The sequence below is a fragment of the Oryctolagus cuniculus genome, chromosome 3 (genome assembly GCF_051225735.1).
Source record: "Oryctolagus cuniculus isolate XC-2025 breed Fujian yellow rabbit chromosome 3, ASM5122573v1, whole genome shotgun sequence".
In the NCBI taxonomy this organism is placed as follows: domain Eukaryota; kingdom Metazoa; phylum Chordata; class Mammalia; order Lagomorpha; family Leporidae; genus Oryctolagus; species Oryctolagus cuniculus.
The window spans coordinates 170116295-170259411 of record NC_142869.1 but is presented as its reverse complement, the minus strand read 5'-3'; the positions used below and the strand labels follow the sequence as shown (position 1 = coordinate 170259411).

General features: G+C 50.4%; 1 protein-coding gene, 1 long non-coding RNA gene and 2 pseudogenes across 3 annotated transcripts; 1 reads left to right on the top strand and 3 right to left on the bottom strand.

Moving 5' to 3' along the window:
- Positions 1 to 25796: 25796 nt before the first annotated feature.
- On the bottom strand, positions 25797 to 26652 carry LOC100341004 (protein lin-28 homolog A pseudogene; annotated as a pseudogene).
- A 4119-nt stretch (positions 26653 to 30771) lies between these two features.
- LOC138849117 (protein lin-28 homolog A pseudogene) lies at positions 30772 to 31627 on the bottom strand (annotated as a pseudogene).
- Positions 31628 to 38141: 6514 nt separating this feature from the next.
- AKR1B1 (aldo-keto reductase family 1 member B) lies at positions 38142 to 52371 on the top strand (the record flags this gene model as incomplete). The annotated part of the gene is given in 10 exon segments (NM_001082287.1): positions 38142 to 38237; positions 44051 to 44218; positions 44816 to 44932; positions 45733 to 45810; positions 46024 to 46146; positions 46624 to 46730; positions 47050 to 47131; positions 47692 to 47775; positions 49958 to 50040; positions 52006 to 52371. Coding segments are annotated over 10 exon segments (951 nt in total). The 3' UTR covers positions 52049 to 52371.
- Positions 49134 to 139441, bottom strand: LOC127491822 (uncharacterized). Of its 2 annotated transcripts, XR_011387461.2 has the most exons (3): positions 139309 to 139441; positions 52498 to 52760; positions 49134 to 49399 (listed from the first exon to the last, which is right to left on the bottom strand). It is a non-coding gene; the product is annotated as an uncharacterized LOC127491822 (long non-coding RNA). The 2 variants fall into 2 exon arrangements; XR_016231072.1 differs by lacking the exon at positions 139309 to 139441 and having other exon boundaries at positions 52498 to 52875.
- Positions 139442 to 143117: the final 3676 nt, after the last annotated feature.

Genomic DNA, 143117 nt, shown 5'->3' with positions numbered 1-143117 from the left:
TCCCCCTTCATTTCCAGATTCTAAGGATCATGATTCATTATAGCTGCAAGGAACCGTAAATAACATCTGCTTAAATTCGCTGGTCTATAGCTACTCAAATTGAGGCTTAGAGAGAAATAACCAGCTAGATTTATACATCTTCAATCCAGAAGTTGTTACACTTTGCAATAATAGTATCCATAAAAATAGTAGTGACTACTATTCCGATATTCTCAAGTTTGCAATAATAGTATCTATAAAAATAGTAGTGACTACTATTCCGATATTCTCAAGTCTTCTTTCTCAGGATTGGCGTGTGGTACAGTGGGTTAGGCCACCCCTTGCGGCATCCCATATTGGAGCACGGCTGTGAGTCCCCACTGCCCTGCTTCTGATCTGGCTTCCTGCCACTGCACCTGCGAAGGAAGCAGAAGATGGCCCAAGTGCTTGGGCCTCTGCCATCCATGTGGGAGAGCCGGATGGAGTTCCTGGCTCCAGGCTTCAGCCTGCTCCTGGCCCGGGTGCAGCCATGTGGGGAGCAGACCTGCAGATGGATGATCTCTAGCTCGCTTGCTTGCTTTCTTTGTTTATTTGAAAGGGAGAGAGAGGGAGAAGGAGAGAGAGAGAGAGGGAGAGAGCATTTCCATCCACTGGCTCACTATCCAAATGATCTCAACAGTTAGAGCTGGGCCAGGACAAAGCAAGGAGCCAGAAGCATCACGCTAGTCTCCATGTGGGTTGCAAGGGCCCAATGACCTGAGCCATCTTCTGCTTTCCCAGGTGCATGAGCAGGGAGCTGGATCAGAAGTGGAGCAGCTCGGACTCGGACTGGCACCCATATAGGATGCTGGCGTCACAGGCACCGGCTTAACTCACTGCACCACAACACCATCCCTTAACCTCCATGTTTTCACCAATACAACCTTAAGTGCAATTGTCAAGAGTGGATTTTTTTTTTTTTTTTTACAGGCAGAGTGGACAGTGAGAGAGAGAGACAGAGAGAGAAAGGTCTTCCTTTTGCCGTTGGTTCACCCTCCAATGGCCGCCGCTGCAGCCGGCGCACCGTGCTGATCCTGGCAGGAGCCAGGAGCCAGGTGCTTTTCCTGGTCTCCCATGGGGTGCAGGGCCCAAGCACCTGGGCCATCCTCCACTGCACTCCCTGGCCATAGCAGAGAGCTGGCCTGGAAGAGGGGCAACTGGGACAGAATCCGGCGCCCCAACCGGGACTAGAACCCGGTGTGCCGGCGCCGCAAGGTGGAGGATTAGCCTATTGAGCCACGGCGCCGGCTAAGAGTGGATTTTAAATTGATCGTGAGCAACCTGCTTGTCTTCTGTATCTGTTACCAGCCTTATCTTCATCACGCATACTTGATACAAAGGTTTCTGATGCCCTGATTTGAAGAACGCCCATAGCAAATCTTTCCCTAATGCTTCTGTGATGTTGCCATTCTTCTGTCGCCATCCCAGACATCACACTCGGTAAAATGGGGGCCTCATCAACAAGTGCAAGTCTTGTGCTTTCTTCGGTTTGCACAGTGTGGGGCGTTCTCTTAGCCTCAGAGTTTTCCCTCTGACCCTCTGCTCTCTGGGCCTCTGTTCTGTGGCATCTTCTGCATCAGCAAGGTCATCCTTGCCAAAAGCTTTCTAGACTCCCCCAAAGGTAACTCTTCCTTTTCCTAAGACAAAATGTGACCCCGTACCATCACTGAGCTTGGCACGTGGACTGGGCATTGTGGTGCAATGTGTTAAACTGCTGCTTGCGAAGCCAGCATCCCATAGGAGTGCAGATTACAGTCCCAACTACTCCACTTCCAATCCAACTCGCTGGCTAACGTGCCTGGGAAAGCAGTGGAAGATGGCCCAAGTACCTGGGCCCCTGCACCCACGTGAGAGACCCAGATGGAGCTCCTGGCTTCACCCTGGTCCAGCCCCAGACTTTGCAGTCATTTGGGAAGTGAACCAGCAGGTAGAAGATCTCTTTCTTTCTCTCTCTCTCTCCCTCCCTCTCTCTCCCTCTCTCTGTCTTTCAAATAAATAAATCTTAAAAAAAAAGAGGCTGGCACATGGAGCATGGTGTCATTGAAATTGTGCACACCAACTGTGTTGCTAAAAGCTCCTTCACATGAACATACCCTGCAGACTTGACGGCCAGGAGGGGCCGTAAGATCTCCAAGGAACAGAAGGCCATGGCTGCTTGGCAGTAGAGGGTTGGAAACACACGAGTGAAAGGCCAGCAGTGCCATGCGCTACAAGATAGAGTCTCAGAGTGTCAGTTCATGTGTCACCATTCAAGGAGGTCTCTAGTGGAGTGCACGGGACTCTACTCTTGGCCAAGTTTACTTTTAAAAGAAAAGAAGGTAAGTATCCTGCTGTATCTGATTATTTAAAACTAGGAGTGTCATAGGAACAGGCATTAAAGACATCTCTTTTGGAACATTATGCTATCCAAAAGTAAATCAATTTGAGACAAATATCATATGTTCTCCTTGATCGGTGACAACTAATCGAGCACCAAAAAGGAAACCTGTTGAAGTGAGATGGACACTACGAGACAGTGACTTGAGCAGCCCTTGTCCTGACTGTTGATGTACAATTTAATACTTTATCCCTTTTAGTATTTTTTTGTTCTACTTAATACTATTGGTTGAACTATGTAATTAACACACAATTATTCTTAGGTATTTAAATTATTTAACTGAAAAGTGATCTCTGTTAAATATAAGAGTGGGAATAAGAGAGGGAGGAGATGTACAATTTGGGACATGCTCAAGCTGACTTGCCCCAAATGGTAGAGTTAGAAACGTGCCAGGGGATTCCAATTCAATCCCATCAAGGTGGCATGCACTAATGCCATCTCACTAGTCCAAGTGATCAATTTCTGTTCACAGTTGATCACACTGATAGGTCTAAGAGTCAAAGGGATCAAACAAACAAGACTAGTGTCTGCTAATACTAACTGATAGAATCGAAAAGGAGAGAATGATCCAACATGGGAAGCTGAATACACAGCAGACTCATTCAATGGCAGATGTCCTAAACAGCACTCTGGCCTCAGAATCAGCCCTTAAGGCATTCGGATCTGGCTGAAGAGCCCATGAGAATATTTCAGCCATGGAAAGCCAACACACTCTGGAAAAAAAAAACACACACACACACACAACAAACAAACAACAACCTAAATGAAAGATCTCTGTGAGTGAGATCCCAGTGGATCTCTGAAGGGAGGAGAAAACTTCCACTTTGACTATGACCTTGTCTAAATAAGATTGGAGTCTGCAAACTCAAAAGGCTTCCATAGCCTTGGCAACTCATGACAAGAGCCTAGGGGGATTACTGACACCATAAACAAGAGTGTCAATTTGTTAAGTCAACAACAGGAGTCACTGTGCACTTACTCCTCATGTAGGATCTCTGTCCTTAATGTGTTGTTCAATATGAATTAATGCTATAACTAGTACTCAAACAGTACTTTACACTTTGTGTTTCAGTGTGGGTGCAAACTGTTGAAATCTTTACTTTGTATATACTAAATTGATCTTCTGTATATAAACTCTGTAATTAACACACAATTATTCTTAGGTGTTTAAATTTAACTGAAAAGTGATCTCTGTTAAATATAAAATGAATCTTGATGTGAATGGAATGGGAGAGGGAGCGTGAGATGGGAGGGTTGTGGGTGGGAGGGAAGTTATGGGGGGAAAAGCCATTGTCATCCATAAGCTGTACTGCTTCCCATGTTGGATCGTTCTCTCATTCTTAATTCTATCAGTTAGTGTTAGCAGACACTACTCTTAGTTATGTGATCCCTTTGACTCTTAGACCTATCAGTATGATCAATTATGAAATGAAATTGATCATTATGACCAGTGAGATGGCATTGATACATGCCACCTTGATGGGACTGAATTGGAATCCCCTGGCACGTTTCTAATTCTACCATTTTGGGCAAGTCAGCTTGAGCATGTCCCAAATTGTACATCTCCTCCCTCTCTTATTCCCACTCTTATATTTAACAGAGATCACTTTTCAGTTAAATTTAAACACCTAAGAATAATTGTGTGTTAATTACAGAGTTCAACCAATAGTATTAAGTAGAACAAAAAAATACTAAAAGGGATAAAGTATTAAATTGTACATCAACAGTCAGGACAAGGGCTGCTCAAGTCACTGTTTCTTGGTTAGTTGTCACCAATCAGGGAGAACATATGATATCTGTCCCTTTGGGACTGGCTTATTTCACTCAGCATGATGTGTTCCAGATTCTTCCATTTTGTTGTAAATGACCGGATTTCATTGTTTTTTTTTTAACTGCTGTATAGTATTCTATAGAGTACATGTCCCATAATTTCTTTATACAGTCTACTGTTGATGAGCATATGGGTTGATTCCCTGTCTTAGCTATTGTGAATTGAGATGCAATAAACATTGAGGTGCAGATGGCTCTTTTGTTTGCCAATTTAATTTCCTTTGGGTAAATTCCAAGGAGTGGGATGGCTGGGTTGTATGGTAGGGTTATATTCAGGCTTCTGAGGAATCTCCAGACTGACTTCCATATTGGCTTAACCAGTTTGCATTCCCACCAACAGTGGGTTAGTGTCCCTTTTTCCCCACATCCTCGCCAGCATCTGTTGTTGGTAGATTTCTGTATGTGAGCCATTCTAACTGGGGTGAGGTGGAACCTCATTGTGGTTTTGATTTGCATTTCCCTGATTGCTAGTGATCCTGAACATTTGTTCATGTGCCTGTTGGCCATTTGGATTTCCTCTTTTGAAAAATGTCTATTGAGGTCCTTGGCCCATCTCTTAAGTGGGTTGTTTGTTTTGATGTTGTGGAGTTTATTGATCTCTTTGTAGATTCTGGTTATTAACCCTTTATCTGTTGCATAGTTTGCAAATATTTTTTCCCATTCTGTCGGTTGCCTCTTCACTTTCCTGAGTGTTTCTTCTGCCATACAGAAACTTCGCAATTTGATGCAATCCCAATAGTTAATTTTGGCTTTGACTGCCTGTGCTTCTGGGGTCTTTTCCAAGAAGTCTTTGCTGGTGCCAATATCTTGAAGGGTTTCTCCAATGTTCTCTAATAATTTGATGGTGTTGGGTCGTAGATTTAGATCTTTAATCCATGTTGAGTGGATTTTTGTGTAAGGTGTAAGGTAGGGGTCTTGCTTCATGCTGTCTTCCCTGCTCTTAAACTTACCAACATCTTTACATCTTTCATTCTTTGAGATAATTTTTCAGAGAGTTCTGCACACAAGCGAGGCTTTTTAACATGGTTGGACTGTATACTACTATATATTTTGGTTTGGGGTTTTCAGTTTAAAACATTAAGTCATTAAAATCCCTTGCATGGAACAAGCGTGTCTGTGCCTTCCTGTCTCAACTTGTGAGACACTCTGAATAGTTGCTTTTTACCTTCTATGGGTGAGTGCATGAAATAACTTTCTCTAGGCCTACAACAAAGCCAACGAGACCCAAAGGTTAATTCAATAATTCATGTGAGAGGAACTCCTCCGTGGGCCAAGATAACCTTATGTACTGGCTACACTCAGTGCTCAACATTAAAAGAAGTAAAGTATTGAGAAGAGCAGTTTGGGTCATATTTGCTTTGGAGGTAAAGGCCAGTAAGAGACTTTTTTTTAAAAATGGACAGTCATTTCAGGCAGTTTGCCTAAAAGATAATAAAGATTGTGTCATTTCATCCCGAAAAGAAGTGAGTCCCCTTCCTATTCTTTCCATAAGCAATGCGTAGGAAGGCCATTATTATTATTATTATTATTCTCATTATTATTTTAAGACTTATTTATTTACTTGAAAGTCAGAGTTACAGAGAGAGGGAGAGACACACACACAGAGAGAGAGAGAGGTCTTCCATCTACTGGTTCATTCCCCAGATGGCCACAATGGGAAGGGATGAGCCAAGCAGAGGCCAGGAGCCAGGAGACTCATATGGGTCTCCCTTGTGGGTAGCAGGAGCCCAAGCACTTGGGCCATAATCTGCTGCTTTTCCTAGGCCATTAGAAGGGAGCTGGATCAGAAACGGAGTAGCTGGGACACAACCAGAGCCCATATGGGATGCCGGCCCCACAGTCAGCAGCTTTACCCTCTTCGCACCACACTGGGCCCCTATCATTATTATTAACTAGCTGTTCTTCTGTAATATAGCATTAAGTTTTTGCTAATTACTTGCTTTAAAATTTCATATACCACCTCCTTATTCCAGGAATGGATAAGGAATAAGAATAATGGGAGGGCCGCCACCACGGCTCACTAGGCTAATCCTCCGCCTTGCAGCACTGGCACACCGGGTTCTAGTCCCGGTCGGGGCGCCAGATTCTGTCCCAGTTGCCCCTCTTCCAGGCCAGCTCTCTGCTATGGCCCGGGAGTGCAGTGGAGGATGGCCCAAGTGCTTGGGCCCTGCACCCCATGGGAGACCAGGAGAAGCACCTGGCTCCTGCCATTGGATCAGCGCGGTGCACCAGCCACAGTGAGCCGGCCACGGCTGCCATTGGAGGGTGACCCAACGGCAAAAAGGAAGACCTTTCTCTCTCTCTCTCTCTTTCTCTCTCACTGTCCATTCTGCCTGTCAAAAAAAAAAAAAAAAGAATAATGGGAGGAAGTTTTTGCCACTTTTAATTTAAGAAAGATCTAAAATGCGACAGGCGGAAATTTGGGAATCAATCCAAGGTTTGGATGATGGCTGGGGTTCAACGTGCAGACCTAATTCTTGGAGAAGCTCCTAATCAAAGGGCATATGGTTTGGTGCTAGTCATTCAGCAAGCAACAACAGGATGAAACCCTGAAAGACAAATCAAGAGAGCTGACAGCCCCATTGCCCTTGGTTCTGGTGAGATCATTCTCAGAGGAACACTCTCTCCTTGCTCGGAGTGCAGACTAAGATTAGAAATCGCATCAGCAGGAAAGCACTCGAAAGAACTGAGGATGATTTATTTGAAGCATAAACAGCTGGGCAAGGCGGGATCCTATGTTAGAATCTGAAGGACCGTCATCAGAGTTTTACGACAACTCTAAGCCCAGAAAGAAGGGGGCTCGGTGAGTTCCATGGGACACAAAAGCAAGACATGACGGCCATGAAGTTGACCTGGCGGACTGACAAGCCGCCTCCCAAGTCCCTGGGCTCGTTAAGAATGGAATGATTTGTTTCTGGGGTACGTGACTCTTAGGGGTGCTACAGGTGATTCCTCCTTGAATGGGGAGTAGCTGTAGAGCCTTTTAGAAACGGTCAAACCTTTTGTTCTCACACTCTCTTTTCATCCTTAAAAGCTACTGAGGATCCCAAAGAACTTTTGTTTAATGTGGGCTACGCTGATCATTACTTACCGTATTAGGAATTAAAATTGAGAAATTTTAGATAATGTTTATATGCTAATACAAATAAACCCATTCCACATGATACAAATATCTTAATGCAAAAGAGACCATTTTCCAAAAACAAAAGCTTAGTGAGAAGAGTGGCATTACCTTGCATTTTTACAAAGCCTTTTAATGTAAAGTTTAATAGAATGCCACTGGATTCCCACATCTGCAGTCACTCTGCGGCTATCACACATGCTTTATAGCCTCTGGAAACTCCCAGCTACACACTTGTGAACGAATGAGAGTATGAAAGGAAATGCTGTGATAGTGTTATTACAAAAGTAGTTTTGGCTTCGTAACCCCTGCCCCCCTGCCCAACCAAAGGCATCTCACAGATCTCAGATGCATGGTCATCCTTTGTAAACTAGTCACATTAACCCGGTTTATTGAACTAAAAAGATTTTATGAGCAAGCCATGCTCTCCCCTTTCGCTGCACTGCCGAAAGGATCCCACGTAGGAAGAAAGCGTAGACGTGAAAATTCATCAACATCCAGCAAGATGGGTCTATTTTTGGGCCATAATCAAGATTTATTACCCTTCAGCTAGAAGCTCAATACTCTTGACAGTATCGTCTCGTTGACTATTATACATGTAAATGATTCAGCTGTTAAGAAACTATCTTGAAAATGCCATAACTGGGTCATGTCGAAGTTGATATATCTACAAGGAAATTTAAATTTTAAGTTGTCCTAAAACTAACTCTTTGATCCGTAAGTCTAGAAGCAAAGCATATTTTCAATTTATAAATAACACACTTTTTTCTCAGCTCCACACAAATTTTAGCATAATTATGCCGCCAACACATTCAAAATAAATGCAACGTAAATTGCAATTAAGGAAGAAGAACCCTCCAACTTGAACAAAAATTTAAAAACTTGCATGGCTTCACAGCACTACTGTTTTTTATATCAGGCTTATGAGAAGGCATTTGCTTATTATATCCAGAGTAGTATTTTTATAAATTTACTTGTTAAGTGTTAAATCTTTGATAGATTGAGACCAAAATGTTGTAGTAATTTATAAACAATAAAAGCTTCTACATGGCCGGTGCTATGGCTCAATAGGCTAATCCTTCACCTTGCGGCACCGGCACACCGGGTTCTAGTCCCGGTCGGGGCGCCGGATTCTGTCCCGGTTGCCCCTCTTCCAGGCCAGCTCTCTGCTGTGGCCAGGGAGTACAGTGGAGGATGGCCCAGGTGCTTGGGCCCTGCACCCCATGGGAGACCAGGAGAAGTACCTGGCTCCTGGCTCCTGCCATCGGATCAGCGCGGTGCACTGGCCGCAGCGCGCCAGCCGCGGCGGCCATTGGAAGGTGAACCAACGGCAAAGGAAGACCTTTCTCTCTGTCTCTCTCTCTCTCACTGTCCACTCTGCCTGTCAAAAAAAAGCTTCTACAACTGAAACAACTATAATCGACAAGTTTAAATATTTGCTTTTTGGTGTTATTTCACAAAGGGCAAATAACCAAAAAGATCCATTTCTCTAGTTTTTAGTACTGCTATAACATTTTGACTAATCTCATAAACAGGCCAAGTTTATGACCAAGTCCACAACTTATAATCAAATATAACAATTATATTATTTGTTTAGCAAAAGATGAATCTGTATAATCACTTTCCCAAATAATCTAACTTCCTAAGTTCTTTTTGCTTTTCCTCATTTGTTGCTAACAACTTCCTGCTTTGCCAGTTTCTATATCTGCCTCATATGCTTTTTTTTTTATGATTTACTTATTTATTTGAAAGAGTTAGAGAGAGACAGAGAAATCTTCCATCTGCTGGTTTACTTCTCAAATGGTTGCATTGGCTGGGGCTGGGCCAATCCGAAGCCAGGAGCCAGGAGCTTCTTCCGGGTCTCCCACGTGGGTGCAGGGGCCCAAGGACTTGGGCCATCTTCCACTGCTTCCCTAGTAGGGAGTTGGATAAGAAATAGAGCAGCCAGAACTTGAACTTGTGCCCATACGGGACTCCAGCATCGCAAGCAGCACCTCTAGGCGGGTCCCTCACATTCTGTTCTTACCGAGTCATCTAACTTTTCCAGCTACTGACACCTGAGTCCCGAGTAAAGCTGCACTTCAACAATTTCAGTTCTTTCCAAAAATCTTTCCTACATAAAGTGCTCCTACTAAAGGCTTCATATTCCTAGTACTTTAGGAGAAGGGTTTCTGGGGTGGGTGTCATGCTACACACACACACATCCCATATCAGAGTGCCTCGGGTCTAGTCCCACTTCAGGTGATCAGCTGGGTATCTGAGTCCCTGCCACCCATGTGGGAGCCCCAGGTGGAGTTCCTAGCTCCTGGCTTTGCCTGGCCCAACCCCTCGCTGTTACAGGGATTTGGGAATGAACCAGCAGATGGCAGGTAGTGCTGTCTCTTTCTCTCTTTGCCTTCAAATGTATAAATAAATCCTGAGAGAGAGACTTCTGTAGAATGCTGTGTCCCCCAAATAACTCCCCAAACAATCTGCCCATCCTGCTGAGAGTGAACCCTACCCCTGTGATGTGGGGAGTGTCCTACTAGAACTTTAGAGGGGGAAAGAGCAATTAGGAAATTCACTGAGAGGTATAGTTAAAGCATATACCTCAATGGCAGCGGGAGAGAGGGTCGGCGCTTGCTTTGAATTGGATAATCATCATGACATGATCAATCTGGATTAGTAGCCTCAGCAAGGCAAGGATTTTTGAGGCCAGGATTCAAAGACTCAGAGTGTAACATATCATTTGATGCTTCCTGTTGAATTAGTTAATGTGTCTTTTAGGAAGCTCCTGGAGTGAGCTATAAAGTTATCTGCAACACTTATTTTCCTGGGCATACATTCCCTGAAGGAGTTTGCCAGGAAGAAAAGATCATTCGTGTGTACGTAGACAGCTGTGTGATATCCATGACTTCCATTCTTGGTGGAATTCTCATTAAAAGAAAACAGAGCCACACAATTTCTCATGGAGAAAATATGGTTTGTACATAAATGTGTTTATAAACTTCTTTGAGTTTATCTAATATATAGACAATATAAGTTATTAATAAAAAGAAATACATTTACATGTATTTATTGCGTGAGAGACTGAATGGACAGAGACTCCGGCGAGGGAAGAGAAGCCGACCAAAAGGCTGATTCCATCCTCTAGAATTTTCCTTCCTGTCTGAGTTCTGAGATTTAAAGTCTCCAGCACCACACAGGCCTAGATTTCCCTGAGAACCATTTACAATTCCAGCCTGAGTTGGGACCAAAAATATCCTTCCTTTTGGATTCCCTCAGCATAGCTAAACGAGGCAAGAATTTTAGAAATTATTGGTAGCTACTAAGAAAACATGGCGGGAACTGAACAAAGAAATAACCCTGATGTTCTAACAAAGAGAAAGACAGCTGCAGTAACCGGTGATTGTCTGCTCCCATCAGTCAGGGCTGAGTAAACAAACAGAACCAGCCGCTCACTTAGTGAGAATTCCAGTGCTGTTTCTATAAGGCGACACTGTTGATTCTGCTTTAACCACTACTCAGCAATGCTCACACTCTGATTTCCTGAGATAATTCCCGTAAGAGTCCACATTCACAAGATGAAGCTGGAACTCTGTTAAAAAAAAAAAAAAATGATGATACTTATTAAAGGTCGACTTTACCCAGGCCAACCACAATAGGTATGAAGGCCAGAGCAATAATGTCGCAGTGCTGGAGAGAGACTGGGCTCAGCTATGAACACAGTACCCACAAGTGGGAAGTTAGGGCCAGGCCTTGGGTGAGAATCAGTGGATGGAAAATTACTGAGAGGAAACCACAGAGGTAAGGGTGATTGTGGCTGAACTGCCCCTACAGGCTTCTTGTGGAAGACAGGCCAGGGGATCAGACATCACCTGGGGGCTTGTGGATGAGGGGGAGCCTGGTTAGATACTGAGAGTGACCAGAAACAGAGAAGGGGTTCTTGCTAAACTGACGCCGGCAGGGCTCTTTGTTAAAACTGGGTTTTACGATGAGGCACACTGATGGGTTTAGAAGAAGGTTCAGAAGCGGGACTAAAGTTTGGCCAAGCAGAGAATCCTTGTCAGCTCCTCAGACTTCCCTTCTGCCCCCTCTTTCCCCAGGGCCTTCTTAGATGCCCTTTGGAACTCTCTACGCTTTTCCTTCCTCTGCGTTCTTGTCACCCCTATCCTACCAGGTCACCACGCTGTGGATCAAGTTGTATCTTCCCCCCGAAGAGCATACATTGAAGCCGTAAGACCCAAAGTGATGGTATTTAGCGGTGTGGGTATTTGAGATGTTAGAAGATAACTTAGGCACATCTACACTTTGAAGAGCTTATTTAAGCAAACAGTGTGAATCAGGCGGCACCAGACCACTAGTAGTTCAGCGTTCCACCGAGGGAGCGCAAAGGGAGACTTCTCTAAGACATTAGCTGGAGCAAGACAAGGCAACTGTGTGATTGGTTAAAGTGGCAAGTCCATAGTGAGAGATGGGTGGTGGTTTCTGATTGGTTAACCTTCAGTTTTGTTTCACAGTTTACTCTGAGTTATGTAGGAACTCAAGATCCTGGAGCTATGTCAGTGAACGCCCTCCCAAGTAATTATTTTAGCAGGGGTTGGGGGGGGGGGGACTGGACTTAGATGAGGGTGAGTCTGTCATGATTAGCTTGCTGCCCTCATGGGACGAGATGAGGTGACCATGTGCAAGTCAGGGAGAGAGCCCGCATCAGAACCTCACCGGGCTGGCTTCCGTTCTTACAATTTCAGCCTCCAGAACTGGGAGAAACAAGTTTCTCTCATTTAAGCCACCTGTCTATGGGATTCTGTTAGGACAGCCCGAGCTAACAAATGCATATGGTTAATCCTGTAACACAGGTCGTGAGCTCCTGAGGCCGGGGTGGCTAGTATGCAGTGCAGTCCACACTGGTTGAACTAGGTTGGCTTGACTCGTTCTGTTTGATTTCACTTTAGGTAAGCCTGCCACTTGGCACACCTCAAAGGTACTATCACATTTTTAACCCCTGTGGCAGTTTCCTTGTTGCATTACAGAGGAGAGGAGATACACAAGAAAGGTAGAAGAATAACACCCATGAAGCTGAACTCCATAACAACTCCCTACCATGCTTCTAGTTTCCAGACATGAGACAAACAGAAGCTTACTTTAAAAATAAACAGTTTTAAGTATTATTCCTTTTTTCACCTAATAAAGCACAGGCCCTGGTTCTGAATTAATCCAAGGAAGGAGAGCAGATTCCATGGACAGATTCCCAGGATAGCCCTCTTCCCCTTGCTTCCAGAAAACTAACAGAGATTGGGAAGGCGTATCAGACAAGAAAGAGCCCTCCCACACTGGCCATCTTCTTCCAGGAACCCCTCTCTGCCTTCCTGGGCTCTTAACCCTAGAGCTTACGACAGCTACAGGCCCTGGCTCGCCTCAACTTTAAGTGTACCACATGCCTGTGCTAGTGTGAATACCACATGGGCCAGGCAGCCCTGGAAGGGGGTATAATGAGGGGAGGAGATATATATTATATATTATATTTTATATATTATATTTATTTTCATTGTGGTTTGTCTCCACTATGGCAGACACAGGTCTGGGGAAAGAGAATTACCCTTTGACCTGCCAACAACCCAAAAGTAAAAGGACCCATAGATTGGACAAGGCAATAGCGAGTCTTTATTGGAACCAGCCTACACCTTGGATCTCAGGGACCCTCTCCCATTGAGGTTGAGGGACCCCATCACATGTTATACCCATTGTTTTCTTTCTTTCTTTTCTTTCTTTCTTTCTTTCTTTCTTTCTTTCTTTCTTTTGACAGGCAGAGCGGACAGTGAGAGAGAGAGACAGAGAGAAAGGTCTTCCTTTGCCGTTGGTTCACCCTCCAATGGCCGCCGCGGCTGGTGCACTATGGCCGGCGCACAGCGCTGATCCAATGGCAGGAGCCAGGTGCTTCTCCTGGTCTCCCATGGGGTGCAGGGCCCAAGCACCTGGGCCATCCTCCACTGCACTCCCTGGCCACAGCAGAGAGCTGGCCTGGAAGAGGGGCAACCGGGACAGAATCTGGCGCCCCGACCGGGACTAGAACCCGGTGTGCCGGCGCCGCAAGGCGGAGGATTAGCCTAGTGAGCCGCGGCGCAGGCCTATACCCATTGTTTTCTTTTTTCTTTCTTTTTTTTTTTTTTAAGAATTAGATAGTTTTATTATCTTGGTTACAGTATCAGTTACATTTATTTTTTTTTCTTTTCTGTGTATTCTTTTTTTTTTTATCTTTTATTTAATGAATATAAATTTCCAAAGTACGACTCATGGGTTACAATGGCTTCCCCCCCCCATACCGTCCCTCCCACCCACAACCCTCCCCTTTCCCACTCCCTCTCCCCTTCCATTCACATCAAGATTCATTTTCAATTATCTTAATATACAGAAGATCAGCTTAGTATACCTTAAGTAAGGATTTCAACAGTTTGTTCCCACACAGAAACATAAAGTGAAAAATAATAGATGATTTTTTTAAATGATGATGAAATCAGATCAGACCTATTGTCATGTTTAATCCCAGTGAGAGTCAAGTTGTATACCCATTGTTTTCTACAAGTCCTTCCTCAAAGATAGGGGGTGGAGGAGAAGCTTTGTCCTCAGCCCCACTTCCTTAATGTACATGAAGCTTGCAACTGGATGAAGCAAGGCGCTAAGTAACAATCTAGAAAGAAATCCGTCACTTGTCTGTAGAGGCTAAAGGAATTTACATCTTGGAGTAGCTGATCAACACTTCTTTTTACTAAGAGACAAAATGGAACTTAGTGGAGTTAAGTGCAAAAGGCATTACATATTAATATTAACCATTACTACTTTATGGTAATGCTCTACCATTGTTGCACTTTTCCAGATTTTTACTCTTTAATTGTATTCTTTTAGTTGTCAGTTTGTCTTTCTTTAGTATTATTCCATTAATTGTTATGAATTAGCCCATTTTTAAGTTTTCTGTGAAAAAAGCAAAGTCTGAGTTTCTTCTTCCACAGGATAAACAGAAGAGATGATGTATGATACCCACAAGGATTAAGTAACTTATTTATGTCATAAATGGGAAGTGAGGCCTTCAGAGTGCAGGCTATGGGGTCAGGCAAACTTGGTTAGGATCTTAGGTTGCTCACACACTAGCAAATTCTCTGAGCCTATATTCGTTCCTCAATAAAACAGGTCCACTGGGGCCGGGGCTGTGGCATATCAGGTAAAAGCTGCCGCCTGCAGCGCCGGCATCCCATGTGGGTGCCGGTTCGAGACCCGGCTGCTCCCCTTCTGATCCAGCTCTCTGCTATGGCCTGGGTAAGCAGTAGAAGATGGCCCAAGTGTTTGGGCTCCTGCACCCGTGTGGGAAACCTGGAAGAAGCTCTTGGCTCCTGGCTTCGGATCGGCGAAGCTCCGCCTGTTGCAGTCAGTTGGGGAGTGAACCAGCAGATGGAAGACCTCACCCTTTCTCTGCCTCTCCTCTCTCTGTGTAACTCTAACTTTCAAATAAATAGATACATGTTTAACAATTAAAAAAAAAAAAGAACCCCATTTCACAATGGCCTTGAAGTACACAGGATAGCACATGTCATGTGATTGCTTGCCAAATTATTAGATGAAACAACACAACATTGCCATTCTTATTTAAAGTGCTTAACACTGCACATTTACATTAATCTTAGCCGGTAAGAGCAAAGCTGAAATCCACACGAAGTCTTCAGGACCCCAGCCCTCTGCCCTTCCCCACCGCGCTGCCTTGGTTATCAGCGGAAGTTCACTCTCGCTGGACCAGGGCCATCAAGTGCAATCAGCAAGCATCTTCAACGCAGGAAATGTGTGAAGAGAACCAAGTGTTGGGGGAGAGGGAAAGAAGCTGTAAAATGATTCAAGCACCTAAGACTTTGCAAATCTAACAACTGTCTGGTGTGTCTCTCGTAAGAGCCGCGGAGCACGTGTGGAAGAAGATCCCGATTCTCGGCCGGCGCCGCGGCTCTCTAGGCTAATCCTCCGCCTAGCGGCGCCAGCACACCGGGTTCTAGTCCCGGTTGGGGCGCCAGATTCTGTCCCGGTTGCCCCTCTTCCAGGCCAGCTCTCTGCTGTGGCCCGGGAGTGCAGTGGAGGATGGCCCAGGTGCTTGGGCCCTGCACCCCATGGGAGACCAGGAAAAGCACCTGGCTGCTGGCTCCTGCCATCGGATCAGCGCGGTGCGCTGGCCGCGGCGGCCATTGGAGGGTGAACCAACGGCAAAGGAAGACCTTTCTCTCTGTCTCTCTCTCTCACTGTCCACTCTGCCTGTCAAAAAAAAAAAAAAAAAAAAAAAAAAAAAAAAAAGAAGATCCCAATTCTCCCCCTCAATGTCAAGACCACCACCAGTGAGGGATGGATGCCAAAGTGCTGGTTCCCTGCACTACTGTGCTCTGGAGCTGCCGCCCATAGCCGGACCCAAAGGGGTTCTTAGAGATGACGATGTTGGCCTCGCTGTGTCGATTCGGATAGTCAAGGTCTAAGTTCAGGAACTCGCTGATCTGTCATCAGGCAGCCAGCTTTGTTCTGTGTGGAAGTCATGACTCAAATAACAAGCTTCCTGTGGGTGAGAAGGAATGCGTTCCAGATTCAGCGGGACTGCCCACTAGCAGGGCCAAGCCCGGCACTGCCGTCAGGAGACCCGCGTCTGGACTCCAGTCCGCTACTTTCTGGTCGCGAGAAGCGACGGTTTTCAGCTTCCGCTTTTTGCATTTGCAAAGTGAGCAAAATAAAACCTAACTCGGAGGGGTCTGGTGAAGACTGAAGAAGACAGTGGACATGACTGCCCATTGTAGCTCTAGTGATGGAAGAGTATTGGCTCCTGCAGTGTACTGACGTTGAGAGGATGTGGCCTTTAGAGCTGTGTGCTCGGGTTACTTGATCTTGCTTGTTCTGGACACTTAGACATTGGCCATCAGATATTCACAGCCCCCTCACCGTGGTCCTTTCTGACTTAGAGATCGTATAACGCCTCCTGCTGACAAACCTTTAGATACATTAGTGTTGTCTCATTCCCCAGTCTGGTTCAAGCCCTTGGGAGATCATTCCCCCCTTGGTATAGACAGAATGTGAAAAGCAAAGAGGCTTTCTGGCTATTCAGTCCTAGCTTGGTCCCTTTAGTAACTCTATATGGTCTTGGGCAAGTGGTGCAGCCTGTGAGACAGCCACAAGCCCACCTCCCAGGAAATCCAGAGGGCTAAGGAAACCCTGCCCAGGGAGACGATTCCCCACCCTCGGCTCCTTTTAGAACATCTCTGCCCAGACCCCGCCTGGAGGGCAGCGAGGATGGTGTGCATTTAGGTCTGAACAATGACGGGTGTGTGACGCTCCTGTGAGGAGACGGGTCCTGATCCAAGCCGACCCCTGTGACTGCTCCCCCTCCTGGCCTGGAAATGGCCATGCTCATGGGGTTCTCCATGGAGCCCTGGGCATCAGACAGCCTCGCTACCTGTCGCCTCACAGCCACTCCCTTTCACTTAACTCCTTCTGGTGGGACGTCTTCCTTACACTAGAATCTATTCCCCCTGCATAAAACAAGAAATTCTGTTCTTGAGGAAACCTTTTTTTTCCCTCAATCATGACAAAGAAAATTGAGAGAATTCAGTCCAAGTCTCCAAGTCTGACATGACAGCTGCACCATTTCAAGAATCTAGACCCTGGGCTGGCGCCGCAGCTCACTAGGCTAATCCTCCACCTGCGGTGCCGGCACACCGGGTTCTAGTCCCGGTCGGGGCGTCGGATTCTGTCCCGGTAGCCCCTCTTCCAGGCTAGCTCTCTGCTGTGGCCAGGGAGTGCAGTGGAGGATGGCCCAAGTGCTTGGGCCCTGCACCCCATGGGAGACCAGGAGAAGCACCTGGCTCCTGCCATCGCATCAGCGCGGTGCACATGGCGGCCATTGGAGGGTGAACCAACGGCAAAGGAAGACCTTTCTCTCTATCTCTCTCTCTCACTGTCCACTCTGCCTGTCAAAAAAAAAAAAAAAAAAATCTAGGCCCTGGCGCCAGTGCTGAGGGGCCGTGGGTCAAGCTGCCACTTGCGGTGCTGGCATCCTATACTGGAGCGCTGATTTGAGTCCCGGCTACTCCGCTTCTTATCCAGCTCTCCGCCGACGTGCCCGGGGAAAGTAGCGGAAGACAGCGCAAGTGCTTGGCTCACTGCCACCCACCAAGGAGACTTGGATAGAGTTCCTGGCTCCTGTCTTCAGGCTGCACAGTCCCAGCTTGTAGCAGCCATCTGAGGAGTGACCCAGAGGATGAAGATCTCTTTCTCTCTCTGTCTCTCCCTCTGTCTCCATCACTCTGCCTTTCAAATAAATAAATAAATCATTAAAACAAAACCAGCTCTTCTTGTTCTGCTGCCTTATCCATGTTGTCTCATGTTCCCAGCTGGCTGCTTGAACTCCAGCCATCATAACCACATTCTAAGCCATGGAAAAGAGGGACAAAGAAAGGCAGGAGCAATCTGTTATGGTCTGTAGGTTTACCAAGAAATGAGCTCTTAGAAAACTCAATTCTCTTTGCTTGGTTTTGCATTGAACTGCTTTCTCAACTATAATTTTGCTTCTTACAAAACCTACTAGAGATTTTCCTGCACTATCAGGAAAAAAATCACATTGCATCACAAAGTATTTACAGCCAAGAAAATTAGAGATTCACTGACAGTCTTACTTCTCAACTTTTCGAAAAAGAGGTTACTTAAGCATATACGTGTATGTGTCTATTGTAGTCCATGGGCTTAGAGCATAGGACATTTTATGGGAGGTGCTCTCTGGTCATTTTAACCTATTTGGGTTCAGAACCCCATATGAGGTTCTGAAAGAAAGCTCTGAACTCTTCCCTGGAAGAACACACATCAAACCATGTGCCCAAATTGTTCCTGTCACAGATTTTTCTTGCGTTGGACTAAAATTTTTAAAAATAAAATTAGGGTCTGGCACTGTGGCATAACGGGTAAAGCCACCACATGCAGTGCCAGCATCCCATAAGGGTGCCATTCAAGTTCTAGATGCTATTTCCGATCCAGCTCTCTGCTATGGCCTGGGAAAGCAGTGGAAGATGGTCCAAGTCCTTGGGCCCCTGCACCCACATGGGAGATCCGGAGGAAGCTCCTGGCTCCTGGCTTCGGATTGGTCAAGCTCCAGCCATAACAGCCATTTGGGGAGTGAACCAGCAGATAGAAGACTGACTCTCTCTCTCTCTCTCTCTCTCTCTCTCCCTCTCTCTGCCACTCTGGAACCCTGCCTTTCAAATAGATAAATAAATCTTTAAAAAATTAAAAATTAAAAAACTCTCCTAACACTTCAGGTTTGCCAGAGTATCTTGACCACAACTTTCCTCTCCTCCCAACAGAAGAGAAAGTGCCTCAAGGTCCCTTGTTGGCTTCCCTATGGCCTCTGCACAGTCTGGTTGTTTCTTGGAAGTCTATCTCACTTCTTGACAAAAAGTCCTTGGAAAATGGTGATTCAGAGCCCCGATTCTCATGAAACTGATGACTGCTACAACAGTGAACAAGACTTCATTCAAAATTTCCGCAAAGCACTCAAAATTTATAATGAGGCTGAATAGTCCCTCCCCCGGCCCCAGGCATTATCCTGTCTTAACTCTTTCACTGTGGTTATCACATCTCCAGGGAGAAACCAGAGCGAACGGGAACTCAAAGCAGTGGCCTAGAACTCTGGCTTCTGTCACATCTGCAACAAATACTACAAAGTTTTTGAGAGGTGACAAGATAAAGGAAAAAGATTTTGAATCTCTACTGGCAGCAACTCAGTGGGAGGCAAAGAAATGGCAGACTTAAAAGCTAGTTAGTAAAACTTGGTAATATAAATGCCTGTGGTATCACCTCTAGGTTTAGGTTGATCCGTAGTTAACTTTATTCTCCCTAGTTGGTGCAGAGCAGAATACCTTTTGTCTTTGAAAATCTATGCCCTACTTTTAGGCAGAGAGAGCAGAGCGAGAGAGTGAGAATGAGAGAGATAGCGAGGGAGGGAGGGAGGGAGAGAGAGAGAGTGAGCGAGAGAGAGTGAGAGAGAGAGAGAGAGAGAAAGCAAGAGCTCTCCTGTCCCTGCTGTATTTTGTTTTCAGTTCAGCAATTTTTCACATTTTAGAAAGGCATAGTCTGGTCACCCACACACCTGGCTTCTATCAGACACCCCAAGTCACCGAGCTGAGTGGGCCCAGTGACAATCCATCCACAGCGTGAATACAGCCAAGGTCAAACGCGAGCAAAGCTGGCAGGTGCACATATACTGTGTGTGCAGGCGACTCAAACTCCCGTCACTCACCATGGTGATGCCAGCTCCACGGTATCGGTTCACCCCGAAGATTGCACAAGGGATAACTTATGATTCAGAATTACAGGAGGGAACCCCTGAGCTTAGTCTGTGGGTGTGTTCATTCAGTATGTGGGGGCAAGACAAGGTGGGCAACAGTTACAGCATAGCCCACTGAGGAATGGCCTTGGAAGACAATGCTAAGGGAAAATCTTCCCAGTGTGCTCTGCGTCGTCAACGCATAGGCAGTGATGAGTGCCTTGGCCAAGTGGCAGGGCCTGGAAGAAGAATGATTAGAGTGTCAGCGATCAGGAAGTCTGGGGAAGGACACCTGCGTAGGCATATAGGATGGAGTGCAACGCACAAGAGTCTTCATATCACACGTCAAAGCCCAAGAGAGACCATGGAAGACCTAGTATACAACCAAGCAGACAGAATGGCCCAGTCAGCATCCACCCTAGAGCTGTGATGAGCACAGGGGTAAAGCTGTAACAGAAGCTATGCACAGGCCCAGCTGCATGGACTAGTGAGACAGAAATCACTGCGGTCATGTGTCACACGGTGTTTCAGTCAATGTCAGGCCACACAATCAACAATGTTCCTATAAGACTGTGATGGAGCTGAAAAATACCTACCACTTGGTGACACGATAGCTAACATAACACCACTACCTAACGTGTGACTCATGTGTGCGTGGTGATGTGGTGTAAGCAAACCTACTGCACTGCCAGTCATGTGAAAGTATGCACAAGTATGTCCAGCACGTGATCCTCAATGATGACAGCCAGTGACTGCTACTGGCGTAAACATTTACTGTAGTGCGCTTCTTATCATTACTTTAGAATGTACTCCTACTTATAAAAGAAAGTTTACTCTAAAGAACAGACTCATACATCTCGTATTCACTGTGTCTCTTGATTGCCACAAGAGGCCACATCAAGGGACTGACCTATCTAGATGTGTGTAACTGCATTCTATGATGTTCGCACAATGATGAAATTGCTACCAACACGTTCCTCAGAGTGTGCCCCCATCATTAAAATGCATGCTTGTACTTCCATCAGCCCATGTCCTATCTGTCAGCAAGAGAACACCAAGACCTCATGAGATACCATTCCCTCAGTGGATAGGCCAACCATAAATAAAGTATCAAATTATACACCTTAACGTGCAAATGATCTGCTTAATAACTTACTGAGCAAGACACGGATTATTGAGATAGGAACAGACACATCTTTCACATATAGACTTTCTTCTCCTGCTCATGGGGCCGCAGCCAGCACTCCCAGAAGAGGCCTTTCTGCATGTCTGGCTCACTCATCCAGGATCCCACATCACAGAAGTCAGACCAGGGGACTCATTTTACAACAAAGGAGGTGTGAGATGAGCACATGAAGTCCATTGGTTGTACCATGCACCACGCTACCCAGGAGCAAGAAACAGCATGTTAGAGGCAGTGTTTACAAAGATAGGGCATCATCGAGATGAAAGATAGACACTTAATCAAAGACCTTTATGTAGCACTGAGTCTCCAACAGGTTACACGGGACCAGGAACCAGGGTGTAGAATTATCACGACTCTCAGTGATGCCCTTGGGAAACCTGTGCTTCCCACTTCTGCAACTCAGTACCCAGCAGGTTCAGAGTCTGTTTCTCCAAAGGGGAACTGCACCAGCGGACACAGCTAGAGTCCCATGGGATTACAAACTCTGACTCCTCCCCAGATCTGTGGGGCTCTCTGCGCCAAAGAATCAACAAGCAAGACAAAGGGGTCACCAGCCTGGCAGACAGACCAGTGGGGCTGGATGGGGCACTTCGAGTGGATAGAGGCAGCCACTCACGGAATGAGAAGACGACGACCAAGGTGTGCGTCACACCACCAGGCAATCCCCCCAGGTCAGCTACAGTCATGGCTCCGCATGAGGGGAAGGCAGACTGGAAAGTGGGAGAGGATGAGCACCTGCTGTGGCCCTGGACCCACCAGCAGCACTATGGCTGCAATGCATCCCTCAGTGGAGGCCTTGGCTCACCACCTTCAGACCCTTCCATGCCAGACCTCCAACACGGCCTACGCTGCAGGGAACCACCCTACCCAGTGTCACAGCCTTTCTGGGGATGGCCTGCACCCAATGCCTGGTCATTTTGGCATTAATGGTCTAATACCTGTTTATCTTGGTGCAACCAGAGACATCTTAGAGGACCATCGCGACACCAGAACTCCCTGTAGACCGGCCAAGGCTGAGGTTGTGCCTGCGCCATGGCCTGACTTCTCCTCCTCCCCACTGCTGCTCCAGCCCCTTCCTTTTGCAAATGTTAATCCTAAGGCTCCCCTGGAACAGACACAGTGTCTGCTCAGTTCCACTTGAGATCTGCTTCCCAGGGAACCGAACCTGCACCAGCACCCTGGACCAACCGCCACAATAGCCACCAGTGGTGACGCTGCTTCTTATACTCCTGAATCCAGTGGACACATGGGAACCTGAGAGAACACTCTAGCAGTATCAGATCATCACACAGATATCACGCCCACTGTTAAAACCCTCCCTGTGGCTTCCCATTCCATTCAGAATAAAACCCAGCCTTCTGAGATGGCTCCTCAAGGCTCCACGTAGTCTGACCCATGCCTGCTAACTTGCAGCTCACTCTGTCTGCTTCACCCACAGGGGCTCTCTCCCCGTCCCTCACCATCAACACACTCAGACCAACAGAGCCCACCTGAAGGTGTTCGCAGGGCCTTCCTCTTACCCTGGAAAGTACCCTATATCTGGTCAGGGACATCCTCCTACTCCACCCAGGTCTCGGCTCAAAGGTCACCTTGTCAAAACAACCAGCCCTACCTTCATCTTTCTCACCTCTAATCACCTCCTCTACTTTTCTTTTATTTTTTATTTATTTATTTATTTATTTATTTATTTTTTGACAGGCAGAGTGGACAGTGAGAGAGAGAGAGAGAGAAAGGTCTTCCTTTTGCCGTTGGCTCACCCTCCAATGGCCACCACGGCTGGCGCACTGTGGCCGGCGCACCGCGCTGATCCAAAGCCAGGAGCCAGGTACTTCTCCTGGTCTCCCATGGGGTGCAGGGCCCAAGCACTTGGGCCATCCTCCACTGCACTCCCGAGCCACAGCAGAGAGCTGGCCTGGAAGAGGGGCAACTGGGACAGAATCCGGCGCCCCGACCGGGACTAGAACCCGGTGTGCCGGCGCCGCAGGTGGAGGATTAGCCTAGTGAGCCGTGGTGCCAGCCTCTCTGCTTTTCTTAATATCACTGATCAATATCTGGTCTGCTATTGCCTTTGTTGATTTTTTTTCCAGTACCAATAAGTCTTGATTTATTCATTGTATTTCCCCAGGGAAAGGAGAAGGGATGGGGAGAGTCAGCATATGTGTTACAAAGCAATTAGAAAATGGGAAAGGAGGAACCCAGTACAGCAAAAATCAACCTTCAAATACACACTCCCCGGTGATGGGGTCACCAAACCCAAGGGGGCTTATTCTCCTGCAGTTCAGGAATGGGGGGGAGGTCAGCCAAAGAACAGACGCAAGCTTTCCTACCCTCCTTCCCTCCCGCCCATAAATTCAAGATTTCACATAAAGGTTTGGTTTCTAGCAGTAAACATGGAGTTACATTTGTCCGTCTCCTATCAAACAATCTTATGGCCACTTTGATATAAGTTTCTTGCACCTGCATAAAAGTTCCTGAGTGACTTGGATGTACATTCATAGTACCGTTCTTGGTCTCCAAACCCCTTTTCTACACAGAAGGTGCCCAATAGCTTCTCTTCTTTCGGATAAATTGAGGTCTGACCCATCCAAATGCATCAGTGTCTTAAGTCTTTGGCATGAGTCCCATCAGGAAATGGTCTTGACTCAGGAGGTTGGGAACAAGGGGTGGAGCTTCCTATTTTGTTCAGGATTTTTGCATGAATCCTTTAGATGTGTGGAGACACCCAGGATTCAATGTTTACATGTGGGTGGGGGAATGGAGAAGAGGGTAGGTTAGGAGTCAAATTTTAAGGACAGAGATCCAGAATAGGATAGGGGAAGGGGAACACCAAAGACAGCTTAAGATCCCCGCTTCAAGAAGAGAGCCTCCTGTGTTTCAGATCCTTCTGCCTGGTGCAGAACCTTCTGTCAAAGATGCTTTGGCTATTTTTCTCTCAATACAAAAAGAAGTTTGTAAACAATAAAACCCCAAAAGAACATGGAGAAAGACCAACACATTATATTTACACAAACTAGGCCACCTAGCAATCACCAACTCAGAGACGTAGTGAAGTCCTACAAAGCCCAGACAATACAATAACTAAAGGGGGGCAGCATTTGGGGGAGACAGGAACCCAGGACCAGACACACATCGCCCAGTGCGTTCTATTGCATTTGTCCCGTTTCAACACAGTGAGGTAGGTTGCGGTGATCTCTCAGCATGTACATGAAACCCCCTTCTCCTTTAGTTACCATGACACAGTCATCACTACAGTCACAGGGCAGGACACTGGCTCCGGACACCACCACCGAGGTCCTCACTTATGGGTCTCCCTGGAAGCCAAGAATTTGGGAAGGTTAAGGATTTTTTAGTCCTTGCTTCATGTTCACCCCTGGACAGCACAGGATGGGTACAGGGGTATTGGTCTTCAACTCATCCTTACCAGCTCCCATTTTTCACACACGCATGTGTGCACACAAACACACACACCCTGTTGTGCATAGTGGGCCTCGCCTAAATCTGGTTAGTGAAGGATGGCTCTGTTAAGTGAAGCAAAAGACCTGTGTCCTAGGATCAGGCAACCTTGACCATGGCTTCCTCTCTGGGCCTTTCAGCTGGCATGGCCTGACTTCTCTGCATTTTCCTGTCCAGACTAATTTTCAATCTTCCGGGAGGAGGAGCTCAATCATGGGACAACCCCATTAACACTTCATCTCCCTGAAACATTTTCAAGGTGGAGGGGGTTTCAAGAGGACACTGTGGCAAAAAAGCCAGCTCCAGTTGGCAAAATGAGGTAGTTCAATAGGCTGTGCACTCCAAATAGTTGCTCTCCATGGTGATAAAAACAACAAAAAGCCTTCCTGCTGTGCAGACCTGGAGCTGCTGCGGACTTATCCCTGAGATTGCTCATGTACCTGAGAACACAGTGCAGGGATGAGGGCCTTTGATTAAAATATACAAAAACACAAACCCAGACTATTTATATTAAAAAAAAAAAGTTCAAATGCACAAGATACATTGTTCGCACATAGTTAGTGCAGTTGGCATCCTGGAGAAAGTGGGACCCAAGGTGCAGTTATCCAAGGGAGCAAATAAATAAATCGCATTGGCCCAGAATGGGGTCAGGAATGAGCTCAGGAGCAGCGGTTCTGTGACTGTTCCCCAGCCACCTTTTTTTTTAATTTATTTATTTATTTTATTCATTATTTTTTTTTGACAGGCAAGAGTGGACAGTGAGAGAGAGAGACAGAGAGAAAGGTCTTTTTTTTTTTTTTTTTTTTTGACAGGCAGAGTGGACAGTGAGAGAGAGAGACAGAGAGAAAGGTCTTCCTTTGCCATTGGTTCACCCTCCAATGGCCGCCGCGGCCGGCGCGCTGCGGCCGGCGCACCGCGCTGATCCGATGGCAGGAGCCAGGAGCCAGGTGCTTTTCCTGGTCTCCCATGGGGTGCAGGGCCCAAGCACTTGGGCCATCCTCCACTGCACTCCCTGGCCACAGCAGAGGGCTGGCCTGGAAGAGGGGCAACCGGGACAGAATCCGGCGCCCCGGCCGGGACTAGAACCCGGTGAGCCGCGGCGCCGGCCCCCAGCCACCCTTTTTGCCGATCGTCACAACCCACTGCTTGGGACAATTCCCAGCACCCTGTCCCAGGATCGAGTTATGAGGAAACAAGATGTGGAAAACCCTGCCTTACTCCCAAGTCCCTCCCACAGGACGTAGTGGTTTGAGGGTTGGGTCCAGGAATCTGGTCCCACAACCAGTGTTCTCACCCTGGCTAGGGAAGTATTATTCCATATCCTTCCTTCAAAGGAAAACTTCCCCCATCCAGGTGACTTTGCAAAGCTAGAGATTTGGCACACGGGGCCTCAGATAAAGCATGCAGGCTATAGGGTGATACCCCCCCAAACCCCTTAATTGCATTTGGATATAGCATGGTTGGAATTCCCTGCCTCAACCCTTCCTCCCAGCATGAGGGAAAAAGGGGTGATGCTGTGAACCCCAGCCTGGGATACGTGGCAATGCCAGCTCCCCCCAACCCACCCTGTCCCCACTTTCTCCACTCTGCAGTTGATGCCTGCTCCTTGAAACTTCCTGATAGCCAAAAAACCAGCCCCCACCCCCTGCGGCTCAATTCTGGGCCTCGGGGAGCATGGCAGGGCTGTGGATCTCCTCTTCATCGTCCCGGAAGTAGGCTGGCTTTCCCTGGGCGCTGGGGGCCTGCTGGGCCTTTAGGGGGCACGAGGCCACCATATGGTGATGCTCTGGCAGAAGTGGCACTTCTTGGGTTGGGGTGGCAGCTTGCACTCCTTGGCATGATGGTCTAGACCTCCACAGTTGTAGCACCCGTCTCGTTTAGATCTGCGCTTTTGCATGCTCTTCCCCTTTGGCTGCCATTCGCTGCCAATACAGAACACCCCACCAGGCCCGGTGACACGGATGGATTCCAGGCCCTTGGAGGACTTCTTGAAGGTGAATTCCACTGCTTCACCCTCCTTCAGGCTCCGGAAGCCCTCCATGTGCAGCTTACTCTGGTGCACAAAGACGTCCACCGGGGGGTCGAGCGCGACCCCGGCGCGGGCGGTCATGGACAGGAAGCCGAACCCCATGCGCACGTTGAACCACTTACAGATGCCGGCCCCGTGCAGCAGCTGCGGCTCGTCCGCCGCCCGGGCCGCGTCCTCCGGCGCCTCCTCGGGCGCCTTCTCCGCCGCCTTGGTGCAGCCACCTGCAAACTGCTGGTTGGACACGGAGCCCATGGTCGTCGGCAGAGCCCGCGGCCCCGGGCCCCTAGTCGGGCGGCTGCTGGCCCCAGAGAAGTCCGGAGGCAAAGGGCGCCTTTGTTGATTTTTAAATCAGTTTATTATTTTCACATGGTCAAAGAATCGTTCCTGGTCTTCTCTGTGATACTAAGCCCTAAATCAGTTCCTGGTGTCATTAAGTATTCATTGAATACTTGTTGAATAAAGGAATGGATGTACCTCTTCCATAAACGTGCCACCTTGTCAGGGACAGCATTGTGAAGCACAGGGTAAAGCCACCACCTGTGACACCAGCATCCCATATGGGCGCCGGTTTGTGTCCCAGCTGCCTCACTTCTGATCCAGTTCCATGCTAATGGGTCTGGGAAAGCAGCAGAAGATGGCCCAAGCGCTTGGGCCCCTGACACACATGTGGGAGACCCAGATGAAGCTTCTGGCTCCCGGCTTCAGCCTGGCCCTCTCCCAGCCTTTGCGATCATCGGAGGAGTGACCCAGTAGATGGAATCTCTCTCTCTAACTCTTTCAAACAAATAAATAAATCTCTTTTACAAAGGTGCTCCCTTGCTAATGTCACATGTGATTCACCTATGCACAGACCGCTTGTCTGCTACTAGATTTGCTCAGCACATGTTCATCATCTCAGAGGTCCCCACGGCTCTTGCGGTTTCCAAAAGGTGCTCTCAAGATGAACTAGAATGTCCCATTAAACGTATGGATCTGGCACTGTGGAGGAAAACAGGAGATGGTAGCCAGGAAGATGTCAGCCATCTCCTCCAAGTGCACGCTGCGGGGCAATGAGCAGCTGCCCCGGAGCCCGCCGGGAACCCCAGCACACGCGTCGGCAGTTCTGTAGTCGACAGCATTCTGGGTTCGCACACGGCTCGCTGACCTCTACCACCCCTGCTCCCACCAAAACACCAGAACCCCACATATGGGGGGTCCCTCAATCTAAGAGCACCAGGCACTTACTGACCCACCTGCAAAGCCCCTTCCCCTGCCTTGTTGCTCAAGTCTCTCCTCCCACCCCAGGTACCCTCAGTCCCCGCCCTCGGGAACCAGGAAGCCAGAGGCTCTCAGCCACAGAGCCAGGAGACTCGGTGTACCCCACAACTGGCTGTGGGAGCAGTCACTGGTTCCCAGTGGTAAAGACTTGCTCAATGCCTTGGGCATCTCCGAGCGGGTGACAGTGGCCTCAAGGTCATCAAGGTTGCAACGCCTCCCGCCCTCGCCTGCTTTCTCGCCCAGGCTTGCTTGGCTGAAAGCAAAAGGGGGAGGCAGTTACCGCAGGGGGATCTGGGAGTGGTGCAGACACGCTCTTGGGGACACTGCTACCAGCAGGGCGGTCACGCGGTAGGCAGGTGGATTGCTTTCCATGTTGGTGATCTTGGGCAGCAGGGGGAATGAACTCAGACATTCACCTCAGGGCAAAATGTAAGGATGGAGAAGTCACCGAACTTCCCAAGCATCAAGATAAACAATAGTGTAATGCATTTTTTAAAAAAAAAAAAAACCATCTTAATGCAAAAAAATCAAAAATTTGAAAATTTGAAAGAAAGGCCACTGAGTAACTTCTTGGTGTTGGGCACATTAATAACACCAAATCTGAGTTTCTTCAAACTGCAGACTAGAAGAAGGGACGTAGCGAGTAGTCTCTGTGAGCAGGTCCAAGTCTGTTACATGTGAAAAAGCTCTGTTGCTGGGAGACACTGGGAAAAGAGCAGATATTACTCCACGGGCATTTACTAAGAGCCATGCTCAAGGTCACATCCTCTTCTTTGCGCTGTTCTCTGGCCTCTATTAGAAAAGTTAATATTGGCAGTGTCCTCAATAGTGTTTGTCAGCTCTGTGTCACTGCACCAATAAAGAGGGATAAATATTGACATACTGGAGCAAGCTTCCCAGAGACCGGTTCCCTGTATCTGTAAGACACATCTCAGCCTGCAGGAGCCTGTGTCTTCTGCTTTGGCTCTCTCTCTCTCTCTCTCTCTCACTCTCTCTCTCTCACCTGCCTCACCCCCATGCCTTGCTTCCTTCTTCCAAAGGACCAATCACAGCTTTCTCACTCAAAAATTCGAATGGGATGGGCAGACGTGGGAAGAAAGACACGATCTTCTGTATATTAAGATAATCGAAAATGAATCTTGATGTGAATGGAAGGGGAGAGGGAGTGGAAAGGGGAGGGTTGCGGGTGGGAGGGACGTTATGGGGGGGGAAACCATTGTAATCCATAAATCGTACTTTGGAAATTTATATCCATTAAATAAAAGTTAAAAAATAAAAGAAAAGCTTGCCCTGCAGTTGTCTCCGGTGCTAACGTCTTGTGCCTTGTTTGAGGGCTGTAGTTTTCCTGACACCTGGGTGAGGGGTAGCGGCAAGGCCACAGAGTGAATGGAAGACAAGGTCCCACCAGAATCATATAAGTAAATGAAATCATTTGCCATGGGATGGTGAATGAAGACGTGCAACTCAACCATTAAAAAAAAAAAAAAAAAAAAAAAAAAAAAACGAGGCCGGCGCCGCGGCTCACTAGGCTAATCCTCCGCCTATGGCACCGGCACTCCGGGTTCTAGTCCCAGTTGGGGCGTCGGATTCTGTCCCGGTTGCTCCTCTTCCAGGCCAGCTCTCTGCTGTGGCCCAGGAAGACAGTGGAGGATGGCCCAGGTGCTTGGGTCCCTGTACCCACATGGGAGACCAGGAGGAAGCACCTGGCTCCTGGCTTCAGATTGGCGCAGTGAGCCGGCTGTAGCAGCCATTTGAGGAGTGAACCAACAGAAGGAAGACCCTTCTCTCTGTCTCTCTCTCTCTCACTGTCTAACTCTGCCGGTCAAGAAAATAAAACAATAAAGAAAAAAGAAAATGAAATGCAAGCGTGCACAACACATAATGATGAGAATTGTTTTCTAACTCTTACGTCTATTGTGTTGTAGGGTAGCCTAGCTCTTGCTGTGAGTCACAGCACAGAAATCTGAAAGCCACTGATGGTGGTTAAGTGGGTGCTAACAGCCGCAGCAGCACCTTCAGTGCCTTAATACGGTGCCGGAAACATCACCGAGGCGCTGTAGCCTGGCCAACAGACAGCAGGCGGAAGTGCTGACCAGTACCACTTCCAGGCCTGAGCAATGGATTATCCACTTGAAACAGTGCTCTTTGTCTCTCCTGGGGCAAACCTGAAGACCTGAGTTGGGGTAGCATTTAGACAACATGCTGGTACCCCCACAGCCTGCGTCCTGGGTGACCAAGTGGAGCAGAATTTACTGCCAGCCTCACCTCCACCAACCTGTGTTGGACCTGCAGCTTGACGTCCAACATCATCGGCCAGCATGCAGCATGTTGAGGCACGAGTCGCCGTCTTGGAGCACGGTCATCCCATCACCCCTTGGTGCTCAGATGGGGATTGGTTCCCGGATTCCGCAAGGACACACCAGTGTGCAGATGCTCAAGTTGTCTCTGTGCCATGGCGTGGGATTCTCACAGAACCTGCTCACATCCTCCCATACATTTTCTTTTTTTTTCTTTTGACAGGCAGAGTGGACAGTGAGAGAGAGAGAGACAGAGAGAAAGGTCTTCCTTTTCCATTGGTTCACCTTCCAATGGCCGCCGCAACCGGCGCACCGCGCTGATCCGAAGGCAGGAGCCAGGTGCTTCTCCTGGTCTCCCATGGGGTGCAGGGCCCAAGCACTTGGGCCATCCTCCACTGCACTCCCTGGCCACAGCAGAGGGCTGGCCTGGAAGAGGGGCAACCGGGACAGAATCCGGCGCCCCGGCCGGGACTAGAACCCGGTGAGCCGCGGCGCCGGCCCCCAGCCACCCTTTTTGCCGATCGTCACAACCCACTGCTTGGGACAATTCCCAGCACCCTGTCCCAGGATCGAGTTATGAGGAAACAAGATGTGGAAAACCCTGCCTTACTCCCAAGTCCCTCCCACAGGACGTAGTGGTTTGAGGGTTGGGTCCAGGAATCTGGTCCCACAACCAGTGTTCTCACCCTGGCTAGGGAAGTATTATTCCATATCCTTCCTTCAAAGGAAAACTTCCCCCATCCAGGTGACTTTGCAAAGCTAGAGATTTGGCACACGGGGCCTCAGATAAAGCATGCAGGCTATAGGGTGATACCCCCCCAAACCCCTTAATTGCATTTGGATATAGCATGGTTGGAATTCCCTGCCTCAACCCTTCCTCCCAGCATGAGGGAAAAAGGGGTGATGCTGTGAACCCCAGCCTGGGATACGTGGCAATGCCAGCTCCCCCCAACCCACCCTGTCCCCACTTTCTCCACTCTGCAGTTGATGCCTGCTCCTTGAAACTTCCTGATAGCCAAAAAACCAGCCCCCACCCCCTGCGGCTCAATTCTGGGCCTCGGGGAGCATGGCAGGGCTGTGGATCTCCTCTTCATCGTCCCGGAAGTAGGCTGGCTTTCCCTGGGCGCTGGGGGCCTGCTGGGCCTTTAGGGGGCACGAGGCCACCATATGGTGATGCTCTGGCAGAAGTGGCACTTCTTGGGTTGGGGTGGCAGCTTGCACTCCTTGGCATGATGGTCTAGACCTCCACAGTTGTAGCACCCGTCTCGTTTAGATCTGCGCTTTTGCATGCTCTTCCCCTTTGGCTGCCATTCGCTGCCAATACAGAACACCCCACCAGGCCCGGTGACACGGATGGATTCCAGGCCCTTGGAGGACTTCTTGAAGGTGAATTCCACTGCTTCACCCTCCTTCAGGCTCCGGAAGCCCTCCATGTGCAGCTTACTCTGGTGCACAAAGACGTCCACCGGGGGGTCGAGCGCGACCCCGGCGCGGGCGGTCATGGACAGGAAGCCGAACCCCATGCGCACGTTGAACCACTTACAGATGCCGGCCCCGTGCAGCAGCTGCGGCTCGTCCGCCGCCCGGGCCGCGTCCTCCGGCGCCTCCTCGGGCGCCTTCTCCGCCGCCTTGGTGCAGCCACCTGCAAACTGCTGGTTGGACACGGAGCCCATGGTCGTCGGCAGAGCCCGCGGCCCCGGGCCCCTAGTCGGGCGGCTGCTGGCCCCAGAGAAGTCCGGAGGCAAAGGGCGCCTTTGTTGATTTTTAAATCAGTTTATTATTTTCACATGGTCAAAGAATCGTTCCTGGTCTTCTCTGTGATACTAAGCCCTAAATCAGTTCCTGGTGTCATTAAGTATTCATTGAATACTTGTTGAATAAAGGAATGGATGTACCTCTTCCATAAACGTGCCACCTTGTCAGGGACAGCATTGTGAAGCACAGGGTAAAGCCACCACCTGTGACACCAGCATCCCATATGGGCGCCGGTTTGTGTCCCAGCTGCCTCACTTCTGATCCAGTTCCATGCTAATGGGTCTGGGAAAGCAGCAGAAGATGGCCCAAGCGCTTGGGCCCCTGACACACATGTGGGAGACCCAGATGAAGCTTCTGGCTCCCGGCTTCAGCCTGGCCCTCTCCCAGCCTTTGCGATCATCGGAGGAGTGACCCAGTAGATGGAATCTCTCTCTCTAACTCTTTCAAACAAATAAATAAATCTCTTTTACAAAGGTGCTCCCTTGCTAATGTCACATGTGATTCACCTATGCACAGACCGCTTGTCTGCTACTAGATTTGCTCAGCACATGTTCATCATCTCAGAGGTCCCCACGGCTCTTGCGGTTTCCAAAAGGTGCTCTCAAGATGAACTAGAATGTCCCATTAAACGTATGGATCTGGCACTGTGGAGGAAAACAGGAGATGGTAGCCAGGAAGATGTCAGCCATCTCCTCCAAGTGCACGCTGCGGGGCAATGAGCAGCTGCCCCGGAGCCCGCCGGGAACCCCAGCACACGCGTCGGCAGTTCTGTAGTCGACAGCATTCTGGGTTCGCACACGGCTCGCTGACCTCTACCACCCCTGCTCCCACCAAAACACCAGAACCCCACATATGGGGGGTCCCTCAATCTAAGAGCACCAGGCACTTACTGACCCACCTGCAAAGCCCCTTCCCCTGCCTTGTTGCTCAAGTCTCTCCTCCCACCCCAGGTACCCTCAGTCCCCGCCCTCGGGAACCAGGAAGCCAGAGGCTCTCAGCCACAGAGCCAGGAGACTCGGTGTACCCCACAACTGGCTGTGGGAGCAGTCACTGGTTCCCAGTGGTAAAGACTTGCTCAATGCCTTGGGCATCTCCGAGCGGGTGACAGTGGCCTCAAGGTCATCAAGGTTGCAACGCCTCCCGCCCTCGCCTGCTTTCTCGCCCAGGCTTGCTTGGCTGAAAGCAAAAGGGGGAGGCAGTTACCGCAGGGGGATCTGGGAGTGGTGCAGACACGCTCTTGGGGACACTGCTACCAGCAGGGCGGTCACGCGGTAGGCAGGTGGATTGCTTTCCATGTTGGTGATCTTGGGCAGCAGGGGGAATGAACTCAGACATTCACCTCAGGGCAAAATGTAAGGATGGAGAAGTCACCGAACTTCTCAAGCATCAAGGTAAACAATAGTGTAATGCATTTTTTTTAAAAAAACCATCTTAATGCAAAAAAATCAAAAATTTGAAAATTTGAAAGAAAGGCCACTGAGTAACTTCTTGGTGTTGGGCACATTAATAACACCAAATCTGAGTTTCTTCAAACTGCAGACTAGAAGAAGGGACGTAGCGAGTAGTCTCTGTGAGCAGGTCCAAGTCTGTTACATGTGAAAAAGCTCTGTTGCTGGGAGACACTGGGAAAAGAGCAGATATTACTCCACGGGCATTTACTAAGAGCCATGCTCAAGGTCACATCCTCTCTTCTTTGCGCTGTTCTCTGGCCTCTATTAGAAAAGTTAATATTGGCAGTGTCCTCAATAGTGTTTGTCAGCTCTATGTCACTGCACCAATAAAGAGGGATAAATATTGACATACTGGAGCAAGCTTCCCAGAGACCGGTTCCCTGTATCTGTAAGACACATCTCAGCCTGCAGGAGCCTGTGTCTTCTGCTTTGGCTCGCTCACTCTCTTTCTCTCTTTCTCTCTCTCTCTCTCTCTCTCTCTCTCTCTCTCTCGCCTGCCTCACCCCCATGCCTTGCTTCCTTCTTCCAAAGGACCAATCACAGCTTTCTCACTCAAAAATTCGAATGGGATGGGCAGAGGTGGGAAGAAAGACAGGATAGAAAAGCCTGCCCTGCGTTGTCTCCGGTCTAATGTCTTGTGCCTTGTTTGAGGGCTGTAGTTTTCCTGACACCTGAGTGGGGGTAGCGGCAAGGCCACAGAGTGAATGGAAGACAAGGTCCCACCAGAATCATATAAGTAAATGAAATCATTTGCCATGGGATGGTGAATGAAGACATGCAACTCAACCATTAAAAAAAAAAAAAAAAAAAAAAAAAACCAACAACGAGGCCGGCGCTGCGGCTCACTAGGCTAATCCTCCGCCTGTGGCACCAGCACTCCGGGTTCTAGTGCCGGTTGAGGCGCCGGATTCTGTCCCAGTTGCTCCTCTTCCAGTCCAGCTCTCTGCTGTGGCCCAGGAGTGCAGTGGAGGATGGCCCAAGTCCTTGGACCCTGCACCCCATGGGAGACCAGGAGAAGCACCTGGCTCCTGGCTTCAGATCGGAGCAGTGTGCCAGCTGTAACAGCCATTTGAGGAGTGAACCAACAGAAGGAAGACCTTTCTCTCTGTCTCTCTCTCACTGTCTAACTCTGCCTGTCAAGAAAATAAAACAATAAAAAAAAATGAAATGCAAGCGTGCACAACACATAATAAGGACGAGAATTGTTTTCTAACTCTTACGCCTATTGTGTTGTAGGGTAGCCTAGCTCTTGCTGTGAGTCACAGCACAGAAATCTGAAAGGCACTGACGGTGGTTAAGTGGGTGCTAACAGCCACAGCAGCACCTTCAGTGCCTTAATACGGTGCCGGAAACATCACCGAGGCGCTGTAGCCTGGCCAACAGACAGCAGGCGGAAGTGCTGACGAGTACCACTTCCAGGCCTGAGCAATGGATTATCCACTTGAAGCAGTGCTCTTTGTCTCTCCTGGGGCAAACCTGAAGACCTGGGTTGGGGTAGCATTTAGACAACATGCTGGTACCCCCACAGCCTGCGTCCTGGGTGACCAAGTGGAGCAGAATTTACTGCCAGCCTCACCTCCACCAACCTGTGTTGGACCTGCAGCTTGATGTCCAACATTATCGGCCAGCATGCGGCACGTTGAGGCACGAGTCGCCCTCTTAGAGCACGGTCATCCCATCACCCCTTGGTGCTCAGATGGGGGTTGGTTCCCGGATTCCGCAAGGACACGCCAGTGTGCAGATGCTCAAGTTGTCTCTGTGCCATGGCGTGGGATTCTCACAGAACCTGCTCACATCCTCCCATACATTTTCTTTTTTTTTTTTTTTTTGACAGGCAGAGTGGACAGTGAGAGAGAGAGAGAGACAGAGAAAGGTCTTCCTTTGCCGTTGGTTCACCCTCCAATGGCCGCCGCAACCAGCGCACCGCGCTGATCCGAAGGCAGGAGCCAGGTGCTTCTCCTGGTCTCCCATGCGGGTGCAGGGCCCAAGCACTTGGGCCATCCTCCACTGCACTCCCGGGCCACAGCAGAGAGCTGGCCTGGAAGAGGGGCAACCGGGACAGAATCCGGCGCCCCGACCGGGACTAGAACCCGGTGTGCCGGCACCACAAGGCGGAGGATTAGCCTAGTGAGCCGCGGCGCCGGCCTCCCATACATTTTCAATGGACTCTAGATTACTTATAACACTTCACTCACTGCAAATGCAATTAGTTGCTATACTGTATTGTTCAGGGGATAATGATAAGAAAAAAGTCTCTATTTTCAATACACAGTTTTTGTTAAAAAATAACATTATTGCTTCATTGTTGGTTGAATCTGCAGAGGCACAACCATGCAGTTACAGAGGGACAACTGTATACAACTCAGTGGTTTTTGGTATTTTCAGAACAGATTTTTCAGGGCTTTTGAAAAAAAAAAAAGCCTGGGGTAAAGAGTTTACGTTTTGAGGCTGGTGCTGTGGTGTAGTAGGCTAAGGCTCCACCTGCGGCACTGGCATTCCATCTGGGCACCGGTTTGTGTCCTGGCTGCTTCTCTTCCGATCCTGCTCTCTGCTATGGCCTAGGAAAGCAGCAGCAGATGGCCTAAGTGCTTGAGACCCTGCACCCATGTGGGAAACTGGGAAGAAGCTCCAGGCTCCTGGCTTTGGATCGGCCCAGATCTAGCCATTGCAGCCATTTGGGGAGTGAATGGAAGATCTCTCTCTCTCTCTCTCTCTCTCTCTCTCTCTCTCCCTCTCTCTCTATCATTCCCTCTGTCTGTAACTCTACCTCTCAAATAAATAAATAAAATCTTTAAAGAGAAAGTGAAAGAGAGAGTGAGAGCGAGAGATAGTTTAAGTTTTATCCTAAGGATGTTGGAGGTTGCCTTTTAATTGTAAAGTGTATTAAGGAAATGATCCGACAAGTACTTTTCCTCATTGCCGTTGGCTTCTGCTTAACTTTTTCCAAATGCGGTATGCTGTTTTTCATACTTATCATCACATCAGAACTGTATGATTTTGTTTTCTATGTTCACCTTGGCATTACCTGAAATATACTTTTCTCTGTGTTCATGTCCTCTTTTTTAATGACTATACCTCACTGCCTGCTATTGTTGGGCCTTTCCAGTTGTGTAGCACGTAGATGGAGCTGTAAATACACACATTCACACAAACACTGGTGGGGGCTGCCAGGAGGCAAGTGAAGGGTTGAGGGCATGAAGTTTAAGGAGGCACCGACCTGCCAATGTGAAATCTTGCATCTCTGTACCTCATTAGCACACACTTAGAGTACGTGTGTGTGCGAGAGAGACTGTGTGTGTGCCTTCTAAATTACTTCCTTGTAAAATTCCCTTGATGAGAGATTACTGTTTCAGAGTATAGTAAGAATCCAATTACTAGAGTGTTTCTCAGAAAGATTCCATTGATGAGATTTTTCTTCTTTGATCAAAATTTTGATGTTTGCAGATGGTCATTTTATAAATATTACAGAGGCAGTTGGGGCTGTAGGGGACTGTCAGAATAGCAGCAGAGCCCAGTTACAGAAACAGTATGCTGTACAAATTCCACAGATCTGACTCTCCACATTTGCAAGGCCAGCTCAGAATACTGTTTTTAGACAAGCAGTTGACCTTCACATTCAGTTTTTATCGAAACAACAGCAAAACCTCTGATACCAAGTCCACGTGCCCTGAGAGATGACCACTCTGGCTCCACCAACCTTGCCTTCAAGGTGTATCCTTTTCACGAGAGATTGACCAACTGGATTCAGACACAGGAGGTTCTGTGTGAAGGGTAGTGAGCCATTTGCTGATGTACACAAACCAAGTGTCAGCTTTAGGCTCAAACGCAGATTATATTATCAAGTGACAAATGGCAACAGAATTTCCCCAGTAACAATAGTTTGTACAAAAGTCAAATGGAAAAATATCTGGACTATCCTGTTCTGTTTAAATTTTTCCAGGGGTAGGGGGACTTTTAAAGACAGCGCTCAACGGAAAATCACCAGGATGGAGGTCAGAGAGGTCTGAGTCATTACTGGGCAGATGTGGTTCCCAATCTTGCATTGGTAGGGCACAGACTGGAGGGTGATGGAGCAGAAAGAGCAAGTCGGGGTGAGGTCCAGCATCATCAAGAGAGATTGTGGGAGAAAAAACAATGCAAAATTATCTTCAAGGTTCCTGGAGCAACTTCCCTGATGTCTTGGAAAGATAATGTGTTTTCCTACCTGCCAGTCAAGGCTGATCAAATTACTAACTTCGTGTTACCTAATCTGAACTACCAGAAGCTAAATATTGGTGCTGTTTCTATGTCTGGAGAATTGGGCTGAGTACGGTACAGGAACCTGCCACTTTAAGTGTCACTTCCTTAGAATGGAATCAGTTTCACAGAGACTGAACAGAGCCTTCAGTGTGTTCTGCATCAAGCTCCCCAGGGCTTCCCAAGCTGCAGGGTTGCTGGCTTGTGTTGCATGGTTTGCTGAAGGCACCCGACACGTAGGGGCACAGCTGACACCCCCCCCCCCGCCCCCGACACCTAGGCTGGGTGCAGGGATGGCTCCGGGAGGCTACTAAGCACAGTCGTGGCAAACACATGTAGTGGTGTCTGCAAAAAGATGGCAAGCCATTTCTCCGACATGGACCTTAGTCTAGGAATAAAGTGTGCTAAACTACACCTGTAGTCTCTAGGATCGACACAGACGGAGCATCCTACTGAGGTTGGACAACAAACGCATTCTTCCAGCCCCTTAAAGGAAACCAAAACTTCTTTCCAAGTCCATTTACAGGATTCTGTTACTTTCGCTAGAGCATTCGCTAGTCCACGCCCCGCGGCAGCTGGTAAGGTCTCTCCTGCCACGTGGTGCGAAAGCCAGCGGTAGGAGAGGACGGAATCCGGTGCCGCTAGGACCTGGCGGAAGCTCCACCCGGGCGGGGTCGCCGGGAAAGCCCCCGGGGCAACGCCCACCTCGGGGAGTGCGGCCAATCAGATGGCGCTTTCGCACATTCGCACGCCAATCGCGGGCGCCGATTCTGCAGCCGCACGGGCTATTTAAAGGTGCGCGGCGCGGCGCCGAAGCTACAACGGTTCTGGGCCTGGGTCTCTGAGGGGCGGCCATGGCGACCCACCTTGTGCTCTACAACGGCGCCAAGATGCCGATCCTGGGGCTGGGCACCTGGAAGGTAGGTTCCCGGGGACGCTGTCCTCCTCCACCCCGACCCCTGGTGCGCTTCGGCGCCGCGAAGTCCAGGGGCGGGGAGGGACCCGCGGTCTCCGGCCCCGGGCCTGGGTCCCCCGGGTGGGGTGTGGTGGAGGTCGGGAGCCGCGCCGCTCGGGCAGGTGTTGGCCCGAGAACGGGGCCGAGGGAGGCCGCTGCGACCTCCGCGCCTGGCCCGGGACGCGCCCGGGGAGCGGACCCCAGCCGAGCTCCGCGCCGGCCCAGTCGTCTCCGTTTCCAGACTCGGGCGAGCGCCGCGGGGAAGCCCGGAGGCGGCCGGCGGTGGAGGACCCCGCGTTCCGGTCCCCGTCCCCGGCGCCGCGCTGAGCCGGGCCGACCCCCGGGGTCCCGGGCCTGGGGCCCCGCGGGCATCCCGGCGCCGCACCCGCAGCGCGAACCCGGGGAGAACCACAGGACGGGGACGTTTTCGATAGGTTAGGGCAGATGTGATGAGAAGGAGCTGGTGTTTTCAGGTGGCTTGCAAGCCGGCTTCGGGATCGGGGATTGAACGCGGGGACTTGGAAACGGAAAAGACAAAGTTTAGGTTGGCGCAAAAAGTGTTGAAATACATGCATAGGCCGTTTCATGATATGTATTTTCCACGAATTTTTTGACAGCCCCCTGTTTATTGCATTCCATAGCTAATGGCCCGGGTTCTCCGGTTAAAGGAATTTTGAACATGGGTCTGGCTGTGAAACATCTACACAGGCTGGGCGGGCCGTGGCCAGCCGTTAGGATGCCCACGTCCCGCTTCACCTCCTGGCGCCGGCTCCGGGCGTGCAGACCCTGGGAGGCAGCAGGTGATGGCTGAGTAGCTGGGCTCCTGCCACCCACATGGAAGACCTGGATTGAGTTCCAGCCGCCCCTGCCCTTGTGTGCTCCTGGGGAGTGAACCAGCAGATGGGGACGACTGATCGATCAATTGATCGATCAATAGAATAAATTTACATACAGGGAAAGAAAAATTTAAAAGTTGAGTATAAGTGGGTTCAAATAGAGCAGATATGTTGACTTGTACCCTGAAAAGAGTTGAAGATGAGTACATGATAAGGGGAACGAGAGGATGGCTTGCCTCACGTGGAGAGTGTTTCTTGGCCAAAATACGTAATTTGTATTTCCCCCGAAAGGTCCAGAGCTGGCCCTGAGCGTGTAATTGAATCAGAACCCCGACACCAGGACAAGTCCCCTGTCTTGCAGCTTGTGCCCTTGGCATGGCCGTGGAAACAGTAACAGTAAATACAGCTTCTGTCGTCCTGCAGCACACAGACAGACATTTCTAACTGCTCTCACAGTTTCACAAGGCAGTGCAGTACTTGAGCTTAGGACGGGGGATGCATTCCTGTATTTTCATTCTAGTCCAGTTCCCAGGAATTACGGCCATAACTTGAGAAATTAAACTCAGTCTCCTTCATTTGGATCTCGATCCTCGAAGGTAAACAAGGAGCGGAAGTTTGTGAAAGAGGGCGTCACACCATCTGCTCACTCAGCTCCCCAAGAACCTGCGTAGTTCAAAAATGGCCAAGTCTCTACGTTTGGGTGGCTCATTCCGGCAGATGAAGTTCATCGAGAGCTGGGACAGCCTCTGCCTTGTTCACTGCTGTTTCTAGCAGTTCTCAAGGTGCCTGGCAAATAGCGGGTATCCAGGTTACGTGCCGGATTAGCAGGGAGAAGGAAGGTGAGATCTGAGAAACCGGGGGCGCTTCCCCAAGTTCATGGGCGTGTGCATGGTCTTCCGAGTGCACTTACCCATGACCTTCCCAAGTGCCCTCCTAGGCATACGGTGCAGACGGCCGCTTGCATGAGTAGGCCTGGGCTGAGAGGACGCTGGTGTAGAATTGTGTGGAGACGTGGGGTGGGGTGGGGCAGTGGTGGAGTAAGTGTGTAGATACGGCCCGGGGGTCGATTCCTTTAATGACTTAAACCTTTCCCCGTGTATGTGTACAAACTCCTTCATAGATGTCCGACCAGCACTGTGGTCATTTGCTTGTCACTGTGACAACTGGAAGAGGCCACCTGTGGGTGTGGCTCCTTGTCCTCCTGCATATTTCCATGTCCTGGTGGCCGTGCTGTGCCCTGCAGGGCCACGGACCCCTGTCCCTCTTCAGCGGTCAGGGTTTCAGGCATGGGGGAGACCCTCTCTAGCCCTGGCCCTTTGTGCCTTATGTGGAGTTTCTTCCTGGCAGATCTGCCATGACCCCAGTGCACCGTAAACAAACCTGTAGCTCGGCAACACCAGGAAGCCTCGCACACAGAGAGGAGCTGATGCCTGCCAGTGCCCTGTTGCAGACGATGCTTGTACCCTAGCTGGAGAACCATTGGTAGTGTCTGGTCACTGTCATTCTCACAAGGACACCGGAAGCACGCCTAGGACTGGAGACAGAGCAGTGCTTCTCAATGTTTCTCCGTCACCGGCCCACACCTCTCTCAGAGCCTTCGGAGACATTTTCCCCCTAACTGCCCAGCCCCAGTAGGATTCTGACTTTCCAGATAAGACAGTATATATTTTTTTTTATTTATTTATTTTTTTTAAACTTTTATTTAATGCATATAAATTTCCAAAGTACGACTTATGGATTACAATGGCTTCCCCCCCATACCGTCCCTCCCACCCACAACCCTCCCCTTTCCCACTCCCTCTCCCCTTCCATTCACATCAAGATTCATTTTCGATTATCTTAATATACAGAAGATCAGCTTAGTATACATTAAGTATGGATTTCAACAGTTTGCTCCCACACAGAAACATAAAGTGAAAAATAATAGATGATTTTTTTAAATGATGATGAAATCAGAGCAGACCTATTGTCATGTTTAATCCCAGTGAGAGTCAAGTTGGGAATTGATAATTTCTTTTCTTTTTTCTTTTTTTTTTTTTTACAGAGGATCAGTTTAGTATGCATTAAGTAAGGATTTCAACAGTTTGCACCCCCATAGAAACACAAAGGGAAATATATTGTTTGAGTACTCGTTATAGCATTAAATCTCAATGTACAGCACATTAAGACAGTATATTTATATCCTGTACCCTCTGAGAGGGCCTCAGGCTGTTCTTTAAGCTAAGACCAGTGTTCTGCCTCTTTGGGATGGTGGCACTCACTCCCCTTGAGAACACAGGAGGCAGCAGACATTGTCCCAAGAAAGCCTTCCTGCCTCTTCCCCCAGGAGGGCCCTGAGCTCCTGGGGTGTTGGTGCTAACTCAGGAGCTTGGTTTACCATCCACCTGCCCATGGAGGATCAGTCCTGGTCCATCTACATCTCAACCAACCAGAGACATCAGTGTCTTGAGTTAAGGACAGTTGAATTGACATAGAACGGGAGGAAGTGAAACCCACTTTTATTGGTCGGTGTTTGCTGCCAAACTGGATTATGAACTTTGATATAAAATACTAGCCAGACTAACCTTGATTTCAGCACAATAAGGTAGCAGACAGGATTGTTCTGTGATCTTGTGTTATTTGAAATTGTAGTTTGCATTACTGCGCTCTGAAATGCATTAGGACATAAAGCCAAACGAGCTTGGTATATCTGCACCAGTGAAAAGCAAGCACACTGTGTTGACGTGGACAGTGCGTGAAAGGTGGTGCACTGGAACTTTTCTGGGTTTTTCCCTCCAGCCTATTCTGCTAGAGTCTTGTGGGTATGACAAATGTTTTTTTAAAAAAATATTTATTTATTTGAAAGTCAGAAAGAGAGAGATTTTCTATCTGCTAGTTCACTCCTCAAATGGTTGCAACAGTCAGGTCTGGGCCAGGCTGAAGCCTGGAGCCAGCAACTCCCTCTGGGTCTCCCACTGGGTGGCCAGGGCCCAAGTACTTGAGCCATCTTCCGCAGCTTTCCCAGGTGCATTAGCAGGGAGCTGGGTCAGATGCAGAGCAGCCAGGACTCCGGTCTGGGATGCTGGCGTTGCATGCCACAGCTTAACCCACTGCACCACAACGCCAGGACAGCCTTGTTTCTACAGTATCTCCAGGGTGTAGCCCTGTCCCACGAAACGTCAGGGGACAGCAGCTTCTTTGTGACCTCTCAAGTCATTCTGTAAAAACGCCATACAATTTTTGTTTTGTTTTGCGCCAGTTGATCAGCAACCTTGACTACCTTGTCTCCACTCTTTCGGCTAAGAAACTGCAAAACTAAATCTTAAGCAGACGAAAAAACAAAAAAAACCAACCCAGTGTGTTCAGGATGTGGACTCACTCACTGACCTTTCAGATGGGAGTCGCTGAGTTCGGGCCCCCAGGGTCCAGTATTCCGTGTTTCTGGACTCCAGCTCCCTCCTGCAGCTCCAGACCCGTGTTCTTCAGCAGGATGATGCCAGGAGGAAAGCAGTTCCTGTTAGTAATTCAACCCACATCCAGGATAAGTCCCGCGCCTGGCTCTGGGCCTGTTCTGGGACAGGAGGGGTGTGGCTAGGCCAGACCTGGGGACGCGCTCACCCTTGTCTCTGGGACTAGGGGCTGCAAGGCACTAGCAGGCCCAGTAGCAGACATGCAGCAGCAGCTGTTCAGACAACAAGGGAAGGAAGTTCTGTGCGTGCTGGGCACACTGCTCCAACCCCAGGCCTGGGCCCGTGGCTTTTCTCTTTCTGGGGCAAGGGTGTGCTCACTGTCTGCCCACATCAGCCATGGCTGTGCCTGGGATGCCACAGGTAGGTCAAGATTCCCTTCCTGCTTTGTTCCTTCAATCTCAAAGCAGGGAGAGGCTCCAGGTGCAGCTCCGTAGGTCCTCTGAGGCAGCAGGAGGCTGCCAGATCATCTGAAGCTCTCCTCTGAACTCACAGCAGGTGTCAGCATCCCCGCTGCCCTGGTGTCTCCATGGCCGTGGCGGGGGGGGGGGGGGGGACAAGCCCCGCAGCTGCCGGGCGCTGGTGATGGACTTGGTCCCCGGGTCTGTGTCCCTCCCCCAGCCTGTCCCACACAGCAGCTGCTGGGAAAGCAGCCGACGACAGGCGGCAGCTGCTGATGGCCCTGGGGAGTTTTCCTTTCCATTTGTTTCTAGCCCAGCTCTCCAAAGGAATGCGCTCTGTCCTCCCCACAGTCGGCTGCGCACGGACTGTGGTCAGCTCTCTGAGCGGCAGCCACCAGGAGGTGGGCCCCTGGTCTGTCTGGGTGCTGCGAGGCTCAATGGCTGGGCAAGCCGCCCTCCCCTCCCCCGCCGCCCTCGCCCCAGCAGCCACACTTCCGGCACCTGTCCTGGTCACTCAGAGACTGCGAGGTCGGACGCCCCTGCAGTCCCTGCGCTGCCGCAGCCACAGCCACCTGGCGACCCGGGACTCCCATCCCCGGCTCCCTTCAGCCCCTTCCCGTCTGCTGGTATCTCTGAAGGGGCCATCTCGTCTCCACCTCACACACAGGCCCCATGCAGCGGGATCTGACGCCCGGGCCTGTGACTGAGAGCCACTGGTGTGCTCTACTTCCTGATCATCTCCCAGAACCACTTAAAGACCAGGGATTGCCAATGTCAGAGGCCGTGTGCGCCAGGGTGACGCGGAGGGCAGGTGTTAGCTGCTGAGCCCAGGCCAGCACCTGTAGCGTAGCGATTTCCGACATGCGGTGAGCTCCCAGGAGCCCACGGTTTCCTGTCTGTCGCAGGGGCTCTGTCACACGGTGGCTGTCAGCCGGCAGCTGTGAAGTAGCGAGGAAATGAGGTGGCTTCGGGACACCGTCTGACAGTGAGGTGCTAAGCGCAGTGCTAGTGCCAAGAGCGGCAGCGCGGCCCCCACCCCGGCCCCGGCCCCGCCTGCAGCAACGCCCTGTCACTTTACGTTCCTTCCCCTTTCAGTCACCACCGGGCCAGGTGACCGAGGCCGTGAAGACAGCCATCGACCTCGGGTACCGCCACATCGACTGCGCCCACGTGTACCAGAACGAGAACGAGGTCGGGGTGGCCCTGCAGGAGAAGCTCAAGGAGCAGGTGGTGAAGCGTGAGGAGCTCTTCATCGTCAGCAAGGTACCGCTCTGCCGGGCCGCACTCTTAACACAGCTCGGCTCACCGCTCACCGGGGCGGGGACTCGGGGGACTCGGGGCCGGGGAGGGCTCTAGAGCTTGCCTGCCTGGCTCTGCTGGGTAGCTACTGCGCCAGGACCTGTGGGTGACAGCCCCGTGCTGCTGAGGCTGATCGGGGCTGCGCCCCCTTTCCAGGACAGACCCTGGTTCCTACCTATGGACTGACTCTCCACTGCTGCCAGGTTTTTACCTGGAGGCTGTTGGTGCACAAGGGATACTGGGCAGGAAGGGGAGGCTGGCTCTGCAGAGACCAGCCTGCTGGGAAAACCGCCCTAAGAACTTTAGCACGGGGCCGGTGGGGAGGCGGCCTGGCTGGCTGCCCTGTGCCTTCTGTCTGGTCCTCGTGGGTAGTTCCCTTGACCAGGTCATTGTACGTCCCCTGAGAGAGTTGGCATCCAAGGTATTCAATGGAAACTGCCTCACAGCCATTCACAGCCGCTCTGGGAGGCGGGTGGGCTACAGGGAGAGGAGAGCGAGTCCTGTCCCGGCCCCGAGTGTCCTTCACGTGGGTTGTGAGACCTGCTCTCTTGCTGGCTTCAGCTGTGGTGCACGTCCCACGACAAGAGCCTGGTAAAAGGTGCCTGCCAGAAGACACTGAACGACCTGAAGTTGGACTACCTGGACCTCTACCTTATCCACTGGCCGACGGGCTTTAAGGTATGGAGCGCGGTGCCCGGACCAGCTCCCCGTGGCTCCCGTGTGCCTTGTGGTGTGTTTTGGCCTCCCTCATCGGCAGGTCATGTATGCACAGACTCTGTCCCTGCTGCTCAGGGTGAGGCCCGTGGACCAGCAGCAATGGCATCACCTAGGAGCTTGTTAGAAATCAGTCTCAGACCCCACCGAGCCATCCGAATCCCAGCCCTTCCTGACAGCAAACAGCTGCTATCCCCATGGCCGCAAAGGACAATCAGCGCTTGTCCTTCCCTGCCCCAGGCCCGGCACACAGGTGCACCTGTGCTCACACAGTACGTGTGTGTGTCCTGCACTGCCCGCACACCCCACCCGGTGGAAACGTCCACAGCCCGCTTCTCTGCTCAGGAAGGACCCTAGAGTGACCGACTCCTTCCCCTCCTTCCTACGGCCGGCCCAGCTTTCTGCTTGGCCGGCCACGTTGAAAGTGCCTGGGTCCTATCCTGTGGCTCTGTGCTGCTGCACTGTGGCCTGTTGGGGTCTGAGTGCACTTGGCTTTCATCCTTTGTTTTTCTTGAGCTCATGAGGCTTGGCAAGGTAGTACTTTTATTAGCCAGGAACCCTGCCAGGGCTTGGGCCCCGTGGGTCCGCTCTGGGCTCCTTCCCCTCCCCCACACTGCGGCCTATGCTGGGGTTAGTCTGTGTGATCGAGACCTGGACACATCTCTGCCCAGCGGGCTCAGCTTGACCTCAGGACATCAGGGCTTGCCTGCCTGTTTCCTGCGAAGGGCTGCTGTTCACTGTTTTGTTTCTGCCTGTCACCACAGCACGGCAGTGAGTATTTCCCCCTGGATGCGGCGGGCAACGTGATTCCCAGCGACACTGACTTTCTGGACACGTGGGAGGTAAGACCCTGGCAGGCGGGTCGTGTGCCCTTCCTTGCTGGTTGCCTGTCCCTGGGAGGGCACAGGTGTGAGCGGGCCTGTCCCCTGCCTTCTGGAAAGTGCACTTTGCTGATAAGGAGGGCAGGACCCGTGGAACCGACTGGTGTGGAGGGTGCTCTGCCCCTGTCCTTTGGGGCTCACTGCCGCAGCAGACAGACCCTCTGTTCTCCTTAGGCCATGGAGGGGCTGGTGGACAAAGGGCTCGTGAAGTCTATCGGCGTCTCCAATTTCAACCATCTGCAGATCGAGAGGATCCTAAACAAGCCGGGCTTAAAATACAAGCCGGCAGTTAACCAGGTAAACCTCCCCCGGGGCGGCTGCTCCTTCATGTCCCCCACCCCCAGAGAGTGGCCGGGAGCGGCTCCTGGGCTCCGGCAGTGTCCTGAGTTCTGACCCGGCGTGTCACCGCGTGGGAGAGTGGGAACGCGCAGAGAGACGGGGTTTGAGCCTGGCCTGTGCTGACCCAGGGTTCTGACAGATGAGCAGTGCACAGCCATTGAGATCCCCCAGCCTGTGACGGTTGAAAAATGACCAAAGCCAGGAAATGCCCTTGGGGCCTGTGGCCATAGAACATTGGTAATGAGATTATTGTTCTCTTGTCCAGCACACTAGCTGGGAAATGTATAAAGTTGTTACAGCTTATCTGGGACGTCAGACTTTTGTTAGGCAAGGTTGTCTGGGTGGGGAGGGGCGGGACTCAGCCTGAGGAAGCTGCCTGTGTCACATAACTTAGACCCACGGTGCCATCATCAGCCCCTGCTGTTTTGTTTGCAGATCGAGTGCCACCCGTACCTAACTCAGGAGAAATTAATCCAGTACTGCCACTCCAAAGGCATCGTGGTCACTGCCTACAGTCCCCTCGGCTCTCCCGACAGGCCCTGGTGCGTGTTCCCTGGGGCCACTTGTCACTCAGTGAAATCAGAAATGGCTAAAAGGAAAAGCCTAGCGTTGAGGAAGATGCTTCTGGGGTGCATCTACAGACCTTCCGTGGAGCCTCTTGGGTTTCCTGGGAGGGCTGAGTCTCTTACAGCAAGATGCCTGCTCTTTTTTCCAAAGGGCTGGGCGTTTATAATCTAGCCGTAGGCCCGGAGGAGACTGGCAGGCTGTCCTGAAGCCAATGGGCACGCTGGGGTGAGGGCTGCTGGCTGCCCGCAGCGGTGGCGATGACCGTTGTGGACTTGAACCGTCTCTCTGCTCCAGGGCCAAGCCCGAGGACCCTTCCCTCCTGGAAGACCCCAGGATCAAGGCAATTGCAGACAAGCACAAAAAAACCACCGCCCAGGTACAGCCGCCTCCAGGTGCTTGTGAGCCTGCCTGGAGCCCCCCACATTCTTGGTGGTGCCTGTCATTCCGTCAAGCCCTCCCTGGAAGTGTGCTTTGCAGTCCTGGAGTGTGCACGGGGGAAGGGCACCGGTTAGGACTTGAGAGGATTCTGCCATGCGGTCTTAGAGACGCAGCACCTGCCCTGCAGGCTGCCACGGGAGTCAGCATTTGTTAATTTACGTGGAAGCCCATCTCTGGGAAAAGATGAGCGAGCCCTCCTTTTCAGTTGCGTGAGAACGTGGCAGGATGAGCTCCGGGCGTGACCAGTCTCGTTGTGGTCTCATGACTACACAGACAGCGGCTAAGAGCAGGACTCGGACTCAGAGCCGGACCTGCAGGTGCCCCCCGCCCCCCGCCGTGAATGGGTGTGGCCAGGACGTCTCTGAGTGCTGCTGTTCTTTCCTGTGCAGTTCTGGTGTGCCCCCCTCTTTTTCGGGTTCTGTGTGTGCACCGCTGAGAGTGGTGACTGAGCAGCGCGCCTGCTGCATGTCCACACTCGGCACCCCCCTGCGTCCACAGGTTCTGATCCGGTTCCCCATGCAGAGGAACCTGGTGGTGATTCCCAAGTCCGTGACGCCGGCACGCATTGCTGAGAACTTCCAGGTGAGATCCGGCTGGCTGGCCCTTTCCTCCCTCGGTGGGCTAGGCAGGGGAGACTCTCCACAAGGCCTCTTGTCCCGTCCCTGTCCCTCCTGCCCCCACCGTGTCCTCTCAGACCAGTAAGCTGACCTTGGTAAGCTGGAGTGAGCGAGCCATGGACTTGAGCAGTGACTCCTCCGTGGATCCCCTGGGCCTGCCAGGCTGGCGCACCTTGTCCAGGCTTTTCGCCGACACCACGCACTTGCCTGGGAAACTGGTGCTCTTGAGCGGCACTGCTGTACACTGCAGCTCCAGGGGGTGCTCGCTGAGTGGCCTTAAGCGAGGCACTTAACTGCCCTGTGCCTCGGTTTCCCCATCTGTACAGCAGTCCTGTTTCGAGTGTTGTGCAGGCTGCATAAGACAGCACACAGAGTGCTTCAGACGGCTCTTGGTGCCTTCCTAAGTGTTCAGGAAACACTGCTGTGCTGGTGGCAAGCCCAGGGTCTGCAGAGGCCCCCAGACCCCCCAGGGAGCCTGGACATCCTGGACAGAGCGTGGCTTGCGTCAGGGCACCGGTGAGGTGCTGTGGGCATGCAGGGTGGCCTGGAGAGCTGCCCAGATGCCAGCCGTGACCTCCCTCCCCCACCCTCCTCGCACCGATGGAAGGGGCTGAGCCGGAGCCGGGATTCTGCAGCCTCTGGCCTCACTGAGCACTGCCGGGCACTCCGCACCTAGAATCGAGTCCCGAGCACGGCACAGCTGCGGGCAGGGGGCTCTGGGAGGCAGCTCCACAGGGTCTTCCTGCCAGCTGTAGTGTGGGTTCACAGGGCCCTGCTGCCATAGCAAACAGCTGAGTCTGCGGGTGCCACTGGCCAGAGCCTATGGCCCTGATAGCTGGCACTGTCACACCCAAGACGGGGGCAAGGTGGGCCCCGGGGAGGGGCCCTGGGGAGGGCCCTGTGGAGTCAGACGGTTGCTTCTTGGGTGTAGATGTTTCGACTGTTCCGGGGGCGTGGCAGAGCAGTGGGCACCGTGGGAAGGGCCTGCTGTTCTGGAGCAGGGCCTTTGTTCTGTAGTTCATGTTTTGAGGCGTTAACATAAAAAATTTAAATGGATAATCTCAAACCGCTAACCTAGTCATTTTTGGATCTTACTGTACGGTCGCTCACATTTCCCACAGTTGGAACCACAAAGCGTGTGGCAGGCTGTTTCAGCACACTCTGGGATCTGAGCTGGGCTGTGCTTGGCTCTGGGCCTGGGTCTTGCCCTGTGCTGCCGCTGCAGGCCTGCCTACCGGCCCCCGGGCAGACCGCACCCCCCGTGTGGGCTGTGGCTTCTGTGAGAGCAGCTCTCTCCTCCCAGCTCGCTTCTCCTGCCCTCTCTGTCAAAACTGGATGCATCTTTATTATTATTATTATTATTATTATTATTGACTGATTAATTGGTTTGAAAGACAGAGTTACAGAGAGGGAGGAAGAGACAGAGAGATCTTCCATCTGCTGGTTCACTCCCCAAAATGGCTACAGTGGCCAGAGCTGGGCCAGGCCAAAGCCAGGAGCCAGGAGCTTCATCCAGGTCTCCTACGCAGGTGCAGGGGTGCAAGCACTTGAGCCATCTTCTGCTGCTTTCCGAGCACATTAGCAGGGAGCTGGATTGGAAGCAGAATGGGCAGGACTTAAACCAGCATCTGGCGCCTATATGGAAGGCTGGCATCGCAGGTGGTGGCTTAACGCCCTATGTCCCTGTATTTGTTGTCTTAAGAAGCCCACCTCGAACTCCATCTCCTCTGGCCATGTCCTTCGGTTCCCCAGCTGGGGTCCATCATTCCTGATGCCTCTGACTCCCTGGGTGCCTTGTTTCCTGTCTGGTATGGTGTGCGACTGACTCGCTGTCCTTGGCTCCATTGTAAATGATGACAAGGACACATCTTGCCCGTCATGACGTGGGAGTGCTCCGGGTGCTGGTGGCATGATGAACTGGATGGAAGGTGGCACTGCATGGAGGTTTGGGAAGGCACGTGCTGCCTGCATTGTTCCAGGTGGCGCCCAGCTGGCCTGGGCCCATTCTAGACGGGCGCTGTAACTCACTGTGTCTGAGGTCAGCCCCCCCCCCCCCCACTCAGTGCACCAGAGGATGACTCATCAGGCCTGCGCGGTACTCTTTGGTTTTATTTTTATGGACAGAGCTCACTAGATTTTTTTATTAGGTCTTTGACTTTGAACTGAGCAGCGAGGACATGACTACCTTACTGAGCTACAACAGGAACTGGAGGGTCTGCGCCCTGGTGAGGTGAGTGTCTCGTGTGATGCTCGGGGCCCTGATGGGGCTGCAGAACCGTGCTGACCCTCGATGGCCAGGCCCCCCTGCCACAGCTGTGCTTCCTCAGTGTGTTTCCCCTGGCTCTCGTCCCCGTGCAGCAGGAGACGGGGGAACCCTATCAGCAGACCCGCACTGGGTCGCGGGGAAACCACCAGGAGATCCGGCCCTGGCCTCCTAGCCCCTCCCCCAGGGGCACTGTTGGCCCAACCTGAACTGCTACATATTTTGGCATTTAGCATTCAAATCTGGCTCATCTGAAACTGATAACCCCGTATGTCCCTGCCCTGTCTTCCTAGAATTGCTACATGACTGTTTGTCTTAATGGTCCTCGTGAAAGTGGTTTTATGGGAAGACCATGTGCTGGAGTTTGGGACAGTCCCGGCTCTGACAGTGATAAGCCAGCTGGCAGAGGTCCCTGGGCCCCTCCCCCTGCATTCCCATGATGCCTTATTTCTCTCTGAGGGGTGTGGAATTGGAGAGGTAGCTAGTCAGGCTTTTGCGATGGACAGTAACTAATACAGTTGACAGTTCTTTTACCTTCAAGAAGCAACTTCCCACTTCTCTCTCCTCTCCTCTCCCCCTCCCTCCCTACCTCTCCCGCTCCCTCCCTCCCTCTCCCGCTGCCTCCCTCCTGTCCGAGCTGCCTTGTTCTCCGTCTCCTTTAGAATCTTCTAAGCAGCATGGGAACATTCCCCGGGGCCAGGGAGCGGCTACCCTTCTCTGCCCAGTCTGTCTGCGCGCTCCCTTCCATTTGGGTTCCCAGTTTGCACCTCTGGCAGCCTTGGCCTCCGCCCAAGTCTGTGTCTTGGACCCAGGATAGCCTCTGGGCTTCAGGTGTAAGCGCAGCCAGCAGGGTCCACAGCCCACCACAGACGGGGCCATCGCCGGCGTCTCAGCCGAGCCCCTGACATCCCTGTGCTTGTTAATGCTGTTAACCTTTCGATGTTAAAAAAAATCAGCTTGGGATCTGGTGGATAAGGGAGAGAGGAGCAGATCAACCAGATTCCATCCGTCCTTTGAGAACCTGTCAGGTCTGTTCTTTCCTTGCCCCTCCCATGGCTTCTTCTGAAGCCGGGTGGGGCGGCGGGGCTGATACACAATGGGTCCCTTTGCATTTCGGCTCCTCCCACCCTCCAGTGCTGTTCTAGAAAACCTGTCAGGTTACCCTGTGCAGCATCACGCTGAGAAGGGGGTGGATTAGGGGTGGCATGAGGAGGAAGAGGCTTGCTCTGATACTCCCAGGTCTCCTAACGAAGATTTTCTAGCCACATGTGTGCCAGCCCTTTTTTTTTTTGCTACCTGTTGCTATACTGAGTTTGTGTTGCTGATGCCAGTGTTGTATTCCTCAGATACGCCACAAAGACAGGCTGGCAGGGGGTCTTTGAGTATCTGTGAATAGCTAAGTAAGAGCAAGGCTCACCAGGGCCTCTCACACCCTGCCTGGCCAGTCTTCCCAGCGTTCTTGCCACGACTTGCCCCTTGCAAGCCACGGGCCCCGCCGATGGTCAGAGCCTTGGCAAACGTTCCTGTCCCCTCCCGCTCGTGTCCCCTGCTGTTGTATTGGGCGCTGTCACTCCCACTGAAACCAGGAGGCATCTGGAAGTGGCGGTGCCCTCTCTCCCCGTGTCCCGCGAGCACTTGCTGTTCCGCTCATCCTTTGGGACTCAGTCACACAGAGCTTCTAGACGCTTCTGCTCTGTCCACCTTCTTGCTGCCTAAGACAGTACGAGGTCCCCGGGTCCCTTCTCCTGGGGAGGGGCTTGGCACCCGCATGCCCCAGAGGCAGTGCTGAGCACCCTGGGAAGCTCCTAACCAGCTCGTCACCCTCGAGGCGTCCCTTTCTGCCTGTGACGAGACGCCACTTCTGGGTGGGGGTCGCGCGCTACAGCCCAGCTCGTCTCTCTGAAAGCAAATCTGCCCTCTTTCCCCCGACAGCTGTGCCTCTCACAAGGATTACCCCTTCCACGCCGAGTTCTGAAGCTGCGGATGCCGGCTCTTCCCCACGTCACGTGTGCCTGCTTTCCCTGCCTGAGGAATCCTCGGTGCAGCCCAGCCAGCCAGGGCCTGCTCGCAGGGATCTGGGAGTGGGCAGCACCATCAGTAGGTTAGAAGTCGCCGCCAGTGTTTTCTTTGCCTTTCTTCTCGCCCAGCTGGGAAAAGTACAATTCTTCCGACCCAGGAGAAGCAAAATCTACGAAGTCAGAGTAGTGCCACTAACAGCTGAGTTTTGACTGCTTAGAACTGTAATCCTTTCAGCCAGACTTACTTTGCCTCCAATAAAAAGTGCTTTTGTGAGCCTGAAGCTGCTCCATTCTGTTTTGGTGTTGGAAGCAATAAACCACCTGCTCTCCCACCCCCAACCTTCATTCCCGGATACCCACGGCAGGCCAGTCCCCTCAGCTGGGGACCCCTCACCCCAGCACTTACCCGCTCAGCTCTGCGCCAGCGGCAGTCACCTGGGGAGCTTGCCGTACTGCTGGTGTCTGGCCCTGGCCCCCGGAGTCTGATCAGATCTGTCTGGGCTGTGGCCAAGGGCGTCCTGAAGCGCAGCCATGGCTGAGACCCCAGCCGAGACGGTCTTCCATTGTCAGTTCCACAGATGACTTGGCTGGTCCTCCTTCCCACGACGGCCAAAGCCCAGGTCGACCACGCAGCGGGACGTGAGCAAGTGCTTTCCGGAAGCCCGCTGTCTAGAGAGAGGGGAGGAAACAAAGGACGCGAGGTCTCAGTAGGGTCTTGGAAGTAAGGGCTTTGCATTGCTGATGCTCTTGCTTGCTTCCACTGCCAGCGTTCCCACATTCAGAAAAGGGGTGGGTGGAAAGGTGTTACCCTGAAACCTCACCAAGTCAGGTTGCTTTGTTGCCACAGAAACTGCAGGTTATTCCTGTCTGAGGTGCACCCTGGGAGGTGTGGTTAATCCAGCAGGGGTGGCTGGGCTCCAGTGGTGCAGGAGAACCCCGAGTTCCTGAACAGCTGGGTTGAGCCTCACGGGAGACCCCGAGTCCCACCTGCACAGGCCACCCCTCCCACCCTGGAGCTCCGGTCCTGTGCCCTCTCCTGCCACGCAGAGCCCATCACCGTGGTCCACTTTCCCTGTGTGAGCAGGCAGCTGCCACATGACCCCCAGCAAGCTGTCAGCCTGTGAAGTCGCCCTCCAAGGCGACTATCAGTTCTGGCACAGCGTCTGACCCAGGTGCCACCTCTGTCACTGTGGGTAGGTAGAGGCAGCTTGCGCACACTGTGAAAAGCCTCTGCAGCCATCACTAGTTGTTAAGTCAGTTACCTGCTTCCTAGAGCCCATCAAGACAACTTAGAAATTAACTTGGGCGCAAGCACAAGGTAAAAGGTGGGCTGGCACACACTGGAGGAACCTTCAGGTTTTAAGGACTTGTCCCTAGACGGAGCCTGGACGGCAGGGGGAGAAGAGGAAGCAGGAACTGTCAGAACAGTTACTTCTGCATTTCGAAGTTCAAAATGAATTTCCAGCACGTGGTGGCTCTGGTGCGGGAGGCTGGGGGAGGCAGGGCTGCTTGATGGCTGGCAGGTGCCTGTGGGAGCAGCAGTGGGGCCAGCTTCGTTCCATGAGCGACTCATCCACGGACCAAGACAAGTGCTGCTTTCTCTCTTCCCTTCATGGCACTAAAACCCCCACACCTTCCAGACATGAACCCCCTCCCCCCAGCAGGGGGCCAAGTCAGTGACCGAGCAGTGCTGGCTCCACCTCTGAGGAGCTTGGACAGAACATGCTGATCGAACAGTGGGAGTCTTACAGAAACAAGGCTCCAGCTGCAGTGCAGAATCGCTAACACGATCACGGGCCTGGAAGGTGGACCTATATCACATGACATGGGCGAGTGAGACCTGTACCGGCACAATCTCTGAACGATGCCTGCACAGACTTAAAACGTGGTTTCTCAACACTAGATCCTCCACATTGGTGTGATGCCACAAAAAAAAACTGTTCTAGTGCAATGCCCTGGCTGCTCACTACAGAAGCAGCCCGATGGGCCTTTCGTGGTGCTCATGGGTAGGCCCCTGGAGAGCATGCCCAGCTTGGAGGAGCACTGTCAGTGTTGGGCCCCACCCGACTCCCTGGGTGGAGGGAGGAATTCTAGGCTGGCTGGGATCCAGCACTCCCTGTCCCCTGAAGGTGTTTTCTAGCCGTATTCCAAGGTAAGGCCTTGATCTTTGGGGACCCTTGAAGGGACCCTTCCCTGGTTTCCTGTCCTGGGTTTGGCTGTGGAGCTGTGGAAGCAGCTGATGGCTTCCCAGGTCCTCTTGCAGCCCAGCATAACCAGAGGAAGTGCTGGTTTCTGTTTTCCTCTCTCTTCTATCCAGTTTCTAGACTAGAACCTAAGCACACAGCAAGCTCTCAGAGGGTGTCAGTCAGTGCACGAAGAAGAGTTTCTTTATAAAGATGGTTAAAACTCGCTGGTGTGAGATCAGTGTGTGTCAGCCCCAAAGAGAAGCAGCTCAGTTCTCATCCCGGCCCGTGATTCGCCAGGTGGTGGGCAGGGCTTTGTAACTACAGATGTTTGTCCATCCAGGATTCTGGTCAATCATGTAACCGATCAGCCTTCTCTGCAGCCTGTGAACTGCCTCACTCGGGGTGGTCATGAGGATTAAGTGAGGAAACAGGACAGGAGACCAGGAGAAATGAGCTCGTGAGTAAAAATCAGTGCTCTGAGCTCTGCCCAGCCTCAGCCAGCAGGGGCAGCTCCAACCTCTAGGATTGCGTTTCACTCTAAGAAGAGCAAGCCTTGAAGTGAACGGCAGCCTGTGATTTTTAGAAAACTTCTCTCTTCCATACTGACAGGTGGAACCACTGGAAGAGACAGAAAGGACCATACATGTCATCCAGAGTTAGCCAGAGTTTCTCTAAGCCAGAATTTTCAACTTTATTTTTAGCAGTAGGCTTCCTTCTTCAACAAAAATCCTACACTGATCCTCAATAAATACAGCAGAGAAAGGCAGACTGCTGTGGGTTAAGGGGAGGAAATCCGGGGGCCAATCCAGTCTGCACTCCTTCCCACAAACCCATCTCGGGAAGCCCAGAACCCGGCTGCAAAGCTTGAGACCCATCCTTTGCTTTTGTTTGCCTTTAATGACGGTGAATATTTACGCCACACAGTTGCTGCTGCCGAGGGATTCCAGAGTGACGCAGCTGCGTGCATCTGGATTAGGGTCGCTCACGGGACTGCAGTCATCCGAAGGCTTGACTGAGACCAGTGGATCGGACTCCAAGATGGTGCCCGCGATCACTGGCAAGTCGGTCCCGGGTACAGTTAGAGGCCTCGGTTCTTCACCGAGTGTACCCTTCCCTGAGGCTGCTGAGTGTTCAAGATAAGGTGGCTGACGCTCCCTGAGTCAAATATATACATATATCTCCAACTCTCTTTCTGTCATTCAAATAGACAAGAAAAAATTTTCAAAATCTTTTAAACTCAAAACCCTAGTCTAATAACCAGAAAAATATCAGACAGTCGCAACCGAGGGCTTTGCTAGAAAGTATCTGACCAGCGCTCTTCAAAACTGTCAAGGCCATCGAAACAAGGGAAGTCTGAGAAACTGTCCCAACCGGGGAGACAAGAGGACACAGCGCAACGTGAGTGGGATCCTGGGCTGGGCAAAGAACTTCAGGCAACAACCAAGGCCATCTCAAAGCACAGACTCGAGCTCTTAACTTGGCAATATTGGTGCACTAATTGTGCCATGGTGCCACAGGGAGGTAAGATGTCAGCATAGGAAAGCAGGTGTGGCTTCCATGGAAACTCTCCGTACCACCCTCACAGCTTTTCTCTAAATCTAAAACTGTTCTAGAATAAACTGTTCCCTAAAGGAAGACTTTATAAGACACTCGGGAAGAGTGGCGATGCTAAACAGAAAGAGTGTCTACGTAGATCACTCACCTGCTTTACGACTGTGCACACTTTTCTTGGATTAAGTGGGCAAATTATTAGCTAGGATATAGTTTAGAAAGGCACAATTCCTAATCATGTTCTGAGAAAAAATATATTTCTAAGCACCTGTGGGGCATTTATGAAATTAATATTCTGCTAGGCCACAGTGCTGGCCTCAACAAACGGATATTGTATGGATCACACTCATGGCCTCAGTTACATAAAACAAGAGCAAGAAAAATGAACTTGAGACTGCTCCCCCACCAACACATGCACACATTTAGAAATTGTGGAACAGATATGCAACCACTCCCAAGTTGAAAGAAGGCCAAAGAATAAAATCTAACAAGAAACACTGTGGATGGCACTTTGTGATCACCCAGTGTCCCAAACACTGTGTATTTTTAATCCTCCCAACAGCTCCATGTGACGTTTTCCACACTTGGATTGGTTGAAACTGAGGCCCAAACAGGATGAACAACCTGGCCAGGCCTTAGAGATGAGAAATGGTGGGGCCCCGGTTTCCGTGAGGGTGGCTGGCCCTGGAGTTTGGACTCAGTTCTGCTGGGCCATCTCCTGTGCAGTAGAGAACCTGTAGGATGGCGAGTGGGATGCAGCTGAAGCAGTAAGTGGAAGGAAACTTCTCTCCAGGGGTGCAGACAATCTTCCCACAAAGAAAATACCAGACCAAGATGGGCCTACGGGATTATTGGGCATAGCATCCTGGTACAGACAATGCCAATCCTACACAAACTCTTGTGAAAAACAATAAGAGGGAATATTTTCAAAGTCATTTTACAGAGCCACACGGTTTTGATCAGACTAGGACAGTCCAAGGAAGAAAAATTAAAGACCAATCTCGCCAAAGAACATAGATGTAACCAAAATGATTAGCCATAACCAATAATATATAAAGAAATGATTGATGAGGTTTTAGCTCAGGAACTGCAATGTTGATACATTATAAAATAATTCATATAATCATTATACAAACAAATGAAAGGAATATGGACACACATGTACTCAAATATAAAAATCTTTCATAAAATTTAAAACATTTTCTGATGAAAATCTCTTGGCAACAAGGAATAGCAGTAAGTTTCTTTTCCTACAAAAGTCATCTACTTACGTTATCCAGGTAAATCTGTCATGGTAACGTCTCAAGTTGTACACATGTGTGTCGCTCCCCCTCTTCGCGGAGGAACGACACTAAACCCTGCCTAGGCTTCCTATCCGAGTCACGGCACCATTATGCCTCCTAAGCTTCATATCCGAGTCATGGCACCATTTTGTCGCTCCCCCTCTTCGTGGAGGAACAACATAGGACCCTGCGCTGTTCTTTTGTCTGCTCGGCCCTCCCCGGGTTTGCTGCTGGTTCTTCCCGGGTTGGCTACCGACCCTTCCACCTCTGTGGAAGGGCGGTTCCCCCTGCCACTTTCCCCACTTCCGCGGGGGAGCGGCACACCGCCGGCCGGCTCTCTCGAGGGCTGCTCAGGTGTTCCTTCAGATAGATGTTCCTGGTGCATGTTGTCTCTCTCCTCCTTTATAGTCCTCTTCCACCAATCCCAACTCTGCTACCCACACGCCGAGTACGCTGCTCTCCTCTAATCAGGAGCAGGATCAGCTCCTGCAGGTCATCACTCAAGTTGGCGAGAGGCAGCTGCGTAGAAGTTGTTACTCCCTTCTCAGCGCCATATTGTGGGAGAGCAGATGCATAGAATAAGTCTTAATTCGAGTAACTTAGTCTAGTCCAAGTTGCTCCCCACACACGTGAATCTCAGAAACAGATTATTGGACAAAAAAAGTAAGCCACAGAAAAATTATACAAAAAAATCCCATTATATAAAGTTTAAAAATAGGCAAAAAATGTATTTTAAGGAGGCATTTATGAGTCATAAAAATACACAAAAGAGCAAGAGAACAATTTATTCAAAATTCAAGGATTGAGAGTGAGTCTTGGTTTTCAGGGAGGTAGATCCAAAAGGCCTGTCAAGTGCTTCTTTTTTTTTTTTTTTTTAAAGATATATTTCTTTATTTGAAAGGCAGAGTTACAGAGAGGGAGAGGCAGAGAGAGAGAGAGAGAGAGAGAGAGATCTTCCAACTGCTGGTTCACTGCCCAAATGGCCACAATGACCAGAGCTGGGCCAAACCAAAGCCAGGAGCCAGGAGCCCCATCTTGGTCTGCTAGGTGTCAGGTGCTTCTTACTTATCAGCCTGGGTCTGAGAGCACGTGTGTGTGTTTCATTTTGAATACTGTGGTATGCAGAGATTTTATGCACACTTTCATATATATAGTGTGTGTGTCAAATAAATGCTGCGTAAATAATCCCGTTTGATCCTTACAGTAATCCTGGAAGACTCTGGGAATCATAATTCTCCTTTAACAGATGATAAACTTCAAACAAGAAAAATATACTGATAGGCTGAACAAGTAGGAGATAAATGCCAATATCTTAATGGCTCCACTTCCCAACTCTGACCTTTCTACGGTATCACACAGAGGCTAATTTTTATGACTATTTTGGCTATTTTAATTCCAGACACAGAACAATCAGAGGGCCCGACTGCACGTCACTGGGCGGGGTGGGGGTGGAGTGAGGTTTCCTCTCCTTGGTTTCTAGTCTGTGTAGATAAGATGGAAAGCCACCAGTGACAGTTTCCCAGAATCACAGCCAGTCATAAATTCAGTGAGAGTTGAGACAACAGATTTTGGGAAGGGAATTATGGGTGAATAATGGATACCCCAACCTAGCAGATATCTGGGAGCCAGGGAAGGGAAGGCCAGCCACAGGGCCCAGGATAAAAGGTTCATTTTGGTGGAATTGGAGCACACGGTGACAAACGGACAGGAAAACGGGACACTGGCTACAGGCAACAGGCTCCCAGGGCTCAGCACAGTGGGGAGGGTGCCGGAGTCCAGCTCCAGCAGGTCCTGGGGTTCCAGAAGGTGTGGGAGGCGTCGGCGCAGGAAGAAATGAGAGACACCCTCACTGCAAGGCTGATGGCGTGGCTCTGGCTCTCAAGCACCAGACTTGTCACATAATGATTCTTTTTTCTCACAGTAACAAGTCTGCTGTCCATTTTCTTAGAACCATCACCTTGTATTTTATGTTGCCTTTAGACTCTATGTCTACATCTTGTTACAATTTCTGTGATTTTCAAGGGCATATTCAGAGCATGGGTTACTGTCACAGACAGGTGCAAGATAACGGGCTGCCCACACAAGCCAAGACCTGGAGTGCTGTCGAGCTATGCAGAAATTGGCTACACAAGCTAGAACAGTACCTTCCTAATCCAATCTTTACTAGAAGCCCCAAGTCCAAAGCAGGCCCCTTTTTAAATGTATCCCCTCTGCAGTTCTTTCTGCAACTCTTTCATTTCTTTATTGTACTTATCTAAAGGTTCACTGAGATCTGTTTCCAGTTTCGACATCTTAACCATTGTTGCATTTGTAGCACATATTGAATTAAAGCTTTAATAACATTTATCTTTTTTTTTTTTAGTGGGAAGTATACACCAGGGAGCCTGTTGCCTTTTACTTTTTCCCCACAAACAACTCAACCTTGCATGAAGCATCAACCCCTTCTCCTACACTAACGTTCTGCTTCATTAAAATTCTACAAAGCAATGGACGTTTTGGGGATTTTGAGACTAGGCGCTCTTCCTTAAAATTAGAAATACAGCAATCAGTAGCGGGACCACCAGGAAGTTCTGCTTTCTTATGCAGAGTGTAGTTCCCAACAAACCTAAAACCACCAAGAGGACCGCAGCTGTCTTCCCCACGCCTTGCTGAGACAGACCTTCTGCTGTGACCTTGTCAGCCAGCCGAAGTTGCCTTGGCCTCGCCAGGAGGGCCAGAGGGCCATGGGACTGGTGGGCGGAGCAGAGGACGGCCAGGAGCACAGTGCTACTGTCCAGGTCCACGTGACCCCACATCCTGCAGCAGAGGCCTCCCAGCCTGGACTTGGGCACCCAGAGGACTTCCTGGCTTCCCCGTCTAGTCACCATGAATCAGCAGATTTGGAAGACTGTATTGGCCTGGCGTCGGGTCCCACAGGCCTTCCTGGTACAGGAGGGAGCAGGTGGCTTTGTCAAGCTCAGCCAGCTGCCAGGACCAGAACCGGTGTCTGCGGCTGTTCATCACCTGCATGGCTGCTGTCTTGGTCTGGGCACATCATTTTTGGAAATCCAAAGCCAACAATCTGGCCCTCCCTGGATGAGGGACTAGGTTGCTTTTGTCTCCTGATGGGAAGCCACCCAGTTCACACGGGCTGGCTCTCCTGAGGAGCCAGGAAGGGGTGGTGTAGGTCTCCACTCCCCCTCTCCTCCCTGCCTCACCCAGAGTCAATACCTGCTTATCTGCTTCGTTTGTTGGAATTCTTTGTATGATTTCATTTGTGAAAATGGTTCTGATCCCCCTTTTTTTTTAAAGGATTAAGAAATTAAAATTTCCCAATGAAGAACCGATTTGGATCTCTTGGGGCTCTATATTCGTTTCCCAGATTTGAACAGCACTCAGTAAGTATTCTGTAAATCAAGTCACATGCCTGTATCCATGGCACAAGTAAGAGGTTTGTACACAGAGGTGCCTCTGTGTCCAAGGTACAGATCTACAGAATGCCAGTGCAGTTATCTTCAGGAGGGCAGAATTCCCCTAGTTTTAAAAATGATACTTTGGGGGCTGGTGCTGTGGGCTAAGCCTCTACCTGTGGCACCGCCATCCCATATGGGCCCTAGTTTATGTCCTGGCTGCTCCTCATCCGATCCAGCTCTTTGCTAATGGCTTGGGAAAGTAGCAGAAGATGGCCCAAGTGCTTGGGCCTCTGCACCCATATGGGAGATCTGGAAGGAGCTCCTGGCTCCTAGCTGCAGATCGGCCCAGCTCTGGTCGTTGTGGTCATTTGGGGAGTGAACCAGTGGTTGGAAGATCTCTTTCTCTCTGTCTCTCCCTCTGCCTCCCATTGGAGGGTGAACCAACGGCAAAGGAAGACCTTTTTTTCTCTCTCTCTCTCACTGTCCACTCTGCCTGTCTAAAAATAAATAAATAAATAAATCTTTAAAAATTTGTTTAATGATACCTTGCCTAGCCTGTCGATGTTGCCATCATCCTTTGCAGCTGCATCCTGTTTCCTGGATGTCCCTCTAAGTACTCAGATACTCGGCTGGTCTTTGCTGGCACCTGGCTGCCTGCCTCACCAGCACACTCCGGACAGAGCCTCAGCGGGTTCAGTGGGCTCTAACCAAGAGCAAGGACTGTGTGTCCTTTTGGGCGCTGTAAGCCAAGCATGGGGAAGGGGGGAGGGCGGGGGGAGTGGGGGAGGAAGCCTCACTCATCTTGCTGTGTGAGCAGAGGAAGTCTCCATCCACTCACCCCCACTGCCTTCTCTTGGCCTCCTAAGCTGAGTGTGGTGTCTGCTCTCCCCTGCTGGCCACGCGTGGGTCAACACAGGTGTCCACGTAAAGCTTACCAATGCGGTGGCTAGAGGGCAGTGGTCCATCCAAGTAACGGGAATACTATTGCCAGAGCTGCTGTGGAGGTCCTGGCCACCTCCCAAGCCTTCCCACACCCCACCACCCAATCCTCACGCCGACTGTGCGAGGGAGGGATTATCGCTGCCCATAGACAGAAGAGCAACTGACCGAATGCTGCCATGCCCCAGGCAAGACACGTGCTGGAAGCCACAGGCACTGGGGCTCCAACAGGGGGAAGTTCACGTTCCTGATGGGCGAGGTCCTGGATGGGACGTCCTATCCCACAGCCTCAGGGCTGGCAGAGACGCCTGGCGGGCGCAAGGGCCGCCTTCCCATTCCCATCTGCGCACGTCCCCGCCACCTGCCCGACAGGAAGCCCGGCACCTTCCCAGTAGCTATCTTTTCTCCGGACCTCTGTGCAAGTTCCCACCCTCTTCCTGGCCTCCGATGTTCGTCCTCACACAGTGGCTCTGAAACTGGGCTCCAGCCGAGATCTGGAAAGGGTTCAAGAGCTCCGTGAACTCGGACAGGGACAAAATTGCATTCTACTGTGAGTGTAGAAAGCAGACAAAAAAGTTGCCTGTGGCTTTCTCGCGGAGAGAAAAATCACAGCTCTAAGTCCCATTGCTGTAGTCACAAGTATCTCAGAGTGCAATTTACGCTCATCACCACCTTGAAATTACAATAGCGATTAAACTGTCACTAGACCTGTTATTTCATCATTAATAAAAGGCAAATAAGACTGTATCGCCAATTTGGTGTATTTCAATATTTTGAAAGCAATCTTCCAAAATTATGGAATGTCCCTGCCATCCTGTATATTCGATTTTACACACCTGAAAACGTTCTAAGCAGGCCTCCAAAGGCATCTGGGCTTTCCAAGGGGCCTGGTCCTGGCATGAGAGGTAACAAATGCACAGTCCCTGATGCTGGCCATCTTTGGGCCTCCGGCAGCTCACAGAATGTGACAGTGACCACAGTGGGAGGGCCTGCAGTTGTACAAGCAGGCTGACCCGGGTCTGGCTTCTAAGCCAGCACACTTGGGAGTATGAACGGGCATCATTAATGATGATGCTTGGGTAAAAGAAGTAAATTGAGGCACATGGCCACCACACCCAAATAGCTTGTGTTCTGGGAACTGAAGGATTAGATGACAAAATGCCAGCCGATTAAAAGTAACTTGCAGCCGGCGCTGCGGCTCACTAGCCTAATCCTCCGCCTTGCGATGCCGGCACACCGGGTTCTAGTCCTGGTCGGGGCGCCGGATTCTGTCCCGGTTGCCCCTCTTCCAGGCCAGCTCTCTGCTGTGGCCAGGGAGTGCAGTGGAGGATGGCCCAAGTGCTTGGCCCTGCACCCCATGGGAGACCAAGAGAAGCATCTGGCTCCTGCCTTCGGATCAGCGCGGTGCGCCGGCTGCAGCGTGCTGGCTGCGGCGGCCATTGGAGGATGAACCAACGGCAAAGGAAGACCTTTCTCTCTGTCTCTCTCTCTCACGGTCCACTCTGCCTGTCAAAAAAAAAATAAATAAAAAAAAAAAAGTAACTTGCACAGGGCCAACGTTGTGGCGCAGTGGGCTAAAGCCCCAGCCTGCAGTGCCGGCATCCCACATGGGCACTGGTTTGAGTCCTGGCTGCTCCACTTCCAATTCAGCTCCCTGCTAATGTGCCTAGGAAAACAGCAGAAGATGGCCTAAGTGCTTAGGCCTCTGCACCCATGCGGCTCCTGGATTCAGCCTGGCCCAGCCCTGGTTGGTTGCAGCCATCTGGCCATCTGGAGAGTGAACCAGCAGATGGAAGACCTCTCTCTTTCTGTCTCTTGCTCTCTGTAATTCTGACTTTCAAATAAACAAATAAATAAATCTTAAAAAAAATTTTTTTTTTTTTTTACAGGCAGAGTTAGTGAGAGAGACAGAGACAGAGACAGAGAGACAGGTCTTCCTTCCGTTGGTTCGCCGATCCGAAGCCAGGAGCCAGGTGCTTCTCCTGGTCTCCCATGTGGGTGCAGGGCCCAAGCACTTGGGCCATCCTCCACTGCCTTCCAGGGCCACAGCAGAGAGCTGGCCTGGAAGAGGAGCAACCGGGACAGAATCCAGCGCCCCAACTGGGTCTAGAACCCGGGGTGCCGGTGCCGCAGGCAGAGGATTAGCCTAGTGAGCCGTGGCGCTGGCCAATAAATCTTTTTTAAAAAGGGGAATGCTCATGATCTGGATGGAGTACAGGAAAATGATGAACAGGTACAAGCCATTGATCTTCATCCTTCGCCCTACTCAAGGCAGACACGGCTTTTGTTCTAGAGGGCTAGACTTCGTTCCTTGAAGGAAACGCCCCAGACTGGAGGGTTGCCAGAAAGCGGTGGCCATATCCCCTGCAGCTACAGTGGTGAGCACCTTTCTCTCCAGGCATTCGCCACCTGCTTTGGGCTGCAGGCCACCTGCCTGTCCCACAGGCACCTAGGGCCATGCTTCAAGGAGGGACGGCAAGTCCAGATTCCAGGCACCTGAGAGCTAGGTGACCTTGGGTGAGTCACACGGGCTTTTTGGGCTGCAGTTTCCTTATCTGTAAAATGGAACGAATGATGACCTTCACAGACGGTGGTAAGCAGTCAGAGAGCCAGGAACACACGCGATGGAAGGGAACGGCGATCGCTATCATGTTACCGCTCTACCCCGTTTCGTCTGCACATCCGTCTCTCTTCGTGTTCTGAGTATTTTCGTGTGCGCTCTAATTTCCAACTTTCCTTCCTCTTCGACTTTTCTGATCATTCTGTGGCTATCTCTGGGTAACTATTAGCATAGTTGCTTGTACAGCATTTGCACCAGAGCTCTCTGCTGATGCAGCAGAAACCGACCACTGGAAGTGGGAACGGGGACACGTGCTCTCCTGATTATCGTGCGCTCTCGATTTACCCGCTCCATAATAGCATTTGCGCCAGAGCGCTTCATTTGCATTTTGCTGAGCCCACGTGAATTTTTATAAGTTTGAGGGTGTCCAGAGAATGCCTCGGTAAGAATTGAGTTGACAAAAAATAGGATGGATCATTTATCACCTTTGTGGAAACAAGATGAATTTCTGTTTTCAACTGAAATAAGAAATTACAAAGGACTGCTGGGCCTGACCGCATGAAAAATTAAAATGGTGCAAAAGGAAGATAATTCAGTACCAAAAAGGAAACCACTGCTTGGGAAATTTTTGCATCAGTATGAAAAGCAGTTAATAAATATGCCCGATAAGGCCAATCTTTTAAAAAACATTGTTGTTGCATCTTCCACTAAAAGACCATTGTACATCAAGACACAACAAATACTTAGATGGAAACAGAAACGTCACATAAAAAACCTACTATGTGCAACCTGCTCTGGTATTTCTGTTGTATTCTAGTCTATTTCGGCTTTTTCTTTCATGCCGGTCATTAGCCACTTAGTCAATTTCATCATCTACTAATGAATTACTACTTCAAGTTTAGAATGCAGTGATATCAAGAGCTCTGATAGAGACATGATTATATAGGTATAGATATTTCTTTTAAAAGATTTATTTATTTATTTGAAAGTCAGAATTACAGAGAGAGGGAGAAACAGAGAGAGAGAGAGAGAGCAAGCGAGCTTCCATCTGCTGGTTCACTCCCCAGATGGCTGCAATGGCCAGTACCAGGCCAGGCTGAAGCCAGGAGCCAGGAACTTCTTCCAGGTCTCCTCCATGAGTTACAGGGGTCCAGGCACTTGGGCCATTTTCTGTTGCTCTTCCCAAGCCAATAGCAGGGAGCTGAATGGGAAGTGGAACAGCCAGGACACAAACCAGTGCCCATATGGGATGCCGGCATTGAAGGTGGTGGCTTTACCCAATATGCCACAACTCTGGCCCCTATAGATACTTCTGATGGAGTAAAAACAACAGCTAAAACATGGGGGAAACTCCTCAGTCCCCACTCAAGAGCTACACATTATAATGATAAACTACAACATCCATTCATTAAATTAGCAATTTGCTATCGATTGCTGTCTCATGCTAATGACAATACAATGAAGACTTTTTGGTAATGCATTTACTTATTTATGCTTCACTTCAAGTCAAAACAAATTTGAGCTGGTTTTATTATCAAAATGACCAAACACAGTTGAAGGCAGAATCCATGGCTACAATTTTTTGAGAAGTAATTTAGTAGACATTTGGGGAGTCGTAAAAATGCTCAGACTCAAAAGTAATTCCACTTCTGGGAATTTGTCCCAATGAAACAGTTTGAAGAAAAAGAAAAATCTCTATACATAACTTTCTTTTACATCATTACTTAAATAGTGAAAAATGAGAAGCAGTCTAAATAGCCAAGAATGGCATAATATTTAAATAAGCTATGTGACACCAGCTCAAAATATTTCACAGCCAATAAAATAATGATGATGACTATAAAGCAACATGAGAAACTGTTCATGCTAATAAATGCAAAAGTTATAAAACAAAACTCTACATGTGTTCCAGTTACTATGGCTGCACACAGAAACTGCTCTGAACCTCAGAAGCAAGAAACAAGGGCCAGAAATTCACACACGTCACAGCAGCACGGTCACCTGGGCCCAGTCACCGGAGCGTCTTTTCACCTGTGTCTGGCCGTCTGCTGAGACCTTGGCTGGCTCTGCTGGCCAGGACACGTGGTGGCTTCCTCAGGACGTGGTGCCAGGGGCCCCAGGGCTAAAGTGTGTGAGCCAGGCAGAAGTCGTTCACTGTGTATGATCTAATCCGGAATCCACTTCCATCTCCAGCCACTGGGCGTTTTCAAGGGCAAGGGCCAGGACGCCACCTTGTGATGGAAGAGGGACATGTGTCTTGGAGGGGTGAGCAGGACTACCAACTGGGGCAGTGGCCAGTTTTAGAAAATACAGCCTTCAACGCTCTGCAATCCGCTTCTAACCTCATAGAGAACAATCCTGCTTTATCATTCTGACCATGTTCTTTGATTGGGTAGAAAATTACCAATAAAATCACACCAATGAGGAATCATTTCCAGGGCTCCTTCGTTAATGAAATGTCAGCCCTCACGTCCAGCCAACAGTGCTCAGTCTGCTAAGTCAGCACCAGCCCTCCCCTTCACCAGCCCAGTGGGTGTGCTCATGACCCTGCCCTCCGCCCTCGCGGTCCCAGCTCCCCTCCCCACCTGAGCAGCCTCAACCCCGCTTTTTAGCTACCGAAGGGAACAGAGGAAGGGGGCATATCGCTGGTGTCTTCCATCAGCAAACCTCCACCTGGGCAGAGCCGTGTCCTCGTTTGCCCCTTTCTTAGACAGAGAGGTCCCTCTGCCCTCTCTGTAAGACATCCCACTTAACCATCACACTCCAAAGCCCCTCTCTGTCCAAGCCTCCTTGATCTGTGTCCCAGACAAGCCCAGGTCCTCCTTACTCACAGTCGTGCAATCCACTCCAATTGTCACTGAGACTGTCTTACTAGGACTCACCTATTCCACTCACAACCTTCTAAGGACACGCTTGCTCTGCTGTTTCCATTGGTTACCCAAGTGATGTTCCCAAGGTGTCTCACCGCTGCCCTCATCTGGCTTCTTGGATGTCATTTTGATCTCTTGTTTGTCAGACTGAGTGATCCTTTCTTCATCTTCATCCTCTCAATGAATTAACTTCTCAGTTGAGTCATATTGCACTCCATCATGTTCCTAAACCTCTGCACTCAGTCTCACCAGCACCGTCTCTCCTGTTCCTACAGCCTTGGCCCCCTCTGCCTTCCTCTCTTCCATTCACTTGTCCTGTGGCCCACAACTCTGCTCAGCTAAACCCAATTCCTCCCACATCTCCTACTGCCACATGGCTCCTCCAGGAAATCACAAACTCAATTTACAATGCATCTTGGATGTACAGCAGCAAAAAGTGCCTTTGTTACAAGAGGCCTCTAACAAGCAAGGACTAGTCAGGTTGGATAACTGCAAAAGTCCTTTAGGTATCAGTCCTTCTTAGAATCCAGTGCTCAACCTTCCAGCCTCTGTGGCCTGGAGATGCTGGTCCAGTCCTCTGGGGCCTCTCCTGCTCTCCGGGTGATCTCTGCCCAGCCTGTCACTGAGCCTTTATGGCCTCTGATCTGGCTCCCATGCTGCCCAGCTTGTGTTCTGCTCGCTCGGGGTCTAGCAAAGTGGACCATCCTCCACTGCCTTCCCGGGCCACAGCAGAGAGCTGGACTGGAAGAGGAGCAGCCAGGACAGAATCCGGCGCCCCAACCGGGACTAGAACCCAGGATTAGCCTAGGAGCTGCAGCGCCAGCCTTAAGCCCCATCTTAACCAGAACCAGCAGCAGAGCCGTAGCCCCCTGCCCTAACTTCTTTTTCTGCCTTGAAAGGAGCAGGCTGTCTACCTCCTTAATGTTACTGCAGTATCTTCCAGCTTCCAGCTGGGCCTTCAAACAGCACAGGACACCTCCTTCTGATGAGCAATAAAGGCAGAGGGAGGTCAAGGTTAAGGTTAATGACTCCTTTCTCAGGATCCTAACCGGGCTGGAAGTCGGCTGCCAGCCACACAATCCTATTCTAAACGGCAAAAGCTGAACATGGACTTGGGCTTTTTCTATGCCGTCTTTCTATGACAAGTTCTAATCTCTTCGCACAGATATGGCTGCCCAGGGCGGACCGGGTGGAAAGTTCACAGACTCACGAAGACGAATGAGACAACTACATACAGTTACTAATCAGGCCTTGGTTATGTTCTGCACTGTCTCAGCACCCTGATCCGAACAACTTTCTGAGCTCTGGTTTTTAACCTCTCATTGCCTGCTAGACCTGCAGAAGTCTCTAACACCAATCCTCCTCCTGCCCCCATGGCCTCTCCTTCTGCTTCAGTTCTCAAGTTCAAGGGGAGGAAGTCGGGGAGGGGAGGAGGAGAGCAGCCGTGCATCGCTAAGCCCAGGTCACCTTTCCTCCCCAGAGGTCTGAGTGGGGCTCGGGAAGCTGCCCCCACAGCAGCCAGACCAGATGATTCTGACGCGGGCTCTCCTGATGGAAAACCTGCTCCCCACGCTGCCAGGCTGGGAGCAGACCAGGGTGGAGAGAGACCCTCGGCCATGGACTCCCCGTCTCCCGCCGTGTGCTCTGCCCAGTCACCCTCCTGGGCTCCTCCTCCTTCCTCACTGCTCTCCCAGCACCACCTGCTGACACCTCTGTCTCCCAGGCGGTCCAGCACTCACAGCCTCCCCTGATGCCCTCTCCCACCACCTGCAGAACGTCTGTGTCACCCTCGCCAGACGGCTGCACTGCCCTATGGGTGGGCGGCCATGATGGCTGGAACACCCCAGCCCAACCCGCCCACTGACCTGGCTCCCCTTGCTTACATCACATCCACTTAAAAGCCCATGGAAGCAGGTGCCACGGCTCACTGGGCTAATCCTCCGCCTTGTGGCGCCGGCACACCAGGTTCTAGTCCCAGTCGGGGTGCCAGATTCTGTCCCAGTTGCCCCTCTTCCAGGCCAGCTCTCTGCTATGGCCAGGGAGTGCAGTGGAGGATGGCCAAAGTGCTTGGGCCCTGCACCCCATGGGAGACCAGGATAAGTACCTGGCTCCTGCCATTGGATCAGTGCGGTGCGCCGGCCGCAGCGCGCCAGCCATTGGAGGGTGAACCAACGGCAAAGGAAGACCTTTCTCTCTGTCTCTCTCACTGTCCACTCTGCCTGTCAAAAAAAAAAAAAAAAAAAAGCCCATGGTGACTGCTGCTTCCTGGGGTCCCAATTCTTCACCCCTGAGGCCAGCTGAGCCTCATCACTCCCATAGCCTCCCCAGACCCCAGCCTCACTGTGAATTCTCTGCCATGCCAGGGCCTGTTATTCTGTGTGCTTCGGCCACGCTATGCCCTCTGCCGGGCCCTCTGACCTGGTGTTCTGGTCAGCTGGAGGTCCTATGTATGCCAGCCTGGCTCCCGTCAGGCTGTGACAGCTTCGCCCTGGTTCATGCCTAGCCACGATGCCCCTGTCTATTGGTATTGCTAGAACACAGTACGTCATGCTGGCGCCGCGGCTTACTAGGCTAATCCTCCGCCTGCAGCGTTGGTACCCCGGGTTCTAGTCCTGGTTGGGGTGCCAGATTCTGTCCCGGTTGCCCCTCTTCCAGGCCAGCTCTCTGCTGTGGCCCAGGAGTGCAGTGGAGGATGGCCCAAGTGCTTGGGCCCTGCACCCCATGGGAGACCAGGAGAAGCATCTGGCTCCTGGCTTCGGATCAGCACAGTGCTGGCCATAGCGGCCATTTGGGGAGTGAACCAATGGAAGGAAGACTTTTCTCTCTGTCTCACTGTCTAACTCTGCCTGTCAAAAAAAAAAAAAATCAGAACATAGTACGTCATACTCTGTGCAGTACCACGGTGAATCCCAGATGCCACAGGGGCCTCAAAAAGTTCCTGGGAATTCATCAAAGAAGGAGGTACCTTTCTCTGAAGGGAGGAGAGAACTTCCACTCTGACTATGACCTTGTCTAAATATGATCAGAGTCGGTGAACTCAAAAGGCTTCCATAGCCTTGGCAACTCATGACAAGAGCCTAGGGGGATTACTGATGCCATAAACAGGAGTGTCAATTTGTTAAGTCAACAACAGGAGTCACTGTGCACATACTCCTCATGTAGGATCTCTGTCCTTAATGTGCTGTACATTGTGATTTAATGCTATAACCAGTACTCAAACAGTATTTTTCACTTTGTGTTTCAGTGTGGGAGCAAACTGTTGAAATCTTTACTTAATATATACTAAACTGATCTTCTGTATATAAAGAGAATTGAAAATGAATCTTGATGTGAATGGAAGGGGAGAGGGAGCGGGAAAGGGGAGGGTTGAGGGTGGGAGGGAAGTTGTGGGGGGGGAAGCCATTGTAATCCATAAGCTGTACTTTGGAAATTTATATTCTTTAAATAAAAGTTAAAAAAAAAAAAGTTCCTGGGAAAAGGAATTAAAGGGTAAGTTTGTTCGGATTCCCAGAAAATTTTAAATCCATACATAGTTTCTAAAAAGATTATTTATTTCTACTATTTATTTGAAAGGTAGAGAGACGCACAGAGAGGCAGAGACAGGTTTACTCCCTAAGTGCCAGCAACAGCCAGGCTGGGCCAGGCCAAAGCCAAGAGCCCAGCTCCGTCCAGGTCTTCCACACGCATGGCAGGGGCACAACTGCTTGAGCCGTCACCTGCTGCCCCCAAGGGTGTGCCTGGCAGGAAGCTGGACAGGAGGACTCAAAGCCGGGTACTCCAATACGGGGTCAGGTCCCCCGGGGAGCTGCGTGACCCTGCACCAGTCCCCACGCCTACCCTCTGCACAATGCCCACTTCTCATTCACTTTTTGTGCACTCTTTGTGTACTCCTCTAGTTCGAGTCTCCTGGGAGAGTTTTATTGGTCTTTACAGATGTGCAGATGGTTACAGCGTGGCCTGGTGGCTGACCTGTGCCCTGCACCTGGAGTAACTCCCCTGCTCCCTTTCTGCCCCCTGTAAGTGCTGCCCTTTCTCTCCCACCATGCTGCCCCGTAGCTCAGACCACAGCAGGCCTTTCTCTCTAGGCTTACACTGCGCAAGTCTGCCTTGACAAGCACACGACAGCTCTATGCACAAAGCTAAATGATATCACCAAGACCCCGGGCTCCTGCAGGCTTGGGGCCAAGCCAACGATAACCGCCACAGATGGTCTGGCCTGGAGGGAGTCATGACACCAGAGAGGCCTAGCACCCAGACACCTTGCAAACCAAGTTCTGAGCAAGCTTCAGGCAGCTCCAAGGGGAGCTAGATTGTCCCAGCCGTGCACGGGCCCCACCTGATGAGGACTTTGAGCCGGAAGAAGCAGGTTCTGCCAGGCCATCCTGATCCATCCCAGAGTCAGGCCCCGCTCAGCTCTATGCACCCTCGGCTCTCGGAGCAGAGCCGGCTCATGGACACCAGCTGCACGTGGGCGCAGGAGCCATGACCTCTAGCAGGTGGGTCTCTCCAGAGGGCTCAGTGCCTGCGCTGGCTTGACAGGGGTCACCCACCAGAGCATCCATCTGCTCTGCAGTCCTGCCCCGCCCCGCCTGCTTCAGGCTATGGTTTGTAAGGCTCTGAGAAGGGTTCCACAGGCAGACAGCACCATGGCTCCACAGTGCTTTCCACAAATACCTTTGCCCCAGGAGCCTCAGACCAATCCCAAACTTTTTTTTTTTTTTGACAGGCAGAGTTAGACAGTGAGTGAGAGAGAAGAGAGAAAGGTCTTCCTTTTCTGTTGGTTCACTCCCCAAATGGCCACCACGGCTTGCGCGCTGCGCTGATCCGAAGCCAGGAGCCAGGTGCCTCCTCCTGGTCTCCCATGCTGGTGCAGGGCCCAAGTCCACTGCACTCCTGGGCCACAGCAGAGAGCTGGACTGGAAGAGGAGCAGCCGGGACAGAACCAGCGCCCCAACCAGGACTAGAACCCGGGGTGCCAGCGCCGCAGGTGGAGGATTAGCCTAGTGAGCCGCGGCACAGGCCCAATCCCAAACAGTTTCAACAATCAAAGAATTCTGAGCAAAGTGGCTTGTGAGCAGAGACACACGCTGCTGGGGACAGGACAGACCTCACTCCCCCAGTTCTCTCCCGCTCCACCTCGTGTTCCAGAAACAGCCTGGTGAGCGGAGCCAAAGCAGCTGCCTCGGCTGGGTGCACTGCCCACTGGTCTTCAGCATCCCAGGTGGGGATGTACCTCCCCTGGGCATACAGCTGAGCCAAGGGTTCTGTCCTACCTGCCTATTTCAATCCATCAACTGGATGAAAAAAAAAATGTCCCCTGGAGAAAAAGGGATCTGAAGTATAACTCATTACTGTGTTTCAAGAACGAGAAAAAACTCCCACGGGGCCCCTCATTGTGATGCCACCAACTGCGACATCAGCGTCCCATACCAGAGGGCTGGTTCAAGTCCTGGTTGCTCTGCTTCCAACTCGGCTTCCGGATAACGCTCCTGGAGATACTGCAAATGATGGCCCAAGTTCCTGGGCCCTGCCACCCACGTGGGAGACCAGGATAGAGTTCCTGGCTCCTGGCTTGGGCCTGGCCCAGGCCCGCCTGCTATGGCCATCTGGGGCGTGAATCAGTGGATGCAAGGTCTCTCCCCTCTCACTCTTCACCCCACTGCTCTGCCTTTCAAACAAAGCAATCCTTAGAAAGTCCCAAAAATGAGGTAGCCCCACACAGAGCCACATTTTAAAAAGGCCCCTGGAAAAGACCACAGGGCATATTGTTAAACCTGAGTACAGTCCATGGCCTGATGAGCCAGATCCAAGCAGGGGCCGAGGAGGGGCGTGCTAGCTGCCCCAGGCCTGGTGGCTCTGATGCAGTACCTCCAGAGAAATGGCAGCGTGTATACGTGTGTGTGTGTGTGTGTGTGTGTGTGAAAGAGAGAGAGAGAGCGAGCGACCGAGACCGAGACGGAGACAGGCAGACAGACCTTACTCAGAACGCAGCACTGGGGCGGGGGAACTATCGTCCATGGGAGTAGGGGAGGCACACAGGAGGGGCACAGGCCCGCCCAGGGAGCACCTGCTCAGAGCAGGGCTGCCAGGCGCTGGAGAAACAGGGAGCAAGTGGCCACCAGACCGAGTCACATATATCTCGGAGCACCTTTGGCAAGAGAGCCCTGTGGCCGGGTCGTCGGAAGGTGGCCTGGGAGTTGGGGTGCGGGTTGCAAGGGCGGCCTCTGCTGGTCTGGGATCTCAGACTCAGTGGCTGTAAGTTGGGGGAGTGGCCAGCACACAGGCTCCTGGGCTCTGCCAACCACCAATCTCCCTCCAGATCCCAGGCTGGAGCTCTGATAAGCAGAGTCCCAAGGACGGCTAGCATGGGCACCCTTCCCCTCCCACCAGCCTCAAGGTCACCGCCCGTCTCGTGGCAATGACTTCTGCCCTCTGAAGCCCCAGTCCCTGAGAAGCCATGGAAGGACCGGGAACGGCCTGGCTCCAAGGTGACGCAGCACCCTCCAGCCCTGACTCCAGGGCCATCTCGGGCAGGAGACTGGGCCAAGGGACTGCATCAGGAGAGAGTGAGGGCGGAGGCTGGCTTCCCACCACACCTGCCCTGTCCGAGCCCTCGCGGCCTGTGCACGGCCGCACCAGGGCAGCTCTGCCCGAGCCCCAGGGGGTGTGGCTGCTCCAGACTCCGGTGCAGGATTTCGGGGAAGGCCAGGGCACAGGGGAGGGGTCCCGGTGGCCAGCCTCAGTCTGGCTTGGCCGGCCGTGGTGGACGTGGTGCTTTGCTTTCTCCCAAGACCTTCCACTCGCTTTCCCCTCTGGGTTTCTCAGAAGTTCCTTCTGGAAATTTCCAGCTCACTTCCAGCTGCATCAAAGGGAAAGGGACTTTTCCACAGGGGTTCTGGTTGGGAGGGGGCCCAGCGCCCCCAGCTGCCACTCAGCTGGGAGCTGAGGCCGAGGGAAAGGGCTGTCTGGGAGGGTGGGGCCGTCCCCTCACCCAGCGGGGCTGGGCTGGGCTTCTCGTCCTCTGTCTGGCCTCTCTTCTAGGACTCAGTCCTTGGGAATCCTAATTATCCCACATGGTAAGTCGAGTCATGGCATGAACGCGTTCAGCTTGAGTTCCTGTCTGACAGGACTTTTCCAGGAATCCTGGAGAATCCTTCCCCCGTCTCTGCCCCGAGAGCCTGCCTGGGACTTCTTTCTGCTTCCCTTGCTTTGGGAAGTCTTCAGATGAAGTAGGATTCCCCTCGTTCACTTGCTGTGAGGTCCCTGTGGCTTCCGGTCACAGCTGCATCTCCCCTGGGGGCCGAGGAGGGGCTGCGCTGGACGCGGCCCTGCCATGTTTCTGAGCCCACCCGAGGCCAGGGGCCGAAAGGCCTGCCCCGGCCCATGGGCACAGCCACACCCCTTTCTGGAATTTCTGGGGGAAATCCTGCCCCCAGTGGGGCAGCTGAGTTCTTGGGTAAAGTTTTCCATCAGTGGCCCCAGGGCCAGAGGCTCCCTTCCCCATCTGTGACCTCTGACCCCTGAGGGTGAGCTGACTAGGTCAGTGCCAAGTCAGGGCCTCAGGGCAGGAAGAAGAGTGCTGGGCACTGGGCACCAGTCACACAACCCGGCAACAGCAGAACAAGACCAGAACCCAGCTCCTCCGGCTCCTGGGCCAGTGCCTGACGGAGACTCACCCATGACTGCAGCAGTAAACATTCACCCACCACAAAGGACCCAGGACTGCACCGTGTGCTCACAGGGCCGAGTCTCCTCGTTCCAGGGGACACCCAGGCAGGGCTTGGAGAGACAGCCATGGCCACTGGCACCTGACATAAAGGAAGCCTGCATGTGAGGTGGGGGAGGGAGGGGGAGAGCACGCACACGCGAGCATGTGTGCATGCCCCAACCCAGCACGAAGGGCTCCTCTCCCTCCCCGGGTCTGTCTCTTGTAAATGTGATCTCCTCCTTCCTGTCTCTTGTTCTCACTTTTTCTGTCTACAGAAGGAACCGACGACGGACTCCACGGCGTCTCATCCCTGGCTTCGGGTCCCAAACTTGAGCCTGCCTCACTCAGCGGGGACAGAGGCTACCACAGAAGCTCCCAGCCACCATTCGCAGAGGAGCCAATCAGGGCCGAGGTGGGCCCAGGGATCTGCACCTCTGTCACTTCTCACACACATGGCCTCAGAACACCAACATGGGCCACTGACTAAACAGAAAGATGATCATTATTCTCCCACCAGAGAGGACCCACTTCTGTCTGCTTATTTTTGCAAGCACAGTTGCTGGAAGTTTCCTTGGTGTTAGCCGGCCCAGTTGACCCTAAACTCAAGTCTTCGGATCAGGTGGCGCGGAGGACGGAGTTAATGAAGAGCCAGCCTTGCAATTCACAGTCACACCACTTGGGGGAGCCATTGCTCCACTTTGCTTTCACTGTTGATGGTTTTTAGGAGGAATTTTACTTAGATCTGCTTCTTTCAATTGCACAGTGGGGAGTAGCTTTCCTGGAAAGGGGGTTGCATTCCCTCTCACCCTCACCATGGGTTTTGGGGATACAATCTGGATTGAAGAAGCAGGATCACCTGCAACGAGAAACACGGCCGCCCTTAGTCTCTGCTTGGTCCCTGCTGTCCGGCGAGGGCACAGGGTAAACCACAAATAGAACTGAGAAGGCTATGCTTAGGGACAACACGATGACATTGAAGGAGCAACTAAAAGCAGGTGGGAGACGGCAGGGTGGGAAGGGGCCACCTCTGAGCAGAACCAGAGGAAGGAGACATAGAGATGGGTGAGTGAGGCAGTCGCGCCCCTGCCATTTAGGTGAGCACATATGTTCTTATTTTATTTTAAATTATTTATTTATTCTCATTTTATGTGAAAGGTTTAGAGGGAGAGAGAGACAGAGAGACAGAGAGAGAATCTCCCATCCACTGGTTCACTCCCCAAATGCCCATGACAGCCAGGGCTGGGCCAGGCTGACGCTGGGGGCCAGGAACTCCACTGGGTTTCCCATATGAGTGGCAAGAACCCACGTGCTTGGGCCATCACCTACTTTCTCCCAGGACGCCCATGAGCAGGGCGCTGTGGTCAGAAGCGGGACCTGAACGCAAGTGCTCGGACACGGGACCTGGGCGCGCCAAGCACTGTCTTAGCTGCCAAGCCCCGGGCCTGCCCCTATTTCTTATCTTCAGTGTGTGTGTGGAGGGGGAGAGGGGCCGTCTGCCTTACTGGTCTTCTTCCACAAGCCTCCCATCCCCTTACCAGACCGGGGTCCCCCGCATGGGCAGCAGCTGAGCCCACAGCATTGCCTTTCCTGAGGTCAGCCTCCAGTATCTGTACCTCCTTCCTCTGCCTACACAGCTCTGTGCAGAAGCCCAAGTCCACCTACACCAGGGGAGGGAGAAGACACCAACTAACCAAAACCCGTTCGGGTGACATGGCACGGAGAGACTGGTTCGTTGGATTTACCTGATTCTAAACTGCCTGCCAAAGTCATTTCAGCACCCCCGGAAGGAGGCTGCGCTGCTGGGGCTCCCCATGGCTGCTCCTGTGTTAGGCGTCTGCCCCCGCCTGCACCTGCGTCGGCACCCTGTGGCCCAGCCTGGATGTGCCGGCTGACACCGCCCATTCACAGGCTCACACCGGGCCTGCTCTGTGCTCGGCTGCTGCTCGGCACAGGAGGCCCCACTGGCAGGGGCGACACTGAGCTCCTCTGCGCAGGTGAAGGAGACAAACAATAAACAAACAAGCAAATCACACGGAGATGAGAGTCAGGTGGCAGCACAGAAATGTGAGGTGAGGGGCCAGTGCTGTGGCACAGCGGGTTACAGCCCTGGCCTGCAGTGCCAGCGTCCCATGTGTGCGCCAGTTTGAGTCCTGGCTGCTCCACTTCCGATCCAGCTCCCTGCTAATGCACCTAGGAAAGTAGCACAGGATGCCCCAAGTGCTTGGGCCCCTGAGCCCATGTGGGAGACCTGGAAGAAGCTCCTGGCTCCTGGCTTTGGCCTAGCCTAGCCCTGGTCATTGCAGCCATTTGGAGAATGAATCAGAGATGGAAGATCTCTCTCCCTGTCTACCTCTCTCTCTGTAACTCTACCTTGCAAATAAGTAAAAATAAATCTTTAAAAATAAAAAAGAAATGTGAAGTGACCCAATGTGATCAGGGCTTAGTTTAGAAGGAGTCACATCTGTCCCTGGGTACCACGCACATCTTCCCCCGGCTACACCCCTTCCCAAGAGACAGGCACCAGGGAAAGTGGGTGCTGGCACTGTCTTCTCGGGGAGAAGGGGGCCCTGAGGCAGCGCCACTGCAGCCACAGTTGGTGTGCAGAGGTAGCCGGAGACGGGGAATCATCTGAGCTCACAGTCACAGATGGTCCTGGCTGTAAAGAACCAGGATGAAAGGGCTGAGGCTGGGCAGCTGCGCGAGTTACTCTGACGTCACACTGTTGGCTGTCAAACGACAGCCTTCTACTCCCCTGCTGCACCTCCTCACCCCGCCCCCCCCTTTCTGGAAAAGGGAAGAAGGCTATGGGAAACCTTGACAATAACTTCAGCCGACTCTCTGGGTTCCTGGTTCCATTCATGGCTGTGCACAAATCACTTTGGGAGAGAGATGTCCTAACTGCTTTAATTTTTTATTTTATTTATTTGAGAGGCAAAAAGACAGACACACACACACACACACACACACACACAGATCCCATCTGCTAGTTTACTCCCCCAAATACCACCCCTTGCAACAGCCAGGATGGGGCTATGCCACAGCCAGGAGCTGGACACTCAGTCCAGGTCTCCCACAGGGTGGCAGGAACCCAGTTGGCTAATTGAGTCATCACTCCTGTCTCCCAGGACACACAGCAGCAAGATGCTGGAGTCAGGTACCAGACTGAGACACTCCGCCCTGGCACGTGCCTGTCATCCAGACTGAGACACTCCGCCCCGGCACGTGGCTGTCGTGCCACGTGTCTTAACCTACATCTTAACCACCACACCGCACAGCCGCCTCCTGTACTCCATGAATTTTTATGCAACCAACAGAAGGTAGCAAGATCACTGCCACTGCTACTGAACACCTCCTCCATGACAGAGACTTGCATCAGCCCACACTCCTCCACACACCCTTCAAGCTGGGAGTTCCCTTGTGCGTCACCGTGAGGGTAAGGAACTAACCTAAAATGTCTGCAGCTCTGAGTAGTATCTGTCACCAGGAGGCATTTCTTTAAAAAAAAAAAATCTGTATTTTTGTTTATTTGAAGGTCAGAGCGACAGACAGACAAAGAGAGGTTTTCTGTTTTCTGGTTCATTCTCCAGATGCTCGCAGCAGCCACTGCTGGGCCAAGCCGGAAGCAGGGATCTCAATGGAGGTCTCCCACGTGGGTGGCAGGATGCGAGTGCTTGATCCATCACTGCTTCATGGGAAGCAGAGCCGGGACTCGAACCCCGGGCACCCTGGAACGGGCTGTGGGCATCGCAGGCGGCATCTTGACAGCTGTGACGGATGTCATGCTCGAAGCCGTTTCTCATCCATCCTTGTGAACCGCACAGCCTCACCACGGCCTCTTGCCCTCAGTAAGCCACAGTAAATATCTGGTGATTGAGTAATGAAGAAATGAAGGGAAGAAAAGAGACGGAAAAGGGGATGAGAGATTAGGAAACGTGGGGGGAGAGAGGAACGAGGTATTTCCCTGAAGACCAAAAAAAAAATCTGTTTTCATTCCCTCCTGGGCACTCTTATTTTCTGGGAGGAAAAAAAAAAGGAGGAACGAAAAGGGAAAATTGACAGTAACTTCAATTGAATTTCTAGATTTCAGGTTTCCCCGTAAATGGCTGCTCTTGAAACAGAAGATTCCAAAACTCTCTCTCTACTCTATTAGCAAACGGACAACCCAATAGCTTACAAAGGCCGCCAGAGCTCATTTGGAGGAGGATTTCTGTCCTGGGAGCGCAGGGGCTGTCTCGGGTGCATCCGCCTGTCTCTGACCTTGCCCTGCAGGGCCACCAGTATGTTCTGTACCCAGATTTATTTAATTGTGCTCTGTATACATTAAGTAGTAGCACACTGGCCAAGATGGAGGCAGTGAACCCTGCAGTAGCCTTCAGTTCCCATGGTGGGAGCAGAGAATAGAAGGAAAAACATTTCATGTTGATTTAAGGCTGGAGGGACCTTTAGGATCATGATTCATTTTGTAATTGTAGAACTGAGAGCCAGAAAAATTAAATGGCCTGCCCAAGGACACTAGCAAGCTTTTTTTTTTTTTTTTTAAGATTTATTTATTTGACAGGCAGAGCTAAAGTGAGAGAGATAAGAAAGAGAGAGAGAGAATCTTCCACTGGTTCACTCTGCAAATGGCCACAATGGCCACAGCTGGGCCAGGCAGAAGCCGGAAATCAGGAATCATCTGGGCTGGCACGTGGGTGCAGGGGCCCGAGCACCTGGGCCACCTTCTGCTGCCTTCCCAGGTGCATTAGCAGGGAGCTGGACAGGAAGCAGAACAGCCAGAACATGAACTGGTATTGCAGATGGCAGCTGCACACACGCCACGACACTGGCTCTGACACCAGCAGGCTAGCAGTCAGACCCGGACCAGACCCTAGCTTGTCTTTTTCCCCTTCATTTTACCACATGGTCCCTCAATTGGGGCAAAGGCCTGGGACTGATCACCTGATCAATCAACTAGTCAAATACTTATTGAGGATCATAATTCATCCTCATACCCGGTGAAGAGCAGAAGTCAAATTGCCAACTTGGTTTCGCACAGGGGTATAAGATGCAAATGCAGAAGGTACTCACAGTATTGGAAGTCTGAGCTAGCTGGCTTATAAGGCTCCGAGGAGGCCTCTGGACTTCAATAGGTGTTATAAAAAGATGAGTAGGAGGCTGGATTTTTCATCTGTGGGCGAAACAAAGGGACATAGACCATATGGATATATGGTCCCTAAGAGATGCCTGGTATGACAGGACATTGAGAAGAGGAGAGGGAGTAGATGTAGAAGTTATCAACCATCCATCAGCCTTGACCACAAAAGCTTAGCCAAGCAAGGATTTTGGCCCAGAAGTCTTCATACAGAGTGTGGGGAGCAACTCGGACTAGACTAAGTTACTCGAATTAAGACTTATTCTATGCATCTGCTCTCCCACAATATGGCGCTGGGAGAGGAGGAAACAGCTTCTACACAGCTGCCTCCAGTTCAACCAACAAGCTGCAGGACCTGCTCCTGATTGGAGGAGAGCAGCGTACTCGGCGTGTGGGTAGCAGAGTTGGGATTGGTGGAAGAGGACTATAAAGGAGGAGAGAGACAACATGCACCGGGAACATCTATCCGAATAACACCTGTGCAGCCCCCGAGAGAGCCGGCCGGCGGTGTGCCGCTCCCCCGCGGAAGTGGGGAAAGTGGCAGGGGGAACTGCCCTTCCACGGAGGTGGAAGGGACGGTAGCCAACCCGGGAAGAACCAGCAGCAAACCCGGGGAGGGCCAAGCAGACAAAAGAACAGCGCAGGGTCCTGTGTCGTTCCTCCACGAAGAGGGGGAGCGACACAGAGCAAATCCACACCCCTAACAATGGCCAAAGATGGGACTGGGGAATCTAAGAGCTGAGCTGTGGTTCTCAGTCCATTTTCAGTTGCAGCAGAGGGAAGGCATCTGCAAGGCCAGCCAGCCTCCGTGAGGGCGTGTCCCAAAGCCTTGTCCACCTAGGTACAAGGTGCATACCCAAAACTTGGTCTACAGAAAATGAGGAAAATGGAAACCCATAAATGATGGGACTCTGTCATAGGGTTCAAATCACTGATGTGGTAAAACGTAGGTTTTCACTAGACCATATTATACTAAGATGGCTAATCATCTTAGAGTTCAGTAGGTAAGTCCCCACTTGGCCTATTAGCTGATGTACTGGATTTCTGCTTCTTCTGTTGTACAGGCTTGCGTACTTGCATCCCCTCTCCAGCGCTCAGCAGAGCACTGCAGAGGTACCTTGGCTTGCACCTGCAGACAAGGAAACAGATCCTTGTAGCTCAAAGCTTTGCGTTTTCCGCTCAACCCTGCATGGCTCGTGCCACTCAGCCCAGACCATTGTTTGCCATTGGCTTCCACAGAATGGTGGGCACAGGGCTGGAACAACCGAAGATAGCAAATCAAGTCTTTAAAAAACAAAAACCCTAACAATAGGCAAACTGACCAGAACATGTGGACTGAAAAGTCTCTCTAAACAACAGGACTGAAAATTCACACAGGTTCATTGAAGACCAACTGAAGAGCTGCAGATGTGGCTTGGTAACCAAAGTTATGGGCCTGGATGGGAAAAGCTATCTTCTTATAAGTGGGGTGCAAAAATGGGTAAGTCACCCCTCAAAGAGTCATTGTCCTTGTCTTTTGGACAATAGCAGATCAATAGAGACCTCCAGAAAACACAGTGGATTTTGTGGCTGATTATCAAGTCATTGATCATCACTGGGTGTTTTTGGGGGGTGATCATTGCCTTCTCAAGGAGAAGCTGAGAATTAGTTCATGAAAGATCTTCTGCCGAAAATAAGCCAAGCTATTAGCAGGCGGAAATAAGGTATCTGGGAAAACAGGAAAGACCACAGGGGAGCAGCAGGGAGCGGACCAGCGAAGATGGGCAGCTGGTCTAAAAGTGACCAGAGCAGCCAAGAGCTGTGTCAAAGAAGAAACCAGCTGCTTGCTGGGAGTGAACCTGCCGGCTGCATGAGCTCAGAGCCCCCCCCCCCCCCCCCCGTGAAGCTGCAGCCCAGGTGGGAGGGAGGAAGTGTGACCTGGTGGGCCTGTGGCGAGGGGCCACGGGGAGTGCGGGGCTCTTCACACCAGGGAAAACGGCTGGACGTTCTGGGTGGGGACGCCAGAGTCTGTTCAGTGGAAGAAGCTTCCAGAGCCTGGCTGGAGCCTGCAGCCACAGAGCTGCCCCCAGATGCAGGCAGCTGTTGAGGACCACAGCTGTGCTACACATGAGGTGCCTACCCCACAGCTGTCCCTAGACAGACGCTGCCGTGAGCTCCAGGCTGCGTGCACCTGGAAAGCCTGGAAATGAAAATGTTCCTGGGGCTGGCATTTAACATGGTGGTTGGGATACCTGCATCCCCTATCAGAGTGCTGGCTCTGCTCCCAGTGCCAGCTTCCTGATGGTGCACACCCTGGGGGGCAGCAGTGATGGTTCAAGTAGCAGGGTCGCTGACACTCATGTGGGAGACCTGGATGGAGTTCCCCACTCCTGGCCTTAGTCTTGGTCCAGCCATGGTTCTTTTGGGGTGTTCAGAGAGTAAACCAGTAGATGGACGAGCTCGCGCGCTCTCTCTCTCTCTCAAATAAGTAAGTACAAGGAAAATGAAAATGCTTCTTTTTACCCCAAGATCATCATCTACATGTCTTGATCTGGATCAACTAGGGTCCATTCTGGGCAATTCTGCCCCTGCCACTCCTGCAGAGAGAAATAAGGAACTTCCCACCGCACCTGCCTGCTGTTTGTGTGCACCTGCAGGCCTGCTGGCATCTAGGGCCTCAGGAGTCCACCCACTCTGCCCAGTTCTCCCTCTGTTGGATGGTCCCTCCATGTCTCCAGTTGTTCAGACCCAACTTCTGGGTTGTGCTCAACTCCTCTCTTTCTGCACAACGCAGAGCCCATTCACCAGTGAGCCAGGAGGCTTGACCGTCTGAATGGCTCCAGGACGCACCATGTCTGTTATCTCTGCTGTACTAGCCTGCCCCTCACTGCTGCCCTCGCCAGCCTGGCATCCACTCCCAAATGTCCACAGCTCCCAGCACAGAGCCCTCCTGTGCAGCCCAAGGGCTGGGCTGGTCACGCCCAGGAAGTCATTCCCCACTACTCTTGCTCTCTTCCTGGCTGGAGTCACACAGGTGTGATTCCTGATCCACACGCCTGCACTGGAGATGTGTTCCCACCCCCCAGAGACAGAAACAGGCCCCACTCTCTCACTGCACCTATCTCACTCCCAGCCCCAGGGCCACCTCTGCAGAGGGGCCTGCTCTCACCACGGGACGGAGGCAGCACTCCCTGCCTGCTTTTCTTCCTAGCATTTTCACCCCTTGATATCACGGTACCGTTTTTCCCTGCTCCATTGAGCACCTGTCTCTTCTACTGTAACACCACACCCTGAAGGCAGGGCTTTTACGATCTTTTTTGCCCACACCAGATTCCTGAGGACACCCGGAGCCTGGAACCTGTAGACTCGCGGTAACTGCTTGTCGGACGAATGAATGAGGGACAGAAGCATGGAATTCAGCGGGTTCTGAAGAAACGAGAGCCTTTGGCACACTGTGCCCCCACTGGCCGCCGTGGCAGACCTGTGCTCACGGCCTCATTCCTCTCCTCCGAACCTCCACCAAAACAGCCTCGTCCCGCGGCCGTCTCACTCCTCTGAAGCCTCCCCAGCTTCGGCCACCTCTCACTGCATCCTCCCTCCCCTCCCCACCCCACCGCCGCCCTGAACAACCGAGCTGCCCCCCCCCCCCAGCTCACAGCGCCACAGGCGAAAAGGGCGAAAGGGCAGAGGGGGCCGGGGAGTGGTCCTGTTGAAGCTGGCAGGCCTCGGCCGCCTCTGGGGACTTCTCCCCTCTCCAGCCAGGACACTGGAGTCCCGTCTTCCCGCCCTCCCTGGGGGAGGCATGGCTTCCCCGTTCTGTCCCCAGCTCTCCAGGTGGCCTGTTTGAGTCTCCAAGTCCCCGCTGTGAGAAGAAGATGGAAGGTGAATTGTGAGAGGCGTTAGGGTCCTCACAGGTTCCGTCCCTTCCTTCAGGTGGCACCGAAGGTGACATTGAATGCATCTAGCAAAGGAGTATTTGACAAAGTGTTTGATCCCTAAACAAAATAGCAAATGATTATCAGACCAGATCACCTGTGTTCTCACTTGGTCAATGGGGAGACAAAGGGGCAGAGACCCTAAGTTACTTGGCTGTGGTCACAGAGCTGGGAGAGGCAAAGCCAGATCTTGAAGTCTCCCGAGCTGCTGTCCAGCACAGCTCCACTGGGACACCAAGATTCACTCCGGTAGGAAGTGCAGTTCCCAAAGTATACATGGGTTCATTCAGTCTTGCGAATAATTCCCCCGAATGGCATATATCCTGCAACATACCCCAGGATCCTAGAATTGTCACCTAATGACCTGCCATATTTACCCCAAATGATCATCCTCTTCTCTCCCTTTCCTTCCCTACTCCTGCTCTTTTCAAATCCAACATCTCAGGGCAAGCATTGACTCACTCGTTAAGACCCAGCCTGGGGCATCTCCACCACTTTTTGGTGTACCTAGTTCAGATCCTGGCTCCACTTCCAAACCAGTTTCCAGCTCTTATGCACCCCAGCAGGCAGCAGATAATGGATCAAGTACTCAGATCCCTGCGCCCATGTGGGGACACAGGTTGACTGCCAGGTTCCTGGCTTCTGTCTTGCCCTGTTCCAGCTCCTACAGGCATCTGGGGAGTGAACCCGTGGATAGATGCTCTCTCTGCCTCTCAAGTAAAGTGAAAACACTTTTTTTTTTTTTATCCAACATTTTCAAGCTCTCAAGTGACTATTTAGAGTTCAGGGAACAAGGTTCTTGGCCACACCAGTCCAAGACTTGTGAAACATTTCAGCAGTGCTCTCCTCAATAGCAGGGCAAATAAAATTATTCTAGAACAAAGAGAAAAATCACACGGTGCAGTCCAGGCCACGGGGGTCCTTGTGCTGTGAGCCACTGGTGTCAGAACTGGAGGTTCTTCTGCTCCCAGGATCAGCACCTCCCCCTCACCTCTTCCCCTAGGATGATTGACACTTGGAAGCCACAAATGGCTGACCAGGCCAGCAGCTGAAAGCTCTGACCCTTAATTTGTGAAATCCTCTCCTCTTGACGGCATGCGGAGTGGCCATTTAACAGATGGCATCACGTGACCTAGCCTCTACAAGGCCAGTAATAAATTGCATTCCTGGAAAAGATACATTTCAGAAATCACATTATTTATATTTTTCATTTATTAATCCCATTAGGAATATTCTCTCCAGGAGAAGAAGAAAGGTGGAACATAAAAGCAAGACAAGGAGGAGATCTGAACAATACCACCTCGTTCAAAGGCCCACTGTGTCCCTCGGGCACAGCTTACCCATCACCTGGGTGCACACAGGATGCCTGACCTGGTGCAGGTAGGAGAGCATCTGCTGTGCCCATGGTCTTTTGAATTCTTCCAAGGACCCCACAAGAACCCAGCCTGAGGAATCTCTTCCTTTAGGAAAAGCAGAACCAAATGTTGTTGTTGTTTAACCTACTAATGTGAAATTCAACGAAATAGTTGAGAACACTAAACGTGGTAAGAGAACAGGCCAATGGAAGAGCAAGCAGGCATGGGCTGATTAGTTGGCCAACTGGTTATGATTGTCCAGTGGACTGGATATTGGTCTGGATGCATTAGCAGCGAGGTGAATGCCACAGCCCTTGTGTTAGCCCAATGCCTGGCACACAGGGAGCCCAGGGTTTGTGCTAGGCCGTGAGATCATCACTGCTGTCTCATCGGGGACCAGTTCTAATGCTACTGCTTCCGACAAAGGCTTCTAGCACCCGTGCCTTCTCTGAACTCCTATAAAATTGGCCACACTTCTTTTCCCTGATGTTAGTCCTATGTCTATCATGTTCCTTACTGGATTGTTGGCTCCACAAGACCTATGCTTTTCTTTCTTTTCTTTTTTATTTTTTTAAAGATTTATTTTATTTGCTTGAAAGACAGAGTTACAGAGAGAGGTAGAGATAGAGAGAGAGGTCTTCCATCCACTGGTTCACTCCCCAGATGGCTGCAACGGCCGGAGCTGTGCTGATCCAAAAGCCAGGAGCCAGGAGCTTCTTCCAGATACCCCACACGGGTGCAGGGGCCCAAGGACTTGGGCCATGTTCTACTGCCTTCCGAGGCCATAGCAGAGAGCTGGGTCGGAAGTGCAGCAGCCAGGACTAGAACTGGTGCCCATATGGGATGCCAACACTGCAGGCCAGGGCGTTAACCCGCTGTGCCACAGCGCCGGCCCCTCTTTTTTATTTTTTTTAAGATTTATTTATTACTTGAAAGAGTTACAGCAAGACAGGGAAAGACAGAGAGACCAGGGCTGGGCCAGGGCAAAGCCAGGAGCCAGAAGCTTCATCCGAGTCTCCCACATGGTTGCAGGGGTCTAAGAAGTTGGGCCATCCTCAGCTGCTTTCCCAGGCACATCAGCAGGGACTCAAATTGGCACCCTTATGGGATGCCAGTGCTACAGACAGCGGCTTAACCCACTGTGCCACAGCAGTGGCTCCACTTTTTATTTATTTGAGAGGTGCAGAGACAGAGACAGGGAGAGGTCTAGCATCCACTAGTTCACTTCCCCAAAGGCCCACCACATCCAGGGCTAAGCCATGCAAAAGCCAGGATCCAGGAACTCAAAATCTAGATTTCCCACGTGCGTGGCAGGGACTTACATACGAGAACCATCACCTGCTGCCTCCCAGGGTGTGTATTAGCAGGAAGCTGGAGCGGGGAGTGGAACCAGGCCTCAAACCCACACACCCCGAAATGGGATGTGGGTGTCCCAAGCAGTGTCTTAACTGCTGTGTCAAACGCTAGCCCCAAGAACCACGATTTCTATCTACCTCCAAGCATTGACTCACACGGTGGCTTATATCTGTTGCATCTAGTAGGGGCACAATGAATAAGTGATTTAATCCCAGAAGCTGCTGGATACCATCTGTTTTTGTTTGTTGAGAGTTTAATGTCAATGTAATGACCCTTGAATTGTAAATTTAGAGACTGGAGGAAGATGTTATAAACCAGGGGAATGGGGCCAGCACTGTGGTGTAGCAGGTAAAGCCGTGGCCTGCAGTGCCGGCATCCCATATGGGTGCCAGTTTGAGTCCTGGCTGCTCCATTTCCGATCCAGCTCTCTGCTATGGCCTGGGAAAGCAGAAGATGGCCCAAGTCCTTGGGCCCCTGCACCTGTGTGGGAGAGCCAGAGGAGGCTCCTGGCTCCTGGCTTCGAATCAGCACAGCTCCGGCAGTTGTGGCCAACTGGGTAGTGAACCAGCGGATGGAAGACTTTCTCTCTCTGCCTCTCCTCAGTGTAACTCTGACTTTCAAATAAATAAATAAATCTTAAAAAATAAACCAGAGGAAGGCGAATTCTTTTCCTCATTTGCTTTCTTGGATCTTGAGACAATGGAGAGGATCATGGTTGATTTTGAAAAGTCAAGAGATATGTAGGGTAGAGGCACAAATTTCCAAAGTTACAATTTTTTATCCCTAAAATGAATACTAATTCCCATTCTGACTACCTCACAAGACCATCATGAGGCTTAAATAAGATAATGTGCATATGAAAGCTCTTAGCTAGCAGGAAAAGCATGATATGGGTAGAAGGTATTATTATCCCTTTAATCTTTCTAGTCTCATAATGGAGAAAATTTTCCAAATACAAATTGGGAGCTCATTTCAGTCTCTCAGCTGCCTCGTGCTACATGATGTCCATGACAATTAAATGCTGCAGAAGAGGCTGGCAGAATCCAAACAGGCAGCAGCGTGAACTACATTTGTCAGCTCTCTAAGGCTGCTAACAACAGGCAGAACTGTCCTTCAGGCCTGCGGAATTCTCTGGCCTAAGAGCACCACCAATGCCAGTTGGAGTGTGACCTTGATTTCATGTATCCAAGTTCTCTGCTCTTCTTGGGTCACAGCAAGGCCCATTCTGTGGGGCTGCGACTGTCTGTCCCCTGGGCTGGTGCAAAATCAAAGGCTACAGAAGCTGACCAGGGCCCCTCTTCTCAGACCTTCTCAGCTCTCGGGGGCTGAGGGACCCGTGCCCCTGGGGTTCTGGGAATAAGGGTGGCTGATGGCTTTCATCTGAGGCTCCCTGTGGGCCTTGCCTCAAACTGAGGAAGCTCCTCGCCCAAAGACAAGCCCCTCCTATACCCAGTGCCTGGGCAGTGGCCAGAGGGGTGGCCCAGGCCCAGCTTATCTCCAGGTGGGAGGACTCTCAGCTCCAGCATCCTCTAAGAAGCCTCAGAGAGCCATGGAGCAATTTTATTGCTGCCCAATGTCCTCCTTTGTGCCATGTCCACTCTGTCACAGGTGCTCTCCCCGTGAACCCCGCTTAACAAAGCCCCTGCTTCAGTCACTCTCTGAGAAGTACCACCTGGGATCGCTCCTCCTACTTTACTGTGAATGGGTTACTCCTGTGAAGGTTGCCAGCTCAAAACAGAGTTGCTGGGGTTAACCCTAACAAGAAAAGTAAATACACAAAGCCGGGAGGTTGTGAAGGAAGTGTCCTTGTGCACAATTTCCTGGCAGTCACCACCACCAAAGACAGCCGGAACCACAGCCTTACTCTAAGAATACTCCCGCACAAACACCAGCCCAGCCACTGCCCAGCCTTGGGCCAGCGCCACCCTTGGTAATTCATCTTTGTGGCCAAGGATTATTGTTCCGAAACAAATCGTGTAATCCTCCTCATTTTGCCTTCAACGATTTAGCCTCAGGTTCTTCGGAATATACTCATAGCCTACTGGGAACACATATTCCCACTGCAATGCCCTGCTATTCCCAAGTAAATGCCACTATTCTTTGGGGAGTCAGGGTCTGGTTGTTACCTGGACTGACACTGATGCCCTCAGCCCTTGGGTCAGTCCATGTCCCCAAGCCAGTTGCCTTGGCTGTAAGCGGCATTCACCCCAGCCAGCCCCACATGTGCCATGATGAGCTGAGGGTTGGAAAGCCCAGGTGTAAGGTGTAGCACCCTCAAACACAAATGAGTTTTAACACATATGAGGGGTCTTCCAACAGCTCATGGACAATGCATACTATCAGAAAGTCACCACTTCCCTCATGAAGGCATTTCCACACTTCCCTGTTGTTACCTTCTTTATCTCCTTCCTGGAACAGGGCCAAGGGGCTGGTGACCAACAGGTTGTCCATGTGCTGGGTATATTCAGTACCTAGTGCTGCACTAAAACATTTCCCCAAACCTTGGAAGCTTTAAGCAAACATTTATTATCACACACTTTCCGTAGGTCAGGAACTACATGGGAAAGTGGTGATACAATATGGTATGATCCATGTAGGGCAAGTACCAGGAGGTGGGGCTCATTGGGTCCTTCTTAGAGGCTGCCCCTCCCAGTCTTCTCCTGACCCCACTGATCCACATCCATTTCACCTGCAAATGCACTCAGTCTTCCCTGGGGTCCCCAGAGTCTCAGCTCATTGCAACTCAGAATCCCATCACCCAAATCAGGTCCCGGTGTGAACGAGGCATCTCTGGTGCTTTGGTGTGATCCTTTGGTGTGGTCCCAACTCATGCACTACTGCATTCTCTGAGCATGCATCAGAAGGAAGGGAAAACAAAAAGAATTCAGCTATCTACCATTTGAGATAGCCTTCTGCCTCCACATCCCCTAAGCTAGTGGGTTCATGTATGAACCTATGCACACACACACATGCACATGCACACACACACACACACACGCGCACATGTCGGGAAGTGGTGCTCTAACCAAGTAAGCAAGATAAAGAGGATGGCACTCAAACAGGAATGCCAGACTATGTTTTTTTAATTCAAGAAGCAGAGACGCACACAGGGAGAGGTGGAGTAACAGACATAGAGAGAGACAGAAACAGAGAAAGGTAAGAAAGAGCTCTCATTATCTGGTTCACTCCCCAAAGGCACACAATGGCCTGGGGCTGGGCCAGGCTGCAGCCAGGAGCCTGGAACTCAATCCATGTCTTCCATGGGTGTCAGCATCTCCTGCTGCCTCCCAGGGTGCACTTTAGCAGAAAACTGGAGTCAGGAGACTGAGATGGGAACTGATCCAGGGATTTTAATGTGAGACGTGGGCGTCTTCACTGCTGGCCTAGATACCCCTCCCCCAAAGTGGTGTCTGTACAGTTTGAACAGCGTGCAATCAGAAGTGGAGACCACACACAGCTGATCCAGGAGACACTGGTTGGGGATCCAAACCCCTCTTGAGTTCTTGCTGAAGCCTCCCTTGGGAAGCAGTGATGCAGCAGAGTGAGTGGACCAGGAAAGGAATAACAGGATCTTCTGGGGAAGCCCCGTGCCTGTCCTGCTTCGCACTCCAAAGAGGCAGCTGTCTGATTTTGCTCAGCACTGATACAAACGCTCTCTATTTCCTGCAAAATGAGGGCCACAGACACACTGGTAGGTGTGAATGTCTCTGCTCGTGAATCGCTGAGTTGTCCTTCATTCCTCCCGGTTGATGGCACATCTTTGGCATCTGTGTAAAGTTCTGATAAGCCTCTCAGGTGTGGCCAGCTAAGCACTTCCTTCATTGTGCTGCTGTGTGAAAAGTCTCACTTGCGTGTTCTCCGAGGACGATTCCAGATACAGACACACAGCCAGCCCTGAATGTCACTCTGCTGGCTCTGCTCTCTGTGCAGATGTCCTCAGAGACTCCATTCTCTCTCCCCCCTCCGTACTTGTAAAGTTCTTCCTGCAAAAATTAACCTTAATAAGTAACTAAAACTTTCACTTCTTTTTTTCCCAACTAGGCCACAGAACCAGAATTTTATATCTATCCATTTCCATTCTTTACCCAGTCAGAGAAATTTAAGAGCCTATAGCCAGTAGCAAGGCTCAAGGCGCACTTGGGCATTAGTCCCTATCAGACTTGGTTCCGATAATTCTCCTTGCCTTGTTCCATTTGGTCAAGTCCTTGCCGTGATCTCCAGTTCCAGTTGGATCCTAGCCTTGGTTCCAAGGAAGTGCTGCAGTCCCTCGAGGACAGCCTGCTCTCCTGATAGAAGTCCCCGTGGCTCTTGCTACCTCCCGCCCTTCTCTCCTCTTCTTATAGTTAAATGCTACCCGTTCTGTCTCTTCTCTGAGAGGATTTCTCTGTACCCCCAGCCCGTTTGTTGTTCCTATATGCTCATTCATTCATTTAACAAGCCTTTATTGAGCTTACTATGTGGCAGGTGTTAGCGAGCTAGGGTGGGTAAAACGGGCAGAATCTCTGCTCTCATGGAGCTGAGCACCCAATGAGAGGCACAGATGAGTTTATACGGAATTATAAAAAGTATAATAGTTTTCAGGGCCAGCATTGTGGCACAGCATGTTAAGCCACTGCCTGCAATGCCGGCATCCTGCCAGTTTAAGTCCTGGGGGCTCCACTTCCGATCCAGCTCCCTGCTAATATTCTTGGAAAAGCAGTGGAAAATGGCCCAAGTGCTTGGTCCCCTGCACCCACGTGGGAGACTTGGGTGGAGTTCCCAGCTCCTGACTTCAGCCTGGCCCATCCCTGGCCATTGTAGCCATTTGGGGAGTGAACCAGCAGATGGAAGATCGATCTCTCTCTCTCTCTCTCCCTGCCTTTCAAATAAATATCTGTATCTTTAAATATATATGTGTACATATATATATATAATATTAAACCCAATTCCTGGAGCAAGGACAGTCTATTCAACAAATGGTGCTGGAAAAACTGGATTTCCATATGTAGAAGTATGAAGCAAGACCCCTACCTTACACCTTACACAAAAATTCACTCAACATGTATTAAAGATCTACATCTATGACCTGACACCATCAACTTATTAGAGAACATTGGAGAAACCCTGCAAGATATTGGCACAGGCAAAGATTTCTTGGAAAAGATCCCAGAGGCACAGGCAGCCAAAACCAAAATTAACAACTGGGATTACATCAAACTGAGAAGTTTCTGAACTGCAAAAGAAACAGTCAGGAAAGTGAAGAGGCAATCGACAGAATGGGAGAAATTATTTGCAAATTATGCAACTAATAAAGGATTAATAAACAGAATCTACAGAGAGATCAAGAAACTCCACAACAACAAAACAAACAACCCATTTAAGAGATAGGACAAGGACTTATACAGACATTTTTCAGAAGAGGAAATCCAAATGGCCAACAGACACATGAAAAAAATGTTCAGTATCACTAGTTGTCAGGGAAATGCAAATCAAAACCACAATGAGGTTACACCTCACCCTGGTTAGAATGGCTTTCATACAGAAATCAACAAGTAACAAATGCTGACAAGGATGTGGGGAAAAAGGTACCCTTATCCACTGTTGGTGGAAATGCAAACTGGTAAATCCACTACAGAAGACAGTTTGGAGATTCCTCAGAAACCTGAATATAGCCCTACCACAAGACCCAACCATCCCACTCCTCGGAATTTACCCAAGGGAAATTAAATTGGCAAATAAAAGAGCTATCTGTACCTCAATGTTTATTGCAGCCCCAATCATAATAGCTAAGACATGGAATCAGCCTAAATGCCCATCAACAGAAGACTGGATAAAGAAATTATGGGATATGTACTCTATGGAATACTACACAGTGATAAAAAAATGAAATTTGGTCATTTGCAACAAAATGAAGGAATCTGGAAAACATCATACTGAGTGAAATAAGCCAGTCCCAAAGGAACAAATATCATGTTTTCCCTGGTCTGTGACAACTAACTGAACACCTAAAAGGAAACCTGTAGAAATGAAACTGACACTACGAGAAACAATGACTTGATCAGCCCTTGTCCTGACTGTTGAGGAACAGCTTACTATTTTATTCTTTTCAGTATTTTCTTTTTCTACTTAATTCCATTGGTTTAACTCTTTACTTAACACAGAATTATTCTTAGGTATTTAAATCCAACTGAAAATTGATCTCTGTTAATAATAAGAGGGAGAATAAGAGAGGGAGGATACATACAGTTTGGCACAAGTTCCCTCGGACTTACCCCTAAGGGTAAAGCTAAAAACGTGCCATGAGACTCCAAATCCCATTAAGTTAGCAGGTACCAATGCCCTCTTACTAATTAAAGTGATCAGTTTAAGTTCATAACTGATCATAAAGATAGGAATAAGTGTCAAAGGGATCACATAAATAAGACCAAGTGTCTGTTAATAATAATAGATAGAATTAAAAAGGAGAGAATGATCCATCATGGAAAGCAGGCCACACAGCAGACTCATAGGATGACAAATGTTCTAAACAACACTCTGGCCTCAGAATCAGCCCTTAAGGCATTCGGATCTGGCTGAAGAGCCCATGAGAGCATTTCAGGCATGGAAAGCCAAGACACTATGGCAAAAAATAACCTAAATGAAAGATCTTTATGAGTGAGATCCCAGGAGAAAGAAGGGGCCATCAAAGAAGGAGGTACCTTTCTCTGAAGGGAGGAGAGAACTTCCATTTTGATTATGACTCTGTGTAATTAATGTTGCAGTTTGTGGACTCCATAGCCTTGGCAGCTCATGTCAAGAGCCTCGGGTGATCACTGACGCCATAAATAAGAGTCAATTGTTAAATCAACAACAGAAGTCACTGTGCACTTGCTCCCCAAGTAGAACCTCTGTCCTTAATGAGCTGTACTATAAGAATTAATGGTAAAACTAGTCTTCAAACAGTACTTTATGCTTTGTGGTCTGTGTGGGTGCAAACTGTTAAAATCTTTACTTAGTATAGAGTTGATCTTCTGTATATAAAGATAATTAAAAATGAATCTTAATGAATAATGGGATGGGAGAGGGAGTAGGAGATGGGACGGTTTTGGGGTGGGAGGGTAGGTATAGGAGGAAGAACTGCTATAATCCAAAAGTTGTACATATGAAATTTATATTTATTAAATAAAAGTTTTCTATAAAAATATTTATCAAAATAAATGCATCCCTTCTGCCACAGGGCCTTGACATATGCTGTGCCCCATCCCCCCAAAAAAACTCTCCCCCTTGTCTAGGACTCCTTCGGATTGAGACACAATTAGTTCCCCAGGCTAGATCAAATACCCCTGTTTTATGTTTTTGTCATATTTTGCACTTATCTCCTGAAGCATTTAACACAATTGCAGTTTTATATTTATTTGCACCATTACTTAACTAAGGACAACTAAGTCCTCTAGACTGCAAACTTCCTGAGTGCAGAGCCAGGCTGTCCAGGTGGCTTACCTGCTAAGACTGGCAGGAAGTGAACAACAGAACTCACTGCAGCCTAAGGGGGTAGGTGGGAGTGGGGTTGGGGTGGAGCTGCCCAGAGAAAGTGTAGGAACCAGGCCAAGAGCAAGTGGGCACCAGTGGTCCAAGGAACAAACCCAGCTTTCCAAAGGCTCTGTAACCAGAAGGTCCAGTGTTTCCTTCTCCGTCTCTCCTTCTCCCCCCACGGTTTCCCTCCTCTTCCTTCCATTGATTTATTTGAAAGGCAGAGAGACAGAGACAGAGAGAGATCTTCCATCCCCTGCTTCATTCCCCGATAGCCAGGGCTGGGCAAGACCAAAGCCAGGAGCTAGAAACTCCATCTGTGTCGCTCAGGTGGGTGACAGGAACCCAAGTACTTGAGCCATTCTCTGCCTCTTCCCAGGCTGTGCATTAGCAGGGAGCTGGAATGGAAGCGGAGCCAGAACTCAAAGCAGGCACTCCAGTATGGGAGCAGGCATCCTAAGCAGTGTATTAACCACTGCACCAAACACCCACCCCTGCCCAGTGTTTTCAATCAGAGGTCTCCAAGGTAGGGTACATGTTCCCCAAGATGATCCAGTAGGAATCAAGAAAAATTAGTTATTTTGATGCTGAGTTTTTAGTCTGATTAATAAATTAAACACTATTATTGTCTAACAAATAGATTAAAACCAGAAAAGCCATGCCCCATTGGGTGGCTTGGGAGTGTCTACTATGTGAGCTGGTAGATTATATTGCTTAGTCTAAACTGACCCTCACAAAGTGAAAATTGGCTTAAAGGGTTTCTGGCAAAGGCGTCACAGATTGAAGATAACACGATGATGCAACTACAAGGGAATGGACACTGTGCCTGCCTCAGACAAGCTCCTTGTCAGACACAGTATGAGAAAAACAACGCCTGATCAGACCAGACAAGCTTTCCAAAATAATACCAAGTTATCACCACATCCTTTTGAAATACTGATTAGTATCCTCTGTTGTTGGTATTGACCCTTGCTCTGCTTACAGCTTTTCTCATCTTGATATATTAGTGAACAGGGACAATTTAGAAATAAACCTAAATGCCTTGGCATAGTGAGTAGATATCCTCTGGTGCCTACAAGGTTTTTGTTTATTTATTTGTTGTTTTTTCATCAAGGTATGCATGCAAGATTGTGGATACCACTGCTTTAAAAACTGAATGATGTTCAATACAGTAGAACCGGGGAACAGCAGAGGGAAGTGCCGGGAAATTAGAAGGGGCAGATAAGTCCGCTACATTGGTCCCTATTAGAGCACATCTCACACTGTTTATTTTAGAGGTTCTTAACCTGCTGTCCAGGGCTCAATTACATACAAGAATTTACAGGTCTGAGTGTTTTATGGAGAAGATTCACAATCTTCATCCAATTCTCTACAGGTCTATGTCTTAATAAATGTCAAGAGCTAGTGATTGAGTTAATGGCCTGGGTCTCCCAACTTTAGTGGTTCCCTCTTACCCATGGCTTCACTGTCTGTGGTTTTGGTTATCTGTAGTCAACTGCCATCCTAAATATTAAGTGAAAGCTCCAGAAATATACAACTCATGCATTTTAAATAACTTTTTTGTTGTTGTTGTTATTTGACAGGTAGAGCCATAGACAGTGAGAGAGAGAGAGACAGAGAGAAAGGTCTTCCTTCCGTTGGTTCACTCCCCAAATGGCCGCTATGGCCGGCGCTGCACCAATCCAAAGCCAGGTGCTAGGTGCTTCCTCCTGGTCTCCCATGCAGGTGCAGGAGCCCAAGCACTTGGGCCATCCTCCACTGCCCTTCCAGGCCACAGCAAAGAGCTGGACTGGAAGAGGAGGAACCGGGACTAGAACCCGGCGCCCATATGGGATGCCGGCACTGCAGGTGGAGGATTAACCAAGTGAGCCACGGAGCCAGCCCCTTAAATAACTTTTAATACAGCATATGGATGTAGTTGTTCTATTTTATTATTAGCCCCCTTACTGAGCCTGATGTACAAATTAAACATGATCATAGTGGTGCCTCTGTGTGTGTGTGTGTGTGTGTGTGTGTGTAGGATGCAGCACTGTCTACAGCTCCATTGGGAGTCCTAGAAGGTGAGTCCTGCAGATAAGGGAGGAACTACTGAAAGTTGTGCTTCCACTGTCACTGTCATGGAATCTCTTCTTTATGATCCTCAACCTAACAGGTCTGAAACAGGGCTTCTGTAACTGTTGAACGAAGGAATGGTTTGTCTGTTGCTTTCTCTTCCAGCGTTGGAAGACAAAGAAACCAGGTATAGCTAAGGATTAGTTCTCTTTCAGGGGGAGAGTTCTATGGTTTTGTTCAAAACACAGACCACACTTCCTCTACACCAGACACAAGTCATTCAGTTCTCCTGAGAGGCAGACACTACCAATGTCCTGTTCCTCAGTTAGCAAAGGCGAGGTGCCGAGGAGCTGAGTGACTTGGGAAGCAGCAGACAGAAGTCAAAGGCAGACAGCCTGGCTGCACACACAGCACAGTGGCAAGACCTGCATGTCAGCTCCCAGGGCGAAAGGGCTGGCGTCATCAGAGGATGCTCAGGTCTGGAACCTGACAGCAAAGACACTCGTCGTGACCTCCCTCACCCCTTTCGCAAAGAGTGCCCTTCAAAAGCAGAGATGAAGCATAGGGTTAGATTCCAAGGGTGTGGTGTTACAAGGCTACAAATGATAGGGCTTGTGTGGATATAGCTCTACAGGACAGCAAACTGCTCACAAAAGGCAAGAGAATATACCCAATATTTTATGGTGGAAATACTCATATTCAAAACCAGAGAGGAAAAGATAACGGGCCTACAAGTAACCGCACACGGTCCATCATTTTCACTCACACTCTCACTCATTCCCCCAGTTTATTTATTGATTTTTTTAACTAAACTCCTGATGTCACATGACTTCATAAAGGGATTTAAAAATTTTATATGATCCGCTTAGACACTCTCTAGAATTGAAATCAGGAAACTTGAATTTGAGTCTCACTTTTATAATTATCCAATTCTGTTTCCTTGGGCGGTAAATGCTAAGCCTCAGGTGTAATACCTGTGCATTTAGGGGTAGTAATACCTACTGCAACATGTGCTGTTGAGGGTTGGGTAAGTCACTGCATGTGAGTGTGGCATTTAAACTACAAGGTCTCAGCTGGAGCTCTGCATGTCCAGCTGCCATCTCACCCCACCACAGGGACTGTAGGGTTCACTTCATTTATCAACTTACTTAGACTACTGAGACCAGTTTAGCCAAGCACTAGTCTAGTTGTTGCTGTAAAGGTATTTTTATTGCCGGCGCTGTGGCTCAATAGGCTAATCCTCCACCTGCAGCGCTGGCACCCCGGGTTCTAATCCCGGTCGGGGCGCCGGGTTCTGTCCCGGTCACTCCTCTTCCTGTCCAGCTCTCTGCTGTGGCCCAGGAGTGCAGTGGAGGATGGCCCAAGTCCTTGGGCCCTGCATGGGAGACCAGGAGAGGCACCTGGCTCCTGGCTTCGGATCAGCGCAGTGCGCTGGCTGTAGCACTCCGGCCGCGGTGGCCACTTGGGGGTGAACGAATGGAAAAGGAAGACCTTTCTCTCTTTCTCTCTCACTGTCCACTCTGCCTGTCAAAAAAAGGATTTTTTTTATCTTATTTTATTAAACATTTACTTATTTATTTGAAAGGCAGAGTGACAGTGAAAGAGGGGCAGAGATCTTCCATCTGCTGCTTCACTTCCCACATGGCTACAACAGCCAGGTCTGGGCCAAGCTGAAGCCAGGACCAGGAACTCTAGCCTAGTCTCCCATATGGATGGTAGAGGCCCAGCACTTGGGTCACCCTCCTTGCCTTTGCAGGCCCATCATCAGGAAGCTAGATCAGAAGTAGAGCAGCCAGGACTCAAAGTAGCACTCCAACATGGGATGCCAGTGTTGTACGAGGTGGCTTACCCACTGTGCCAAATACACCTGCTGTGATTAACCTGCATAGCCAGAAGACCGTAAGTAAAGCAGGTTAGCTTCCATAGTAAGAGGGGACCTCATCCAATTAGCTGAAGGTTTTCAAGACAAAGATTTTCTGCAGAAGAAGGAGCCCTAACCCCAGACCACAGGAGTTTCCAGCCTTTCCGCTCTTGCCTGCATCTCCAAGCCTGCGGGGTCCCCTCAGACCTGGGATGTGCCAGCCCCAACAACAGCATCTGGCTTCAAGCTGGGACTGGCCAGTGCGCGTCAGCAGGTGACTGGAGGGTGGAGGGTGGAGGGTGCGCATTCCTGGCTCTCTCCTGGTAGAAAGCCCCCCGCTCCTGTGCCTGTCCCCCGAGGTGGGCCTCTCTACTGCTTAGCCCCAACCCAGGCAGTGGGGTGATGGCGCTCCCCTAAGTTCTCCCTGGCCCTTGTAGCTTCCTCATACCATGTGGTCTTCCTATCTTTGTCCCTTCACTCAACTCCCTTTGGTTACGCAGATTGAGCGCCAGTTTGAGTCTCCTACTGGGACTCTGTGACACAGGAGCTAGAGAACACAGCTTAACAGAGAATCTGCACTTGGTGGCTGTCCTGAAACTTGTATTAGGAAAGCATCAAGGGCTTGCCTGCATCACATCTCCCAGATCCCCCAGGCGATCGCATTCCAAGCTCTCCAGCCCTCTGGGAAACCCAGCAAATCCCCCTCCTCTCCTGAAGGCGAGGGTGCTGGACTCAGCTCCCCCAAGTCTCCCTTTACCCTCACCACCACTTCTCCATGGTCCCTGTCGTCTCCTCCTTTCTGTGCCACCAACCTGTGCCCTCCTCCCTGGTGCTCTGTGCCTGATGCCCTTGGCGGGGACTGGCACCCACGGCCCTCGGAAGCCAGCTCCATCTCCGCCAGCAGCTCCCTGCTCACCCTCCCTCGCGCACACAAGCAAAACGTTTCCTTCGGTTATTTAAATTGCTATCATCCCTTCTGTAGATGTGGGCATTCACAAGCATGGCCGTCTGCAACTCTACACCGTTTACTCCCACCCACCCTAATCCTTGTGTCCTTTCATTTCCTGCCTGGTCCCCTAGTGTGGCTCCTGCCCCTCTTTGTCCCATAAATATTTATAACTGCATTCCAAATATTAGCAGTACATTTTCCAAAACGTGTCCAACCTTACCAGGAATCTGATAGCCTATTCAAAGCTAGTCTCAGCCTTTCCTTCTTTGGCAGCTTGCTTTGAAAGACAGAAAGCAGCCCTTCTTGTTGATAAAAATAAGTAAAATAAAAAGGTGACCTCTGTTCATCCTCACAACAGCACGTGGACATTTGCTTTAAATAATTTAAAAATAAACTATACAGCAGCCCTTTCACTCGGCTATGGTAAGAGCTGTCCATTTTAATGAGACCTTGATACAATGTAGTGATTTTGATGTTCCCCTGATTTCATTAAAATGGGATTATGTATGGGTGGGTGTGTGTAGCCACAAGTACAAACTCAAAGACCAAGAAGTACCAAAGCAATTTGAAAGCTAATTAAAACAGCCTTCAGGGTTAGGAGGGCGGTGAGAAAGTCGGGCCTCCCGCTCTCTGTCACCAGCCAGCATTTCTGCTTGGGGGCTTTGTAACCCAGCTAGTTCAAGGCCAACAGATGGGAAGATCCCCGACCCCAGAGACATCTGTCAGCTGGGGCGCTTTCAAGTCTTCCCCCATCCCTCCAGGAAGCTGTGTTCAGTTTAGGTCACTGGAGAAGGGCTTTCTTTTTTCTTTTCTTTTTTCTTTTCTTTTCTTTTCTTTTCTTTTCTTTTCTTTTCTTTTCTTTTCCTTTCTTTTCCTTTCTTTTCCTTTCTTTTCCTTTCTTTTCTTTTTTCTTTCTTTCTATCTCTCTTTCTCTCTCTCTTTCTTTTTGTTACAGAGAGAAAGAGAGACAGAGAGAAAGATCCTCCTTCCATTGGTTCACCCCCCAATGGCCGCTACGGCTGGCATGCTGCACCGATCCGAAGCCAGGAGCCAGGTGCCAGGTGCCTCCTCCTGGTCTCCCATGGGGTGCAGGGCCCAAACACTTGGGCCATCCTCCACTGCCTTCCCGGGCCACAGCAGAGAGCTGGCCTGGAAGAGGAGCAACCGGGACAGAACCCGGCACTCCAACCGGGACTAGAACCCAGTGTGCCGGTGCTGCAGGCCTAGTGAGCCGTGGCGCTGGCTAGAGAAGGATTTTCTATTCCAAGTAGCCTGGGGCAAAGCTGGGGGTCTCTGGGACTCCAGGAAGAGCGGTGAAAAGAAAAGCAATTTGCCCCTTTGACACTCAAGTCAGCGTCCTGCTCGCTAAACCCTTCCACTGAGGACCACAGGGACCGGGGCACCAGGCCAGCAGGGTCCCCCGCCAGGCCTGTGCCTCCACCTGCCCTGACCTCCTTCTCGTCTCATGCCCCCCTGGCCTGTCACTTCCACCTGGCCTCACTCCCCACCTGGCACATCCCATCTACCTTTCCACATTCCTCGCTTAGAAGAGAAGACAAAACCTAAACACCCACCCTGTCCCCTTAGCTTTGCAGAGGAAAGTGGCTTCTCTTTTCCCACCTTAGCCATCAATCTCTTCCCTTGGGAGCTGGCCAGAAAGAAAAGATGAAAGTAAAGAAATGTGCTGCTCTGGACTCAAGTCAGCATCCTGCCTTCAACACCCCCTTCCTTCCGTCACCTCCGCACTGCCCTCAACACTTGGGAATCTGGGGTAGCAGAGTTTGACGTGGACATCTTGCCTTCCACACTGTGTCTCTGGCCCTCGGCAGCTAGGCCTGTACTGTGGGTGTCTGTAGAGGTCACCTCCATGCCTGCGGCTCCTGCCTACCCCACCATCTCCAGCACATCAGAGAGTGATGGGTGACTTCCAGCCGTTATTTAACCCCTCTCTCTCCTTTGTCAAGAGGGACAATTATAGAACCTACTAAGGAGATAATAGCGAGGACTAAGTTAAGTGATGAATGTAAAGTAACTTCTAGAAGAACTTGGAATAGATCAGGTCTTCAGTCACCCAAAGAGATGAGACATCTGCTGGCCAATACGAGGACGCACAATTTACGTTTTCTTTGGAAACTGATAGGTAAGTGCCCGCTTTGGAGACTGAAGTTGTAGGTCTGATCAAAAGGGCAACTCCTGGCTGGAAACAGAAACAGCTGAAGTGGCATCATTTAAATACGAGTTTCCAGACAGTTCTCTTAGGCACAATTTTGCCCCCAGAGTTTCAGTCCACCCAGCTGCTCTCGGAGACAATTTCTTCGTATAGATGGATCAGACTCCAACATGAGGACATGAGCCTGTTCTCGGCTTAGCTGTGAGAGTTTGTCCACCAGGTCCACAGGACTTAGACCAGTGCTGGCTTCACGCTGCCTCTTGCCACATCTCTTCCTCTCACAGCAGTGAGAGGAATGTTTTAAAGGACGAGTCAGATGGTATCACTCTTCTGCTCACAAGCTCCAGGGGCTCCCAGCCCACTCAGGATAGAATGTCAAGTCTTCAAAGTGAACCACAAGGCACTCTGACAAACCCACTCCTACATTAGTTCTTAAGCCAGCCACAGGGCCCTTGCACCAACTTTCTTGGCCTGGAAGTTTTCTCTCCCACCACAAGTTCATATAATTTTCTTAGTCACCCTTTTAAAGCTCTTCTCAACATCACGGCATCAATGAAGCCATCCCTAACCACCAAAAAATAGTTTGCATGCACACACATAAATACATATACACACACATGTTCACACATGCACACATATGTAATAAAAGTTTGCAATACATATACACGCATATGTATACATACACAGCGCATGGCACTATGACTTTATGTTGCTTTATTTTTCTTCACAGAACACATCACCACCTGAAATACTATGTATTGTTATAGTAGTAGATTTTAATGTTGCATGAGTTTTAGATTTATAGAAAAATTAGCCGGAAGTCCAGAAAGTTCCCACGTACCCTCTTGCCCCACAGATATATGGATTCTCTGTTCCTGACAATCTTGCACTAGTGTGGCGCATTCGCTGCAGCTGATGAACCAATACTGACACACTGTTATTAACCAAAGTCCACAGTTTACGTGAGGACTCACTCTGTGCGCTGTGTACTTCCATGGGTTTTGTCAAATGCATACTATCATGCGACTACCATGCACCATCATACAGAATGCTTTCACTGCCTTAGAAATCTAGGGTTTCTAGGAAAATTCAGGATCCAGGATTCCTCTTCCTCTCCTCAAACCTTTGGCAACCACTGATCTTCCCCTGGTATAGTTTTGCCTTTTCCATAATGTCACAGAGTTGGACTCATACAGCACATAGGCTTTCCAGATTGGCTTCTTTCACTGAGTAGTATGCCTTTAAGATTTCTCCATCTCTTTTTAATGCTAAACAGTTTCCACTGTCTGATATATGGCAGGGGTTTTATCCATTCACCTACTCAAGAACATCTTGGTTGCTTCTAATTTTTGGTAGTTATAAACATTCATGGGGCCGGCGCTGCGGCGCAGTAGGTTAATCCTCCGCCTGCGGTGCCGGCATCCCATCTGGGCGCCGCTTCTAGTCCCAGCTGCTCTTCTTCCAATCCAGCTCTCTGCTGTGGCCTGGGAAAGCAGTAGAAGATGGCCCAAGTGCTTGGGCCCCTGCACCCATGTAGGAGACCAGAAGAAGCTCCTGGCTCCTGGCTTCTGATTGGTACACCCCCGGCCGTTGCAGCCATTTAGGGAGTGAACCAGCAGATGGAAGACCTTTCTCTCTCTCCTTTTCACTGTCTATAACTCTACCTCTCAAATAAATAAATCTTTTTAAAAAATTCATGTGCAGATTTTTGTGTAGACATGAGTTTTCAAAACATTTGGGTAAACATCAAGGAGCACGTTTGCTGAATCGTGTGCTAAGACTATGGACAGCTTTGTAAGAAATGGTTAAACTGTCTTCCAAAGCGGTGGCATCATTCTACATTCTGACCAGCAATTAATGGGAGTCCCTGTTGCTCCATATTTTGCCAACATCTGGTGTTGTCGGTATTGGGGGTTTTGGCCATTCCAATAGGACTGTAGTGGTATCTCATTGTTACTTCAAATTACAGTTCCTGGAACTCAGGCTACAGTGGCGCTGAGACAGCAAGGACACAGCACTCCCCGAATCACCCCCCTCCCGACTTGACATTCGCCCATCTCCAGCTCCAAACCAATCAGGCACAAGGAGTGTCTGAACCCTAAGTGCAAAAGACTCCCTGCTAATGCAGACGTTCCTGACCTGCGTGCATGCCCGGAACAGTCCATGTGAGCGACATACGACTCTCCTGGAGTAGCGATAACGAGCAACACCACCATTCAGTGTGTCACACGTGTAAAATAGCACCTGAGCACAGCACCGAGTCACGTGCAAGCCAGAATGCATGTGCTGAGGGGAAAGTGGCAAGCCTTCCCAACCCAAAACGAGAAGCTGTTCAGCTCCCTTGACGGAGCCAGTTAGTGGGACTCTTCCTGCCAAGCTGTCTCCCTTGTGTTCCAGCATGAGCCCAGTGAACTTTGAGCTGCGCATTGGTCTCTCTTCAATTTCTGTTTACAAGGCAGCCAATGAACCTGGGATTGGTAACAGTACAGAAAAAGTAAGCACTCCTTTCTCATAGACTGTGGATGTTGAACTTTGTATGTTCAGGGGCCAGTGAAGAATTAGGCAGAGATTAGGTGCTGAGTGCATGCCTGCGGAGTGGGCGAAGTGACACAGGATGGGATGGGGTGGGAGGAAAAGGATGGAACAGAATGGAATGCAATGGGATGGCATGGCATGGGAATAGGATGAGACGGGATAGAATAGGATGGGTGGGATCGCATGGGATAAGATGATGAGACAGAAACAAAGCATATACGGAAACCTGCACTGATTTGGTTCCTTGCAGTTGGCAGGTGCTGAGGTTCTTTTGATCCCGGAAACGCTCCTCTTCACAGAGGAAAGGCAATGGTATTACAAACAGGAAGTCGTCACTAGGGTCAATTTTGTTTCCGTTCTCCATAGGTTCTCAACAGTTTTGTGGTCTTGTTTTTTAGACTTATTTATTTGAAAGGCAGAGAGAGAGAGAGAGAGAATATCTTCCATCTGCTGGTCTACTTCCCAAATGGCTCCAAGAGCCAGAGCTGGGTTAATCCAAAGCCAGGAGCCAGGAGCTTCTTCTGGGCCTCCCACTTGGGTGCAGGGGACCAAGCATTTGGGCCATCGTCCACTACTTTCACAGGTGCATTAGTAGGGAGCTGGATTGGAAGTAGAGCAGCTGGGACTCGAACCAGCACTTATATGAGATGCCGGCAAGCAGCTGGGACTCGAACCAGCACTTATATGAGAATGAGATGCCGGCACTGTAGGCGGCGGCTTTACCTGCTATGCCACAGGGCCAGCCCTAGTTCTGTGGATCTTAAGCTGCTTCCACCCTGGGCTACAGACCAATCTGAGCTCATCCTGGGCCCTGATGGGGCACATATCCTTGAGATCAATTTGCATATTCAAGGTCCAGGTGGACTGCCCAGGTCAGATCCGGGACAAGAGGCCTGGTCCAGCTGTACTGATGGCAAGTGGGTCTCTGTCTCCCCTTCGTTGCATGTGTCTTTTCCAGAGTCAGCTTACATTCACTGCTTTCCATAGGAAATCCAATCAAATCAGGCATTTGTGGTTTCTAAAGACATTAGTGAGCATGAATGACATTGAGCAACACACGGCCTCCCACCGCCTTGTTCCCTTCTTCTTCCTCCTTTTTACTCTTTCTTTCCTTTCCCCAAGACAAAATAAAAACATACAGACGTGTTTTCTCCTCTTTTCTTACACAGAATAATTGCGGCTCTTTCGTGGAAACCTGACACCAGAGAAGAGCTATGTTTCAAAAGAACTGAGTACACAGGAAAACCACAGGTACCTCTGCATGACCAAGAGGACTAATGCATGGAATTCACAAGGGACCCTCACCTCCAACGTGCCTGGAATGCTCTGAGAGGAATCTGAGCATTAAAAAGATTAACTACCCCACATTCTCAGTAGGGGAGCGCCAGCTGATCTAATGGAGGTCTCCATGGCAGACTTCTATAACGAATGGGAAATAATCCATACCGTGAAACATGTGCTTGGTCAATTTGTCTTCACAGCACACAGCAGCGTGGCTTGTCTTGCTCAAGGTTATTTCACAGGAACTTGGAAGTGTGGGGCAAAGACAGCCTTGGCTAGTCTGGCCCTCTCTTCCCTCTCTACTGCTCTCTGATCTCCCTCTCTCCTTCCTCTCCAGGGGACAGATATGGGGACAACATTACAAATGTTCTTTAACGGTTGAGGGACAGTTCCATCTCTGAGTTAACATACTCCCATATCTCCATAACAACATCTGCACCCCTCCTTCTTTCCCAGATGCCCCACACGACTTGGCTGATCCACCAGAGCCAAGACCTTGGTGCACAGAGGTAAGGCATTTTAGGTGCTGCTTCTGTTAGTCCAGTTCCAATAAAACTTAGAGCAAGCCAGTGGCTTTGGGGCCTGCTGAATTAGTTTAATCATTTTTACAGTGCGCAAGCTAGAAACCCACTCTCCTATCTGCACCACACTCATTGCGTTGGCATCAATACCCTAAAAACCTGAAGTTGCAAATAGATGAGCCCCACATGGGAAAGGTAAGCACACGGGAAGGCAGCTGAGAGTCCTTGGAAGCTGTGGCTGGTGTCAATATTAATTTGTTTTGTCTCACGCTGTGAGTGGGAGCAAGTGTGGAGTAAAGGCAAGTCTGTGGTAATGGCGATCACTCTTGTACTGAGTTCATGGTGCCAGAAGCTTCCATATGCAGCCAGAGACCCTCAGTCCTCAGGCCATCTCCTGCCTCCTCCCACGCACTCAGGAATGAAGTTCCAATCAGGTCCTCAAAGACAGCGTCTTTGGGCTCCAGCCTCTTTTCTTTGTCCCAAAACAGAATTGCAAGCTCTTGTCCGGACCATCCATGCCACCTGCCTTCTCTTCTCCACACCAAACTTCTGTGGCTTTTCTTGGCAGTGGATTTCTTCAGTACTTTTAACCGGCATCAATATTTCTAGCTTTCCCTTCTAGTGTGCACCACACAATTTTTAATCTTTTTATTCTTTTTTTTTTTTTTTTTTTTTTTTTTTTTTTGACAGGCAGAGTGGACAGTGAGAGAGAAAGACAGAGAGAAAGGTCTTCCTTTGCCGTTGGTTCACCCTCCAATGGCCGCCGCGGTCGGCGTGCTGCGGCCAGCGCACCGCACTGATCCGATGGCAGGAGCCAGGTGCTTCTCCTGGTCTCCCATGGGGTACAGGGCCCAAGCACCTGGGCCATCCTCCACTGCAGTCCCTGGCCACAGCAGAGAGCTGGCCTGGAAGAGGGGCAACCGGGACAGAATCCGGCGCCCCGACCGGGACTAGAACCCGGTGTGCCGGCGCCGCAAGGCGGAGGATTAGCCTACTGAGCCACGGCGCCGGCCAATCTTTTTATTCTTAAATTCTCTCTTTCACAAACACACAATAAAAATATCTCTACCCAATATTTCACCTGTTAAGGTTCCTTTTACCTGTATTTCCGGTCTCACTTTCTACTGGGGTGAGAACCTTAGAGTAACTATGCTCTCTTATGCCAAGTAAGACTGGATGCCAGCTGTTGAAATCCGTGTCATTCCTAAAGCAGAGTTGAGGAAACAGGGAATCTGAGTGCTGATGGAATTTGTCTAACACTTGATTGCTGGTGAGGGGCAGAGATAGGACTTAATTCACGGTCGTCCTGACTCTAGAACATGTTCTGTTAACCCACGGCCTGAGGAGGCTACCAAGCACATGGGATCAGTCCTGACACCTACAGTTGCTTGTTGTCTTCTGCCTCCTATGTGTCCAGACTGTCCACCCTCCTACCCACTACTCTGCTCTTTGATTTGCTGATTGCTTATCTGTGGGTAGGGTAGGCAACCGTGTGTACTCTGTTCTCCCTTCACCCTACTTGCCTCTCAGTCCCCATCATCCATTTCTTCCTTCAGACATCAGAAGCAGGCAACCTGCTTTATTTTTAGACCCAAACTATAAACCAAGCCCACATTTAGAATCATTCTAGGGGCTGGCACTGTGGCACAGTGGGTTAAAGCCATGGTCGGAAGCGCCAGCATCCCATATGGGTGCCGGTTCTGGTCCCAGCTGCTCCTCTTCCCATCCAGCTCTCTGTGATGGCCTGGGAAAGCAGTAGAAGATGGCCCAAGTCCTTGGGCCCCTGAATCCATGTGGGAGACCCAGAAGCTCCTGACTCCTGGCTTCCAGCCATTGCAGCCATCTGGGGAGTGAACCGGATGGAAGACCTCTCTCTTTGTCTCTACCTCTCTCTGTAACTCTGTCGTTCAAATAAAAAAAAAAAAATCTTTTTTTTTTTTTTTTTTTTTTAAGAATCATTCCGAACAATTACTTAGAAACAGTTCATGAATGGTAGTGGTGTTTGTCCTCCACCAACAAAGTTAAAATTTTAATATGACCTCTCAAAATTTCCAAGCCTGAAAATCACAAAAATAGTGGATTAAAAATAGTGGAAAAGGGCAGGTATGGTGGCACAGCAGGTTAAGCCCAACGTGGCACTCCATGTCCCATACAGGAGGGCCTGGGATCGAGTCCCAGCTCCACTTCCACTCCAGCTTCCTGCTAACATGCCTAGGAGGCAGCAGACGACGGCTCCAGTATTTGGGTCCCTACCACCCACATGGGAGACCTGGATGGAGTTCCTGGCTCCTGGCTTTATTCAGCCTAGCCCAGCCCTGGCTGCTGTGGGCATTTGGGGGAGTGAACTAGTCAGTGAAAAATCTCGCTCAAATAATTAAAAATAAGTAGACCTTGTTTTTTTAAAAAGAAAATAGTCAAGAGGATTTCTAGTGGCTAATGCCCACCAAATTCCTTTTATGATTAAAATCTGCAAGATCAATAACAAAACACACACATGGTCTCTTTAGAGTAAGACTCAAAGATATCTTGTCTCAGGGTTTTATTGTTTTCCTGGGCTCACCTGGAGGGCACAAGAGCGGTCCATTGTCAGCCTCTGTCCCTTACTGGATTTAATGTCTGTTTACCACAGAGGCAAACACACCCTGCGGCTGGGTGCATCCCAGTCTGAGGCAATTAGTGATTCAATAAGGCCTCAGGTTGCCTAAGATTCTTTTCATGTTGATGTCAGTCTGCTCTCAAAATAACTTTTCTTCCAAATCTAGGCTGTTCAGACTAATTTAATATCATTAGAATGTTCTCGAAATGTTCTTAGCCATGCTCACCTGTTCTCCAGGTGAACTATATAATTACTGTCAAGTTCCAAAAAATATCCCATCAGAATATTGATTGAATTTGGGGAAATGAATAACCTAAGTTGGAAGGAATATTTTTACAGCATTTATTCTTGCTATCTAGAAGCACAGCATATGTCTCCATCTTTTGAAAACTTTAATTTGTAAATACTGAACACGTTTTGTGGTTTTATCTCCCAAATTATGTTGATTTTGTACCTTCAAAATAAAGGAGAAAATTCCTTTTGTTTTCATTCCTTCTGTTTTCCTAAGATTTGCTATATTTTTACTATTCTTTTTCTTCCCACATAAGAAAAGTGTTTTTCTGAGTTTATCTATCAGTAGAGCTTTGATTGTCTTTCATTAGGCTTCATATGTGGTCATATTTTCTCCTTGACTTGTAATTATAGTGGTGATATTCTATTTCACTCAATAGTAGTTTGAGAATTGTTTTATTGTGTCTTAACTGATGGGGAGTTTACTTCTTTAAATTTTTATTATTGAGGATAATGTGACCCCAAAAATAATGGTAATGCTCCTATTACGTGCTTGGTAAAAGTCCAGTGGTTGTGTCCCTAGCAATTTCTCCTGCTTGTGTCTGCCAACAAGAAGGCCTTTCATATATCGTGGAAATGTGCCCATCATTGAGCTCATTTTCCACAGCTCCCATTCCATCCTTTGCTGCCTCCCAAGTGAGTTTTTAAAAATCCCCTTGCCTCCTGGTTTCTTTTTTTTTTCTTTTTTTTTTTTTGACAGGCAGAGTGGACAGTGAGAGAGAGAGACAGAGAGAAAGGTCTTCCTTTTGCCGTTGGTTCACCCTCTAATGGCCGGTGCCCGGCCCAATGTCAGGAACCAGGTACTTATCCTGGTCTCCCATGGGGTGCAGGGCCCAAGCACTTGGGCCATCCTCCACTGCACTCCCTGGCCACAGCAGAGAGCTGGCTTGGAAGAGGAGCAACAGGGACAGAATCCGGTGCCCCGACCGGGACTAGAACCCGGTGTGCTGGCGCCACAAGGCGGAGGATTAGCCTAGTGAGCCGCGGCGCCCGCCGCCTCCTGGTTTCTGTGCAAGGCCCTCTATGTCTGCCAGCTCCGTGTGTACCTCATCCATTGCCGTTTAAATGTCTCAGCGTCTCCTCCCACTGCTTTGCTGTTTCACAGTGGACATCTTGGCTCCTTGTGCACTACAATGTCAGACTCACCTCCACAATTTCCCTCTGCTTCCAGAGCTCTGCTTTCCTACAGAGTCATGGGAATTGTGTCCTTTCTGTCCCTCCCCCCACCCTTATTTCTCTCTCTTTTAAACTTATTCCCATTGTGGTGCTTGCTGTAATGCAGGAAATTCAAGTCTCCTCCCCCTTATCCTTACTAGTCGCTACTGGTCACAGCCCCTTTTCGGCCCTGTGTTTGGCTTGTGCATCAACATAGGACCCCTGTGTTGATTCTATCGGGCATCTTGCATTCAACTCTGCTGAACAGAGACGAAGCCGTTGTTTTCCCCATTCCCTGCCTTTCTGTGACCAGAGAATGGCAATCAACGTGGCACCATGCATAGAGTTCCTCCTTTCTCCACCTTGGTTTCTAACCAGTTTTCTCAAATGTGTGGATCCAGGAGTTCTATGAGAATTTTTCAATTCTGTGCTATTGCTTTTATGATAGTCAAAAATATTATTACTGTAAAGATTAACCTCTGTTATAGTAATAATTGACAGCTAAAAGATATTTGCGTTGAATCAGATTTTGTTTAAATCACGGCTATTAAAAACATCATGACGGCTATTAGCCTAATTAGCAAAATTGGATAGGAGAATAGTATCAATGTTACATTTCCTGATTTTGATGTTTGTTGTTATGCAAGAGAAAGTTCTCGTTCTTAGGAAACAGGCATCGGAATATTTATGAATGTGAACAAAGGTATTCCATCCGCAAATTCCTCTCAATTAGTTCAATAAAGAAGTATCAATGGACTGGGAGTTGAATTTTGGGTCTGGAAGTTTCTAGCACACGTCTAATAACTCTAATCTGTATACCTGTTCAGAGGCCCTCACTTCTGGAACTGTATCCTAGAAAATGCAGAAGGTTGATAAGCTTTGCATTTAGCCTCTTTAAAACAACAGAGTTCTGGTCTTGCCCAAGTTCTTAGAGAGCCACTACCCTTGCAGGCAAGGAAGACTTGATCTGCAGTTTTTTTTGCTTTTGAAAGGGGAAAATGGTCAGGGAGACATTCTGCTCACATGTCTTTTTCTCCTTAGGGTCAGTGATATGCATCTGTTGGCCAGTTGGTCTCACGAGCACCACTGAGAGGAGGAACGCAGTCCTTGGGAGAATCAGATTTTGTCCTGTGCTTTGGGCACCAGACCCCATAAGACCCTCTGGACACTGGAAAGCTTTTGTTGTATGCAACTATAATGGAATGAACACATAATTCTGTGTCCAGCTTTACTGCTTAAGTCCATAATGAGTCAGTATAATTAAGCACCATTTGCCTGGTTAGTTAGTTCAGGTGTCTAAATCTGTCACAATAAAGTATGTGATGTTAAACATGTTTGGATTGGAACCTTCTGGAGCCGATGCCGGTGCAGACAGCTATATTAATCACATGGGAGGTTATCTTATTTGAGATTTTCTATGCACCTCTGAGTTACAGTGTTTCATCCATCAAGGGTTTGCTGAAGACATCTGTAAACTGTGATTTATTGCACTGTTCCTGGTACAGAATTAAATAGCATTATACTCAAATATATTGGCTTAATTGACAGGTAGAGATTTAATCCCGTTAATTATCTAGCCCGCTTGAAAGCTTCCATTAACCCCTTGCTGAATGGACAGGACTCAAAAGCTGGATCTCAGCAACTGTTCTGGGCTCAGGAAAACCACCAGTGTTCACATAGCTTGCTCCACATTGGGAGGGAACATGGACACCCATGAGACGCTTGTGTCACCTAGGGTCACTGCCGCCCTGACTCCCCACAGCCTACCCCTTGGTAAATGGCATCAGGAAGTTTGCAGTCTGGGTCTCGCCAGCTTTCAGGTTTCATATGTGAGCCTTGAATTAGAGAACTTGAGTGAAAGTAGTTCATCCCTTTAATTATTCAACACAGTTTTATTGAGCATTTATTATGCTCAGGAGCTTCATGGGACTCGGAAAAATTTACAAATTATATGTAAAGACTGTTGAGACTCTCAAGAATCTACACCACTTATAAACCATAAAAAGTGACAGAGTGTACTCACTAGTGACAATAATGTATGCTGTTATAACAATGCATGTTAATAGGTTACCAACACCAGAAAACATGAGTGCAATTAAACAGTCTCCTTCTACAACCAGTTACTTCTAAAAAAATCTGTTTATTTAAGAGAGAGACAGACAGAACCCTGATCCACTAGTCTACTCCCCAAATGTCTGCAATGGCCAGGGCTAGGGGCTGAAGCCAGGAACCAAGAACTTAGGGTGGCAGGAATCCAAGTACCTGAGCCACGGCTGTGTTTCCCAGGGTCTGTATCGGCAGGAAAACAGCTGGAGCCAGAAACTGAAGCCCGGCACTCTGATGTGGGATGTGCGCTTTTTTTTTTTTTTTTTTTTTAACAGGCAGAGTTAGACAGTAAGAGAGAGAGAGAGACAGAGAGAAAGGTCTTCCTTCCATTGGTTCACCCCCCCAAATGGCCGCTACGGCCGGCGCGCTGCAACGATCCGAAGCCAGGAGCCAGGCGCCCCCTCCTGGTCTCCCATGGGGTGCAGGGCCCAAGCACTTGGGCCATCCTCCACTGCCTTCCCGGGCCACAGCAGAGAGCTGGCCTGGAAGAGGAGCAGCTGGGACAGAATCTGGCACCCCAACCAGGACTAGAACCCAGGGTGCCAGTGCTGCAGGCGGAGGATTAGCCTAATGAGCCGCGGTGCTGGCCAAGGGATGTGTGCATCTTAACTGCTGGACTAAATGCTGGCTCTCTAGAACAAGCCCTGTGAACAAAGGACACTGGTGGGGACATTTCAAACATGGTGGCAGAGGAGTGTAGCAGGCATCTAAAGGGTGCAGGTCTGGAACTTGCCAGCTCAACCCTTACAAAACAGTCACATCCTCTGCCGAGGTGTGTGTGTTGGGGCCCTGCCCATGGGACCACAACTAAGCTGTCTACAAACATCCTGTTAGCTCCTCATCACTGCTTGGGATGGAGGACAGAGAGAGAGAGAGAGAGAGCGCACACACGCGAGCAGATGTCTCTGCCTTATTGGAGCTCAATGGGCCAGGAGAGACACAGGCAGCAGCAGCAGGACAGTGATGAAGGGTTCCGTGGGGACTTCAGGAGCCCAAAATGGATTCTTCGCCTGGTAGGATTCAAGAAGTCTGGTGTGAGGAGAGGGTTTAGGGACTGACAGTTTGGATAAAGTAACTAACCTGGCAGTGTCACAGAAGAGTAGAGTAACAAGGTGTTCAAAGGAAGCCATAAGCAGTTGATGCTTTGAAATGAAAGGCAAAGAGCAGCCACAGTTGGGATTGGCCAAGGGCTCCGTCCCAGAGGGCCTTGCAGAACAGCTGAGGCTTGGAGCCTGAGTTCAGGGGCCAGTGGAAAATTCCAAGCAGGAAAGGAAAATGGCTGCAGTTTAGACGAGAGGCCTCTCCAATGATTAATCGGTGGGTAGGGAAGCATAGGATTTATTGATGTGTTTCTTATCTGGAATAACTTTTAAGTGAAAAAAAAGATCTTTTCCTATACTCTAAGAACACTGTGTGGACCAAGATTCATGAAACCCTGATGGTTAAAAAAAACTATTTTTATGCACTTTCACACTTTTAAAAAATTTGCAATACAAAGGACTCTCATATAATCTTTAACCAGAATTACCAATCGTTAACACTGTCGTTGCCATTCTCCCTCATTTTTTCCTCTGTCTGCCTGTCGGTCTGTCTCACAGGAGTGTCAAAATGTGCACAGTGGGTAGAGTTTTCCCCTACAGGATCAAGAGGCTTGCCTCCATCTGTGGTGAAGTCACAGTGTAACCATGATGGGGGTGGGGGTGTGGGGGTAGTGTAGGAGGGTGGGGGGTGGGGTGGGTTTCAGTCATTGTTTGCTGAATGATGAACACATCAATCAGATGTGCTAAACGTTGGCTAGGGATGGTATGGGACAGAAAGGAAGCCCATTCCACGCTCTCTCTTCCTTCAGACACATCCCATTTATTTTGGGAGAGCAACTTAACACAAGTGAAAGATTACAGTTACAGCAGTGGCTCAACGGGAAGCAATTCCATGAGGAGAGAGACTGGTGTCGACCGGAGTTAGAAAGTCTTCAAGACGCAAGTGTGTTGGAGAAGAATGTTTGAGAGGGAAGAACCTGAGTAGGCAAAGGAAATGGGGCAGGATGTTGGAGGAGGGGAAAACAACAGGAAGTACTGTATTGGGTGAGGGCAGCAGAGGTTAGAGCAGCTGATAGAGTGCAGGTAGTGTACTGACGAGGGATTGGATCACCGTGATAGAATGCATCTAGAAGAACCCAAACCAAGGGCAAATTCACATTATTGGACAGGGATGCGACCACGACAAGAGGGCTTCAGGAACCCTTGTCTGAAGGGGTCTAGGAGTGGGCTGGAGAAGGACCGCAGGTGCCAGAGCAGGCAGAGGAGTGACTGCGTGGCCTGGGGACGCAGAGGGAAGCATTCTGACTATGCAGAAGGAAACAGGGACAAAGCCTTGAGTGTGCTCCCAGCACCCAAGCCCCCCAAACACTCTTCCCTTACATGCAGGTGAATGGGTGTAAACTCACTGAGCCATTTCATTGTCCTCCCCAGCGATCGCGGTGAGAGTGGGCCTGTGGCCCCTTCTGGCCGATGACAAAATGGCTTCTGGAAAAGATCTCCTTCCCTTAAGCGAGAAACACCAGGTGGGACAGTCCCTCTTCTTCCTGGGGACAGTGCCCCATCTGTCTGCACGTGACATTTGGAACTGCTGTACCATGTGGCTGTCAGCCTGTAAGAGCCCCTGAGATGAGCTGGTCTGGGCACGTGAAGTCCTGGGACTGCAGTAACGTCAAATCAGTCATGTGTTGACTGCTTACAATCAATGAGTTGCGGAGGCTTGCACTGGCAGCCCAAACATCCTGACTCTCAGTCCTGTCTTCTTCAGTTGGGGACAGAGATCTTAGCAGCACATGACACAAAAAGGAGGTAGAAGAAATGGCAGTAGCGGGGTCGGGGTGGGTCATGTGTTACAACACGCTCTAAAACGTGTAGACTTATAAAGTATTTCACAAATCTATTGCTACACAAAATTTTAAATTTTTGCCACAACCGAATTCTTTATTCCCAGAGTTGCTAAAATTTGTATCTTTAATTTCCACCAGCAGGGATGCCACTAACCCCAATGGGGATTAGTGGCTTCCCCTTTTTCCTGTCGGAATAGTTAAAAATGATGGCCACAGGTGTTTTGGTTATTCCCTGAGAATGCTGCTGGGAGCTGAGCCTCTGATGTGTAATGTTATGTGTGGTTCCTGTTCATGTTGAGGGTCGACAATGGCTGTGTCCAGCGAGGAGAGCATGTGTGATCTGCTAAGGCAAGGTGGGTGCTGCTGCATCTCAGGGGCGTCAATGGTTCCTTCTTAGTTGCACAAAATCCACTTTGAGTGCTCAGGGTAGCTGTCCTCTCGGTAGAGGCTCAAGGGTCCTAGATACTTTGTTCTGTGCCACCTTTCAATGCAGGCTTTCATGACCACCATGACAACAGAAGGAGTTAGATGTTCTCACCTCAAAAACTGGACAATCGTTCCTGACATTAACAACCCCCTCACAGACCACTCATTGACCCACACTGGTCACAGAGTTTGCCTACTGCAAGGGGAACAGGGGCATATAACCCAACATGTCCCAAGGAGAGGAAGTCTGTGCCCAGGTGAGCACCAGAGTCTCGGCCACACACGCCAACAGAGAAAGCACCCAGTGTTCTCTTTAAGTGGTAAAGCTGTGAGGGGCATTACTGTGGGGAGCAACTGGGAGCAACTCTGGACTAGACTAAGTTACTGGAATTAAAACTTATTCTATGCATCTGCTCTCCCACAATATGGCGCTGGGAGAGGAGGAAACAGCTTCTACACAGCTGCCTCCAGTTCAACCAATAAGCAGCAGGACCTGCTCCTGATTGGAGGAGAGCAGCGTACTTGGCGTGTGGGTAGCAGAGTTGGGATTGGTGGAAGAGGACTATAAAGGAGGAGAGAGACAACATGCACCGGGAACACCTGAGGAACATCCGGATAACATCTGAGCAGCCCCTGAGAGAGCCGGCCGGCGGTGTGCCGCTCCCCCGCGGAAGTGGGGAAGGTGGCAGGGGGCCCGCCCTTCCACGGAGGTGGAAGGGACGGTAGCCAACCCGGGAAGAACCAGCAGCAAACCCGGGAAGGGCCGAGCAGACAAAAGAACAGCGCAGGGTCCTGTGTCGTTCCTCCACGAAGAGGGGGAGCGACATAATGGTGCCGTGACTCGGATATGAAGCCTAGGCAGGGTTTAGTGTCGTTCCTCCACGAAGAGGGGGAGCGACACATTACCTACTCCTGCTAGCTGGATTCTGAAAAGAACTAGGAGGCCTTGAATAAAATGAATATGAGTTGGAAACTGACTCACACAGCCATGGCTCTAGTCCTAGTGGACCTTCAAAGAGTTGCCTTTCACGAATGGTTAAGTCTCCTGGGTTGGCCAGCTTTCCACGGTCTTTCCTGTGACTACTGATTCCCTGAGCTCAGTGCCTTGCAAGGAAAACTGAATCAGGGACTTGGTTAAGATAGGAGGGACCGGATGTAGCTTGTGTGGGAGAGGTACTGGGAATAAGATACCCAGGCAGATCAGACGTCTCAGACTTGCGAAAGCTCTGCCATATGGAGGTTTTCTGGGAAAAGTCCTTAAGAGCAGGCTCTGCTCCAGATTCTCCCACTGGCAAACTAGGAAGTGCTGTCAGCTGCTCTGGGGTGAACGTCACGGGATGTGGCCCATTTCCCCCGGACTTCTCAATGCTTCTTTCCACTTCTGGAACACAGGGGCTGTTGGGGAAAGTAGCCCTCCAGCCCAACAAGCTTCACCCAAGTAGGAGAACACCCATAACCAGATATTTTAGGCATGGCCTAAGAAATATCTCTGAAAAAAAATTTCATTTAGACCCCAAATACTTATCAGCATCACATTTTACCAAAATCTTCTCATTTCTCTGGCAATCCCTCTTTTAGATTGTTAGTGAAAACATAAAATGATGTCTCTCTCTGAGCTGTCGGGGATTTCACCAAAGATTTACACTTCTCCTCCAGGAGTTGAAGGGAAATGCGGCTCAGACATGAGTCCGTGCATGGGGGAGGGGGAGAAAACTCTGCCCTTCCTCCATATTTCTACTCCTGACTCCTCTCACTCCTCTGGTTAGCTCCGCCTCCCCACGGGTTGACTGATCAGAATACAGGACCTTCACTGAGCCACATATTAGCACAGATGGGGCTCTCCGTATCCTGGGCGCCCCCTTTTCTCCTCTGTATTCTTGAGGGGCTTAACCAACCATGAATAAAGTAAGAAGGTGGGAGGGAAGGAGGAAGGGGCTGCCTGGATCTCTTCCCCTACTGCAAGCAGAACAGGAGGTAGACAGAGAATTCGGGAAGCAAGCTCTAAAAGGCATTTTTTCTGTATTTTTTTTTAAAAAGTTAATAACTGGATATGTGGCAAGATTCTAACACAGTGCCTGCCACTTAATAGGTGTTCATTAAGTATTTTTTTGGACAAATAGCTGTGTGAGCTAGTTTAGATTTCCATCGGACATTTTTTTTCTCTCAGAGACAAAACAGGCCCGGTTTCGAGTCCAAGAAACACTACCAACTTGCTTTGTGGCCTGGGCAAGTTTTGTGGCCTATCTGAGCTTCGTTATCTCATCTATAAAATGAGGATGATGATGATGTCGGCAATGACAACCTCACAGCACCACTGAGAGGACCCAATGAGGTAAAGTATGTCAAAGCTCCTATCAATAATAATAGGGACCAGCACTGTGACACAGTAGGTTAGGCCTCTGCCTGTGACACCAGCATCCCATTTGAGCACCAGTTAGAGTCCTGGTCACTCTAATTGCAATCCAGCTCCCTGCTAATGCACCTGGGAAGGCAGCAGCCGACTGCCCAAGTGCTTGGGCCTCTGCCACCCACGTGAGAGACCCAAATGGAGTTTCAGGCTCCTGGCTTCAGCCTGGGCTAGCCCTGGCCTGGATGGGGAGTGAATCAGCAGATGAAAGATCTCCCTCCAACTCTGTAACTCTGACTTTGAAATAAATAAATACAATCTTGTTAAAAATCATAATACCACCATGATAATAATGTTATTAAGGCTTCATATTTCTCACCATAATCTTTACATATGTCATGGATTTGACTGGAGCATGTTTTGGTCACTAACTTCAAATTCTGAGCACCAGTTCAGCACTTGAGTCACGTGGGTGACCATGAGTTTCCCCAAGCCCTTCATCTGCCATCAGTCATCTGGTAAACCAGGTCAGCATCTACCTCCTAGCTTGTTTCCATTCAACAACAGAGTCCCAGGAACGGGACTGTTCTTGTTTTTCCAACTTTTATTATTATTGTTGGGTAGGCAACACATATGAAATACATTCCAATATCAAATATCAAAATGAATAACTAGTCACACATTGAACAGGCTGCTCACTCTCATCTCACCCTCACCACCCCATTCCTCAGTCTCCAGCCCTCACTCTGAATCAGTTTTATTATTTTCTTACATATTTGGTTTATTTCTTTCTATATACAAGAGGTAGCATGCCATCTATAGCATTATAAACACTGCTTTTATCCCCTAACCACATGTCAAAGGGCTCCTTCCAAATTAAAACATACAGAATTTCTAGGATTGTTTCTATTTGTTTGAAAACAGTTGCATAGAATTAACCTGTGCACATGCCCTGGGTTTATTCAGCCAATATCTTACTGGCTTACGCTCTTTCCGATCTTCTGCAATACTGAATCCATGATTTTGTACTTAAGCATTTCATATTGTGTGCAGAGAGTCGGGAGAAGGACTTCTCAGTGATTTTACCATTCACCAAAGGGCGAATGTACTTATCATTTGGGTAGATACTGTCAGCTTGGTCTTCATATGAATCCTACCATTTTTCTATTCCCAACAGCAAAGGCTGAGAGGGTGAAACAAGTGGGTTGACAGCAACTGAACAAAGGACAAAGGAGGATAAAGAATGAGAGTGGGCAGAGCCATGGGTAAGGCACACTGGCATGCTGTGGGTTAAAGTTGCATTACTTGTTAGAAATGGAGAGGCTGCGTGCTGGCTGCACTAGAACTTGAGATTTCCAGACCACGCAGCCCGAGGTGCATCCCCTGGCTCACTGTGTTAGGCACATCAGCACCCAGGAGGCCCTGTGTGTGTGTGCATCAGCTCAGTTGAGCTTCTCCACATCACATGAAGTACTTGGGGGAAACACGATACCTTGTCCTGCTTACAGACAGGTCAAGAGCCTCGTCTAAGCGGAAGTGCTGGGGCCTAAGCCTCCACCTAATGCCAGAGCCTGAGCTCTCTCCGGGAACAGAAGCTGGCAGGATGCCAACTACTCCCACCTCTCCTCATCAGCAGGTCGCCCCTGCCACCTGCGTGCATCTTCTCATCCAGCCATTCGCTCGAGGTTCACGGCACCCTTTCTTGACCTCAGCTCCCTCTCAGGTTGTAAAGCCACCCCTGTGATGCCCGGGGAGCCTTGCACACAGCCCACTCCTGACTTCAGCCACGGCCTGACTGGGCAGTCACTGACTCACATCCTGCTTCAGGCACCCAGCACGTCTCTTTGCTTGTCCACCCTGAGGCCTCTTCTGAAGCCACTGGTTCTTGCTCAGCCAGAAAGTGCAGGTGGGAGGCAGCAAAGCTCGCATCATGCACTGCCACCAATAGGGGGCAGAGGTGCAGGATAGATGGCCCGCTGCCATTTTGGAGAGGAAATGTATGGTGCATTCTCCAAGGTCCTCAGAGATGCCAGTGCGACTGAGCCCAGCTGCTCCCAGCTGTCACCAGTCCCCTGACTCACCCTGATGGGCTTTTCCTCCTCCCAGGTACCCCCTCACTTCTGCTTCCTGGGGTCTCCCCTCAAAGACCGTCCACACTGAAGACCTTGTCTAACTCTGCTTCCAGGACAATTTCAACCAAGGAAGGTGGACTTCAGCTTGAGTGCATGGGGCCCGTATTGCACCACAGAGGGTTAAGCCACCACTGACATCCCATATGAGCGTGGGTTTGAGTCTTGGCTGCTCTGCTTCTGACCCACCTCCCTGCTAATGTGACTGGGAAGGCAGCGGAACATGGCCCGAGTGCTTGGGCCCTGGCCATCCACATGGGAAGACCTTGATGAAGTTTATGGCTCCTGGTTTCAGCCTGGTCCCTCCCTGGCTGTTGCAGTCATTTGGGGAGTGACCCAGCGGATGGAAGATCTTTCTATCTCTGGTCTCTCCCTTTTGTCTGTAACTCTTCCTTTCGAATGAATACATAATTATTTAAAAAAAAATGATGGTCTGCATATGGAGACAGGTGAGTTAATTAATGCAGATAATTATTGGGGCACACATCTAAATGTATAGTAAAAAGCAAGTCTCTGGGGGAAGCTGTGACCTTCCCAGGACAGTGGAAAATGACCAGGAGTCAGGTAAGTTGAACTATTTGTGGTTTTGCCTCTGAATCATCATGCAATCTTGCGCAAATCATTTCCCTTCTCCAGGCCTCAGTTCCCTGTGTATGTAGAATGGGGATAATAAATATTCCCTGCTACCTAACGGCTGTTAGGAGTGTTCTTCTCCCTTTCTACCTCCACCAGGATCCCAAGGTATTCTCTTTCCAACACCCAGCCCAGCCACCCTGTGGGGAGAAGAACTGGGCCCAAAGCTAACCCTTGGACCCGGAGCTGTAGGGTGGAACTCTGAGGAGGAAGATCAAAAAGGGTCAAATTCCTGTTTTCTAAGTGGCAAGCCTTTTCCTTAGGGGGCCTTGCTGGTGTAGAACTGTTCTCACCTGGATGTTTTTAACGGTTTCTTCTTTTTTTTTTTTTTTTTTTTTTTTTTTTTAAAAAAAAAGGCTTTATTTTCTTCTCTCTCCAGGCACAGGATCTGAGGCTGTTCCTACCTAGAGGGACGCCGCCTTTGGGAGCCACAGAGGATCAGGCTGGTGTCCCATGGAGGGGAGGCCTCATGCGGTGTGTGGGGCTTAGGAAGAAAGACTCCGAGTGCCATAACCGGACGGCCAGATCATGGTGTGAGCCTCACGGAAACAGGACAAAGACAGCCCTTCCCTGGGCTCCAGACCAGGCCTAAGCCAGGGGACAGATGGGCTCACTAACAAGGATCCTGGCCCAGGCCAGCTCACCGGGGAAGAAGACCATGCAGAGGAGGTGGTTAATGCTTCCTAGGGTCCACATCACGGGCAGCACCCCCCGCAAGGAAGGCCCGAGGACTGGTGGTGCCCTCTGCTGGGGCCCTGGGATCTTAGTTCCTTGTCTTTCTCTAAGACTCAGCCAGCAATGAGAATCAGAGCAGATACAGTGTGGCAGGGTCTGGAAAGTGGTGGAAGTATTACTCTAGGACAAAAATGAGAACTCGATGGACAGTACTGCTCCATGGCCTGGCTCCTCCTTTTCTTAGAGCTTTGCTCAAGGCCCTGAATCTGCGACACCTGCCGAGGGAAAGCGCTCCCGACGGTGTGGCTTCACCCACAGGGGTTTGTGAATGATCCAAAATTTGTAATACTTGAGTGTGGGCTTCACTCTCTCTTGCCATCGCCATGACCTCCAGGCTGGGAGAGAAGAGGTGGGTTCCAGCCTGAGGCGCAGGAAGCTCACAAACTTAGGGAGACAACTTGCAGCCTGCCACCCCTCCCCCAACCGGATATCCCCTGCTCCCTCTCATGCAGGAACGCAGAGCACCCCAGTGGGAGAAAGGACATCAATGCAGAGGGGCGCATGCGTGGTGCCCAGCTGTTCTCACCGTGCCAGTGAGAACGGAATGCAAAGTACGGACTTAAAATTCAGGACAGAGACACACGACTGATAGAAGGGATTGTCGTATTGGAGAGGTTAAAACGTGCAAGCTGAGATGCTGAAAAAGACTGCGAGCATCACTCTTCCTGCAGGCTCTTTCAGAATGCCTTGTTACTCACCATCTCCACCTGAACCAGAAGCCGAGCAAGGTGACCCCGTGAGCTCATTCCAGATTGATGGGTTTTAGTATTCTGGTCTCTCTAACAAGCTTGCCCTCCCCCCATACCACCCAAAAAATAAATAAATAAAAAATTTAAAAATCAACTTGAAAAATAATCTATGTAAAAAAGATGCTACCTGAGGTTTAAAAAAAAAAAAAAACCCTTCCTAGGTAATTCTGCTTTCATGTGAAGAGATTTTTCTTCCTTTTTCTGACTTGGAGGATTTGCATCGAAGCAGACTCGCATGTGTGCACTCGGGCCGTTCTTCTTTGTGTTTGCATTCTTGTCTGATCAATCAGTCGCTGTGGAGATGAATGCATGTGTCAAGAATAGAGAATTTCATAATTTCAGGTGTTTGGTGATTGACTCCATCCGTGGCTGGTGGCTTCTGTGATAGTTTGGGTTCTTTTGCTGCTCTTTTTAAGAGCAAAAAGAATTCTTAAGATTCATATTTTTTAAAAATTATTTCATTCTTATTCTTGGCTCACCGAAATGGCGCCTAAAGTCACGGTCATTATACAGTTGGGACTATCCCAAATGACAGGAGATCATCTCTGGTTCCAAAGCACTCATGGAAACACACACACACACACACACACACACACACACACACACTTCCCCAGGGATGTGACCAGCAAAATCCTAGAGGATAACTGCTGTCCCAGGGCTCTCGGTTGATCTCTCTCTCTCTCTCTCCTCCTCTCTCTCTCTTTCTTTGAGCAATTTTGTCAATCAGCTGAAATGTCACAGTTCAACATTCTTTACTTGGTCATTTGCTCATGACAAGAGCGTCCCTGGAGCCCCCTCCCTCACCCCCCACCCATCGCCTGGGAAAACGCAGGGAGCAGGGACCCCGGTTGGAGGAGGGATGGGAAAAGAACTGCAAGAACATGAAAAGGAGGAGGAGGGGCAGCAGGAGACCCCAGCAGCAGCACCCCTTCCCCCACTCTTCCTTGCAGGTGGGGAGAACGCACGGCCCAGGCTGGTGGTGGCCTGCCTGCAGCCTGTTGCACAGTTCACACACAGAGAGGCACGGATCTCCCTCTCACACCTGCTCCTCTCTGCTGGCGCCCTTCTCTGGCCTCCTTCTAGGAGCACTCTCAGCTTACTCATGCAGAGGCAGGAAACACCAGGGCCACAGAGCTGCAGCAGCAACCGTCACCCCAGTAAGAGATGGAGATGGATTCAAAACCCCGGCTTCCTCGGGCCTCAGTGGAGTGATCCTGGGAGTGCTCCTCGCAGAGGACCCCAGGGAAACCGAGTCACCTTCGCCCACAGTGACAACCCTCCCTCCTCCCTTTGCCCACGTCCCCACCTCCCGTTTCACCCTCCCCCTGCTCACCAGCCTCCCTAGGATCAACCCCTCCCCTGAGATGACTCCTTGTACCCAACTCCTAGGTCAAGGTTAGCTTGAGAAGGAACCCAAACCAAGATGGCATGTCTCCTCAAAATCACTGGCGTCCCACCCCCCCCCGAATCCATTTCTCCCAACCCCTGGAGTGAAACCTCCGCCTGAGTCGTAGCCTTGCCCCAACCGTCCTCCAAGGCTGCCTGATCCCGCCTCCGCGTGTTTCCTAACAGTCTCTCCTCCTGGAAGAGCCGCCCAGCCTCTGTCCCTGCCTAAGTCCTTCAAGAGTCAGGAGGCCAGTCTTTGACACGTCTGACAAGTAATCTGCCAACGTCATACACTCCAGGTGTTGCGCCATTGACCCTACCCTGCGTCGTTCTCCCTGTTTAATTGCCTCATTAAATACAAGTCTGGGCCAAAGATCTGATCAGAAGACGCAAAAGTGAAATTTACCCTTGGGTTAACCTATTGACCCACGGCTTCTCCTATACCTCGCATGACAAATGAGAGCAGTGGAAACACCTGCCAGACACCACCTGATTAAAACCAAAGGGACCGTGAGGGCGCCTGAGTCTGGGCAGAAGCTGTGGGGGAGTCTTATTTTCCATCTTAATGAAAAATTGCAAATTTTACCCTCTTGCAGAACAAATGGAATTGTGGCTTCTGCTTTGCAATTTATGTAATTGATTTCTTGGATTTTTGACAGCTCTATCATGTTTCCAATAAATATCTTTTCCCTCCTTGGGAAGTTTGGTCATATGGCATTAGGAGCAGATGGCGCAGGAGCCCTGATTATTTTCATTTCTTTCAATTCCAAGGCACTTACCCCCTAAATCATTTATTTGTCACTTGGTAGTAGCCAGGCTGCATTTTAAGTTCCTTCTTCTACCTACCAAATGCCTACCTTCCCCTGGCAGGCATCTTGCCTTCTATTTCTCCCACTATCTGATAACTGCCCATCTTCTAAAAATAGAAAAATAATTTCTCCTTGTTACTGATGAGAATGTTGACGTCCTTCTGAAATGTTCAAAACCCTCTGCCTTTTTGCAGAGAAAAGCTGGTAGAGGTGCATATCAGTGTTTGCACAAGCAACATCACGGCTCTGTGCTGAGTGCAGATTTCTTGTCTTCTTGAGTTGTCAGACTTCTCGCTGGTTCTTCCAGTCCCAAGACACCCACATCAAATGCTTTCCTCTCTACAAGCCTCTCTCCAGTTTCCAGATTAGAGTCTATTGCAAGCAAGAAATCCAAAGCCCCAGCAGTGATTTAGCTTGGAGTGCTCCCTCTGTGTAGCTGCTACAAGATGACCATGGCCTACACCCAGGGACCAAACCCCTTACATCTCCAAGTTGAGAGCTGTAGGGTGCAAGGGAACAACATCCCTCCATCCACAGGGTCTTGGGCAGGTCTGAGCAGTGTGTGGGCATGTTAAATGATGCAGAGAAAGAAACCACTGACACCCAAAGGCCAGCATGAAGACTTAGCGTGCCTGCTGTGATTCAGGCGACTTTACTCCGGCCCTGGTTCCCTGTGATTCAGAACTGAGAAAAATGAGGCAACTCCTTCCCCCAGAATTCAGAAATTCCTACTGACCAGCAGCAGGTTTCCCTGGCCAGGACAACCTTCCTCCCTCTAACAGTTACCCTGGCTTGTACAACAGCCACAAAACCTCATCCTTCACGGACAACTTCAGATCACCATCCTGGGCCCAGCAGGGAAGCGCACTGCAACTGTGTTCTCGTAGAGGTAGCATTAAAGTTCACATGCTGGCTGGTGCCGCAGCTCACTAGGCTAATCCTCCGCCTTGTGGCGCCGGCACACCGGGTTCTAGTCCCGGTCGGGGCGCCGGATTCTGTCCCGGTTGCCCCTCTTCCAGGCCAGCTCTCTGCTGTGACCCGGGAAGGCAGTGGAGGATGGCCCAGGTGCTTGGGCCCTGCACCCCATGGGAGACCAGGAGAAGCACCTGGCTCCTGCCATCGGATCAGTGCAGTGCGCCGGCCGCAGCGCGCCGGCCATTGGAGGGTGAACCAACAGCAAAGGAAGACCTTTCTCTCTGTCTCTCTCTCTCTCACTGTCCACTCTGCCTGTCTAAAAAAATAATAATAAAATAAAAAATAAAGTTCACATGCTGACTTTTCAGGATACAAAACGCTTTTTAAGTATTTACAGTCTGGGTGGGCACTGTGGCACAGTGGGTCAAGCCACCACTTGGGATGCCTACACCCCGTATCTGAGTGCCTGGGGTTGAGCCCCGCCTCTACTTTTTTTTTTTTTTTTTGACAAGCAGAGTTAGTGAGAGAGAGAGAGAGAGAGAGAGAGAGAGAAAGGTCTTCCTTTTTCCATTGATTCACTCCCCCCAAGTGGCCACTACTGCCGGTGTGCTGTGCCGATCCGAAGCCAGGAGTCAGGTGCTTCCTTCTGGTCTCCCATGTGGGTGCAGGGCCCAAGCACTTGAGCCATCCTCCACTGCACTCCCGGGCCACAGCAGAGAGCTGGACTGGAAGAGGAGCAACCGGGACAGAATCCAGCACCCCAACCGGGACTAGAACCCAGTGTGCTGGCGCTGCAGGTGGAGGATTAGCCTAGTGAGCCACAGCACCAGACCCCAGCTCCACTTTCAATCCAACTTCCTACTGCTGAGTGTATGGAAGACAACAGATGATGGCTCAAGTACCTGGGCCCTTGCCATCCATATGGGAGATCTGGATGTGTTACTGGACTCCTGACTTCGACCTGGCCCAGCCTCAGCTATTATAGGCATTTGAGCAGTGAACAAGCAGATGAAAGATCTCTCTCTCTCTCTCCTCTTCCCCTTTCAAATACATAAAAATAAACTTAAAAATCTTTGCAATCTATTTCTTTTCTACAAATTAATTCTATTAGTTAACATAGGCATCATGCATTTTACACACACACAAAGAGCTCTATCGTAACTAAACAACAAATCCTGCTTGTAACACAGGATCTTGGGAAATCTGAGGTAGATCATTAGGGAGCAGCGGAATTTTCCATGTCAATAGATTTGAGTCATCACAACATTTCCTACACATATCCCTTCCTAAAGTATTAAAACCACCAGAGAAGCTCGCTGGGGCTGAAGGAGAACCAAGGAGTAGCTTTGATTCTACTGTGATGGAAAAACCCGGGAAAGCTGGCTTTGCTGCGTATTTCAGACATTGTTCGTGCCCAGCCAGGACAAGTGGCGAGGCTCATGCTGCAGGCATGCTGGGGAGAGTGCCGGAAGACGTTTCTGTCGCTGAGTAATGCCGCATGCCAACCATAGCCCAAGCCAAGGCGACCCTGCAGAATGACACTGATTCTTGGAGAATTACTCAGCAGCTTCCGGGGGACGCCTGAACGCATATGCACACAGAACAGACCCTTTGTGAATTCAGGGTTGGAGCAAGGCCCGCCCGAAGGCACCAGGACTACAAGATGAGCCACCAGCAAGGAATATGGCACCGCTGATCCACACAGGGAGAGGATGAGGCCTAGGAGCACTCCCTGGGGCCGAGGCTGTACTTCATTTATTCTCACGCCCACCTCGCAGAGGTTCTGGGGTGGGTGTTTTTATTCCCATTTTACAGCTGGACCTCAGGTTAAAGTAATCCACTTAAGAGCCTCCAGAGGGTGAGGACCAGCAGTAGGGCCTGTGACTTTCCCACTGCAACTCCATATACAGCCCAACGAGGATGCTATTTTGGAAATGAAGCTTCCAGTGCTACAAATTCTTCTCCAGGGGTGTGTTCAGAATCTACAGCCGCCAGTGTGGCAGGGGGTGGACCGGTCCACGGGAGGCCAGCAGGTATCATTGTGTGCAACTGCTCTCGTGCCTATCAGCTGAGCATTTGCCCGAGTCTTTCACCCCAGACTGGGGATTCGGGACTCCCCTACTGGGACACTCACTGTCACCAATATTTTCCATTCTATATAATATTTTAAATAATAAGAAAAATGTATCATATAAAATTACAAAATATTAAAAAGCAGAAACTAGATGTAACTCACACACACTCGTGCCATACATAAGATCTTGCCTTCCCAACTTACTAACATCTCCTTTGTCTTAAAAAAAAAAAAAAAAACTCTGAGGACTTGATGTGAATGGCTGCTTGACAGTTCATTTTAGAGGTATAATGTAATTGACTTAAATCTTTTAGTAAATTCTGAATGTTCTTCATTTTAAAATATAAATAATGCTTTGATATATATCTTTGCCAGAAGCTCTGTTTGCCTCTTCTCCTTAGGAAAATTCCTAGAACAGTTACTGATGAAAATGGTCACAGAGAACTGGATTAAAGTTGATTGTCTCAACTCACCTGCACAATCAGGGAAATTTTCCTGCCACTCAGTACTGGTACCACCACCACTGATGATTATCGTGATCACCATTACAAGGCTTTTAGCTGTGCAGGACTTCTCACCTGGAACCCTGCCACACCCCCCACTGCTTCCACCACTGTCATTCAAATAATTTGCAGTCTCTTCCCTGGGGTTTGCAGGGCTGTGCATTCCCTCGCCTGACCCTACCGGTTGGGTCTCATCTCCTGCTATTCTGCCCTTGAGCTTCCGGCTCTAACAACTTTAAACACCCTGCCACTTCCTGCATACCTGAGTCTGGCGCATGGGAAGTAGGGAATAAATGTTTGTTGAAGGAACAGAATACTGCCTAGGGGGTGGGCGTCGTGGCGCAGCAGGTTAAGCTGCTTGGGACGCCAGCAGAGCATCCAGAATGCCTGAGATAAAGTCCCACCTCCACGTCCAATCCTGCTCATGTGGTCGGGAAGCAGGAGATGGTGGCTCACGTACATCAAGTTCCTGCCACTTACATGGGAGACCTGCATGGAGTTGCTGGCTCCTGACTAGAGCCTGGCCCAGCCCTGGCTGTTGTGGCCATTTGGGAAGTGAACCAGCAGATGGGCAATCTCTCTCTCATTCTCTCTCTCTCTCTCTCTGGCTCTCTTTCAAATAAACAAATAAATCTGGAAAAAAACAATCTATGGTTATACTATGTGACTTGCTGCTCCGATGTGAACAAACCAAAGCACCCAAGAAACGAGCAGCTGTGGATCCAGGAGGAGCTGCCACTTCGTTGAATTACTTTTCCTGATTTGACGATGATGATGATACACCTCAGCCCAAGTGGCAAGAACGTCAAGGTCAAATGCATAGGGCTCTGGTTAGTGAGAGAACCCAGAGGGAGGAGGGGAATGCACCCCTCGCTAGACAGCACGTTCAAATGGAAGACGGAAATGCCCGCCTCCAGCAGGTCCTTCCCACGCCCACGGATTAGCCGTGGAAGAGCGGGTGAGGGTGCCAGCTTTTGAGGCCCAGCAACATCTGGAGACTGGAATCTCATCAGAGCTTGGGGAGCAAAAGGAACCATGTCCGGGGAGGTGACATCTCACATCCGTCTGCTTACCAGACACTCACTAGAGGAACATTCCCCCACATGTTTTTCCCAGCACTTTGTGAATCAGCCCCTACTTTGCCCCGGTATCTTTCCAAGTTGACCTACTAGGCCAAGTATGTTCTGGAATCTTTAGAGGGGACAGGTTCACGGTAACTCATCCCCCTGTGATCTGTCCCCACCCTCTGAGCTGAGGTATGGGCATAAATGCCTTGGGGCCAGCCAGCTTCCAAGTTGCCAGAGGCTTTGCAGTGCAGTGGAAGAATACAGAACAGAACACCAGATGACCTGGATTCTTGTACAGGTTTTGTAATTAACTTGATTGTCTCTATTTCTTCCTGGTTGTATTTGCTGACCTGGAAACTGAAGTGCTTGGGGCCAGGCTACTGCTGAGTTCCCTTCCAACGCCTGTGGTTGTCTAATCCCAGTCGTACGTGGAATGACAACGCCCTGTGCTTGGCACCGTTGGAAACTGTCTAAAAATAAACCATAATCTCCATCCTTCGGCACCTTTGGAGGTAAGAAAAGACACCGTGGACTGGTGCTCCCATTCCTGCACATGAGGGGTCACCACCATATCCAGCCAGAGATAAGGGAGAGACAGCCAGGAAGAGGCGAGATTTCTGCTGATCCTTGAAGTAAACCACCCAGCAAAGGCCCCTGGCAAGCAACATTTCCTGTTGTGAGCCACGGCCGAAGTGCAGGCTTTGTGTAAAATTTATTCCCCAGGCCAGAGCCAGAGCCCTAGCGAGGGCCCCTGTGAGGGCAGGTGCTCCATGAACTGTGGGGTGAGATGGGATGGGACAGACAGTCTGGCATTCACGTCCAATCCACCTTCACCACTGTATCTGGCTGCCTCTCCTGATTCAGACACTACGTCTCTGAGCTCCTTCCTCTGAGAGGCAATCGCTAATAACTCTTCTACGCTTTGGGTCACCATAGGCATAGGGGCAACATCTCTATCGGCAAAAAGTTTCACCATTACTTGATGAGCAGGGAGTCCAAATTTCTGACCTTTCTCCTTGCAGGAAAGGAGAGTGCGCCCCAGCCAGACAAGCCCTGAGTCAGGCTTCGAACACACAGCTCCTGGGCTCTGTCCCTCTCCCCACCCTCCTCACCACGCGGCTTCCTGTCTGTGGAGGCAGCCCTCACCTGCCAGGTCAGCTGCCCCAAAAAGCCCCTGGGATCCATCAGCTAAGACATTCTCCAAAGGTTCACGTGAGACCACGCCCGCCTCCTGGCGCCCACCTGTGGACTTCAGGATGGAAAGAGTGAGGGAGGGCACAGAAATGGGGGAAAGGAAGCCAGCGGACAGAGAAGGGCAGAAAGGCACTCTGGAACTGGCTCGGAAGCAGACGACTGAAACAAAACCAACAGAAAAACAGCTGTGTGCCACTGACCCTGCTGACGGCCACGGCCACCCCTAGGCTTCAGGCCCCTCGGGCAGCCGTGCAATCTGTAAATCATGTCCTGTGGGTTTCCTCCCTTAAATGTATCTTCCATGTGCTACTGGAACGAATCTGGACTTGGGCTAATGAAGTACCAGGGAACACATACAGGTTCTTAGTGGAGAAGGGAACTGGAATACAGCAGCTTACACTCTCTGACAGCAAGAATCATGGCAGAGAACAGATGGCGCATTCTAGAAGGGTGTTCAAGGGAGGTCCACTGAAGGGACTATCCGTGACGATGTGGGCAGCGTACAGGGAAGCTAGCAGGGCTGGTGCAGGACCTCGGGCTACTGCCCCAAACCTGGAGCCCTGACGGTGACCTGAACGGAGCTCGGGCTCCAGGGGATACATGGCTGCCATCCGGAAGCTGTGGCCTTCAGCACTGGAAAGCTGCAGTGCTCCAGGCACAGAGGGAGCCGGAAAATTAACCCTGACCTTTCTCTCTTCACCCTCCAGTTTCTCGCTGGAAGCCTCCCATTGGCTGAACCCAATCAGGGGTGAGACGGAACAAGAGGGTCCCTGGATGTTACCCACTGGAGTCAGGGGCAGGGCAGGGTAGTTAGGCACTGGGTCTGCAGGGGTGAATAAGGAAGATGGAGTCTACATTTGTGTTGTATGCTATGACGTCCAAAGAATAGACACCTATCTCTATGAGTGGAGAGAGAGATCTATAGATACAGAAGGATTTAAAATCTCTCCTGATCCTTACGATTCCCCTGCAGGACTCCAAGGTAACTTGGGTTCTCACCAAATCACTGACCTCACCAGAAGAGATGACAGCACAAGGACATCAGTCCAGGACTTCGATTCTCACAGATGCCTGTTTCTTTTCATATTTGCCTACCAATTCCTTTCCCCTCAGCTGCTCAGGGGCCCCTGGCCTTCAAGTCTGGGTTAAGCCTGTATGAACGCAGTAACTCCACCAATCCCACCCACTCCCATTGCCAGGAGCCCTTGGTGGTGTCCAACGCTACACGGCCGAGTACGTATTTGCTTACTGACTTTGGATTGTTCTGCAGTCAGGCCCTGAGTTCCAGAGTCTATTTTCCTAAGACAAGATCAACAGATCAACAGAAAAGTTCTTGGGATGTCAAAACACAGCAGCACTTGGCACTCCGCAGACGATAAACAGATACTTCCCAGATTTCTATCAGCAGCATGGAGGGCAGGCAGGAGTATGCTGGGCCAGGCAAGGATGTGGATATGTGTATGTGAGTGGACAGAGTTTCAGTTGAGGAATATGAAATAGCTCCGGAAATGGAGAGTGGTGATGGCCACACACATTGTGAATATACCCAATGCCACTGAATTTAGAATGGCTAAAAAGATACATTTTCTGTTATGCATATGTTACTATAAGTTTTTTTTTTTAAAGATCTGTTTATTTGAAATGCAGAGTAAGAGAGAGAGAGAGAAAGAGAGAGAGAGAGAGAGAGAGAGAGAGATCTTCTATCCATGGTTCACTTCCCAAATGGCTGCAATGGCCGAGATTTGGCCAAGCCCAAGTCAGGATCCAGGAATTCCATCTTGGTCTCCCATGTGGGTAGCAGCGGCTCAAAGCACATAATCATGGAGCTAGATCAGAAGGGGAGCAGCTGGGACTGGAATTAGCACTCTGATATTGGATGCCAGTGTCCCATGTGGTGGCTTAACCTGCTGTACCACAATGCCAATCCCTACCATGATTTTTTAAATCCCATGAACATGTGGTTCTCAGCTACTTTAGACCAAACAGCAGCTATGGTCAGCAGGGACCCCGACTTGCCAAGATCCTCTGATAGAAGCCCCGAAGTGTCTTTGCCAGGACCTGTGTCAGGTCGTGACACATTAGCAGAGGATTTGCCACACATGGCCTTGATTTCCCCAGGCTCAGAGTGGATTTAATGGGACTGAGGACAGCTGGCAGCACATGTGGCTGCCTCTCTCGCTTCCCGAGAGGGCATCACTTACAGGTCTGACGCTTTCTGTGCAGGAGGGAGCTTCTCTAGGCCCCGTGGCTTTCGCTGCGAAGTCAGCAGGACTGCCTTTCCGTTGGGAGAAGAAAAAGGGGCTGAGCCTTGCGGGGGGAGAGAGGCGGCGGCCACGTCCTTCCAGCTGTCCCCGACTCTGCTCGTCATGAGCTTGCTCCATTTCTCCTTGGCATTCCAAGGTCCTCGTGCACGCATGAGGGTGTTTAACGTTTGCCTCTAAGTTGATGATCTCAGTCTTTAGAACACAGGGGTGCTGAGTCCAATTGCAAACAGTGACGCCACACAGACAATGCCCTCACCTCAGCTGGCACAGCCCAGCCATCCATCTGCAGGGCTGTCCAAGTTCTCCAGGGACATTGAAGCCGTGCACAGCACTGAGCACTGTGGAGGGAGCTTCTGTGATGGGAACTCAGAGTATGCCATGGAGCCCAGAAATGCCCCAGCAGCGGCCACTTCCCACCAACCAGACCCTAACAGCATGCTCCCAGCTCCCCTGCATCCACTCAGACTTCCCAGTGACTCTCTGGGTTTCCAGTGATTAGAGTCAGTGACCACAGTTGTCAGGGAGGGCAGGAATGGGAGACTGTGATTGCTTGGTTGTCGGATCTGGAGATAACTCCAAGCCTAGCCCCTGACTATCAACCACTGGTGCTAGAACCACTACAGCACCCTCCTTGGAACAGGATGTCGGGTTAGAAAATCCAGGGGTTTCTATAGTAGGAGAGATGTTAAACAAGACCCCGCTCTTGGGTCCAGCAGTGCCCTTGCACACTGGCTACTTCTGCAGGGTTTATGACAAGGTGAGAACCCCTGAGTCCCCTATTAAACGTCTTCCTACTGTAAGCTCCGACCTGAAATTCAGCATATTCACCGTATCATCCCCCGTGGATAGGTCTCCTCACCCTCTCTTCCTTATTCAATTTCCCAAGTTTCTACCTATCTTTATACTCGCTGCTACTTAATCAGGTTGAGTTTATACAGCACAGAATCTTGAAAACTGTTTTTGGAGCTTTTTGTCTGCAATTTAAAATTTTGCCCACCAGGTGGCAGTGGCACATGAGAGTCAGTCTCAACCGTGGCTCCCACTCCACCTCCAAGAACTTCACTGGGCACTGGGAGCCATCCCTCCACGAACTCATTTCCTCCTATAGTGACCTCAGCCTTAACTTCCATGGTTTACAGATGGGGAGACAGAAGCTCAGAGAGGCTAAGTGACGAGTTCAAGAGCACACCATGCCTAGAGTTTTAGGCCCGGGTCTGGCAGTGTAAAAAACCCTCATTGTTCCCACGGGGGAGATTCCTGAAGAGCCCCTGTGTGCTGCCTTTTCTTCTGATTTAATGCACAGCTGAGTCAGCCCTCAGCCAAGGCCGTGTCCCGTGGATGCTGAGTCAGCCCTCAGCCAAGGCCGTGTCCCGTGGATGCTGAGTCAGCCCTCAGCCAAGGCCGTGTCCCGTGGATGCTGAGTCAGCCCTCAGCCAAGGCCGTGTCCCGTGGATGCTGAGTCAGCCCTCAGCCAAGGCCGTGTCCCGTGGATGCTGAGTCAGCCCTCAGCCAAGGCCATGTCCCGTGGATGCTGAGTCAGCCCTCAGCCAAGGCCGTGTCCCGTGGATGCTGAGTCAGCCCTCAGCCAAGGCCGTGTCCCGTGGATGCTGAGTCAGCCCTCAGCCAAGGCCGTGTCCCGTGGATGCTGAGTCAGCCCTCAGCCAAGGCCGTGTCCCGTGGGTGCTGAGTCAGCCCTCAGCCAAGGCCGTGTCCCGTGGATGCTGAGTCAGCCCTCAGCCAAGGCCGTGTCCGGTGGATGCTGAGTCAGCCCTCAGCCAAGGCCGTGTCCGGTGGATGCTGAGTCAGCCCTCAGCCAAGGCCGTGTCCCGTGGATGCTGAGTCAGCCCTCAGCCAAGGCCGTGTCCCGTGGATGCTGAGTCAGCCCTCAGCCAAGCCCGTGTCCTGTGGGTGCTGAGTCAGCCCTCAGCCAAGGCCGTGTCCCGTGGATGCTGAGTCAGCCCTCAGCCAAGGCCGTGTCCCGTGGATGCTGAGTCAGCCCTCAGCCAAGGCCGTGTCCCGTGGATGCTGAGTCAGCCCTCAGCCAAGGCCGTGTCCCGTGGATGCTGAGTCAGCCCTCAGCCAAGGCCGTGTCCCGTGGGTGCTGAGTCAGCCCTCAGCCAAGGCCGTGTCCCGTGGGTGCTGAGTCAGCCCTCAGCCAAGCCCGTGTCCTGTGGGTGCTGAGTCAGCCCTCAGCCAAGGCCGTGTCCTGTGGATGCTGAGTCAGCCCTCAGCCAAGGCCATGTCCTGTGGATGCCCAGGTTCTGAACCTCCTTGACACTCCAGGCGAGAGCCGCCCAGTGTGAGGGCTGAATGCAATTGTGGGTTTGGCCGGCAGGAGCTATTTCAGCGTGGTGCTTCCTGAACTTCAGCCATGGGGACAGGAGCAGCCAGATACCCCTCAGTGAGGAGGAGAGGGGGCCAGGCCCCAGGGGACCTGGAGACCCACCAGGAACCCCCCAACTTCCCTGGGGCCCACCACTCTGAGGGCCAAGGAGGTGCTGAGAAAAGAGCAGGTGCAGAGAGCAGTAGAAGAGGTCAGGGAGGGTTTGCTAAGACTCTAAGGGCTTCTGGGAGCACAGCCCCAGGGAGGTGACTGTGTCAGTCCAGGACAGAGAAAGTAGAGAGGAGACTCAGAGAAGAGCTAGAGGACTGTAGAGAGTGGCAGCGGTTCTGTGGGACTCCAGGGACAAGGACATGGCACGTGAGGCCTTCCCTACTCCACACGAGATCATCTCAGGCTCTCAGCGCTCCCTTCCTGCCTCCAGGTATTGCTCTGCCAGTCACCGCCCTTCCTGGGGCTAATCCTGAACAGCATCAACTGTACCAGTATACCCGCCCCAGGGAGGGGCAGAGGTCAGCCAGGCAGTGGGGGCTCCTGCATGGTGCGGTGCGATGTTTCACCCTGAATATCTGGAAGGCTGCAGTGCGTTGGTGGGTGGGGGGAATGGAGCCAAAGCCAAGGTCTGAGCAGAACGGAGAAACTCAGGAGGTGCAAAGGGGTAGGTATGGGTCCACTGCACTGACAGGGCAAGCAGCAGCAGGAGGAGACAGAGTCAGGGGCCAGGAGCCCCGGGCAAGTAGGCAGGAGCACGGCACTGCTAGTAGAGGAGGAGGATCCAGCCTGCCTCAACTGGCACTGCTGCAGGCACCTCCTTCCATTATTATTGTTTGTTAAGATTTATTCAGTATTTGAGAGGCAGAGGCACAGAGAGAGGGAGAGACACAGAGAGAGACGGAGGGGTTAGCACAGCGGTGCAGCAGGTTAAGCTGCTTCCTGCAAAGCCAGCACCCCTCATCAGAGCACCGGTTCTAGTCCCAGCAGCTCTGCTTCCGACCCAGCTCCCTGATAATGCACCTGGCAAGGCAGCAGAAGATGCCCCAAGTGCTTGAGCCCCTGCTACCCAGGTGGGAGACCAGGATGGCGCTCCGGGCTCCTGCTTCAGCCTGGCCCAGCCCCAGCCATTATGGCCATTTTAGGGAAAGAACCAGTGGATGGAAGATCTCTCTCTCTCTGTCTTCCTCTGTGTCACTCTTTCCAATAAATCAAATAAATATAAGAAAAGAGAGAGAGAGGGAAGCCCTCACTTGCTCTCTCTAGAGCTCTCATCAGGAAGCCAAGAGCTGGGTCCTAGAAGAAAACAAAAAAGCAGCACCAGGACAGATCCCAGCTCGCTCTCACACAGTGCCATTCCAGCTCTTACTGGAAGAGAATTCCCTCCCTAACCCCCTCCCCAAAACTGGGCCTCCCAGCACAACAGCCCTATCAGGAGGGAAATGGTATGCACCCCTCCATCTGGGACAGGATAAGTACTTGTGTTCTATATTCCACAGGACCTAACACCGGCCCCTACATAACAGAATGCGGGTTTGTAACAAATGTTGCATTACACTGCAGATGGGTTTGAATACAGCCCGTCTGACATTCCTGAATGTGGGTGAATTCTCCTTTGGGGCAGACTCCTTGAGGGAAATTTTCTCGTGGCATCTACTGTGTAGGAAATCTTACTGATGTAGTGCCCTTGAGTTAACAGCCCTCCACTTAAGCCTACAAGAGAGAATAAGAAGGTGATCGGAGGAGATTCATGCGGTGAAAGAAATCAAATCACTGGAATTCTACTTCACAATCCCAGATCCGTACTCCTAGGTGCAGGGACATGCCTGGCCCAGGAATACCCTGGCACAAGCTGAATTCTGGCTTCAGGGTGAATCCGGAGAAGGCAACAGAGCCGCTACAGAAACAAGCACAGAAACACTGGGTGTCGGGTGCCCGCAAGGGGCTGTGCAAGTGGCTAATGCTCAGGGAACACAGACCTCCAAGGTAGCAGACACGATGATGTGGGAGCCATTTAAAGGAAGGGCTTGCAGCCCAGCCGTGGAGAGTGTGGGCAGCAGGCAGCCGCCAGCTGTCAGCAACTTCAACGTCAGCCTCAGCTGCCGGACACTGTTACAGCAGCCTACACCTGCTGACTGTGTGAGGCCCATACACAAAGGCTGGGCTGGCTGGGGGCAGCACTGGCTCCGTCACTCTCCCCTGAGTTGCCTGGGCTTTATGAGTCCAGCGTCTCCCTCTGCCTCATCTTCCCCTTTGCTTCTACAGGTGTTGATCCCTAACAAACATCTGAACATCGGAACATCTGCTTTCGGAGAGCCCAGGCCGGAGCCGTGACGCTCCCTGCATCTAGCAGCTTAAAGAAACCCTGAACCGGCACCTCCCCTGGACGGAGTTCCTGGGGGCACCAGTTCTTCGCTGCGGGGGTGCAGCGAGAATGCAAACTTGAATCGCACAACAGAAGCCCTTGTAGATGGTTCTGTTTTGGTGCCATCCCCAACTTCCCATGGATGGACCTCAGTGTGGAGGGGTCAACGGATGTAGACATTTTAACACACTTTGCCGATGAGAAGGGGGCAGCTCACACTAAGGAAAGGGACTGCCCATGTTAGTTCTTGGCATCAATGACCAGCTTCCAGGAGCTGGACCCAAGGTTCTGCCCCCCCACCCCCACCCCAGCAGCAGACACGGAAAAGGGCTCACCACTCTGACACAGAGACCTAGTAACATGCCAGGTGGACCTTCTAGCAAATGTCACAACAGCTATTTGAAAAGAGTGTCGATTGGATCACATGTTCTTGAAAAGGGGTCTCCGTGTTGGTCCACGAAATACTCATAAAGCAGCAGAAATTCTGGTGCAGAGTAAAATGTTAAGGATCCAGGGGCTGGCGCCGTGGCACAGTAGGCTAATCCTCCGCCTGTGGCAGCAGCATCCCATATGGGTACTGGTTCTAGTCCCGGCTGCTCCTTTTCCAATCCAGCTCTCTGCTATGGCCTGAGAAAGCAGCAGAAGATGGCCCAAGTGCTTGGACCCCTGCTCCCGCATGGGAGACCCGGAAGAAGCTCCTGGCTCTTGACTTTGCATCAGCTCAGCTCCAGCCTTTGTGGTCATTTGGGGAGTGAACCATCAGATGGAAGACCTTACCCTCTCACTGTCTGTAACTCTACCTCTCAAATAAATAAATAAATAAAATCTTTAAAAAAAAGTTACAGATCTCATGGTCCGTGATACCCTAACCTTCTGTCTATAGCTCCAGACCTGCGTAGTGAATTAGCATGGAGAGACCAGGCTACTCCTTATCCTTGGATTTGGTCCAGAGTTTGAGGTCAAAGATGCTGCCTTGTGTCACTTCAATAGTGCACAGCAATCTATCTGAGCCCGATTCAGCATTGATTTCATTTTGCCTTGCCTTCTGGTTCATTGCTTGTGTACCTCTCTCCTCCATTAGACCATAAAGTCCTTGGGGGCAGAGAGACTTGGGCTCATTTTCACATCTGCCCCCATCCTCCCCTCCAGATCCCAGTGCATGCACAGGTTTTGTGCCTGGTAGGTTTACAATCATTCAAGGAAAAGACGACACAGAAAAAAAAAAGTGGCAAAAGAGTGAGGATTCAGGTTCCAGGATAAATATACGGCAGCCAGGCCTGGAGCAAGGGACACACAGTTCTACCAAAGGAGCCACAGTTACATGGTCCCTTTAATGTCAACAGCACTTAGCAGGGTGCTGAGACATTTCAGCAGGTCTGAAGATGACCCTGCAACAGCTTGTCTGAAACCCACAGGAGGAATCTGCTCAGCTGATCTACTGAGTTCACGTGGTCCAGAGTGGATCCAGGACACCTGGCCTGGTCTTAGGCCTGGACACAGGGGGCATGCTGTACACAAGTGTCCCAACTCTGACTTCCTCTACGTAGGGGGATGTGTACGGACTGTAGGGCAGCTACCGACTAGAGGGAGCTCTGGTTTGGTTCTAACAAGATGACTCTGCCTTCAGCCTCCATGGCTACCAATATCTCTGCACCTCTGTGGCTAGCAGAGATTAGAATTGGGGATTGTAAGTCCCCAATTGGGGGTTAGCAAACGATCCCCCAGTGTGACAGCCCAGAAGTAGATTCTCCCTGTCCTTCTCCAGTCCACCTGTCTCCCGCCCCTCATCTCCCCACCAAGTGGAGCCACAGATACCAGAATTCCTCAGGGTGGACCAGAGAGGGGCCCTCCTGCCCTTTCCCCAAAGCCAGCCAAAAAATTGAAAAAGGAAGAAAGACTGCCAACTGAGGGGCCAGAAGTCAATCAGACACACGGACCTGGCTGGGTTTCCTCCCTCAGTCTGGCACTTTTAGGTCATACACCCCTATGGTGTAATCACATTTCCACACAGGCTGTGCACTTCACGGAACCTAAGCATAAAGATGGATCATTCACCTTGGATCTTTGAGTCTTCAGTCTGAAGGCTGCTGTGTTATACAAAACGGTGATCAAGTAAATTTGTTACGCCTTGCTCTTATAAACTTGTCTTTTGTAACAGGAGTGTTGCCATAACCCCTTATGATCCAAAATAGGTGTGACCCCTTTTCTGTCCCTGTATACAGCAAATTCCTGTCCCCTTTTTCAACAATGGGTACATCTAAATTCCAACCATCCTTTTAGTGTTACTTACATATTTCCTTAATAACACATGCTATTCTAGAAGAAGGCACTAGGTAAATCCTCCCAGATGTCTTTTAGCACATATATTACATTATTTCATTTTAGAAAAACACACTTTGTACTCAGGAGTTCATTTGGGTCAGCTGCCCATGTCAGCGGATGAATGAAGCCATCACATTTGACGCCTGCAGATCATTCTTCCCTATGGAGGTGCCACACTTTGCAGAGAAACCCTTAATGCCGGCATTTACACCATGTCCAATTTTTCCCTATTATGATTATCAAAAAACAGTAGTATCTCCATGGCTCACAGTTTCCAAATTTCCACAAAGATCATCGTATGATCAAATTCCTCCGACAATCAGATAAGGTAGATATTTCCGTAAAGGAGGCTCAGGAATATTCCCACTCGCCTGGGCAGGGAGGGCAGGCAAACTGTGTCTCAAAATCAGAATTTCTAACTCCCAGGCTAGCTCTCCCCTGCTGTGTCATCCACAGCTTTGGACCATCTGAGCCTAAGAAACTTACCTAAACAGACCAAAAGGACAATGTGGATATAAATGCAGCTCAAGTAAACCCGCTATATCAGGAATCAGTGTATTAGCATGTAGAGCGTCAGAGGACTGTTCCTGCACATTTACCACGTTTAGGGAAGTATGTAACTCCAGAGTTTGGGGGAGGCAGTCTCAATTCCTTCACAGTTTACTTACACTTCATTCTCAACCAGTGATCTCTGGGCTGCCTTACTTGTAGTTGGGAGAACATAGTTACTGACAAGTTGCTGGCCAACCACAGAGGGTATATGGGATCATCCTAAGTATGCTGGCTTCTCTACTGGAGTACAGACAGTTCCTCTGTCTTCCCTGTTCACTCACCTGAGCCCTCTGGACGGTGAGTTCCCAAGCAGTGCTGGGTGCAGTCTCCGGCCTCCTCCATCCAGACTGAGACAGGAGTCCATGGGCCTTGGAACCGTGGAGTGACAGACTCCTTTCTCAAACGTCCTCATCCTCAATGACTCACGGAGGAGTCACCACTGGGTAGCCTGTACCACACCAAATACAAAGCGCCATGTGGTCATGTGCTAATAATAAAATATTAAACCGTGAAACAACAAAAACATCCATCTTCTTCCCTTTGTTAACTTCAGCTGTAAACCAGTGCAATCTTTTTAATGCTAAGCAAGATTTTATATGTTTTCCCTCTCTCCTCTCCTCCTCCTCCCCTACTCCAAGTGTGTGTTGCACGCACATGCACCTGCACGCTCACACACATATATCTGAGACCCAGTCCTCACCTAACAGAAAGGATTTAAAATGAAAAAAAGATGGGGTCGGGAGAAGAGAGAAAAAGAAGCAAGCTGGCTAGCTGGATGGACCTCCACATCTCGGGGTGCCGGCTAATGGCAGTGTAGCTTGCAGACCACCCGGTCACTTAATGGAATAGAGAAGAGAGCGATGCATTTGCTATTCTAAAAAGCCACAAGTCCATGAATGCAAATGTGCCCTATTCCGAAAACCAAATTAAGGGAACTGCTGGGAATTCTCTGCATAGTTAAGCAGAACAATTTTCCCCCTTTAAGGCCATGTTTACCCTTCAGAAATCACATACCCTCAAGCCAGAAACTTAGAAATGCATCATTTTCAGGAAGGATGTGTTGCATTAGGCAGGCCCCGTCCTTCAAAGGAAGAAACGCAAAATCCATCATTGCCCTGGACAGCTCCTGCCACGGTGCAGTGGCTGCACAGAGAACAGGCTCCGGGGCTTACATCTAACTCTGCTGCGAGGTGACAGGTGTCTGGGGCTGTGAGAGCCTGGGCCTTCCTCTAGCCCACAGCCTCACTCCAGCGCAAAAACTGTTTGAGGAATGGTAGACCAGAGAAGCGTCTTCCAAAGTCGAAGACAGGCAGCAGCCACGTGAAGTGGCGTGGGGAGAGCTCAGGGCTCTGAAATGTGTCCCTGGACCAATAGCAAGCGTTTATTCAGGATGTATCTCTTTTGCTGAAGTTGCTGGAGGAATGTCTTTCAGTTGCTCCTTCTCCATCTTTAACCAGGCCATGCTGGTTTCAGGTTACAGAGATGTGCTCAGCATCACCCAAGCCAAAAAGGCACCTGTGCGGTGTGTGTGTGTGTGTGTGTGTGTGTGTGTGTTTTGACAGGCAGAGTTATAGACAGTGAGAGAGTGAGAGAGAGAGAGAGAGAGAGAGAGAGAAAGGTCTTCCTTCCATTGGTTCACTCCCCAAATGGCCACTATGGCCGGCGCTGCGCCGATCCAAAGCCAGGAGCCAGGTGCTTCTTCCTGGTCTCCCATGCGGGTGCAGGGGCCCCAGCACTTGTACCATCCTCCACTGCCCTCCCAGGCCACAGCAGAGAGCTGGACTGGAACCCAGTGCCCATATGGGATGCCGGCGCCACAGGCGGAAGATTAACAAAGTGAGCCAAGGCGCTGGCCCCTTGTGTTTGTTTTCTTGGGGAACATACACAGTGCGGACAGGACCTAGCTGCCACCCCTGGCTCTGTGTCTGTGTCTGTGCCTTTCTCTGTGCCTGTGTCTCCCCCGACGTGGGTGTCTTCTCCGGGTTCTCCTCTTGGGCAGGAGACTAGATGCCATGGCTCTGGGTGGACTTGTCTCCAGCACAGTTTCCATCAGCAGAGACTGATCCATCTCTGATTCTCAACACCGGAATCCAGCAGGATAGAAACTTGTGAACGTGAAGAACACAGCCTTGCCTTTGTGGAGTGATCATTTAGTAGACAAAAGCACCAAAAACGGGCACATAGAGAGACAAATTGCGAGGTGACAGGAGGTAGCGTGCCACAGTGCAGACCGCCATGGTAGACGGTGATGCTGTGGGCAGGGTGGGGGGATGTTGGGAAATGTTATCCTTGGGGAGTGACATCTCAGTTGAACCCTGAAAAAGCAGTCAGAGTTAGGGAAAAGCTGAGCCTATTGACTTTCCACGCCAGTGTGGCCAGAGTGAAGTGAATGAGGCAGACAGTGAATTGCTCTAAAAAGCAGGACCAAGCAAGGACCTGTAAGTCAGGTTAAGGAGCTGATTTTTAGTCAAAGTACAATGGGAAGCTATGAGAGAACTGTAAGCAGGTGCGTCGTTTTGTTTCTTTCAAAAGGTCATTCCGTACCCAGTGTGAACGATATAATGGGGAAGCAGTGACAGAAGCAGGGAGCTTCATGAGGAGTCCACGTCAGGGAGGGGAAATCATGCTGGCTTCTTGGTCTAAGTCACAGGTCACGAGAGCAGAGATGGGGAGGATTCAAGACACGTCTGGGAGCCCAGAAATGACAGGCGTTGGGGAAGGATTGCGTGTGTTTGTGGCCGAGGTAAAGGGCAGAACCGAGAATGCTCCCTCGGCCTCTGGACTGCACCACTGGATGACACAGTGCCTGTACCATGAAGGTAGCCCCTGGGCAGCAGCAGACGGGCAGGAGAGAAGCGCTCCCTTTTGGAGACACTGTTTCAGCTGCTTCTGAGACAGCAAAGTGGAGCTGAAAAGCAGGTCACTGACCCGAGAACTCAGTGCTCAGAAGAGAAGTCTGGATACACTTGGGAGCCATCAGGACAAGAGATTTTTTTTTTTCTTAATCTTGGGCGTGGGTGGAGTCATGCAGGGAAAAAGTACAGACTGAAATGCAAACAGGGGATATGATCGAGCCTGGAAAACTGCAATGTTTAGAACTTAGGTAGAGGAAAACCAACTAGAAAGTGTGAGAGAGAATGGTCAGAGAAGAATTAGGAAAACAGGGCAAGCAGGCTGTCACACACAGGGAGAGGAGGAGCCAGGAGATTTGGTCATGCCAGCCAACACTGACCTACACTTAACCATTTGTGGAGGTGTGGGACTGGCAGAGCATTAAAAGCTATCTATTACACAGAGAGTGGTAGCGTTATCCCTTTTTTCCTTCCAATTGTGTCAGGTCTTATAACTATTCCAAGGGGGCCAGCGCTGTGGCGCAGTAGGTTAATGCCCTTGCCTGAAGTGCTGGCATCCCAATTGGCGCCAGTTCAACCCGGCTGCTCCACTTCCTATCCAGCTCTCTGCTATGGCCTGGGAAAGCAGTAGAAGATGGCCCAGGTCCTTGGGCCCCTGCACCCACGTGGGAGACCGGAGGAAGCTCCTGGCTCCTAGCTTCGGATCGGTGCAGTTCCGGCTGTTGCGGCCATCTGTTGAGTGAACCATCGGATAGAAGACCTCTCTCTCTCTGCCTTTCCTCTCTCCGTGCAACTCTGACTTTCAAATAAACAAATAAATCTTTAAAAATAAATAACTATTCCAGGTGACCATTTTACTCTAAATATATATATATATTATTTATATATAAACTATAAACATACATATCTATTTATATCCTACCTATCCACCTACCCATCCACCCATTCATCCATCCACTCACCTACTCGTCCACCCATCCACCTATGCATTCATCCATCCATCCACCTGCCCACTCACCTACCCATCTACCTACCCATATATCCATTCAACTCCCAGACTTCCCAGTAAAGTTCAAGGCTTACAAGAGTGCAAAACAAGACTACCTCGGTTCTTTTTCTTTCACTTTCCCTTCCCTAATGGTTTTTCTTTTCTGCTTCTGGAAGAAATGTGCAAGATTTGCTTCGTGCACATACGACAATACCCATAGTGTTATTTGGTCTTGGGGAAGTATCTCAAG